Source organism: Oryza brachyantha, chromosome 10 (assembly GCF_000231095.2).
Source record: "Oryza brachyantha chromosome 10, ObraRS2, whole genome shotgun sequence".
NCBI classification, from domain to species: Eukaryota; Viridiplantae; Streptophyta; class Magnoliopsida; order Poales; family Poaceae; genus Oryza; species Oryza brachyantha.
Genome location: NC_023172.2, coordinates 6348028 through 6482536, shown reverse-complemented (window position 1 = coordinate 6482536; position 134509 = coordinate 6348028). Strand labels below are relative to the sequence as shown.

The following is a 134509-nucleotide window of genomic DNA, read 5'->3' as shown; positions in this document are numbered from 1 at the left end:
TCACTTTCGTACACTGGCACCACGGCTACTTCGTCGTGTCGTCTTCTTCCCTGCTATCACCATCTACTCCATCCAACTTAATTCGTCTCCCCTGCTCTCGTATTATGTATTCAATCTCAAAGTGTGAATGAAATTATCAGCTTCATCCTCTTTATGAGCCTGAGATCATATGGGTCAACAATTCTAATTTCTTGTAAAACTTATTGTACTGGTCTCAGGCTCTCAGTTTGGTTATCCTAATCTGAGGATGTGCCTCGTATTGTTCTTAAAGAAAAATAGAAACCCTTGTTTATCTCGGGGACCTTGCTGCTTGTACTAACCGGAAAAACAGTTTTCTTGCTTCATCTAATCCAGTCACGAGTAGGATGGTAATGGAACAGGGTCATTTGGTCCTTTCACAATCTTACTTAATTCTTAAAAATTTTAGCTTGAAAATCTATAAAATCGTAGTCTATCTATTTTGAACTCAACCCTTAAATTTTATAGTAAAAACGTTAGGCCCAATACCGTCTCTAGTTCATGACTAACTGTATAAACAAACTAATAGAAGTCCAAATTAAAGTAAATTAGTTCAGACCACTCTCAGTGCATTTTGGAATGCAGAAGTATTTTTTTCCCGGTTTCTAAGCGATTCCTATTAAATCCATATGAAATTACTGCGTCCCATTATGTGCCCAAAACATGCATGTCAGGGTAGAATACAATGGCATCATGCATACGTCCGGGCTGATGCACTGTTAGGATCTTCACCAACAAACTGAAAGATATTATTATCAGCATCAGCTGCAGAACAAGTGGTGACTGGTGAGGTTGGAGAGGATATGAAGACATCGGAGGTGGTACGACAGGAAGGTGGCAAGTGTCAGGTGTTAAGTCATGACTGAAAATGCCATTCCAACTCAAATGACGGCAACTTTGCAAACATGTGTCCAGTCAATTCAGAGTTTTGGTATCTGTTTCTCGTAAGGTGTATTATTTTTTTATGCTGAGTTATTTTTTTTTAGATTTGATTAAATTCATACTCCCTTCAGTTCCGCAATACAACTGTTCTTTTATGTTGTTTTAGATAAGGAAATGATCTTAAGAAAACAACTTTGACCATTTATTTCTATTACATTTAATTTTATCGAAGTTTAATCTATATGTCTCCATGCTTTTAAGTAAATATTTTAAAATTTATTTGTAGTTAAAGTTCAAGTATTATGGAATAAAAATATATCAATATTGGTAGCATCAAATAAGATTTACTAAAATCAATCATGATTTCTTCGTTTTACTATGGAGACTTTTTTTATGTCTATGGTGTTGCGTCACCTAATTTGGAGCCATGGGTTATGTATCCAGTTGAGTCCATTAGGGACGCGTCTTAGGGTTAGACCTAAGATGACCTTAACTCGTCCTCCCATCTATATATTTTCCTTAGTCACGATAGAACAAGTTGGATTTTGTTTAGATTAAAGTTTAACTTCGCTACTTTGCCATGAAATCTCGTGATCGGTTACATGGTCCGTTTGCTCATTATGGAACCTTGCCGGGGACACTTTTGTTGATTCAATTTTACGTCTTTAATCCATAAATTGAGTTGTTTATTTATCTTGTTCTTGCTAGCTTTCGATTGCTTGCAGGAACAAATACCTTCGTGGTTAGGCTAACCTTCATTTGTCGAGATTCACGACAGTCTCTGGAATTGGTGTAAGTCACGCTAACTAGCAACATCTCTGAATAGATATAGTCGGATCATCAACACCGCTCCATTATCTTCTAATCGAAAGATTGAGACACCCTCTTGTACATAAGTAACCCGTCTACTTAAAGGTAAAACAATTAATTAAAGTCCACACTTTATAGCGTAGGTCAGTATCTGTGTCCCAGCTAATTTTCCAAGTACTATCGTTACATCATTACAAACTAGTAACTCTATTTTATAATATAAGAGATCTTACCAAACTTTATCTAAAATGTATTTTATAATATTGATAAAATACTTTATTCAACAACCATTAACTTTTGTACTACTTCCTCTATATTTTAATAAATTTTGGTATATGTTTGATCACTCGTCTTATTTAAAAGTTTTGTATAAATATAAAAAGTATGTAAAATATACTTAAAATATATTTAGTTATAAATCCAATCACAACAAGTTGATAAATATGTATATACTTTTTTAATATGGCAAACGATTAAACATGCACCAAAAAGTCAATAGTGTCGTCTATTTGAATACGGAGGAAGTATTTTATTTGGCACCGATTAACTTTCATACTACTTTATGTTTATAACCACTACCATGTGTGACATTATTTGTACTTTTGCTAATTATTGAAAATTGTCACGAGATTATAGGACAAAGGGAGTACGAGATAATAGTTCAGTGGCCTTCAGGTAAGATTTTGGGATATAAAACGTTAAACTTTCCTTAGTTAATGCAAATGGTTCCACATTCTCGCAAGACTTGCACGGAATGCCACCATTGTCGTCCAAAATCGTCATATCTTCTGGTTCGTGAGGTGAAACCATGGTGACACTAAGTTAGGCAAAAAGAAAATTATCAAAGCTTTTGATTTGCCAATACAATTGACACTGACAATATATTGATTCAGAAATTGTTACAACAAATATTATAACACCAGCCAGAATCATAATTTCAACTCAATTCAATAGATAAGCAACTAAAATCAAATCACTAAGTTTCATATACAGTCAACAACTACTACTGAGATCATCTACTATGCATCAACAGATCTGATCATCCACGAATATATATGCATCAAGTCTCAACAGAGATGAAATTACAGGATATCAACTCCCAATAGATCAACAAATCACGTACCTGAACTTGAATCCAAAAAAAGAACTCACATTAACGTCGGGTTTCTCGGCCACCACGTTGATTGCACGCCCTCAGAGCCGTCAACCAACATAGCCCGAAACCTCCAGTAATGCTTGAATCCACCTCCACCTCGCCGCCTTGGTCAGAACTGTTACTTTTGTGGAGATAAGAAGGTGGGGAGCAATGCTGTGGTTGCCATGGTGCTCGCTGGCTCCTTGAATGTACCACCGAGGGCCGCCAGATCCGCGTGGCGGCGGCGTCGTGGTCGTGGTCGTCGCGAGGACCGGCGGGGAAGGAGGGAGAGCGGCTGGGGAGAGAGACGATGGAACGGTGGTGGCAGGGAGAGAGAGGAGGGAGTGGCGGTGGGAGGAAGAGAGTGGCGGGGGAGAGAGAGGAGGGAGCGGCAGTGGAAGGAAAGGACGGTAGGCCTAATTAAAACTATCGTGGGTATCACTTTAAATGGCTTTTACTGTGAAATGAGTAGTTTCTGGAGAGTTTTGCCTACGTGACACATGGAGACCGATATACCCCCACTGTCAATAACCTAAGTGGTCTCCATCATCTCCGAGTGGGTGTACACGTCATCGACCCGATCCACCGGCGGAGAGCTCGTGTCTGCCAGATTCGGTAGGCCCCGGCCTCTCTGCTCGACTGGATCTTCTAGCTAGCCCCTCGCGGCAGTGACAGGGAGAAGGATGTTGGTTAAACCACGAACCAACAGTGATGGTATAATTGCATGTCCGTGGCATAAACCCGCTTATTATATATTAGCATCAATGTCAATCGGTTCAAATTGTTTTAGGGTGGGAATATAAAAATGAAACAGCAGTGATACCGTTTCAGTTCACAATGAACTGATGATATTGTTATTCCTTTATTAATTGAATGAGTAGTACTTAAATCGAGTTACTTGAGATATATTAGGCTATCGTTTCGCGAGCGTCATGCGTAATTAACCATATATCTGCATGCGTGCGTTATCCGTATCTTTCCAACATTTTTGTTACCAACCAGCAACAGCTGGTGGCATTACAATGCTACCTACTGATAGTGGGTACAACATCGCTTGCGTAGTGTCTTTTGGTCAATTGTCACTTCGGCGCGTTGCTGCTGTCACCATAAGAGAAGTCGCACGTCATGCATGCGCATCAAGTAATCAAGCTAGCTAGGAGTAGAAATACTACGGCAGATGTGTCGATCAGAATGAGCAAAATCTGCCGCTCAGGTCGTACTGTACATAGTAAACTAATGAACTGTACAAATACATCACCAAAAAGAAGTACATTTTGATTTAATGTGGATTTGTGCCCATCCCTAGTCTAGTCAACTATATATGCACATTATTCCCCTATATATCAGCTAAAAATCCGGCATTGTTTCATCACACATAAGAAAAAAAATGTTTCATGGTTCGACAAAAATATTTCAGCTATTGAAGTTGTGAAAAATAATTGAAACATATTCTAAAAACATTTTTGTTGTATGGTATGAAATATTGTGTTTCATCAACTAAAACAAAACATATCTTATCCATGGAAGAAAAACAAGTAACAAACATTACGGAAAAAGTCACCACAACATTTTAATTTAGCTGGAAGAAACATAAAAAATTATCGAGTGAAATATTGAAAAAAATAAAAAGTATCATTTCAGATTTACTTCTTTCCTCTCTCCAGAGGTCATGAAACAACATAAGAATAACTAATAGAACATATCAATCCAACACAAAGAAATATCGAAAATACATTTGACGGAAACATCGACAATCACCAAATATACTACACTAGATTTGGCCGAGGGAGTAGGCAGCAACTGTGAAACCAAGAGTGGTTTGATTAATTGTGATGGAAAATTGGCAAGTGTGAGAGAAACGTGTGTGTTGACTAATGAGGGTCAGGTCGCGAAATCTGTGCCCGCAAAATGATGGTTTCGATTATTTGTGTGTAGGTGCTTGGGGTCAACCTTGGTTAACGATAGTCCGGGATCAAACTCAGGGAGAGTTGTAGTCTAGCACGGTCGAGGACGTCGGGTGATAAGGTGGGACATAGACACATATGCAATGAATGGACATCGTGCGGAACCACTGTATATTCGCGAAGAAAATCCAAGAAGAGGAGGAACACATATGCATAGCTGCATGCGTACACATGCATGGTCATGTACATGCATTGCTATGCATATGCTTGTGCGAGCTAGCTAGCTGGTCAACAAGCATTCTTGCAAGCACTGGGGCCCACCACCATGTATTTGCATGGGAGGCTGATTGGTCCATGCATGCATGCACAACAGCGGAGGCAACGCATGCATGCAGCTCAGTCGCTGGCGTGCGGGCCAGGAGAGGCTGGATGATGTGTGCGGCGGTTTCGGCGCATGCAAGCCGAGGTGTGCGAGCATCGCTGGCGAGGGACAGTGATATTCCTCCGTGATATTTTCGGTGACATTCTGTCATTAACATACGGGTCCGCGTGGGTCTAGGTACATGCAGGCCCACATGTCAGTGACAGAATGTCACCGAGAATGTCACGGGACAATGTCACTGAATCTGAATCCGCTGGCGAGTAGGTCCCGAGGAGCACCGCGGGAGCGCGTGGCTGGAGACTCGCCAATCGGCGGTGCACGCGTGGCCGAGCTAGCTATCTCGTGCACGTACTGGAGGCAGGAGGGTGGATCTTCTGTGGCGTCCGGATCCCCTGCGGCAGTTTAGAAAAAGGGCTACATGGCTTATTCTAGAGCGCTGATTCTAGATCCGATGGCTGAGAAGAGTTAGAGTAGCCACCAAGTTTTAGGGGTATTTTGGTATTTTTCCAATAGAGGATCAACCCAATAAATAGGGGTGCAGTGGTTGCTTGAGTTGGCAACTTTGTGATGGAAATGAAAATGTTTTTGAGAGTGCTTTGTTTACTCTAGTTTGTTTTGACTAGATGTAAAAATAACTCTCTTGTAAAGTTGTTAAGCTTGTGATCTAAGCTTTATAAACTTCGTTTCAAGAATTGAAATTTAAAGTTTACTTGTGAATCAAAATTTTATTTACTGTATTTAAATTTTACGCTTTCCCAGATTTAAATGCTTGTCGATATTTTCTGCTCTGTTTCATTTTTGATATCCCCATTTAGGTCCTCCTATTTTCACGCAGATATCTTTTTCGGAGTTTTTGATTGAATTGGAATTTGTTCCGTCTTAATCTAAGCATGCTCAGTTGCTGTGAATTAAGACGGGATTTTTCGGGGGTAGTTAAACTATAGCTATATTCACCTCCTCTATAGCCTAATCTCATCTAACAATTGGTATCAGAGCCCGGTTATAGTTCGCTGTAACTTAACCATGGCAACGAACTATACCTAGGCTATGGAGAAGTACTCGACGAAGCCGTTCGTTTTCGATGGTGGCTCAGATTTTATGTTATGGAAGGCTCGAATGGAATCTTACCTCCAAGGGTTAGGGTTCAAGGAATGACAGAGTATTATCATTGTCTACCAAATACCCGAGGATACCTCAAATCTCACGGCAGATGTCGTTGCAAAATGGGAGGCAAATTACTAAGCTCGAAATGCACTTCTTGCTGGGTTAGGGTCTGGGGAGTTTAGCACATTGAACCACCTCAAGACAGCTAACGAAATCTGGAAAAATCTATGCTCCTTTCATGAAGGAAGCAAGGAAATTAAATTGGTTCGTCAAAACCAATTCCAGAAGGAATACCAACGATTTGAGATGAATCGTGGAGAATCTATTTGAGAAGATTATTTCAAACATGAGGTCTTCGGTCTTGAGTTTGATACAAATGAAAAGGCTTGACACCTACTCAACAATCTTGATCTTGGACTTTGGGCTATGAAAGTTACATCCATCATAGAAAGAGCACCTTTGAGCTCTCTCACCGTGGAAATGCTTTACTCTAAGCTGAAAACCCACGAGATGGAAATTTTCCATCGCAAAGTTCAAAAGCACTCGATGGAACGTGTAGCTGAGCCCTATTCTAGCACTTGTGCTGATGATACTGCTTTGGTGTGTGGTGGCATCTCACTTGCCGCATTACACTCCATCTCTAACGAGCAGATAGAGAAGATCCCTGAAGATGATCTTGCTCTAATAGCTCGCAAATTCTATAGCGCTTACAACAATGTAAGGCACAAAAAGAAAGGGAGGAGTGGCAATGCCCTCAACTGTTTTGAGTGTGGAGAGCCAAACCACATACGTGCCAATTGCCCAAATTTGAAAAGTAAGAATAAGAAGACGTCCAAACAGCCTAAGGGCCAAAGGCATGGGAGCCGGAAGGAGGAATTGCAAAGGCGATCCACAGAGTACTTGCCACGCTTGAGAAGGTGCAGCTCAGCGACGTCGACTCGGACTCTGATGACGATCGTGACAAGGCCAAGAAGTACAAGGATTTCGCCGGCATGTGCTGCTACGCCGACGACCACTTCATCAACATGTGCCTTATGGCACTTGAGGTCAAGGATGACTCAATGGAGCATCCTAAGGTACGTCCTGATGATGGTCTCTTCCTCGATGATTCTGAAAATGACATGAATGAGCTATTTTGTAATGAGAATTATTCGAGTGATGACTTGGATGATGATGACATTAGTAGAGAAAGAATGGCTAGGGTGATGACTACTCTCACTGTAAAATACAAGCTATGTCGTGCTAAAATTGAGAAACTAAAATCTGAAAAAGTTGATATGTTAATAGAAATCGCTAGGCTTCATTCCATGATTCCTGAGGATGATGATTGCTCTTCTTGCAAAAACTATCTTGCTGAAATTGCTCTTCTCAAGACAAGAAATGATTCTTGTGCCTTAAGAGCTGGGACAACTGCTGGTGCTAATAATGCTTGCTCAAAATGCTATGAATTGAAACTTGTTATTGGTTTGCTTGAAATTGAGCTAAAAGAAATAAAAGAAAAGCTTGATCATGACAAGTCTAGGAGTTGTGAAAGTTGTCAAAATCTTGCTAGTGAGAATGATGAACTCAAAAAGAAATTTGGTTTGCTTAAGATTAGGAACAATTTGCTTGAGCTCATGACAACTAAAACTTATGTTGAAACTTGTTGCTCAAATTGTACTGATTTAGAAGCTGAGCTAAAAGATATTAAAAGTGTTGTTGAGTCTCATGCTTCTTGTGCTTCTTGCATCTCTCTTAGACAAGATCTTGGTTCTTTTAAGAAAGAATGTGCTAAAAAAGAGGAGCAACTAGCCATTCCAGAGCATGATCTTGCAAATGCTAAGAAAGAGTGTGTCAAGAGAGATGAGTCCATAGGCAATCTTGAGAGAGAGAAAATCTATTTGCAGCAGTCTTTAGAAAAGTTTGCCCAAGGAAAGAAAAAGCTCAATATGATCCTAGACCAATCCAAGGTGAGCAAGTTCAACCAAGGTTTAGGCTATGATTTTGCTGAGTCTTTGAGGGTAGGTGGGCATGGGATTCTTGGCTTTTAGAGTGGTGTTATAGAGTTAGCTGAAAAACCTATTGTTTTCAAGTTAGCTAGATTCTTAGATGGCTCTAGCTCTAGTAAACCGAAGCCTGTAAAAGCTGAGAAAGAACCCAAGCTTGTAGAAACTCACAAAGAACCTAAGCCTGTAGAAGCTAAGAAAGAATCCAAGCCTGTAGAAACTGAGAAAGAGCCTAAGTTTGTAGAGAAAACCATGTATGAATGCACCTTCTGTGGTAAGTCTGGTCACTTGGTTGGGTTCTGCTTTAGAAAGGCCAAGAAAGAGCGACAGGAGCGTCTTAGGACTTTGAGAGCCATGCGTGGAGATCCTAGAGTTCCTGAGAGGTTTGAGTGTGCTTGTCACTGTCGTTCAAGTGGTGTATCTCGCTTTCCTCGCCGAGATATGCACCCTCGATGTGACTTGGCAGGGTTGGAGCAGAACAGGTGGGACCAGCATATGCATCATACTATTGGTTATTCTAACTTTGGTTCTACACCTCGATTGAGACAATACTGGATTCTTAAGTCTTTGCTCACTAACCCCAGTGCTAGATCAATGAGGGTTGTTGCTTCTCACTTCTAAGATCTTGTAGTGAGGTAGATCGACACTTGGCTTTGATCTTTTTGTTGCAGGTTATGCCATGTGATCCTTTACCTCTTGATGGCACTTAGACCGGGCTTGTACGACTTTGTGTGCCTGGTTGCAACATCTAGGCCAGACTTTTGCATGTCTGCGTGTCTTTTGCTAGGTCAGTTGATGTTTACTGCTTTTGCACTTACTTCAATTCATTGCCTTGTGTTTCATCTAATATCGACAAGTTTTGAGGGTGAGTGTGTGTTATTTGATGATATGGCTTTTCAGTTGCTGTTCTGAGCTTCTTGTTAGCTTGATCTTCTTGGCTGAGTCTCTTAATATCTTCCTGTATCTGCTGTTGGATTGTCTTGATGTCCTATGAGCTATATGCAGTGACATGGGTTGACATTAAGAGATTCCCTAAAACTGGTTTGGTTTAATCCATATGGCTTCAGTTCAAGGGGAGTTCTTTGCTTTGCTCTGCATTTACACCTAGTGCATCATGTTTGAATACCCATCTTGCATTCTATCATGTTTTCTTGCATGTGAGCTTTGCATATTATCTCTTTCACATCACTTTATTGTGCATGTTTTACATATGTGTGAGTTTGATCCCTTGTCTAGCTTTGGTGTGCTTTAGAAGCTTGTATGAACATGACATGTTTAATCAAGTGCGTTGAAACTTGTCTAACTTGAATTTTTCACTTAAACATAAATCTTGTACAAGTGCTTATTCTAAGAGTTTGCTTAAATTGAAGTTTCTTTCTCATACTTATGCCATGCTTTACTCCTTCTTTGCAATAGTTGGACGCTTCATGAAGGTCGTGATGCATCTGGTCGAGGCCTTGCAGCAACGTGCACATCCTACCGAAGGTAGGGTCTTGCTCACTCCGGGCAGACCAAAACCTAATGACTATGGAATTGGGTTCACGACCAGGGTGATACCGGTAAGCCGAATGCCGAAACATCAGGTCGTGCCTGGCCCTGAGCATTGTCATCAGACTGTAGGCGGCCTCCTGGCAGGCATGCTCATGCGAGCCTCCGGCTCCTTCTGCTTCCAAGTTAGGGAGGTAACCGGGGATTCCATGTAGCTCCAATCTGACTCGGTGGGGAAGCTCACCTTCGAGAGGGTGGATTGTGGTGTACTCTGGCTCAAAGGGGTATCCTGCCGTGAATGAGACTCTTCCCAACTCCGCCACAAATCCAGTCATTCCGTTTCCACGGTGATACAAGTGGTGGTCAGCCATCTAAAGAACACAAGGATTTGGAATCAATAGATGCAAAATTTTGTTTTAAGATAAATAAATCATAAAAGAAACAAAGTAAATAAGGTTTTACCCGTAAATCGATTTACTCACGTTTTTCAACCAAAGGGGTTTTGTCTTTTTAAATCACTCACGCTTTTGAAAAACACTAGCCCATTTTCAAAACACTCTAACTTTCGCAAACTATGCACAAACATGAAAAGCAGAGGGCTCTTAGGGTTTCCATTGGGCTGATCCTACGGTCAAAGGAGGCTCTGATACCAACTTGTCACGCCTAGAAATTCCTCACACGAATTTCTAAACTTAATTGTGTATTAAATCCCTGTCCAGGACCAGCCAGGGTACACAAAAAGACAATGTCGATTACAAAAAGAGAGTGATAAATGGTGCATAAGGATTAACAAGGGCAGGCTAGGGTTAGTTGCAATAAAGCAGCGGTTAAACAAATAACAGAGATTAAAATGAATAAAGGTAATTGAATACAGTAAAGGGTAAGTAAATAACAGTTATAAAATACCACAACACTGTCCAACGTTACACCACGTTGCAATAGGCCCAACCACTACTCAACGTTACACCACGTTGCAGTAGTCCCGAGTGAAAACCAGCTTACTCAAGTTATTAAAGGTTCACTAATCACAGTGAAGATGGGAGTTCGCCCGTAACCGTGGGCACGGCTATTCGAATAGATTATACTCTGATCAGAGGTGTACTACTATACCCACAAGACACGACTCCACTACACTTGAACATGCGCCGACATACCACCATGGTATACCAGAAAGGAGACCGTGATAGGACCCGTCACACAACCCTACCTATTTAATCGCACTGCACTTCAGGTTTCACCCCCTCCTTTACACCAAGTCGGGCAGTCCCCTCTTGTGCCTTGGTAGATCCGGAAGCAGCAGAGGCTTTCGTTACACCACGATTGCCCGTCTATACTCCATCACGCCTACCCTTGCCTCGGTACGTCAAATAGTTCGAAGCCATGCTTCAAATCCCATCTTACCCATTTCAGCATGTGGTTAGCACTTAATTACTTCCAGGGTTTCCCGTGAACCGGTCCTTAATTGCCATGGGTGCGACTCTCAAAACCATGCACCCACAGCCCACCATTATCAATATTTTAGTTGACATTAACCCGAACCGGGTAATGAATCATTATTACCGCTATTTAGAACTAAGCATGATTAAAGGTGATCCCATGAGCTACTTGTTCTAAGCACGGCTAAGTGTTAACCTAGGCCTAACTCTAATCAGGTTACCCCTGGTCCATCAATGAATAAAATTGGATCAACAACGGCATAATAATAAGGTTTATCCGAAGAAAATAAATACAGTAAATACTTTAATTAAAAAATGCATACTTGAATAAATAAAGTGGGGAATTTTCAATAATAGGTTCAATATGATCAAAGATGAGTACCACATGCCTTGCTCTGGCCCCTGGGGAACTTCAGCGACGATCTCGAAGTAAACCGGCTCGTCAGCGGGGTCCGAATCTAAGCGACAAGCACAAAAATAAATAAAACAGGCACAAACTCTACTGAAACATCAAAAGAAAGTAATTTTAATGGATTCTTGACAATTTTATGAATTTAATGAAATTTGAATGGACCTAAACGGAGACTAGATGAATTACTTATGAATTTTAGAAGTTTTCTGGGTTTTTTAACTAAACAGAAAAGTCCTAAATCAATTATTGCGCAATTAATGGGGCTGCTGACGTCAGCGAGGAGAGAGGAAGTGCTGACGGCTGACAGGTGGGGACCACCTGTCGGTGAGGGAGAGGGGGAAGGAGGGACTGACACGCGGGCTCGGCAGAAGAGAGAGGAGAAGGGCGCGGCGGCGGCTGACGGGTGGGGCCCGTCGGTTGGTGAGAGGGAAACAGAGAGGGGAGCGGGGAGAGCGGCTCGGCCGACGGCGGCAGCCGACGGCGGCGACAGCGGCGACACTCAGCGACGGCGCGACGCCGATGACCGGCGTCCGGCGACGGCGCGCGGCGCACGACCGAGGCGGCGGCGCGCGCGGCGCAGCCGGGCAAAGCGGCGGCGACGGACTGGCGCGGCGACGACGACCGGGCCACGAGCGCGGGCGCGGACGGGCGCGGACGGCGGCGGCTTGACGACGACGTCGTGAAGGCGACGACGACAGCAGCGGGCGGCGGCGACGACGAGCTCCGCACACGTCCAGCGACGGCGTGCAACTCGGTGGCGGTCGGCCGGGAAGGAAAAGAGAGAGGGGAGGAGGAAGGAGACGCTCACCGGCGGCGGCGACCGTGCGGTTGAGTCGGTGAGGTCGAGGCGGTGGTGGTGACGCGGGTAGGCGCAGTCGATCGGCGAGGGCGGCGGAGATCAATCGGCGACGGTGAGGAGGTTGGGCGCGGCGGCGACCGGGTGGCGAGAGAATGCGCGGCGCTGGGGGTGCTCACCGGCGACGACAGGGGCGGCAACCAGTCGGCGACGGCAAGGCGGATGTGATGACGCGGCTGGACGGCGACGAAGGGCGTCCGGCAACGAGATCGAACGGCGGCGACGACGGGGCAGCGTGGCGCCGGCGGTGGGGATTTATAGTGCGGGGAGGCCGGCTAGGGCGGGGCGGAGGTGGGAGACCGAGTCAGGCGCGGCGAGGACTCGGCGACGGCGGTTGCGGCGGTGGTTGCAGCGGCGGCGCGGCGTCCGGCTCGGACGCGGCCGGCGCGAGTGCGGGCGAGCTGGCGCGGTCACTGACAGGTGGGCCCCACCTATCAGTGGCACGCGGGAGGAGGGAGGCGGCAACGGACTTCGCGGGCGCGGCACGGGCGGCCTAGGCGGAGGGGAGCGCGCATGCGGGGAGGAGGCCGGTCGGCTGGGCCGGCCGAGCGGGAAGATGGGCCGGCTCGGCTGGGCCAGCCCGGGAAGGAGGAGAGGAAAAAGAAAAAGGAAAAAGAAAAGGAAGGGAAGAAAATTGGACTTCGGCCCAATTTGAGAAGGAAGGGAAAAAGAAAGGAAAAAGGAGGGAAAAAGGAAAGCCCCACTTTTGCGGAGTTTTAAATTAATTTTTTTGGCCAAATTTTATACTTCTGCAATTTGAGTTTAACTCCAGTTAGTTGGTTTGCGAGCCTCGATTTAATTAAATTAGGTTCTTTCAGAGGGATTTCTCTTGAGTTAATTAAGCCAATTGTTATTTACGGATTTTTTTTACGATTTTAGGCTTAGGACAAAACTCCAGGTGTGACAAGTGTGTAGCACCAAAATCAAAAGGTACTGTAGCAGGTACGGAGTTAACAGGAAACGTACCCAGTATTACTTCTGGCGCAGCCTGTGCTTCTTCTGCGGTGACATGGTTCACGCGAGCTTGCACGAATCTCTGCTCGTTACGCTTCGGCTTCGGGCACTTGTCGGTAAAGTGACCTGGGTCGTCACAGTTGTAGCACACTCCAGGCTTTGCACTTGCATCCCTCCTGGCTGGAGGAGGTTGAGCTGTTGGTGGAGGAGCGTTCTGTTGTTGGGGAGCTGGTGCTGGAAGAGCGTGTTGAGGTGCAGCACGATGGGACGAACCACCACTGTAGAAGTTGTTGGGGTTGTAGGGACGGTGTTGGCGGATAATAAAGGTCGATTGCCCGTGCTGCTGACTCTGTGGGTGCAGGCCGGTATGAAACCGGGGCTTCTGAGGAGGCGGCTGGTTAGACCTGAACTATGAGGCCTTCCTTTTTTTGTCCATCTGGAGGAGTTGGTCTTCTAAAATAATTTACCTGTGTACTTAATATCAGTAACTTATCGTTGGTTGACTCACAGCTCTTTCATCTTAAGTCTCGAGGAATATTTTAGCTCAAGTGATTCAACTAGATGCCACGATGGGGGTAGGTAAAGGTTCCCAGTATGTGTGACCTAGCACCATATCCACCAACCACTGTTCTCACTGAAATAATTAATCAATACACGCATGCACACTCCGATTAAAGAATGGCCGCACGCATTCATCCAACCTACCTAACGATTCAGCTTGCCGCCATGGAGATCTCTCCCCCGTTGCTCCTCTCCACCCTGGCACTCTCCGTGCTCGTGTGGTACGTCTTCTTCTCCCGCGCCGGGAAGTCGCGTGCGCCGCTGCCGCCTGGCCCCAGGGGATGGCCGGTGCTGGGCAACCTGCCACAGCTGGGCGGCAAGACGCATCAGACGCTCCACGAGATGACCAAGGTGTACGGTCCGTTGATCCGGCTCCGGTTCGGGAGCTCCGACGTGGTGGTCGCTGGGTCGGCGTCGGTGGCGGCGCAGTTCCTCCGTACCCACGACGCCAACTTCAGCAGCCGGCCGCACAACTCCGGCGGCGAGCACATGGCGTACAATGGTCGGGACATCGTGTTCGGGCCGTACGGGCCGCGGTGGCGCACCATGCGGAAGGTGTGCGCCGTGAACCTCTTCTCCGCGCGCGCACTCGACGACCTGCGCGCATTCCGGGAGCGGGAGGCCGCGTTGATGGTGAGGTCGCTGGCGAAGGCGAGCGCCACGCCGGAGTCGCCCGCGGTGGTCCTGGGAAAAGAAGTGAACGTTTGCACGACGAATGCGCTGTCGCGCGCGGCCGTCGGGCGGCGCGTGTTCGCCGCTGGTGCCGGCGATGGCGAGGGCGCGAGGGAGTTCAAGGAGATCGTGCTGGAGGTGATGGAGGTGGGCGGGGTGCTCAACGTCGGCGACTTCGTGCCGGCGCTCCGGTGGCTGGACCCGCAGGGCGTGGTGGCGAGGATGAAGAAGCTGCACCGCCGGTTCGACGACATGATGAACGCGATCATCGCGGAGAGGAAGGCGGGAGTTAAACCAGCCGGCAGCGAGGAAGGTAAGGACTTGCTGGGCTTGCTCCTGGCGATGGCTGAGGAGCAGGAGTCGGTCGCTGGCGCCGAGGAGGAGAAGATCACGGACACGGAAATCAAGGCCCTCGTCCTGGTAATGCTAATTCTCTAGCGATTGCTACTGGTAGTAATTTCCTTTACAATACTTTACCACCAGCGCTAATATCAAACTTTTCTAACTCTTGTAAAATTAGCGATAATTAATTATTAAAAACTTAAGTTTATAGTTAATTTTTAGGGTTTTTTCTTAATAGTTTATTTTTCAACATTTGATTTTAGATCACTAAAAATATATATAAAATATATATAAGGTTTATTTCATAAATAATATATTAGTCATTAATAAGCTGTTTCGCTTATGATTATTGCAAGAGAAAAATGATGCTATAATTGACCAGTACTATTTCTCGTGCACGTCTTGCCCTCTCCATTAAATTTGAATCACTTATAAACATATCTCATTTTAGTTTGTCCTTTTCTCCCCTTATAAATTGTCATCCCTCCTAAATTTGACTGGAGAAGTATTCATAACTTTCATAATATTTAATTTAAAAAACTATACATATATGAGTCTTAAAATAATTTAAAAACATTTATTATATATATATATACTTTTAGAGATAGGTTTTTTATAGATTTTGTTGTTATGTAAAACGACATAGAGGGGGAATATTTTTCTGCCGTTCTGGGCAGACGTACACGTACGTGAAGGTACGTGGGTATTAAAAGACAAAAATACTCCAATTTAACCCTGTCATAGTGCCCTCCTTCGGCCGCGCGTTTGGGATAAGAGGTAGTTAAGTTAACTTAGATGGCACGAAAAACAGTACATGATTAATTAATTATTAAAAATATAAAAAATTTATTATAATTTGTGAAAGCCAAAGGTTTTCGATATTGACAATGCCCTTACTGTACATGCTCTTTTTTTCAGTAATATACTTTTAAGAATTGTTAAAAGCATTGCTATGGCTTGGCTGAAAATTTTCTGCAAGCGAACTAAGAAACATCAGTAGCAATGGTTTAATTAAGTACTCCATCCGTTTTATAATATAAGACTTTCTAGTCTTGTCTCGATTTATATGGATGGTAATGAATATAGACATATATATAAATTATATATATTCATTAATTAATGAATTTAGGCAAGTCTCGGAAGTCTTACAATATGAAACGGAGGTACTACTAACTATTATAAACATGAAAAAAAAGTTTGGTTTAAAAATAACTTCTATATAAAAACTTTTGCTCAAAATACATTGTTTAGTAATTTAAAAAATATGCTCACGGAAAGCTACTTAATAGCTTAACTCATAAGCCGTTTAAGATGCAGCCTATGAACGTGTGACTGTGATAAATCTTTTAGTATTGTTTTCACATCTCACAATGTTCGTGTTTCTCTATGTATGTACATTATTACGTATATAAAATCTCGGCGTTGTGTATTTCAAAACGATGAAATTAGTTATTACCACTTATACCCATGTTGACTATACAGAACCTATTCGTGGCGGGCACGGACACAACATCAACCATAGCAGAGTGGACGGTGGCGGAGCTGATCCGGCACCCGGACATCCTCAAGCAGGCCCAAGAGGAGCTGGACGCTGTCGTGGGCCGCGAGAGGCTCCTGTCGGAGTCGGACCTGCCCCGCCTCACCTTCTTCCACGCCATCATCAAGGAGACGTTCCGCCTTCACCCGTCGACGCCGCTGTCGCTGCCGCGCATGGCGTCCGAGGAATGCGAGGTCGCGGGGTACCGCGTCCCCAAGGGTGCCGAGCTGCTTGTCAACGTGTGGGGGATCGCCCGGGACCCGTCCATATGGCCTGACCCGCTGGAGTACAAGCCCGCCCGGTTCCTCCCCGGCGGGACGCACGCGAACGTGGATGTCAAGGGGAATGATTTCGGGCTCATACCGTTCGGCGCGGGGCGGAGGATATGCGCGGGCCTCAGCTGGGGCCTGCGGATGGTCACCATGACGGCGGCCACGCTGGTGCACGCGTTCGACTGGAAGCTGCCGGCCGGCCAGACGCCGGACAAGCTCAACATGGGGGAGGCGTTTACTCTCCTGCTGCAGCGGGCGGAGCCGTTGGTGGTTCACCCGGTGCCCAGGCTTCTCCCGTCCGCATACAACATTGCCTAAATAATTGATGCGAGGGGAATGAGAAGTTCCCATCCGCCTGGCATAGAATAAATATGCTAAGAACTTTGATCTTTCAGTGTGTTGCATCCGTTGTATGTTGTTATTATTATTTTTTTTTCTCAAAAGGGAGTATTAAACTATTAATATCCGAGGCCATACCCATCCATGTGTATGGGATATGGGCCAGATGAAATTATGGATCGATGAATAGAGATTTTTGAGCAAACGGAGGGAGGCAATCTAGATCGATAGGATTTGCTGGAACAATCTCGGAGTTCCTCTTCTTATCTTTTTCGTCCATAAGGGAAAGCCAACCTTCATTTATGCTGTTCTGCGAAGAGTGTTCAATCAGAAAAGTGAAAAGCAAATAATGCAAAAGGAATCAAACCTAGCCAGGTCGGTGGTGGCGAGGGAGGGAGGGCAAGCAAACAGTGCAACCCTAGGCGAAGCTACATCAGGCCGCCGAAGAGGGTAGGTAGAAATCTTGGCAAGCCACTGCAGGCAGCCAAGGCGTGCAGCGGAGTTGTGAGGGCTTGTCGTCGGGACGGCCCTAGGCAGAGGGTCGAGGCGTGGGGAGGGTGACCTAGAATAGAAGGCGACCCTACCGGATAGTGCATAGGCTGGCCCAAGTATGGATGGTGGCTACATAACAGGACGGGATTGAGCGTGCTGCTGTGTTTCTTAATTGCCTCACACTGCAATTCACGAGTGGTTACAACCCTGCTCGTGCAATGCGGACTATGTAGACCTCACAATGGTTACCAATTAAGTAATGTCACAAAACCTTTAAAGCATGTGCTATGAATACTAATTCCAAATTATGCTAGGATAGTTGCCCTCATGTGGATGGATTTGATGGGTAGCATAGGCAATCCCTTTGCCTTCTTGCGTTAACACACAACCCAAACCTTGTCAAAATACATTAGTGGAGCTAGAATTTAAGATATGGGTGGTCCAACTAATTTTTTTTCTCAAGCACAGTTAATCTAATGATACTAATATATAGTATAAAGTATAGCATGATATATTAATAAAGTCTTTTAAAACATATAAAAATTGTAGTTAAGTGAAATGTTGACTCAAAGAAGCATATATGCTAGAAAAGTTTAACTAATAAGATTGCCTTACTACTTTTTCTTTTTATTAGGTCTCCATCTTTCTTCATGTTTCACGATCTACAATATAGTAATACAAATAACCATTTTTAAAACTATAAATTGAGAATTTTATACAAGTACAGTTGTAAAGAAAAAAAAATAGCCAAAGTTTGTACCGTTGAGTGTTGCCTATGTGCCCATGCCTCTGCGTGGCTACATTTTTGTTGTCTTGTCTGCTGGAGTGCCGGAGACCCGTAGTGGAAGCGTGAGCACCTGCGCGGCTGTGTCCTGGGTTGCTGACTTGTCGAAGGTGTGCCCATTGCCTCCGTATGCCATGGGGCCTGGTGTAGGGTCGCCGACTCGCCGGGGTGCACCGGCCGCCACCCTTCGGCCCATCGGACGCCCGGACACCAGCTGCCGACCCATCACACCGACCGCTCCGCCGTGCTGCCGTCGATCGCTCTGCTCCACCGCGCCGTGCAGCTGTCGTTTCCCACGTATCACGTATGACGCGTAGATGGTAGGCGTTTCGTTCATTGTGTTCCGGTGTTACGATTGGTACGTCATTTTCTCTTTTTTTAATTTTTTTTGAATAATAGTGGCACTGTCACCAATTTTTTGGGCTCCGCCAGTGAGATGCATCACAATATATCCACTAATCTATCTTTCGATCAGACAAGGTCAGGATTGGTGTGGAAACTAATCTCCTCAAAGCTACGATCACATTCTACCATCCATTTAAACTATTTTTTTTACAAAAATTCTCAATGAACCAATGGTAATGACAGTACCCCACAAGTCCAATGAAACTCTGAATTTGGGTTGCTATCTTGGGAAGTTTCTACTTCAACATTGGTTCCACATTAGTAGGATCCACTATAAGTCCATGGGCATTAATGACTTAACCTAAGAAATGTACTTTTTATAACCAAAAGTCACACTTGCTGATCTTGGCATTTATTTGATGCTCACTCAAATTCTCGATCATCAGATGGAGATGCTACTCATGCTCTTCCTTCGACTTGGCGTAGACAAGAATGTCATATATGAGTACCATTACAAACATGTCTAAAAACTACTTGAAACCTTGCTCATCAAATTCAAAAAGAGAGCCAGTGTATTGGTGAGTCCAAATGACATCACTATACACTTATACATGCCATACCAGGTAGTGAATGCCGTCTTGGGTAATGCCATGATCTCAAATCAAACAGATCAACAATCTTGAGTAGAGGGTACTTGTTTTTTGCAATAACATCATTCAAAGCGCGATAATCCACACACATTCGTTTGGCTTTATCCTTTTTCTCCACAAAAATAACCGGAGCAACCTAGGGTGACGTGTTCATCAGATATTGTCATGTCTAGAAATTACACCAATTCCTAAATAATAGCATGCATTAAATCTCTATCCAGAACTAGCCCGAGCACACACTATGACAATTTAGTACAGATGAAAAATGAGTACAACTGAGAGTGAAAAGCAAATAACTCAGAACGAATCCAAACTGGCAAGGTTAGTGGTGGCGAGGGAGGAGGGTACGCGAACAGCGCAAGGGCCAATGAAGGGGACAAGCGGATATCTTGGCAAGCCAATGCAAGCGGTCAAGGTTGTTGACTTGTGAGGGCTCGCTGTTGGTAAGGCCATAGATGGAGGTGTCGAGGTGTGGGGAGGGTGACCCCACTGAATTCTACCTTATAGTACACCAACTACAAGTCATCACCTTTAAAATCCTCACCACTCAGATCCAATGATCAATGTCCATATGTGTATATGTTTATTTGTATCTATATGAATCTAGACAATGCTAGAAAGTTTCACGTTATCGGATAGGGGAGTACGTGTGCTTTTCTCTGACAAATAGTACTTGAGCAATATTTTGTGTGTGGTTTTAAATATAAAATGCTTAAGCTCTATTCAACATTTCAGCATCATACCAATTGATTACAAATATGCCAACTGAGCATTGCTTTTAGTATTCATGGCTTAATCATCAAGTGACTCTCCCTTGCTTATGACAGCAGTTTATCTTGCACACGAATGTTGTAATCTTTTTATGAAATTCTGTGGTTCTTTATGATTTTCTTATAGTTGGCATTATGCAGGAACTAGAGTAGGCTGTATATGGATTCACAGATGCACAGGAAATCTGACAAAATAAATTGGTAGTGGAGAGAAAATTAATGTAGTGTTTACCATTTCAAATGAATTGTGTATCCTGACTCCACACCAATTTTTTTCTTGGTACGAGTTATGAGAGATCTTTGACCTGTTTTTGAGGCGAGGACACTTCTTGTGTAAAACCACACTCTGTTTGAAGCCTAGTAATAGTGTGGTATAGACATGTGGCCTAAAAATGGATATTTAGTGGTGGTTTAGTACCACCTTAATGGGTGAGGCCTATTTATAAGCCTTAGTGCTCCAACCATGATATCTCTAGATTAACACTTTTATATGGACAAAAGTGTAAGTGTGATACTATGTGAACGTGGATCTGCTCAATGTATAGAGTAGACTAATACAAAATTTGGAGGCAAGCTGTTACAACTAGTACTAGAGAATAGACCCTCGCTATATGATGCATGTGCTTTTGGCCATGCTTTGCACAAGAGGGGGATCTGGGCCTCTACCATGTAAATACGAACTGTTGGGCTATCAATCCTTTATGCGGGATGAATGTAACACCTCAGCCTATTTGAAGCCTAGTAATAGTGTGGTTTAGGCCATTGTGGCCTACAAGTGAATATGTAATGCTAGTTTAGTACCAACTTAGAAGTTTAGATGGGTGAAGGCCTGCTGGTGCTCTATCTATGGTATCCCCGATTTAACCCTTTTACATGAAGCGAGGACGAAACTGTAAGTGAGATACTATGCAAATGTTTGTCTGCTCAATGTGTAGATCGGACTAATATAGATTTTGAAGATAAGGTGTTACATCTTGATAGACTAGTCTTATGTCGGTTGTATAAAGCTAAAAACACGAGATGATAAAGAGAGATGGGGATAATTATTGGATATACATTGTTATTTGTACAAGCATAAATTATATGTTTTCAATTTATTTCTCATGTAAGCATTCTTGTGAGTTCCTCATGCATTTATTGGTCTTACATATGACCAGTTCTATAAATTCAGAAATAGTCTCATCATGTGGCGGACATATCTAAAGGTAATGGTTGAAACAAAATATGAAAAAGAAACCCAAAATCAACCTCAAAGGTTGAAATAAAAATATGATGAGGATGTCAGGTTTTTGGCATTACACGGAAGTACAAAATTTCTTGTACCATACAAGTCATTTTCTAATTTGCTTGATCTAGAATGGGAAATTATGTGAAATAAAATTTTCATCCTATGTATGTTAGGCGATGATTCTAGGAATTTGATTAACTTTATTACAACGATTCCAAATTCATAAATTTTTTGAACTTGCCATTTTTTCATGATCGAATTTATTTGTTACTCCCTTTTTCCCAAAATCCAAGCATTTATGGAATTTGAATATTTACCAAAGTATACGTATTTTTAGGATTTGAATCTTATACCAAAATATAAACATATCTGATACTATTCACAATACTACTTATCACATCAGTCACTTCTTATTTAATATTTTTCTCTATTTTATCCTGACATATATTCTACTCTTATTCATTACTCATTTATTAAGTGTCATCGTAGTCCTTTCTTGTCAACTTTAATGCCTACTAAACAACCTAAAAATACTTATATTTGGGATGGACGCCGTATATGAATTTTTGTTCTGTTACTACTTCAGATTATTTTTACTAGCATATAGTTAAGTTATTGTAATGGTAACTTGTACTGATGTTTTTTGAACTAACATTATTTCTTAAATTTTGTTATATGTAAGAGTCCAGAAGCAATGCTAGGTTCAGTGTGATGCATGATATAGCCGGTGGAGACGAGTATTGAGTAATAGTAATAGACATGTTCATAGCTTTTAGGTGATGTTTTCCTAGAACTAATTGCACGTTAATATTATCCTGATTTTCTGAACAACCTCTCTATGTCACTAGAATAACCAAAATTAATGTATGTATGAATCGATTTTTTATTTATGTTCTTATATTACTGGCATGATGTGAGAATATTGGTTGATTTTTTATTATGTGCTGGAAACCAATGGAAGGGTTTGTTTTACTTATTATATAGGAATGCAGGTGCATAAGAAGAATATTTGTTTCATTTTCTTCAATTCAGAGTTATCTGCAGTAAAATTGGATCTTTAGATGATTGCTTTTCTAACCCGCCTGTTACATCTAGCACTCCATCAAATTTGGCTTTTTGTTTGGATCTGAAGACAGCCAGAACAAAAAACAAAACAAAAAAAGAAACTGTTGTCACCAAAACTAAGCATTGGCTGCCCTTTCCCCGTCTACTGGTTACATGCTTGTGTATTGCAACGTAACAGTTAGCTCAAAACATAAAAATTATTTTCTGTATAACAACAAAAATAATCTAAAATTAATTATTTTGTTTATTTCTTTTTGCGTCAGCACATGTTTATTTTCGATGAACACAAGTGGTGTGTAGAAGGGTGGGGATGAGGAAGATTTGTGTGATATACGGTTTTCTCTTGGTGTGTGCATGAAAGACTTGAACGTATGTATAGTTTTTTTTTGTTAGCAATTGCATTCGTCCTTTTTTTTATGGACGGTTTGTTTATTTAGTTCACATTGTACTGTTTTGGATTTATTTTATTTTTCTTTATTTTTTCCGTGTGTACTAGGTGTGTGCGTGTGTTTGTATAGTTTTTTTGGGTTGTAGTTGCGTTGCTACTATTTTGGAGGGAATTTTTGTTTTTCTTTCATTCGACGCATTTATATATAGGTTTTTTAGAGGACATGCGTCGCACAATAAAATGTTAGAAAGAAGGACGACTCTTGCTTTTAAGCAGTAAAGATGTGCTCTGCACCCATAACGATCGTGTGCTGCACTGGGTGGATTTACTGGCCTAACTAGCCTGCTTCGGTCATCAGCGAAGAAAAGAAATAAGAACCGTTGGATTGGTTCGACGGCTAGCATTGCTTCAGCTGCTGACGTGCTTGAAAAATTATTTATTAAAAATATTATAACAATTTGGTGTTAGCATCGATATATTATTTTTTTTAGAACACATATTGCTATTAGTGTATAGGCTGACCCAAATATGCATGGTGGAGACGTAACAGCATGGGGTTTTAGCGGGTGGCTGTGTTTTTTGGCTCACACTGCAAACCACGAGTGGTTCCAGCCGGGGTCGTGCAAAAATTTCAGCCGAATGGGCTTCTGGCCCATCCCATCTCAGGAGTACCCAAAAAAAAGAATAAGTTCACCCCTCGTCCCTCAACTTTACGTCGAGTCTGCGAGACATTCCTAAGCCCCAACAGTAGAAATCTTAGCCCCTCAAGTTTTTAAAAACATGTACATTAGGCCCAAAGGTAGTATTCACGGATGGTTTCACCGAAGTGGCATCCTAGTCTGCAAGGAGAAAATTAAAAAAACATGTGGGACTGCGCAGGGTGGCGGTGGTGAACTCCTGTGCCCAGAGCCACGGTCGGGTGAGCTGGCGGCATAGCTAGGCGAATGGGAGCGGCGGGGGCTTGCAGCAACCCGCGCAGGCCTCTGCTGCTCTCCGTTCACTCTGGCGCCGATGTCTCCATGCCGAGCATGATGGACACCGTCCTCAACCTCAGCCTCAACTACCAGTCGACCACGTCATCGCTGGCCTCGCCCAGTGCAGCGACGAGCGATTCGCCTACACTCCTACCGCCGCTTCCTCGACATGTTCGGCGTCGTCGTCCCCGTCGGCCACGTCTTTGCTGCCGAGGCCGGAGAGGATTGAGGATCGAGGTGGACTTCGCTACTGGGAAGAACAAGATGCTGACGGCGTGGAAGAGCGCCTTCGACCCGTCGCTAAGCCTGGTGGTCATGGCCATGGTGTCACGCCCAGAAATTACTCACACGAATTTCTGAACTTAATTGTGTATTGAATCCCTGTCCAGGACCAGCCAGGGTACACAAAAAGACAATGTTGATTACATAACCATCGTTCTTATAAACAACTGAAAAATTACACTTATTCTAGCGGAAATGCAGCGGAAAGAAAAACAAAGGGGCAGACTAGCTCCAGCGGGTACGGCTCCAGTCCACAGGCAACACTTCGACGGCGGAACAGCTCACTCCTGAGAGGCACCTCCATCGGACTCTGCTTCTAGCTCTGGGTTGGGAAAGGTAAGCAAGGCTGAGTACAAACCACCGTACTCAACAAGTAACACGGACAAGGGGGAAACAAATGATGCAATGGGATTAACAAGGACAGGCTCGGGTTAGTTGCGACAAAGCAGCAATTTAAATAAATAACAGAGACTGAAAGAAATAAAGGTAATTTAAATACAGTAAAGCATAAATAAAATAAGCAGTTGTAAAATACCACAACACTGTCCAACGTTACACCACGTTGCAACAGGCCCAACCACTACTCAACGTTACCCCACGCTGCAGTAGTCCCAAGTGACAACAGATTTTACTCAAGTTATTAGGGTTCACTAATCACAGTGAAGCTGGGAGTTCGCCCGTAACCGTGGGCACGGCTATTCGAATAGTTTATACTCTGATCAGAGGTGTACTACTGTACCCACAAGACACGACTCCACTACACTTGAACGTGCGCCGACATACCACCACGGCATACCGGAAAGGAGACCGTGATAGGACCCGTTACACAACCCTCCCTATTTAATCGTACCACACTTCAGGTTTCACCCCCTCCTTTACACCAAGTCGGGCAGTCCCCTCTTGCGCCTCGGTAGATCCGGAAGCAGGAGAAGCTTTCGTTACACCACGATTGCCCGTCCATACTCCATCACGCCTACCCTTGCCTGGGTACGTCAAATAGTTCGAAGTCATGCTCCAAATCCCACCTTACCCATTTCGGCATGTGGTTAGCACTTATCGACTTCCAGGGTTTCCCGTGAACCGGTCCTTAATCGCCATGGGTGCGACTCTCAAAACCATGCACCCACAGCCCACCATTATCAATATTTTAGTTGACATTAACCCGAACCGGGTAGTGAATCATTATCTCGGCTATTCAGAACTAAGCACAATTAAATGTGATCCCATGAGCTACTTGTTCTAAGCATGGCTAAGCATTAACCTAGGCCTGACTCTAATCAAGTTACCCCTGGTCCAGCAATGAACAAAGTTGGATAAACAACGGCATAATAATAAGGTTTACCCGAAAATAGCATAAAGTAAGTACTTTAATTAAAACAATGCATATTTGAAATAATAAAGCGGGGAATTTGCAATAATGGGTTCAATATGTTCAAGGATGAGTGTCACTTGCCTTGCTCTGGCCCTTGGGCAACTTCGGCGACGATCTCGAAGTAAACCGGCTCTTCGGCGGGGTCCGAATCTAAGCGACAAAGCACAAAAATAAATAAAACAGGCACAAACTCTACTGAAACAGCAAAAGAAACTATTTTTAATGGATTCTTGATAATTTTATGAATTTAATGAAATTTGAATGGACCTAAACGGAGACTAGATGAATTACTTATGAATTTTAGAAGTTTTCTCGGTTTTTTAACTAAACAGAAAAGTCCTAAATCAATTATTGCGCAATTAATGGGGCTGCTGACGTCAGCGAGGAGAGAGGAAGCTGACGGCTGACAGGTGGGGACCACCTGTCGGTGAGAGAGAGGGGGAAGGGAGAGACTGACATGCGGGACCCGGGAGGAGAGAGAGAGAGCGGGCGCGGGGAGTGACTGACGAGTGGGACCCACTCGTCAGCGAGAGGGAACAGAGAGCTGGGGACCGAACGCGCGGCTCGGCGGACGGCGGCGACCGGCGGGAGCGGCGGGCGACGCGGCGGCGGCGGCGCACGGCGACGGCGACGGCGACGACCGGCGAGCGGTGACGGCGCGACGGCAACGACGGCCGGGGCGGCGACGCACGGGCGCAAGAGACGGCGGCTGGCGAGCGGCGGCAGCGCGGCACGCGCGGGCGCAAGAGACGGCGGCTGGCGAGCGGCGGCAGCGCGGCACGCGCGGGCGCAAGAGACGGCGGCCAGACGTCGGCGACGCGGAGGCGACGACGACCACGGTGGCCGACGGGAGCGGCGGGCTTCGGCCTCGTCCGGCGACGGCACGCGACTCGGCGGCGGTCGGCCGGAAAGGGGGAGAAAGAGGGGAGGAGGGTGCGGTGGCTCACCGGCGACGGCGAGGGCGCGGACGGGTCGGCGAGACCGAGGCGAAGGTGGCGACGCGGGCGGGTGCGGGAGATCGGTGGTGGCGGTGGAGATCGATCGGCGGCAGCGACGGGCGAGACGCGGCGGCGGCCGGGCGACGAGGGAACGCGCGGCGCCGAGGAGGCTCCCTGGTGACGGCGAGAGCGGCAACAAGTCGACGACAGAGGGACGGAGGTGGTGACGCAACAGAGCGGCGACGACCGGCGACGGGCGACGAGATTGCGCGGTGGCGACGAACGGCGGCAGCGCGGCGGCGACTCGAGCGACGATGGAAAGCGAGCGACGGCGCGCGGCGACTCGGGATTTATAGGGTGGCGGCGACCGGCTAGGGCGGGCGGAGGTTGGAGACCGAGTCGGCGACGACGCGGTCCCGGCGGCGGCAGATGCGGCGGCGGTGGTTGCGGCGCGGCGGCGGAGTTCGGCTCGGACGCGGCGCGTCGCGGGCGCGGGCGCGGAACAGTCACTGACGGGTGGGCCCCACCTGTCAGTGGCGCGGGAGAGAGGAGGGAGGCGACGCGGACTCGCGGCGCGGGCGAGCGGCTAGCTGGGCCGAGCGGCGGCCCAGGCGGAGCGCGCGGTGGCGGGCGGAGGGAGGCCGGTCGGCTGGGCCGGCCGAGGAGGAGGATGGGCCGGCTCGGCTGGGCCGGCCCGGGAAGGAAAAGAAAAAGAGAAAGAAAAAGGAAAAAGAGAGAGGGAGGAAAATTGGACTTCCGCCCAATTTGAGAAGGAAGGGAAAAAGAAAGGAAAAAGGAGGGAAAAAGGAAAACCCCACTTTTGCCGAGTTTTAAATTAATTTGTTTGGCCAAATTTTATACTTCTGCAATTTGAATTTAAATCCTGTTAGTCGATTTGCGAGCCTCGATTTAAGTGAATTAATCCTTTTAGAGGGATTTTTCCTGAGTTAATTAAGCCAATTGTTATTTACGGATTTCTTTTTACGACTTAGGCTTAGGACGAAACTCCGGGTGTGACAAACCTACCCCCCTTAAACGGAATCTCGACCCCGAGATTCGGAGGCACTGGCGAAGAGGTGCGGATGGGCGGCCTTGAGCTCATCTTCTCTTTCCCATGTTGCTTCTTCTTCTGAGTGGTGACTCCACTGAACCCTGCAGAATCTGATCACACGGTTCCGAGTTTTCCTTTCACTGGTTTCTAGAATCCGTGCTGGCTTCTCCACATAAGTTAGATCTTCCTGCAGATCGATGTGCTCGGAGTTGGCCTGTTCCTCAGGCACACGGAGACACTTCTTGAGCTGCGACACATGGAACACGTCATGGATTCCGGCCATGTTAGCGGGGAGTTCCAACTGATACGCAACCTCTCCCCTGCGTTCCACTATCCGGTATGGTCCCACGAAACGTGGTGCCAATTTTCCTTTGGTCTGAAACCGGTGCGCTCCTCGCAAAGGTGTGACGCGGAGGTACACATAGTCTCCTGCTTCGAAGGCTAAGTCCCTTCGACGATTATCCGCATAACTCTTCTGTCTGGTTTGGGCCGTTTTCAACCTTTCACGGATTATTCTGACCTTTTCTTCCGCTTGGCTTAAAACTTCAGTCCCAAAAACTTGACGTTCTCCTGTTTGATCCCAGAAGAGGGGTGTACGACACTTTCGCCCATACAATGCTTCAAAAGGTGCCATCTGCAGACTGGCTTGATAACTGTTGTTGTATGAGAACTCTGCATACGGTAGATTCTTATCCCAAGTTCCACCAAAGTCGAGAGCGCAAGCTCTGAGCATATCTTCAAGAATCTGATTTACCCTCTCTGTCTGACCATCTGTCTGGGGATGATAAGCCGTACTGAAGTTCAGTCGGGTTCCCAATTCTTCCTGTAGCTTCTGCCAAAACTTTGAAGTAAACTGACTCCCACGGTCAGAAACGATCTTCTTCGGTACTCCATGTAGACACATGATCCTAGCCAAGTAAATCTCGGCTAATCTTTTCCCTGAGTAGGTAGTGTGAACTGGTATGAAATGAGCGACCTTTGTCAATCGATCAACAATTACCCAAATCGAGTCATGACCAGCAGCAGTCCTTGGTAAACCAGTGATGAAATCCATCCCGATTTCTTCCCATTTCCATTCTGGAATCTGGAGAGGTTGCAATAGTCCTGCTGGCCTTTGGTGTTCTGCTTTGACTCGTTGACAAACATCGCACAAGGCGACGTATTCTGCAATCTCTCTCTTCATACTAACCCACCAAAACTTTTCTTTGAGGTCCTGATACATCTTAGTACTCCCGGGGTGAATAGAGTACTGGGTTTGATGAGCTTCTTGGAGTATCAACTCCTTCAACTCCTTGTTATCTGGTACGCACAACCTGTTTCCCATCCAGATTGTTCCATGTTCATCTTCTGAAAAATCTCGAGCCTTACCAACTCGCATATTTTTCTTTAGTTCGGCTATCTCCGGATCATTTGCTTGGGATTGGCGTACTTGATCCACCAAAGTGGGCTGCGCTTCTAGGGCTGCCACAAAACCTTCGTCGACTAAACCCAAATTTAGTCGTTCAAACTCCTGTTGCAACTGCTCACAAACTTCTGTTGACATCGCAGCGTTGCAGTAATTCTTCCGGCTCAAGGCATCTGCAACTACATTCGCTTTGCCTGGATGGTAGTGGATACTTAGATCATAATCCTTGATCAATTCCAACCATCTTCGCTGACGGAGATTCAAATCCGGTTGTGTAAAGATATACTTTAAACTCTTATGATCCGTATACACTTCACACTTGTTACCGATCAAGTAGTGTCGCCAAATCTTTAGGGCATGCACCACAGCTGCTAATTCCAAGTCGTGAGTCGGGTAGTTACCCTCATGTGGTCTCAACTGACGAGAGGCGTAAGCAACCACCTTTCCTTCTTGCATTAGCACACATCCCAGTCCTGATCTGGATGCGTCACAGTAAACCTGGAAGTCCTTCGTTTGATCCGGCAAAACCAACACGGGTGCCGAAACCAACCTTTGCTTGAGCTCTTCAAAACTCCTATCGCACTCTCTTGACCACTTGAACTTCTCTTCCTTTTTCAACAACTGTGTCATTGGCTTGGCTATCTTTGAGAAATTCTCAATGAACCGGCGGTAATAGCCCGCAAGTCCTAAGAAACTCCTGATTTGGGAAACCGTCTTAGGCGGGGTCCACTTGATCACTGACTCCACATTACTGGGGTCTACGGCTACACCTTGGGCATTGATCACATGGCCAAGGAACTTCACTTCATGCAGCCAAAAATCACACTTGCTGAACTTGGCGTACAACTGGTGTTCCCTTAGCTTTTCTAGCACAATCCGCAAATGTTGCTCGTGTTCTTCTTCTGACTTGGAGTAGACAAGAATGTCGTCGATGAAGACAACCACAAACTTATCCAGGTATTCCATGAACACCTTATTCATGAGATTCATGAAGAATGCCGGGGCATTGGTAAGTCCAAACGACATTACCGTACACTCATACAAGCCATAGCGAGTAATGAATGCCGTCTTAGGGATATCTTCTTCCCGAATTCTCAACTGGTGATACCCTGATCTCAAATCGATCTTGGAGAAAACTCTGGCTCCCTTCAACTGATCAAATAGGTCATCAATCCTTGGCAGAGGATACTTATTCTTGATAGTGACATCGTTCAAAGCACGATAGTCCACACACATTCTCTTAGTTTTGTCCTTCTTCTCAACAAAAATAACCGGGGCACCCCAAGGCGAGGTACTCGGGCGGATGTAACCTTTCTGAAGCTGTTCATCCACTTGCTTCTTCACTTCTGCCATCTCATTGGCGGCCATCCTGTAGGGTCTCTTATAGATCGGTGCGGTTCCGGGTACCAAGTCGATACGGAACTCGATCTCTCTTTCTGGCGGCATCGTTGTGAGATCATCTGGAAACACCTCCGGATACTCACAAACCACTGGTATGTCTTCCAACTTCTTTGGGTCTTTGTCTTTTTCCGAGGGCTGCTCTTCGGCTTCCATCTGATTCAAACAAGTCCTGGTTGACACTGACTCCAGCGACTGATAAGTCACCACTTTACCTTCTTCACTGGTCAAGGTGACTGTACGCTTGGCACAATCAATCACTCCTTGATGCTTGGTAAGCCAGTCCATTCCCAAAATGACATCTAGGTCTTTAGATTCGAGAAGGATGAGATTGGCTAGAAAGGGTGTCCCTTGGATTTCTATGGGCACAACAGGGCTATAAAGGTCCGAAAACATACTATGCCCTGGAGTGTTAACCCGCATCGGATCTCTTAACTTTTCCCTTTTTAACCCAAGCATTCCCACAAACTTCCTTGAAATAAAAGAGTGTGTAGCACCAGAATCAAAAAGTATTGTAGCAGGTACGGAGTTGACAGGAAACGTACCCAGTATTACTTCTGGCGCAGCCTGTGCTTCTTCGGCGGTGACGTGATTCACGCGAGCTTGCACAAACCTTTGCCCACTGCGCTTCGGCTTCGGGCACTTGTCAGCAAAGTGACCTGGGTCGCCACAGTTGTAGCACACCCCAGGCTTTGCACCCGCATCCTTCCTGGCTGGAGGAGGTTGAGCTGTCGGTGGAGGAGCATTCTGTTGCCGGGGAGCTAGGGCAGGAAGAGCGCGTTGAGGTGGAGCACGCTGGGACGAAGCACTGGAGAAGTTGTTGGGGTTGTAAGGACGATGTTGGCGGACAATGAAGGTTGATTGCCCGTGTTGTTGATTCTGAGGATAGGGACCGGTGTGGAATCGGGGCTTCTGAGGAGGCGGCTGGTTAGACCTGAACTGCGAAGCCTTCCTCTTCTTGTCCATCTGGAGGTGCTGGTCCTCTTGACGGATGGCCTTGTCCACTAGTTTCTCAAAATCAGCATAGTCGCCCGAAAGCAACTGCTTCTTCAGTTCATCATCCAAGCCTCCGAGGAACTTTTCTTGCCTTTCGGCGTCGGTGCGGACATCCTCGGGAGCGTATCGCGCTAGGCGATTGAACTCATGAAGGTACTCTGTCACTGTCTTGGTACCTTGCTGCAGAGCGCGGAACTCACGCTTCTTCTGGGTGACTATCCCGTCAGGGATATGGGCCTTGCGGAAGTTAAGACAGAACTCCGCCCAAGTCACTTCTGTGGTAGCAGTGCGGGTAGCCAGGAAATTATCCCACCAAGCGGAGGCGGGACCCATCAGTTGATGTGCGGCGAAGGAAACCTTCTCTTGGTCAGTGCACTGCAATAAGTTGAGCTTCTTCTCGATAGCATGGAGCCAATCACTTGCCTCCATGGGGTTGGTGGTGCTTGAGAAAGTTGGGGGACGGACGCGGAGGAACTCCGGCAACTTGGACTGCACTGGGGGTGGTCCCTGCTGTTGCTGGTTATTCTGACTTTGATTTAGAAGCTGTTGTAGCAGTTGTTGGTGTTGCTGCTGTTGCTGTTGCATCTGCTGCATCATCCAAGAGAGCATCTGCGTCTGGTTAGCAAGAACCTGGGCAAGCGACGGGTTCTCTGGTGGGGGCGGCGGGGGCGGCGGGGGCGGTCCTCCGGTGCTGGACTGGTCGGTGTCGCGGTTGCCGTGGCGGGTGTTCACCATCTGCGGGGCGGGAGGACAGAAAGAGAAAGAAGAAAAAGAAACGACTAAGCAAACAGGGGCTTTATTTAATTAGTGAACTGTAATTGTCTTGCTTAAGAAACACACTTAAAAACCACACAACTCCTGGCGGCACAACCATAACCCCACTACTGCTATGGTTCACCACTAGCCCCAAGCGAAGCAAACCTAACACACCAAAACTAGCACACAACGACTAAAACGAAGCTAAGGGCGGCGTCTAGGGCACGGAAGGAGAGCGACGATCGACGACAGGGGACGGATCTTCTTCCTCGTCTTCAGAGCGGCTTCTTGAGTTGCTGGGGAGGCCATCTTCATCTTCACCAGAAGCGGACTCGCTGCTGCTCGAGACCGTGACGACCCTGTTGCGGTTCCTTGTTGCGTTGAACGGGGAGACACCTTCCTCGGGCACTGGGGTCGGAGAGGTTGGCACTATCTGCATCAGGGGTCCTGATCCATCCGGGGCACCGGGGTAGGACTGAACTCTGGGCGGTCCACGGGTTCGCTTCCTTGCCGTCGTGCGACACCTTGCACCTTCGGGCTCTGGGAGTCCTTTGAGCCTGGCATTCTCCTTCTTCAAGCGGTCGACCTCATCTTGCAGACGAGCGATCTGAGTGAGCTTGGCGTCGTTTAGAGCCTTGGACGCTTCGTGGAGGTCGTGATGCATCTGGTCGAGGCCCTGCAGCACCGTGCACATCCTACCGAAGGTAGGGTCTTGCTCACTTCGGGCAGACCGAAACCTACTGACCATGGAATTGGATCCACGACCAGGGTGATACCGATAAGCCGAATGCCGAAACGTCAGGTCATGCCTGGCCCTGAGCGTTGTCATCAGACTGTAGGCAGCTTCCTGGCAGGCATGCTCATGCGAACCTCCAGCTCCTTCTGCTTCCAAGTTAGGGAGGAAACCGGGGATTCCATGTAGCTCCAATCTTACTCGGTGGGGAAACTCGCCTTCAAGAGGATGGATCGTGGTGTACTCCGGCTCATAGGGGTATCCTGCGGTGAATGAGACTCTTGCCAACTCTGCCACGAATCCAGCCATTCCGTTTCCACGATGGTACAAGGGGTGGTCAGCCATCTAAAGAGCACAAGGATTTGGAATCAATAGATGCAAAATTTTATTTCAAGATAAATAAATCATAAAAGAAAAAAAAAGTAAATAAAGTTTTACCCGTAAATCGATTTACTCACGCTTTTCAACAAAAGGGGTTTTGTCTTTTTAAATCACTCACGCTTTTGAAAAACACTCCCACTTTCGCAAACTATGCACAAACATGAAAAGCAGAGGGCTCTTAGGGTTTCCATTGGGCTGATCCTACGGTCAAAGGAGGCTCTGATACCAACTTGTCACGCCCAGAAATTACTCACACGAATTTCTGAACTTAATTGTGTATTGAATCCCTGTCCAGGACCAGCCAGGGTACACAAAAAGACAATGTTGATTACATAACCATCGTTCTTATAAACAACTGAAAAATTACACTTATTCTAGCGGAAATGCAGCGGAAAGAAAAACAAAGGGGCAGACTAGCTCCAGCGGGTACGGCTCCAGTCCACAGGCAACACTTCGACGGCGGAACAGCTCACTCCTGAGAGGCACCTCCATCGGACTCTGCTTCTAGCTCTGGGTTGGGAAAGGTAAGCAAGGCTGAGTACAAACCACCGTACTCAACAAGTAACACGGACAAGGGGGAAACAAATGATGCAATGGGATTAACAAGGACAGGCTCGGGTTAGTTGCGACAAAGCAGCAATTTAAATAAATAACAGAGACTGAAAGAAATAAAGGTAATTTAAATACAGTAAAGCATAAATAAAATAAGCAGTTGTAAAATACCACAACACTGTCCAACGTTACACCACGTTGCAACAGGCCCAACCACTACTCAACGTTACCCCACGCTGCAGTAGTCCCAAGTGACAACAGATTTTACTCAAGTTATTAGGGTTCACTAATCACAGTGAAGCTGGGAGTTCGCCCGTAACCGTGGGCACGGCTATTCGAATAGTTTATACTCTGATCAGAGGTGTACTACTGTACCCACAAGACACGACTCCACTACACTTGAACGTGCGCCGACATACCACCACGGCATACCGGAAAGGAGACCGTGATAGGACCCGTTACACAACCCTTCCTATTTAATCGTACCACACTTCAGGTTTCACCCCCTCCTTTACACCAAGTCGGGCAGTCCCCTCTTGCGCCTCGGTAGATCCGGAAGCAGGAGAAGCTTTCGTTACACCACGATTGCCCGTCCATACTCCATCACGCCTACCCTTGCCTGGGTACGTCAAATAGTTCGAAGTCATGCTCCAAATCCCACCTTACCCATTTCGGCATGTGGTTAGCACTTATCGACTTCCAGGGTTTCCCGTGAACCGGTCCTTAATCGCCATGGGTGCGACTCTCAAAACCATGCACCCACAGCCCACCATTATCAATATTTTAGTTGACATTAACCCGAACCGGGTAGTGAATCATTATCTCGGCTATTCAGAACTAAGCACAATTAAATGTGATCCCATGAGCTACTTGTTCTAAGCATGGCTAAGCATTAACCTAGGCCTGACTCTAATCAAGTTACCCCTGGTCCAGCAATGAACAAAGTTGGATAAACAACGGCATAATAATAAGGTTTACCCGAAAATAGCATAAAGTAAGTACTTTAATTAAAACAATGCATATTTGAAATAATAAAGCGGGGAATTTGCAATAATGGGTTCAATATGTTCAAGGATGAGTGTCACTTGCCTTGCTCTGGCCCTTGGGCAACTTCGGCGACGATCTCGAAGTAAACCGGCTCTTCGGCGGGGTCCGAATCTAAGCGACAAAGCACAAAAATAAATAAAACAGGCACAAACTCTACTGAAACAGCAAAAGAAACTATTTTTAATGGATTCTTGATAATTTTATGAATTTAATGAAATTTGAATGGACCTAAACGGAGACTAGATGAATTACTTATGAATTTTAGAAGTTTTCTCGGTTTTTTAACTAAACAGAAAAGTCCTAAATCAATTATTGCGCAATTAATGGGGCTGCTGACGTCAGCGAGGAGAGAGGAAGCTGACGGCTGACAGGTGGGGACCACCTGTCGGTGAGAGAGAGGGGGAAGGGAGAGACTGACATGCGGGACCCGGGAGGAGAGAGAGAGAGCGGGCGCGGGGAGTGACTGACGAGTGGGACCCACTCGTCAGCGAGAGGGAACAGAGAGCTGGGGACCGAACGCGCGGCTCGGCGGACGGCGGCGACCGGCGGGAGCGGCGGGCGACGCGGCGGCGGCGGCGCACGGCGACGGCGACGGCGACGACCGGCGAGCGGTGACGGCGCGACGGCAACGACGGCCGGGGCGGCGACGCACGGGCGCAAGAGACGGCGGCTGGCGAGCGGCGGCAGCGCGGCACGCGCGGGCGCAAGAGACGGCGGCTGGCGAGCGGCGGCAGCGCGGCACGCGCGGGCGCAAGAGACGGCGGCCAGACGTCGGCGACGCGGAGGCGACGACGACCACGGTGGCCGACGGGAGCGGCGGGCTTCGGCCTCGTCCGGCGACGGCACGCGACTCGGCGGCGGTCGGCCGGAAAGGGGGAGAAAGAGGGGAGGAGGGTGCGGTGGCTCACCGGCGACGGCGAGGGCGCGGACGGGTCGGCGAGACCGAGGCGAAGGTGGCGACGCGGGCGGGTGCGGGAGATCGGTGGTGGCGGTGGAGATCGATCGGCGGCAGCGACGGGCGAGACGCGGCGGCGGCCGGGCGACGAGGGAACGCGCGGCGCCGAGGAGGCTCCCTGGTGACGGCGAGAGCGGCAACAAGTCGACGACAGAGGGACGGAGGTGGTGACGCAACAGAGCGGCGACGACCGGCGACGGGCGACGAGATTGCGCGGTGGCGACGAACGGCGGCAGCGCGGCGGCGACTCGAGCGACGATGGAAAGCGAGCGACGGCGCGCGGCGACTCGGGATTTATAGGGTGGCGGCGACCGGCTAGGGCGGGCGGAGGTTGGAGACCGAGTCGGCGACGACGCGGTCCCGGCGGCGGCAGATGCGGCGGCGGTGGTTGCGGCGCGGCGGCGGAGTTCGGCTCGGACGCGGCGCGTCGCGGGCGCGGGCGCGGAACAGTCACTGACGGGTGGGCCCCACCTGTCAGTGGCGCGGGAGAGAGGAGGGAGGCGACGCGGACTCGCGGCGCGGGCGAGCGGCTAGCTGGGCCGAGCGGCGGCCCAGGCGGAGCGCGCGGTGGCGGGCGGAGGGAGGCCGGTCGGCTGGGCCGGCCGAGGAGGAGGATGGGCCGGCTCGGCTGGGCCGGCCCGGGAAGGAAAAGAAAAAGAGAAAGAAAAAGGAAAAAGAGAGAGGGAGGAAAATTGGACTTCCGCCCAATTTGAGAAGGAAGGGAAAAAGAAAGGAAAAAGGAGGGAAAAAGGAAAACCCCACTTTTGCCGAGTTTTAAATTAATTTGTTTGGCCAAATTTTATACTTCTGCAATTTGAATTTAAATCCTGTTAGTCGATTTGCGAGCCTCGATTTAAGTGAATTAATCCTTTTAGAGGGATTTTTCCTGAGTTAATTAAGCCAATTGTTATTTACGGATTTCTTTTTACGACTTAGGCTTAGGACGAAACTCCGGGTGTGACACATGGACACCTTCGGTGACCAGGAGGTATTCATCTGGAATAGGTCGACCAAGTTGTGGCGTTCCGGGCCCTAGGATGGCGTGCAGTTCACCAGCGACACCAACAACCTAACCGGGTGTGCTCTTGCCTCTAGGGGTTTGTACCCCGATCGCTGACGGTGTGGGCGCTACGGGACAGCCACGACAAGCGCGCTCGGGGGACATCACTCGACTGCGCCGGCGCATGCGTCGAGGTGGTGGAACTCCAGTGGCAAAGCTCGGACGGGCTCATCGACCGCCTGGCCCTCCCTCCCAAACTCATCGGCCTTTTCTCCATCCCAAACTGTGCCAATGCTGGCTTTTTGGAAGAAAAGAGGAGAATATGAGTGAGGCTGACATGTGAGCGCTACATATCTTTTTAAAATTATTTTTACTGACTAGGATGCCACGTCAGTGAAACCAGGAATACATATTCCACGCATTTGACAATAGTATAGCAATTGATAATATATTCCAGCCCAGCTTGCTGCTGCTATCTAAAAGAATCAATAGTACGTAGCCATGTAGGCAATGTTCTTTTTTATTTCTTTTAAAGTATATGGCCGATTCTTTAAACTTAGGACGATATCATCTAGATCTATAAACTTAAACATTGTATATCTAACTAATTAAACTTGAGAGCAATATTGTTTAGGTTCATTAACTTTTAAATTGCACATATAAGTCCTTAAACTTGATAGCGGGTGTCGTTTAGATTCGTAAACTTAAAAATTACACGTCTAAATCCACCATCTTAGTTTAATGGATCATAGCCAGTCCAAATATCATTTGAATAAAGTTGACCATGGACAGAGTTGTTTGCAAATATATTATTTACGTAGAATGCCACATCAGCAGTCAACTTCAGTCAAATGTGGTTTGGACCGGATATGATTCATTAAAGCAAGATGGTGGACCTATATATACAATTTAAAAGTTTACAGACTTAAATAGCATATGCTCTCAAGTTAAGGACACTGATGTGTAATTTTTATGTTTATGGATCTAGATGACATTTGCTTCCAATTTTATGGATCCTGATTTTCTCCCCTGACCCTGGCCCCACAATGGACATCGGGGCAAATTCCATCCCTCGCTGCGGCCTGAGGATCTGCATCTCCCAACCGGTGTGGTAGAGGAGAAGACTAAGGTGGTGTTTAGATTGAGAAATTTTTTAGAAGAAGTGTCACATCAAATGTTTGACCGGATGTCGGAAGGGGTTTTTGGACACGAATGAAAAAACGAATTTCACGGCTAGCCTAGAAACCGCGAGACGAATCTTTTGAGCCTAATTAATCCGTCATTAGCACATGCTGGTTACTGTAGCACTTATGGCTAATCATGGACTAATTAGAAAAGATTCGTCTCAAGATTTCTTTCATAATTGTACAATTAGTTTTTTGATTCATCTATGTTTAATGCTTTATTTAGATGTCCAAAAATTCGATGTTTTTGGAAAAAAATTTTAGAAACTAAACAAGGCCTAAGAGGAGGAGAAAGGAGGTCACCTGGGTCCTGGGCTCCATCCAGCGTGGAGGGGATGAGGCAGCGATAGCGACTTGGGGGAGGCTACCCAGACAGTCTGCGTGGAGGGGAGGAGAGAAACTTTTTTATTTTTAAAACATTTTTAATAAATAATTTTGTTACTAAACCTCTAAGAAAAATATTTGCATCGTATGAATCTTTTGGCCATACCACCAATATTGGTGTGGCGATACGGCTTGTCACGCCATATTGTCGTTGGCATGATAGTATTGTCTTACCACGCCACTGACATTGGTGGTACAAGACTGTCACCCCATGCCACGCCGACCAGGCTGCCACGCCACCTACACTGACGTGGCCAAAAGGTTCGGTTTTTTAAAAAAATTGCAGGGTGATTTAGTAATAAAATTACTTGCTAAAAAGGTTTATTTAATAACTATTATGAATTTTATTCCATCGTTTGCATTAGTGTTATTGTTACGAGATAAGAAACCAAGTCACACACTACTGTCAGATTTGTTACCATGCACGTAATATTACTCGACTAATCTTTGTAAGTTTTGGTGTGGAAAATAAGTTAACCTTATCATAATAAATAGGCCATTCGAATACCTGCTATCATCCGTATTCTTCGTAGTAGTGCTCGAATCCTATATAATAGTCTAACTACACAGACGTTGTTGCTGTCCATGAACAATACCGATCGAGTACGATGAATGATATATCGATCGGTAGGATGTTGATTCCAAGTGCATATGATATGTTAAGGACAGATGATTTTTTTTTTCTTGCAGGGAACATGGTGGTGGTTGAGACACGGCCGTGCCGGGTAGGTGCTGCTTGCGGTGGAGGCGAATTGAACGTGAGCACCGAATATCCTATGCGCGAGGGGCAGGCTAGATTCGATCTAACACGTGGCTCCGATGAAAGCCAGATGCAGGAACGGACAGAAACTATACAGTACTAATATATCTTTTGGCAGTGTCGGTTCATCTCGTTATATGATCGCTTCAAATATATCTTTTGTCTCATTTATGAGTAACCAAACGTTCAGATTTTAACTTCTTTTTGCCGGGTTTTAGATGTTGTCGTACTAATAATTTTCCAAAGGCAGTTTACAAACAAAAGTAATTAATACAACCCATCAAATAAATACCTATATACTCCGTACGTCCCTAAATATTTGACGCTGTTGACTTTTTTATATAAGTTTGACTATTCGTTTTATTTAAAAAAATTACATAATTATTAATTATTTTATATTATTTTATTTATTGTTAAATATACTTTTATGCATATATATAGTTTCACATATTTTAAAAAAAATGAATAAAACAAATAGTCAAACATGTGTCAAAAAGTCAACGGCGTCAAATATTCAGAAACAGAGGTCCTATATATATAGGAGAACCATGAATGATTAATATCATGTCTGCAGAATTGTGTGTTCATAGTTAAACTTTGACCACTTACTTTAATTTGCAAGAAAATATGAGCAATTACAAGATATTGTATTAGCGTAGTGTGGTTCATCCTAAATATAACAACTATGCTTTCATTCAAATGGAACCCTTCAAAATCTAGTTGTAGTGAAAGTTAAAACAAAGCGAGCATATTTATATGCCCCTATCTATTGCGCCAGGATCTATGTTAGCAAAGAGGAGTTGTTTGCGTACCCACCCCGCCCATAAGTACTACCCTCTCCCTCACCATATGCCAGCGAAAAAACCACCCAAAAGAATAAAAAAACCCAATGTACCAAAAAAAAATCAGGATGTGAAAAATTAAAGATTGCCCATCCAGCAAGGAGAAATTATGTTGAACATATGCTACCGAGAGAAAAAACAAGATAAAAACTATGTATGACAAGATTAAGTATCGTATGGAACTCATGACATGTCTTTCCTATGATTTTTTTAAGGTTCACTCAAATGATTTTGAGTACAAATTCTATAAAGAAGAAATTGGAACTAAAATATATGACTCTACGATAAATTTGTGCCTTATATATCATATGAAAATAGATGAAATGATAAATATATCTTACCAAAGTTTTAAATAAAATATTTAATACACTTATAAAAATATATTTCTAAATTTCAACGTGAGGGGTATGTTAACTAGGGGGATCACTATGCACTTGCTTGGTCGATGTCAATAAAGTCAATATCGGAGAAGGAATGCTTTCAATTCAGAAAAGCGGCATATAGCTACCTACTCATATGAAAATTAACTGAGACAGCCAGAGACAACCAAAGCTAGCATATCCAGCACGCAATCAATATACATGCAGACCCTTCGAGCGAAATATCATTTGGGAACTTTGTTTTGATTCATAAATCGCTCCCACCAATATCTAGCAATTTCAAGTGTTTGCTATATAGTTGGATAAAAGCTCAAATTCGATAAGCCTAAAATAGTATGCTACTGCATTTCTTTGCCTTGTCAAAAGTTGCCAACATTTAAAGTTCTGTTCTTTTGGTGCAATTTAATTAATAGTATAAATGATGAAACAAAATTGTTGCAAATTTAACATCCTATTTAGAAATATGCAATGATAAACTTCTATAATATTTTTTTAAAAATATTTCATTTAATAAATTAGAAAACATGCACATAAAACCAATAAATAATTATGAGATAATCTCGATACACGGACGCAATGTTAGTTTCTAGAAACCAGCCGTTATAATCTTTTGCACTGTGGGGGTAGCTGTGTTTAGTGGCCAAAAACATGGCCAAGCAGATCATACTCCAACAAACTAGTACAGCATTAACTGGGGTGCTGGGACAAGTGGCTGCACATGTCACCGTTTTGATGTCCAAATCCCTAGGACAGGAGCGATGGTGAAAGGGATATACTAACTATCCTTTAAAAAATGTACTTGTAACCAGAATCTAGATAGTTAGCAGTAAAATTTCCATACTCTCCAGCTACTTCTTATTTTCAAAACTCATAGCTCGGAAACATATTTCATCATTTCTTATTTTCAAAAGATTTGCATATTTTTTTCAATAAATCCATTAATTTTTTGGACGTTTTGAATGATTCTTATAACTCCTCATCTCCCTCTTCCTAATTTGTATCTATCACGCATAATATGTAGCTCTGCCTCCCACCACACCTCACTCCCCTTCGGCCGCTGTGAACCCACATGGCTACAACATGCAAATGCATTCAATTGGAAACATTGTCATACGGTGAGCGTGAGAGGTAGTTATGCAGTACATGACAAACATAAGGTGAATAATGTGTTTCATTAATTACCCATGTGTACCTACAATTTCATGATTCGACCACATATTTAACGATTACTTTTCTATTTTACGCTATGTCCGTCCCAAAATAGTTGACCGGTTTACAATAAACAAATACCCTAAAATAGGTGACCACATAGAGTACTATTGGCACCTTCTTTTGACTAACATGGATTCACCTAAAGATTTGCGATGTTACAAACGGATAAACACCCATTTCACAGGCAAAACAAAGTTTTATATGACAAACCTACAGTAGAATTCGTAGTCCCATGGCGAGGACAAACATCTTACGCCACAAATGGAAAAAATATGAATGAATGAAGGCTAAAACAAGGGAAAAAGTAGAGATAAGGTACGAAACAATTCAATTGACCGGTTGGATCTTGTGTTGTTGTAGAGTGTTGGTTGTAGCAGCTATATCGGCCTTAGCCCTTCATATAGGGGTTTGGCTTGCCTTCATATAACCTTAATTATAGCTTATTCAAATTTTGTCTCATCCTACCCCCAACCACCACTCCGCCCTTAACCATCTCATTTTTCATTTGAAAGATCTAAGACATTTTTTCTCTACTTACTATTTGTCTCCTCTCTTCCAAAATAATAACTTGGTTTGGGACCGAGGAAGTATATAAAATATGAATGCACCACCATGTGCACACAACTCTATACATGCAATTGTTTAATTTTGTATCACTTGTGTTCGTTGTTGGAACAACAAGATTTGCCTATTACAATAACACACCAGCTTTAATGATATGTAGTCCAACATCAATAACTAATGTAGTATTGAGCAAATGCATCCAACTGAGATTGATCAACACAATTCCAGAAAATATATTGACCTCAAACTTCCATTGAGAGTTGTGACGAGGAACTAGGTCCTAATGTTCTAAAAGATATGGATAAGCCGATTATGGAGATTCAATGTTGCATTGAATTCTTACCAGCAAATAGTTGCATCCTATCGTTCAAACCATACTTTGAAAGTTGTTGCAATCCTGCAATTTTTAGTAGAAAACATAAAACAACACAAGTGTGTTATCCCAATCAACTACGCAGGTGTGTTTGGTTTGATGATGGTGTAGGTTGGTTACACCCATCCCTATTTTTTGGATGGAATGTTCATAGTTATCTGTTTTGTTCGATGGATGGTTTGGGTCTTATTTTTTATTTGAGATAGGGGAGGGATGGGATGGACCTACGTGCATCGGAGGAGTTGTATGCGTGGAAGAGCTCGACCAATAGTGGGCACACGTGACGCGTAGAGTAGCTCATCGACGGTGGCCATGCATGCGAGGAGCTGAGATGGTTAGGTTGGAGGTGGAGGTTGGCCCGAGCTGGAGTTGGAGGAGTTGGTCACCGGTGGGTTCCAAGCAGTTGTAGAGGTGCAGTCGGCAATCAATCTAGAGGTTGAAGGTGGGGTTGGCCAAAGGTGCAGGTGGAGGTGGCGACGAATATTGACTCTTTGTGGGCGATAAGGGGGTTGATGATCCCTGACCTCGGGGCGTCAAGTTGCTCTACTTGGTCTGACTGATTTTGGGATGTGTCGTATGAGCTAGACAAGGATTTGGAAGGAAATTTCTTCTCACAAGTCCAACCCATCCCACCGATCTACAAACCAAAGGACCTTGAGACTATTGTCTTTCAGTATGTTTTACTACATTGTTTGTCATTTTCACCATTACTATATGTTTTATCCAATTCAAAGGGGTGGATATTTGTTTTTTCACCACAAAGTATTGAACAACAAATAAATGTTGCGGGACTAGTGAGCACATGAAAACGGTGGAAAAGACCATACATGGCGTGGATGACCAAAAATGTAGTAGAACTTAGCAGAAGATAGAATTTTCATGTGCGAATATCATTGTGCTCTAAGTCCTTAACCCTTGTTGGTTCATTCCACCATTCCCAATGTGCCAAATGATGTTTTCTCTAAGTTGTCAGCATTTTAACTTGTTTCTATCGATTCGCACACATGAAGAAAAATACAATAGTAGTACCACATTTCACAACACAAAAATCATGCATGCAAGATTGATGTTGTTACTTTATAAACATGCATGTTCAAGAGTCACAGGCAACTCAAAACACAAAATCATCACAAATCGTAATTAAGCCCGTCTACTATGAGGTTGTAGCCAAGCCATTCAAGAGTCGTACGGCAACTCACATTGTTAATCTTCGAAGCATGCATATTGATTCTAGTTTTTAAAATTATTTTCGTGTTGTTACTTTATAAACATGCATGGTTTCGCAATTATATGCTTATGGAATTACCTATGATTTGCTATGAAACCCTTATCCTATTACCTTCTAACCTAGCTTTTAATCTTTGTTTCAGTGATATACTTTGTCATGCTTATTTCTCTACCTCACATAATTTGGTTTAGGACTTTGTCCTGTAATGAAAATAGTTGTGTTTAGGGGATTGCACTAAAATAGCTAAAACATGACTAATGGTAGGCTGTAAGTGCATGGTTTCGATGGAAGTCCTCATAGCAATTAAGGACCATTTCATAGGAAACTGTTGGGAGACTTATCCGTACTTACCGCAAGTCGCTATGGGCAATGGCTAGGCTTGAAATATAGTTTTCTCCTCTCCTAGCCCCTCAGGGATGGATTGATCGATTGTCAAATCTGTCATGGCACAAGAGGGTAGTTTGGCTGACCCGATCGAGGGTGTGAGAGGTGAAACCTCAATGTGGTATGAATGGTTAGGAGTGGGTTATGTAAATGGTCCTGTCACAACCTCTTCGCAGGATGTCATGGTGAGATGTTGACGTACAACTACATATGTGAGGCTATGTCTTATGGGTAAAGTTGTACACTTCTGATTAGAGTCAAACTATTAAAACAACCACTCTCAGGGTTATGGGTGATCAAACAAGATTCACCCTAATTAGTTTCATTGTTTTCATAATTAAATGATTTTTGTTAAAATTTCTTAAGTTGATGGGATACGCTAGTATCGTGTGGTTAAACATGGTATTATTGTCACGGGTATTGATGTGTGCACGGGTGGGCCGATCTTTTGGTGAGTTAAGATAACTATGATTTGTGGAAATATGAGTTTAAACGAGATAAGTTTAAACACATAATAAGGTGGGGTTCGGAACAAGTATCTGGGCAGTCTAGCCGACACGCCCATTTACAAGCGAAGTAGCGATGGCTAAACTTTCAATTAATCAAAGCGCAACTAACCCTAAAGGGGAAACAAGCTATTTAAGGAGTGGAGGAGGCCATAGGGGTGTTCTCCTCCTATTTGGGCGCAGCGCCCCTTTGGCCCCTCTTCGGTCGGGGTCCTAGACGAAGTTACAAGTTCATAGTCCCACAAAAGATGGTGCAACACCTTATTTCAATGATTATGGATGACTCGAAAGGAATATTGCAATGAGATTGGATCCATTGGAAAGAGAACTCCGGATCCTTTCCATTAAGTACTCATGGGCCTGAAACGGATATCGTATGTAGATTTGACGTCCATTTGATGTTAGCACTATCCTAGGAATCCAAAGTAGAAACTAGACCTCGGACGCGTTGATCTTAATATATTCTTGTTGGCATATGATGTGAGCAATGGTTATATTCATGATTGCCATGGACATATCAACTGATCTTAATATATTCTTGTTGGCACAATGCCAATATTGGTTGAGCTTGGTGCGGTGTGGTTTAACACTAACCGATGGTTGGTTTAATAATGTTACTTAATTGATCAGTTGTTTTTTTTTACTTTTGTGAAAGTAATTGGTTTGTAAATATTTTTTTGTGCAAAAGCTACCCTTGAGCCTTTATTTTCTAGGGCATTTCACTGATGATAACAAATTTGCCACTCGATGTCTATGACAGGTGGGTTCAGTGGCAAATTTGTTATCACTACTCGTAAGAGTGTCAAAAAGTTAAGTATTCCTTATTTTCTTTGTACATTTCTATTGATCTATTTTATTGTATTTGTTCGGTGTGGCTTGTTGAGTACGATGGTTGTACTCAGCCTTTGTTTTCCCCCTTTCGCTAGAAGCCGAAGGTGCATCTAATGACAAGCCATTTGAAAATTAGGCAGGTTGCTACACTCAAGTGTTCTGCCACTGTTGTTGCTTCTGGTCTGTTGCTATTAAGTGGTGGTTTAGTGCTATTTTGTCCATGTTTGTTGAGATAATCGGAGTAACAAACACTCGATAGACGATAGATCGGTAACTCCAAATGTTTGATTTATAGGATTACATTGGAATAAGTTTATTATATATTATTTGCATTACTAAACATAGTCGTAACGTTAGCATGGACAAAATACTAGTAATGAAACTAATTATCACGGTGATTTTTTTAAATAATTAGCATAAGTATAGAAAAGAGATACATTCATAAAGAAAAATCAATGGAGAATTTATTGCCTCTAATTTAAAATTATATTATTGATTTCCTCATTGTGTATAAAAAAACCTTTTGTTCATATTTATCTATGACCACGGTCTCCTAAATGCATAAGTGAAAGGAGTAACAAATTGGAAGCAATGTTTGGTTGTTGTGTTCTTTTTCAGCTAAATTTAAAAGATGAAAGAATATCTGATTTTTATGATAGCTATTTAACTGCATAAACGATAAAATTAATTAGTACAAAGTTAAAAATCTATTTTAGAAAGACGAGATGATGTACTTATATATATAATATTTTTATAAAAAATACACCATTTATTAGTTAGGAAAGTATGTGTGCAAAAGCTGCGCAAAAATCTGACAAAAATGTTGGGTACAAAACACAACAGATAGATCTGAACAAATATAATTATTAGCCATTGCACCATAATGAAATCCATCATCGTTGCCCATAGCCCACGATGTTTGATTTCACAAAGGGCAAATTGATGTCTCGATGGATCATCACGTACATAAGGAAGAAAAGTTTTTAAAACAAAGAAGAGTAAATAAGAACGAGGTCAACTTGGACGTATTATATTTATCGCTATACGGAATAATCTTGTGTCATCGATGATTTTTTTTCTTTAAAAATTGAGTGCAACTCGCACCAAACATATATGAAATAAACGAAGAGTACCAAATAAAATTAAAATAGTGACACGGGTAGGTACGAATGGTAGTTCGTTAGCTGCACGGCACGCGGAGTGCGTATATCAACTACCCTGGCCGCCTTAGACATTCCAGTATTCCACCGGTTCACCGAACGGAATCAACGGGTCATGGACGTGCCTCTTCCGCTGCTGCTCGGCTCCATAGCCGTGTCCATCGCCGTTTGCTACCTCATCTTCGTCCGCAACGGGGCGGCAGGGAAGCGGCGGCCTTTGCCGCCCGGGCCACGCGGGTGGCCTGTGCTGGGCAACCTGCCGCAGCTTGGCGACAAGCCGCACCAAACGATGTGCGCGCTGGCGCGGGAGTACGGGCCGCTGTTCCGGCTCCGGTTCGGCTGCGCCGAGGTGGTCGTGGCCGCGTCCGCGGACGTGGCGGCGCAGTTCCTCCGCGTGCACGATGCCAACTTCAGCAACCGCCCGCCCAACTCCGGCGCCGAGCACGTCGCGTACAACTACCAGGACCTTGTGTTTGCGCCCTACGGCGCGCGGTGGCGCGCGCTGCGGAAGCTGTGCGCGCTCCACCTCTTCTCGGCCAAGGCGCTCGAGGACCTCCGTGCCGTCAGAGAGGGCGAGGTCGCGCTCATGGTCAGGAACCTGGCGCGGCAGGCGGCGGCGACGGCGCCGGTAGTGCTGGGGCAGGAGGCGAACGTCTGCGCCACGAACACTCTGGCCCGCGCCACCATCGGTCGCAGGGTGTTCGCCGTCGACGGTGGCGAGGGCGCCAGGGAGTTCAAGGAGATGGTGGTGGAGCTAATGCAGCTGGCAGGCGTTTTCAACGTCGGCGACTTCGTGCCGGTGCTCCGGCCGTTAGACCCGCAGGGCGTGGTGGCGAAGATGAAGAGGCTGCACCGTCGGTACGACGACATGATGAACGGGTTCATCAATGAAAGGAAGGACGGTGGCAAGCCCGACGGGTTCGCCGCCGGCGAGCACAGCAACGACCTCCTGAGCGTGCTGCTCGCGAGGATGCAGGAGGAGCAGAAGGTGGACGGCGACGGCGAAAAGGTCACCGAGACTGACATCAAAGCTCTGCTCCTGGTAAGATCCTGACCGTGCATTTCAGATTCCCATGGAGGGACCGTCCAATTCGAACACACTTTGACACCGACGACATATTTCTTCCTCTCTTTTTATGGATTGTAACAGAACCTGTTCACGGCGGGGACGGACACGACATCGAGCACCGTGGAATGGGCACTAGCGGAGCTGATCCGGCACCCGGACGTCCTCAAGGAGGTCCAGCACGAGCTCGACACCGTCGTCGGCAAGGGCCGGCTCGTATCCGAGTCCGACCTCCCACGCCTCCCCTACCTCGCCGCGGTGATAAAGGAGACCTTCCGGCTTCACCCATCCACACCACTCTCATTGCCTCGGGAGGCTGCGGGGGATTGCGAGGTGGACGGCTACAGCATCCCCAAGGGCACCACCCTTCTGGTCAACGTGTGGGCTATAGGCCGCGACCCGGCCATGTGGCCTGACCCGCTGGAGTACCGGCCAGCCCGGTTCCTCCCTGGCGGGACGCACGCGGAGGTGGACGTCAAGGGGAGCGATTTCGGCCTCATCCCATTTGGAGCGGGACGGAGGATCTGCGCAGGCCTCAGCTGGGGCCTGCGAATGGTGACGCTGATGACCGCCACGCTGCTGCACGGGTTTGATTGGGCTCTGGCTAATGGCGAGACGCCGGACAAGCTGAACATGGAGGAGGCCTATGGGCTCACCTTGCAGAGGGCCGTGCCCTTGATGGTCCAGCCCGTGCCAAGGCTGCTTCCATCGGCTTATGGGCTGTAGGCAGTTGTACTAGTAGCCAGTAAGGCAGAGCAAGCGTAAGTAAGTGTCTTTTTATTTATTGAACCTTTTTACTATCTATTTTTTAAAAACAAACTATTCTAAAACTATTTTCCAAATCTGCACAATTTAATCATATGATCGCATTTTGGAAATAAGTTTTGGGACTTTTATTTTTAAAAATAAATATTAAAAAGGTTCAAAAGATTGAAAAATATATGTATACTTATTTTCAAACTTGAACGAGTGTTATATGGCACAAAGGAACTTCAGGAAACACTCTAGATGGAACTGGTCAAGTTACTGTCGCTGTAAATTAAGGTAAGAAAACGGTGGAAACTACTTGTAGTGTTTATCGGATGATGTGAAATATTTTGTTGTCATTTGGTGAAAGAATAAAGTAGTGTCGGTGTTATTTGGCAATGAGGTATTAAGAGCATCTCTCCAAGAGAATATGACCATCTTACTTGCGATACTTAAATTTATCGATTTTAAAAAAGAAATATCATCCAAAAGAGTGGTTATTTGACTTGTCATACCATTTAAAGGCTAAACTTGAGTCCTTAATGGTATATAGCAGAACAAACTAAAAACATGCTTGTATGGTACATATATATTACAGTGAGTCACAATATAACCATTTTGATGGAACGAAATGATTCACACGCGAGAAATTTAATTATCCAAAGTGCATTGGAAACAAGCACAACTCTTTCTGCTGGAACGGAGTTAAATTATGGGATGAATTCGTGATGTTGCTCATGTCAGCAGTGGGGTGATTGTCAAATGGCATGTTTATAAACGAAAAATAATTTGTGAATAAAAATTTTATATCCGTATTCTTAACAATCTGAAGGTCAATGCTGTAAAATAAACTTTGGTAACAAAAACTCAAAATCAACTTCAAATTTAAGGTTGAAAATTTAAATTAAAAGACAAAGGTGAGTGTATTCTTCCGAAGTTTGACAAGTGGAGTAATCCGTTGTTCAACTAAAATTGTTTCAAAACTTCTTCCTTCAAGATGATACAGACATAGAGTTGACCTAGAAAAAATAATTACAAAATTTCACCTTCCGGCAGAAGGAGATAATTCTGCCATCTTGATGCAGCTACAGTTGACCATATGACGCCTTGAGTTGAGGGGAGGCGGCAACGGGAGTGGAGGCGGCATTGGTATCGGTTGGAGCTGAGGCGACGGTGCCAGCGGCAGGAGGAGAGGCGACGGCGCGGTGATTGGAGGGGAGGTAGACAGGTGGCGGCTAGAGCCTAGAGAGAAAGGAAGTGGGGATTAGGTATTATGTGGGTTTGGGCTGTTAGGCTATTTTAGGACGGTAGGTTAGACTTCAGGGCCTTATGAGTACTCCGTGGATGATTTTTAACCCTATCCTCACCTCCAAAATTTATAGCGCCTCGTCCCTGTTTTCCCGTGGGGCGAAAATGTCCCCTGTCCCCTCCTAGGAAAATTGCCAACCCTAAGCATGTGAACAATTGACCACTGTCCGCGGATAGTGACGCTCAACTACGTGTTGGTGAGGCATGCTCCAAACCCAGTTCATCCTTGGCCCATAGTTGGCCCCCGGCAGCATCGAGGCGGCCGCATGGCTCAATTGGTACGCACGCTGTGATTTTAGTATCTTAAATGCATAAGTAAAATCACATAGCTTAAATTATACTGGTAGTAAACGAATTAAATTTGTGATCAGCCGGCAAAAAAAAACTATTGTACTACACCTGTGTGCACCCTAGCCCTTTTTATTTGTTTGCTGCTACGTAGACATAAGACATGTTGATGACTCTTATTTTTTGTTTCTGCATTTATTTATAAACTAAAATTTAAACTTTTAATCTTAAATTTAGATTTGAGGTTTTTTTATCGTAGTTTATTTTTCGGTGTTGACTTATAGGTTATTAAGAGCATGTATATAAAATTTTTATTTATAAATTAGTAAATATATTGTTTGGTTTTTTCAGCCAAACAATCATCCCTTTACCAGCTAGCTGAATATGTCAACATTGATTAATGTTTCGCACTATGCGCGCAATAAATTCCATCATCTTTTATTGAGAAGCTTGCCATTTCAACGTAAGGCCCTTTTCAGTCTAAATTTTATTCTCATTAATTATATAGTACCATAGTAAGCCCTCGTCATTTGGTTTTTTACATACCTGTAAACTGAAAAATAAGGTATAATTAAAAAACCATAAAATAAACTTTAAATTTAAGATTGAAAATATAATAAAAGCAAAAGCGAAAAGATGAGACCCATATTATTGTGATGATATGGCAAGAAGTTAATCACACTATCACATAAAAGGAAAAACCAGGAAATCGATCAGTGCCAGATCTACAAAACCTGCTCTGATAGCGCCTCTGGGGCAGCATGTCAAAAATAAAACCGGACAGTACACATGGGCTTAGGGGTGTAAGTGGACCGGTCCGCGTACCCGTTTATAGGTCAATTAAGTGGATAATCCGTAGGCTACCATCAATCGTGCCTGGTAATACTCGACACTAACAGGAAGCACGACCCGTTTGTGCAGAGCCTTGGCTTTGGCTCACATCCCAAAAAACTATGGGCAGCCCCCATTTGTGGCATGTCGTCCACCTCCCCGGCCGCCACCACCGCAAGTGCTCCGCCCCATCTGCCCACTGCGCACGTCCATCTCATCGTCTGACAAGCTATGTGTGTCCACCTGGCTCCACCGGGAGAAGCCGTCAACGAGCCGGACTGGCGTCCTAGCATTCGAAAACCACGGCTAGCTCCCTCCTCTCCTCTTGACAGTGGCGGAAAACCTTTCCATCCTCCTCGCAGCGGCAGCTTCATGCTGAGGCTTTCGGATCTGGCACCACGGGCTCTGGACTAGTCGAACTCAATGCACCAGCTCAAATTGAGCCAATGCGTCGAGCTGGTTGCATTTTTTTAACGAGTAAACTACGCTAATGATACATGAGAGCTTGTGAGGTGGGTGCAATCTAGTACAACAACCTGAGCTTGTGAGGTAGGTGCAATATAGTACAACAACCTATAAAATGCTCGTTTCAGTATAATAACTTGTCTCTTTTGTATAAACCATGATTAATTATGCATGTGTATGCATGTGTAGGTTTAAAAAAAACTATGCATGTGTATTGTTGTTATAGTAACAACATGACACAAGATGATTTATGAAAACTATGCATTCCTTTATTTGTTGTGGCAATAAATAGGAAATAATAGAACTGTATTACCCTTAAAGATGAGAGTTTCTTGTGGTATAAAATTGAATTCAACCACACAAGATAATTATTTTTTTCTTAAGTCAATTGTCCAAGAATTGGTATATGATGACAAGGAGCAAGGAAACATGGTCCTAAACTATTAATTCCCTAAGATAATATTGTTCATGCATTATTTAGTTACCTGGCCCAAGTGGCATATGTGTGGGCACACCACGAGGCAAAGACGGTGGCAAGTGCGGGCAACCTTGATCGAGCCGCATGGCCAGATCAAAGGTTGCCATAGGCTCGAGCGAGTGTGGCCGAGAAAAACAATGACACCATGGCCAGCGGAGTGCACGCCCAACTCGATGGTTGCTGGCTGCGACCATCCAGTGCCACGGTAAGCAGCATGAATGGCGAAGGAAACAGGGGAAGTGGAGGGAGTGCTTATCGAGGGGCAAGACGACGGAAAACGGACACGTGGAAAACATCGACATGGAGAAAGATGGAAAGTGCGGCCCGAGTTAGCAGCGGAGCCACCAATCCAGCTAGAGAGGATAAGAATCGAGGGGTGGATAGAACCAACAATGAACTGGGAAAGGAAGGGAACGAGGTCATCATCACAAGGGAAACTGTGAAACAATGCCGGAAGCGCAAGCGAGAGGGTGGCGAGTTCTGGTTTGATAGGGGGCAGAGAGAGCAGAGCTACGGGGTGGTTTTTATAAGGTCCTAGGGGCGGCAATGGCCAGAGCGCAGCCGACAAGTTCTTTGGAGTGGTAGAGAAAGGGGAAAGCAAGGCGCAATTGTGTGAGCACGTGCACTATGGAGAGTGAGAGGGTGGTTGTAGGGTGGCGGTGTGCATGTGGACGGACTCCTCGAGCAGCATTAAGAAGCAACGCAGGCATGTAGTGCCGCACGGATGATAGTCCGAATAGATCCGGAAAGACCCTACCTATCGTCCTCCTAGGAACAAGACTAGTTGGGCACACGTGGGCCACGTTGGGCCAAGGTAGGTGGAGGAGGGGACAGGGGCAGCGGCTAGGGCGGACCGAGGAGAAATGGTTGAAAACAGCCCAAAAGATTTGCCCCGCCCGACTGAACGAACGAGTCCATCTATTCGGGCTAGTCAAGAAATTCCAATGCTGCAAAACTACTGGTTTACTGAATGAGGGTGGGTAGACCTAAATACTGAAATGTTGTTATTTACTTCCTTCGATAACATAGATTGTTCACTCTTAGGGCACGTATAAAGGGCTATTATTGTCGTCTCTATTAGTGCTTGCTCGCTGACGTGGAAGAGAGAGGATAGGAGAGAGAAAAGTGGTTTTTTTGCATGGAGTCAGCAAAACATCGACTCTTGGCGCATAAAACGAGAAGACAACCAGAAAATCTGCTTTGTACGTATGCTGACTCTAATTAGAAGCGCTGATCAGATAGAATGTGAACGAAGAATTAATTAGCCTGTAATTATATAGAGATAGCTCGAAAGAATCTCCTTTATATGAGGAGTTTTTTCTGCTAACGTGGCTTGAACATGCCCTTATGCCCCATGCATAAAAGTGGCTTGTGCTTTACCACGTTTCGAATAAAAGAATATAAGAAAGTAGGTGGATCGGGATTGCTATTGCGAGTAGCAGAGAGAGTGAGGAAAGAAAACATGATTATGGAGCAAAAGAAAAGGAAAAAAATCCCTTTTTAATTAAATTTATTTTTAGGAATGATTTTTAATTAATTAAAAATTTTTATTGTGCTCCGACAATTCCACTAAAAATATTTAAGGAGTTTTCCTTGAACTCCATTGTCACACATGAAAAATATCCCATTCATGTCACGTTACTATTTAAGGAGTTTTCCTTGAACTCCATTGTCTCTTAATTTGTTTAATATTTCTTTTAGGCAATTATTTTTTGTGTTTTATTCCTAAAAGGGGAAGAACTTGGAGTGTGACACATATCCAACCTATCAAAAAATGGGAGTGCATATGACGCATAGCTATATGCTATGGTTTAAATGTTCCATACAACAGTTTCACACAGCTAATATTTATGTTGCAGTTGTTCAATATAAATGTTCACTAAATTGAACTCGAGGTGCTCAATATATTGTGTTCATGTATCTGCACTAATGTTGCACACGTCATTTTATTTTTTGAAAAAGATCTAGTGTTATTTTGAGTTAGTACAAAATTGTTTTATCGTTTGGTCCAATGTTTTAACTCACACAGTCCATGAATTGAGCCCCAACAGTTCAAATGTTGAAAAATATAAAATTAAAACTTAAAATGTGCAACATAACCATAAACAATTTTTTTCAGCAGAATGTAAGTGTGTGAGATCTTGTTATAAAATTAAATTTATAACAGTATAATGATTACATAAGTGATAGTACATCTGTTTTATATCATAAGACTTTCTAACCTGATTTAAATTCATCAATTAATAAATGTGTATATATATATATAGATTCGTTAGCATCTATATAAATCTAAATAAGGCTAGAAAGTTTTACATTGTGAAGCGGAGAGAGTATTTGAGAAGATAAATCATTTAAGGTTTGAAAATTAAGAACATGCATGCACACAAATAACCCCTCGGATAGTAAGTTAGAGAAGTTGTTTCCCAACAGTTGATGGCTTACATTACACATAATAAACGGTTGATATTGGCACGGGGTTAAGCCATTGCACATAATAAATGGTTAAGCCATTGCACATAATGAACAGTTGGTATTAGCACGGGATAATCGGTTGATATTGACATAAGGTTAAGCCATTGCACATAATAAACGGTTGGTATTGGCACAAAAAAACCAAGGGTGCTAGGAATAGGTGTGGACCGACTCATAGGAAATATGTTGCCAACTCTAGTTCAAATAAATTAAATAAGGTTCATTTTTTTAAGTTATCTTGAATGAAACTTGGTTTATTTATTTGAACCACAGACCGACCCACGTCAAAATCTCTATAGGACAAACAGAGAACTCAGTCACATTTGGATATACTTATAACCATATATTATTAAAAAAAATTGTGCAAATATATTAAAATATAAGTCATGCTGTCGAGGATTGATGTGGACGATAAACTATAGGTTAGGCTCGAAACTCAATGGTTAGGATGAGAAAGAAGACAATTTACCTAGATTCAGGCTCTCGACTTAATGAGATAATACATTAATCATGCTTGACGATTGTATTAGATGTATGATTATCTATCTCTCTCGCAACGCCCTACAAGGTTTGCAAATATGGTAAAATTTTAATCTGATAAGACTAAGATCTATCTTAACTCAAATCCGGTACGTGCTACTCCGTTGATTCCATATAGATATAATCTCCTTTCTATTCGGTACTCTCGTGACTAGTCTGGGGATACCCTTAATATAGGTATCCCACACATGCAGATAATAAATCTATTTATAGACTAAACCATAACAAAATTAACGATATTACATAATTTCTAAATTAAGAATAGTGAAAATTATAAAAATGTAAATGGTGACATCAATTTAAAAACCAGTAGTATCACGTACATTAGGGTGATTTTTTTACGGTATATTTTTAAATAAAAAACAATTTATAATAAAAATTTTATATACACATTTTTAGTGATAACCCAAGAGTGGAAAATAAACATCAGTAAAAGATATTCAAAATCAACTATAAATTTAAAATTTAAAATTCAAATTTCAGCTTATAAACATAAGAAAAACAAAAAAAAAGACTGACATGAATGATACTTCCAATATCTACTGCATGATGGGAGCAACTACACCTAACTTTCATCTATATATACAGATCGCACACACGACGAATCTAAAGGCTAGTATTTTGGTACGAAAGTTAAAAACAAAATAAACTGTAAAGTAGGTTTACCGTTTCGGAGTAGATACCATACACCAGAATGGACGCGAAATCAAACAAATTTATGCAAGATGGTCTATAAATCACAGAAGTGATGAATCTTCATTTATGCAAAATGCGCACAGCTGTTGAAGATTCTTTAAAATATGTCGCCGCTTGGATAAACAAAGATAACTGGAACAAACATTTTCGGAATCGGCAGCACCGTCACGTAACTGGGCTAATTATTGCAACTTAGCATGAGGATCCACTCCACGGAAAACAAGCCTGCTCCATATCACGTGAACTTCTGGAATAGCAAACCCAAAAAAAAAAAAAGAGGGCCAAAATTTCATCATTATCCCTCAAGGGCAGAAGCGCCAGAGATGATCTCAATGAGCTCCGTAGTGATAGATGCTTGACGTGTCCTGCAGGGATAAATTGGAATAAATCAGCCCTTTCATTCATATTATGAATCATATAGTGTTCGTGATACTTGCAACCATATAATGCAGTCAACACACAAAGATAAAGGGGCAGAGATAAATGACCTGTTGTATGTGAGTGTGAGACGATCAAGCATTTCACCAGCATTTCTGCTGGAGCTGTCCATGGCAGACATACGTGCTCCAAGCTCACTGCATGAATTCTCTAAAGCAGCATTATACATAACCTGTCAAAAAGCAGAAACATAAGATCATTTGGACTTACAAAGTAACTCAACGAAAAGAGCTTTGCACTATCTGTTCAGGGGCCTTACAGATGCAACTTGACTTTGTGGCAATAATAATTGTAGGTAATTTATCTATTGAAGAGGCAAATGATTGATAAAGAAAAAACTTACACAAGAAAACTGGAATTCAGTAAGGTTCTGCAGAATTTCCGATTTAGTTTCACCTCCTTCAATTTCATATGAATCCAGATCACCAACCTTACCAGCTTCTGATTCCTTCTCCATAACCTATTACAACGATTAAAACGAATAGTATTAATGTCATGTCAAGTCCTAGGAGAACATATCCGTATGTCATCAGCACTAGTACTTACCTCTGGGGATAGTATGGTTGTTATTGTGGGCTTGAATGATATGACCGAGTGGAACTTGTTAAAAACAACCCTTAAAGCATCATACTCAACATTTTTTAAGATATCATCTGCCAGCACAGCAATCTGAAGCATCATCAAAGAAAATACCATAGTAATCAGTCTAATTGGCACATCAGCTTTTGAAAATCTGTTTAGGCCAACAAACAATAATTGACTGAAGAATTCCCAGAAGATATTTCAAGAAGCGAACCAATGTAAACCCTTTCGGCCAAAGTTTGTTAGCAAAATTATTTTATTTGAATCAGACTTTCTGCTATGCTATATTGCAATGTGCAGCAGGTATACATATCTAGATCATCTTCTTTTTGTCAAGGAAAATGAGATATTTCAATCTATAGCGTAACTAGAAGATCAAAAAAGAAACCAGAGTTTTTAGCACTAAATCTTCTCGTTTCATCAAAACATATCATGTCTATGAACTTCTGCCACAATGGAGTTAACATAAATGAAATTGATCCTGCTAACTGCACAACTGTGCTCCTTCTCAGAGAAGCCACCATTGCCATTACTTGTCCCACACCAACAGGATCCACTACCACAGTTCACATTTCTCTACGTTATCAGCAGGGAGCAATGAGAAAAAGAGGCATGCAACCCTTGTTGCTCCCTCTAATCTGACTCTTGACTCTGATCATTGGCTACGTATGGCAGAGAGAACTAAACAACTCTCCTCTTATCTAACTTTCTGATGGAGCAGACAACCCAAACAAGGCCGTAGTGCTCTACTGGTTGACTTGTCAACATCATAACTTGCCACACAATTTGACAACAGAGCCTTCTTTCCCCCATTTTTCTTCCACCAGTTAGTCTACATCCCTTCCTCTGACCCCTATTTCCCCAGCAGTGACAGGGCTAGACCCAGCAGCACCAAAGTCAGATAGATCTAACACAGTGGCTGCTGTGTCAGCTTGTCAGCATCCAACATAGCAGCTGTGATTTGGTGGGCATGAGTGGATACATCAGCAAGACAGTACAGGCCACAGCAGTTAGTCTTAACGCTAGTGCAGGGAGCGACAGCTGGCTCCAGGAAAAGGAAATGCCAAGATGGCCCCAAACTAACTCTCCATCATCACTTGTGATGGCTGCAATAGTGCCATCTTCTTTCTAGTTTCTAGTCCCAGCTAGTGCTATTGTAAAGCACAAGAGGGACGAACTTGACAATCAATGCACCTCGTTTGAATATCTCATGCAGTGATTTTCCACAATACATCTTGGCCCCATCTTGCCATCAACGAGAGCAAATGTGGAGCAGAATGGAAGAGTGAGCTCAGAGTAGGCTGGAGAGAAATTATGACAATTCCATGAAAAGGCCCAGCAGTTGGAAGTGTTTTTTTATTTAAAAAAAGGCATGTACATGCTACAGATATAGCAGCATACAATTAGCTGAGTTTTTTTTCTGGTATTGAGGTCAAGTGGTCAACTGTGTATAGACCAAAATTTCTCAAAGATAAAAAACCATTTAAAACAGAATCGAGTCTGACTTTGGTATAAATTTGTGTGGCAGAGAATAGGTATGGAGAAATTCAAATGCCTTCTAAATCAGTAAATTAAAAGTCTTGAGTGAGAAGAGAGCAATAAACCTTTTAGATATAGGAATGTTACTCTATCTAGTATTTCTCTTGTAAAGTCCAAAATTCGAGAACATAATTCTCTGACACTACGTAACAATTTTCAATTAACAACACTTAAAACTTAATCCAGACACAGATGACGCTTAACATGATAAAGGTGTGCCATGGCATAGTAAAAACTCAGTACAACAACATACCTGTGTGTAGTTGATAGGATTCTTCTGCAACTCGGATACTGTCATCTCAATGCTATCCTTGGAGTCACGGATGAGTTGAACTTTACCCTTTTCACCTAATATGACATACTTGCTTTCTTTGTCTGGACCTGAGTAGAAGCATAAGAAAATTGATTGTAGTAACTTCCAACATTTAATGATACAAAATTACCATGTAAAGTATTACCAGAAGTCAACTTGTGGAGTGCTTTGCTGACTTTAACTGATGTAGAGTTTATACCACCACAAAGACCCTTGTCAGAGGTAATGGCTACAATAACATTCTTCTTGACATCAACACCTGTTGTTTGCATCATAGACATTAACAACTAAACAAAGTTCTCTTATGGCGAAAAAGGTGATATCCATCTAATTCAGAGAAATTGAAATGTTTGTTTCATGAGAACTAAATATATTAAGACACAAGCAAGCATTGAGTAAACTCAACAAACAGGCTTATCAATACCTACTGAGGACTTATGGATCACTGCATCATTAGTGTTGTACATATATGAGCAAGAAGCATGACACTTGTAGTGCATACATTAATTAGTAAGAAGTGCATCTATTGATTAGATGTTACATGCTTAAACCAGAACCAATAGCTCAAAAGAGTAAAAGACTACTTATTTCTTTAGCACAAATAATACCACACCATCAATCATCTCCTACCTAATCATTGACTTTTCTGAACCATCAAATGAACTTTTTATAGCACAACATAAAATTCTAAGCATTTGGTATGCGGACATGCTGATGCAGTCATAGCCTTCTAGCTTATCATGGTATACAATAACATAGACATCAGGTCTATCTATAATAACTACTCTCTCCTTCCCAAAAAGAATTAACTTTAGGGGATGAATTTGGACAACCGGATGTCTAGATAAGTCTCTAGAAGTTTCCTTTTTTTTTTTGCACAGGAGACATTACAAGGTACTGTAAATATGTACAAGGAACATAACATACTAGGAACGTCCCCAAGAAGAGCGGTGAATGGCTGCCATAGGCCACGTGAATTTTCTGTTCTTATTTGAACAGCTCGAAGCTTTGATGCTGCAACCATCTTCATTGCTTTTGTGATCTTCTGGATGTTTCTAACACTCTTCATCCGGTTCCTCACTGTCAGAAATTTTGATTAGTAAAGATAAAAATAACTTCAATTGTCAATAAGTGGCAAATAAATATGTTCTGAAAGAAATGGAATATAGAAGGAGAATCCTCACCAACTTGTGTTGAAATGGAGCGTGCACCAAATGGGGTAGCCTCCCTAATTTCAAATGTGCATCAACTAGTTAGAACATATTATAGTGGAAGAACCAAACTTAAAGAGAAGTACAACAGTATTGGGGTGAATTTGGCGTGTATAACAAGCATGGATCATTCAGAGAGGTAATCCCAAGGAATTTGGGATGAATTCTTGACATTAATGTTAAAAACGTGCAATTTGCAGTATGATCCGTGTTGATTGCAATTATGCTAGGATTATAACTTCCAAGCATGTGAGATTACAGCGACATATGGATTTTCCCCTCTTGTAGGGTTGCATCAAAACCCTTTCATAAGGGGATGCAGCCAAAGTTCGTATGGATTTCAACAAATTCGTCAACGAGAGGTGGAGAAAAAAAAACTCTACAAATCATTCATCCACACAATCACGGCCGCCATAACATATCCGTCACCCCATACCTACATTTCACAGCGGCACGCGCTCGCACCTACTCGACCTAGATGCGCCTCACATCCTAGGGCAACGAACCCATTTGTCGTCCAACTCGCACACGGCAACAGCAGATCCGTATCCAGATCCAGCGGATACAGGCGAATCGAACCGAAGGCGGATCTGTCAGATCGGTGGGGAGGCAGAGCAGAGAAGGGAGGGGCGGGTAATCTTACTGGTGAGCGGCGGCGGGGGAGCGCGCAGCCATGGCGGCCGCCGGGGAAGGGGCGGAGAGGAGGACGCGCCTCCCCTCCCGTCGCAGCGCCGCCATCGCCATCAACGCCGGTGTGCCTGTAGCTCTCCACTCGATCCGGAGGTCGCTGCTTCGCGGGGGTCGTGTCGCCGCAAGTGGCTGGGAGGACGGAGGGGAGAGAGTGGTTGCGGTGGGGAGGGCATCAGGTGGAGAGGGTGGAGGAGGAGAGGGCACAAGCCCTAACGTGCCAACTTGCGAATGGGCCGCTTGGTCGCAAATGGGCCTCGGAAGGCTGGCCCAGATTGTTGGATGGGCTAACGTGGAACTGTTTTTTAACTATTTTTTGTGTTATATCTATAGTAATAAAAAAAAAGGAGAGTTATGATTTTTTTTATCTTCACCCAATGAAATGCATACCATATTTTGCATTTTAACCCATAACCGTTAGATGGTCTCATCTAACAGCTCAAAACACGCACCAATATTTATGTCTTGCAATCGTAGACATGACACACTACCTTTAAGCCACTACAATCAGCGCTTCCATCATTCCCCTTGATCACGCCTCTGCTCACAGTTTAATTGTGCCTTCACCCTCCCCTAAATCATGCCTATGATCTCTTAGTATTAATTTCACCCCTCCCCCTCAATCAAACCTTCGACATATATGTTCCATCGCACCTCGAGAGCAGAGCCTCCAGAACCAGTCTAGCTCACAGCACAAAAGCCATCTCCTCCTTGCCGGGTGCAGCAGTTCATTGCACCCCCGTGGCCCTTAATTCGTTCCTCTGTCGTCTCTATACACACCCCCGTCAGCGTCGCGTGTTGTCCACTCTTCCATAGCGACAACAGCGAAAGTGAGGATCACCGGGGGACGACCGAGTGGAAGCACCAGCCATGCATTGGTCGTTCACTGGCAACTAGCATGTGCTGCTGCTTCAATACTTCTAACCTCTAGCGTGCAACGAGTTGATGTTGATTCTTGATGAGTTCATATGGATGTTGGAGATATATTGAGGCATTGAGTGTGTTTCCTTTTGTTTTTATTTTGGTTCCATAGATTTATACGGTCACTGCTTCATTTACTGCTACACATGCACATGTCATCCATTGGACCTTTTGCTGCATGGTTCTCCTCGATGAATATATGCAAACAACCTCTGTATTTGGCATTTGGCAAGATGAATTATCATGGTTACAGTGTATTTTTCATTTTCATTGTCAAATAAATGTTGTCAGAATCAATGAGACGTATTGTCACCATGCTTTAAGGCCGCGTTCGGTAGTGGGGTGCGGAGGGTTAGTTATCCGACAAAAAAAACGTAGTAATAGATTAGTACATGATTAATTAATTATTAATTATTAAAAAGATATAAAATAGATTAATATGATTTTTTTAAAACAACTTTCCTATAGAATTTTTTTAAAAAAATACACTGCTTAGCAGTTCAAAAAGCGTGCACATGGAAAATGACGGTGGTTAGATAACTTAGCCACGTAGCCGAACATGGCATAATTCTCCTATGCCTTCGTAATATGAATAGATCAACACTATCTCGAAATTACTCTATTTTGTTTGCTCCGTAAATCATTGCAGACGCTAATCTGTGTTCCTTCTGAAGAGAATACAGCTCTAAGTTATCTCTAGACAATTATGAGGACTATAACCCTCTTGGCCAATGAAAACTCTTTTGCATGCATTTTTTAGGTTTATTACAATTTCATTTGAGAAATTTTGATTGTTGTATATACTATTTCAGTAGCTTTAACCATGGTATGCCGTTTAGGTCAATCACATCTCACGAGTAGTACTGCTCATTTATCAAAGATCTCACGAGTAGTACTGCTCATTTATCAAAGTGCATCCTGTGGTCTGGAGCTCCATGCATTAATTCAGATTCATAATACTGACTTGCCACACTAGCATCCATGCTCATGCACTCAGTTTATTCTTGTATTGCAGCCAAAGTACCGATGCAAGGACTGGTTATATTCCCCCTTCCCTTTCCCTGACAGTGTTTGTACTTTTAAGCTTGCTGATTGATTGATTGATTAATTAATTAATTAGTTAATTATTATTATTATTACGGGAAAAATTTATTTATGAATATGGTATATTGAATGTCTTCAGTGGCATGTTTGCTTTCGATCTGACAAGCTAACATGGTAGCTAAAAATCAGTGTTTCGTGAGGTGGTCAGCTTTTTCCCCTATTCTTTGTTGCAATGTTATTCCTTCCTCTAATGCTGCTTATTTACGCACGTGCAATGCACGATTGTCATAAAAAATATTGTAGGAAAATACATGTAGTCACATTCAAAATTTAGGAACTACATCTCAAATAACCAAAAAGTTGTAGGTCAGCAGCTCTAAAATTGCATCAGAGTTTGGAAATAGAGTTTTTTACCATACTTGCATACTTGAAAAGTACTCTAAGTTACCAAGAATTTTAATATAAATTTTTAGAGGCTTTTTTTACCATCCTTAAAAAGTACCTCAAGGTACCAAGAATTTTAGTATAAATTTTTAGTACCTCAAGGTACCATCCTTTTTACACTAAAATATGTGGTACCTTGAGTTACTTTTTCAAGGATAATAAAAAAGCTCAATTTTTAATATCTTAAGGTACAATATACCTTAAAGTACCATACCTTTTACACACCTTTTACACTAAAAAGTATGGTATATTGAGATATTTTTTCAAGGATGGTAAAAAAGCTCTTTGAAATAACAATCGGTATGGAGAAGAAACCTACCATTTATAAGCTTCATATACACTAAAACCAAAATTTAAGAACTACATCTCAAATAACCAAAAAGTTATAGGTCGGCAGCTCTAAAATTGCATCAGAAATTGAAAATAACAACCGGTATGGAGAAGAAACCTACCATTTACACTAAAACCTTTTTATACATGGTGCTGATAATTAGCAGAAATTATCTTTGTTTGCAAAATTTTTCAATTTAAACCTTGAAGGTGTACCTAAAATTTCAAGATTAAGATGTTTTGTTATTTTATTCAGATCTACTGCATCTTCTTCTAACATCACCTTCAGAATTGTAGGGCTGTCAATAAGGGCATAGAGTGCAGATGAAGATTTATGTATAGAAAAGTCTTTGAATTCTTACATGCACCTCACATAGTTTGGCTGTTGGAACTCTCCTTTAAAGCAATGGAATTAACTTACACAAAACTATGATTAGATTTTCACTAATTAATTAAAAGAATGGCAGGAAGTGATTGTTACTTGCACATTATGGCAACACTTTGGACCATCGACACTTGGGCCTCGATGGTCCAAAGTGTTGGCTCATGACCACTGCATTCATTTGATCTCCAATCCAATCCAATGACCAGCGATCGTTTCCTTTATTACAACAAAGGTCCCTCACAATGATTAACTGTCACGCCCGGGGTTTTATCCCAAGCCTAAATCGTAAAAAGAAATCCGTAAGCAACAATTGGCTTAATTAACTCAGGAAAAATCCCTCTAAAAAGAACCTAATTCAATTAAATCGAGGCTCGCAAATCGATTAACTGGATTTAAATTCAAATTGCAGAAGTATAAAATTTGGCCAAACAAAATAATTTAAAATTCGGCAAAAGTGGGGTTTTCCTTTTTCCCTCCTTTTTCCTTTCTTTTTCCCTTCCTTCTCAAATTGGGCCGAAGTCCAATTTTCCTCCCTTCCTTTTCTTTTTCCTTTTTCTTTTTCCTCTCCTCCTTCCCGGGCCGGCCCAGCCGAGCCGGCCCACCTCTCCCCGCCCGGCCGGCCCAGCCGAGCCGGCCTCCCGCTCCAGCCTCCTCCGCCCGCGCGCGCCTCCGCCTGGGCCGCCGCCCGGCCCAGCTCGCTCGCGCGTCCGCGCCCGCGCTCGCCGCGAGTCCGTCTCGCCTCCCTCCTCCCCTCGCGCCACTGACAGGTGGGGCCCACCTGTCAGCGACCAGGTTTCGCCAGCGCCCCCGCCTCCGCGTCGCGCCAGCCGAGTCCGCCGCCGCCCCGAGTCCTCCGCCGCGCCGCCGCTGCAACCACCGCCGCAACCGCCGCCGCCGAGTTCGCCGCGTCGTCGACTCGGTCTCCACCGGCCGCTCCGCCCTAGCCGGCGCCACCACCTATAAAATCCTCGCGCCGCCGCCCCGCCGCCACTTTCCCCCTTTCCGCCGAAGCTTCCCTCCGTCGCCGTCAGCCGCCGTTTTCCCCGTCGGCCGTTGGACGTCGCCGCCCACCCGCGTCACCACCTCCGCCTCGTCCTCGCCGACCTTCCGCCGGCCCTCGTCGCCACCGGTGGTCGCCGAGCTTCGTCGCCGCCCCTTCGTCCCTTCCGCCGCCGTGCCCCGTCGTCTCGACGCCGTCGGCCGATCTCGCCCCCGAACGTCGCAGGCCGTCGCTCGTCTGCGTCATCACCTCTGCCTCATCCTCGCCGACCTGCTGCCGCTCCTCGTCGCCACTGGTGAGCGCTCCGCTCCTCTCTCCCTCTTTCTCCCCTCTTCGCCGCCGCTGCCGACCTCCCCGTGCAAACGGTAAGTGCCGGTCGCCGTCCGCCGCGTCACCCGCTTGTCGCCTTCTCGTCGTCGCCGTCACGCCGTTGTTGCCGTGCCGTTCGCCATCGTCACCGTGCGCCACTGCTCCGGTTGCGCCGCCGCTCCGGTCGCGTCCGCCGCTCAGCCGCCAAGCTGCGTCGCTGCCTGGCCGACTCCACCCCACTCCTCCCTCGTGCTCCCGCCTAGCTCCTCTGGCCGCATCCGGTTGCGCCGCCGCTCCGCAGCGCCGTCGCGCCACCGTCGCCCGGCACCGACCGATCTCATCGCATCGGCCGTCGTCGCCGCGCCACCCCGGTGAGCCCGCTCTCCTCCCTTCCTCTGTTTCTTCGTGCGACCGCAAGTGCGCCCCGCCACTCGCCGTCGGCCGACGTCCTCCGCCGCCACCCGATCCCGCGAGCCGTCGTTTGGTGTCGGGCGCTGCCGGTGCTCGCCGTTGCATCTCCGCCCTTCGCCACCATCGTCGCGCGGCCACCAAGCCTTCGCTGCCTGCGCCCGCCGTCGCCTCCACCTTCCGGCGCCATCGCCATCGCCCCTCCACCTGCCGTCTTCGTCCGCGCCGACTCGTCGTCGCTGTTCTCGTCACCACCTTCGCCTCCGCCGACCACCAACCGCCGCTCTGCTGTCGAGCCGTCGCCGGCCGTCACTGTCCCCGCGCCGCCGTCGAGGCCGTCTCTCCTCTCCTCTCTCGCTGCCACTTGGCCGCTCCGCTCCACCGCCGCTCAGCCACCCTCTCCCTCCGCTCTGCTCCGCCGCCGCTCCGAGCCGCGCCACCCCGCCGCGGTCTCTGCCTCCTCCTCGCCGACGCCGTCGTCGCCCTTCGGTCGCCGGTCGGTGTCGCCGACGTCGACGCCCTCGTGCCGCCGGTCATCGCCATCGCCACCTCCCCTTTCCTCCTCAGCCGTCGCCGTGCCGCCGTGCCGTCGTCGTCGTGCGCTGCGCTCGGGCGCCGCCGCCAATCGCCGCCGACGTCCTCGCTTCCCGGCCGCCGCCGCCAATCGCCGCCGTCCGCCGCATACCCGCCGGTCCGCGCCGCCGTCCGCCGGTCGCCGCCCGCCGCGCCGTCGCGCCGCGAGCCGCGAGCCGCGCGCTCTGCTCGCTCCTCTCTGTCCTCTCTCGCTGACGAGTGGGACCCACCCGTCAGTCGTTCCCCGCCAGCCCCTTCCTCTCTCTCCTCCCCGGGCCCGCGTGTCAGCCGCCCACCTCCCCCTCTCTCTCACCGATAGGTGGTCCCCACCTGTCAGCCGTCAGTTCCTCTCTCCTCGCTGACGTCAGCAGCCCCATTAATTGCGCAATAATTGATTTAGGACTTTTCTGTTTAGTTAAAAACCCAGAAAACTTCTAAAATTCATAAGTAATCCATCTAGTCTCCGTTTAGGTCCATTCAAGTTTCATTAAATCCAGAAAAATGCCAAGAATCCATTAAAAATAGTTTCTTTCTCTGTTTCAGTAGTTTTTTAGCCTGTTTTGTTTGTTTTGCCTTGTTTGTCGTAGGTTTTGACCCCGTCGCAGCGCCGTTCGTTCCCGAAGTCGTCGCCGAAGTTCCTCGTGGGTCTAAGCAAGGCAAGTGGCACCCTTCTTTGATCATATTGAACCCATGATTATAAAATCCCCCGCTTTTACATTCAAACATGCATTGTTTTATGCAAATCTATTTATTGTATTTATCTATTGGGCATTTACCTTTATATCCGTTGATTCCCATTTATTATTGTCATCCCAGGGTTAATTTGACTAGAATTAGGGTTAGTCAATGCTTAGCCATGCTTAGTTCAACTAGCTCACCAATTATTATTTAATTATTGTTGCACTTTGGTACACCTTCAATGGTTGTTATCATTATTCATTTCCCGATGTGGTTTAATACAACTAAAATATTGCTTATGGTGGGCTGTGGGTGCATGGTTTTGAGAGTCGTGCCCATGGCAATTAAGGACCGGTTCTCGGGAAACCCTGAAGGTCTTACACGTACTAACCACAAGCCAGAATGGGCAACGGTGAGACTCGTAATCTAGCTTGTCCCTATTCGACGTACCCAGGCAAGGGTAGGCGTGATGGAGTATGGACGGGCAATCGTGGTGTAACGAAAGCTTCTCCTGCTTCCGGATCTACCAAGGCACAAGAGGGGACTGCCCGACTTGGTGTAAAGGAGGGGGTGAAACCTGAAGTGTGGTGCGATTGTCTAGGGAGGGTTAGGTGAAAGGTCTTATCATGGTTTCCGTACTGAGGTATCGTGGTGATACGTTGGGGCATGGTAACATGCTTGGCAGCCATGTCTTGTGGGTAAAGTTGTACACCTCTGCAGAGTAAAACTATTCGAATAGCCGTGCCCGCGGTTATTGGGCGAACCGACAGACTCACTGGGATTAGTTGAACCCCTTTAATAATTTTATTAATCTTGGAACTGGTTTGACCCTGCGCAATGTGGTGTAACGTTGGCAGTGGTTTGGGTCTGTCGCAACGTGGTTTAACGTTGGACAGAGGGTTGACCCTATCGCTACGTGGTGTAACGTTCGACAGCGGTCTGGGCCTGTTGCAACGTGGTGTAACGTTGGACAGTGGATGATTATTTTAAATGTTTACTTCACTTTTATTTCAGTCTATTTTATCTACTGTTTTGCTAAATTACTGCAGCTTTTGTGCAAGTTAACCTTAGCCTATCCTTGATACCCTGTTGCATTCATTATTCTCCCTCTCTTGGGTGTTACTTGTTGAGTACGGTGGTTTGTACTCAGCCTTGCTTAATTTTCCCCCACCAGAGCAAGCGCCAGAGCCGGTGTCAGAAGAAGGTTGTTCCGAAGGTTGAAGTAAGGTTCAGTCCGCCGTCGAGAGTGCCTGTGGTGTGGAGCCGTCTTCGCAAGCTGAAGCTGAAGATTAGATGGTCTAGTCTTGTTTTCCTCTTTCCGCTGCATTTCGATAGATAATTGTTTTTATTTGTTTTTAAGCCGTGGAACTGTGTATTAATTTGTCATAGTGTGTACTCGGGCTGATGCCTGGACCGAGATTTAATACATGCTATTGTTCAGAAATTTGGTGTAAATTTCTGGGCGTGACAAGTTGGTATCAGAGCCAATCTTGACCGTAGGATGAGCCAAATGGAAACCCTAGGAGCCTTCTTTCATATGCATTAGATTTTGCAAAATTTGAGTCGTTTAAAAAAAAAAGAGTCGAGTCTTTTGGTTTTGAAAATTTAGCTGAGCATACTTGCTTCTCAAACCTTGATCTCTATAGATGTGTGTCATCCCATCGACGAGCCCGTCCCTTCGTCGCAGCAGTCGACAACGACTTCAGCTGATCAAGTGTCAAGACCGAAGAGTCAAGTTCTTCCAGAGGTGAAGAGTCAGGTCTGCGCTACTCCAAGCGTCGCTCTCAAGTTGAAGACAAGTCGTTCAAGAGTCAAGCGTTGCTTCTTCAGTCGTCGCAGCCGTTTCGAGCCGTAGACGTTACCCTAGCATCGCCTTTTAGTCGTTGCTTGGTAGTTTTTGTGTGTGTAGGTTTGTTTTGGGGTTAGCGGTTCACCATAACAAGTGGAGGCGTTATGGTCGTACCACCAGGAGTTGAGTGCTCTTTTAAGTGTTTTAATCCAGATCAGAAAATTTCACTCGAGTAATTCAAGAAAAGCCCCTTTGATTTTCTCCTCTGCCTTTGTTCTCTCCTTCTGCTCTGAAGATGGTGAACACAAGGAACAGTAACCGCAACAACAATGGAGCAACTGGAAGTCAAGAAAACCATGAAGGTTCGCGCAATGGACCGCCACCGCCGCAACAAGAGGACCCGATGATTGCCCAAGTTCTAGCCAACCAGGCTCAGATGATGACCATGATGATGCAACAGATGCAACAACAACACCAACAGGTGATGCAGCTTTGGATGAATCAGCAGCAAAATCAACACCAAGGACCACTGCCAGCACAATCAAGGTTATCAGAGTTTCTTCGAGTTCGACCACCGACGTTTGCGAGCACAACCAACCCGATGGAAGCAAATGACTGGCTACATGCAATCGAAAAGAAGCTGAATCTTTTGGAGTGCAGTGATCAAGAGAAGGTCGCTTTCGCGACTCACCAACTGATGGGACCCGCCTCCGTTTGGTGGGATAACCTTCTGGCTACTCGGACTGCCACTACAGATATCACTTGGGACGAGTTCTGCAATAGTTTTCGGAAAGCTCATGTGCCGGATGGAATAGTGGCACAGAAGAAGCGAGAGTTTCGTGATCTACAACAAGGGGATATGACAGTTACAGAGTATCTCCATGAGTTCAACCGCCTAGCACGTTATGCCCCGGAAGATGTGCGCACCGATGCTGAAAGACAAGAGAAGTTTCTTGAAGGATTGAATGATGACCTGACCAAACAGCTGATCTCAAAGGATTTCGCGGACTTTGAGAAGTTAGTGGACAAAGCAATCTGCCAGGAGGACCAGTGCAACCAGATGGATCGCAAGAGAAAAGCGGAACAAGTCAACACAGGAAAGAACCAGAAGCCACGTTTGCACTTTGGACAACAACAGGGGTCTTCGACACTGATTGTTCGTCAACACCGACCTTTCAACCCAAGCAACTACAACCCCCATGACAACGACAGCAATGGAGGACCACTGCAGCCCTTATCAGCACTGCCACCGCCAAGCCGGGCAACACCAGCTCAGAAGCCAGGGGTTTGTTTCAACTGCAACAGACCGGGTCACTTCGCCAAGGAGTGTCCACAGCCAAGACGCAACAAACCAGGATTCGTGCAAGCCCAAGTCAATCAAGTCTCAGCCAAGGAAGCTCAAGCCGCACCCGAGTTTGTTCCAGGTAAGTTCTGCCAACTCTAGGCTGCTTGTCTGCACCTCTTTAACAGCTCCTCCGAATCTCGGGGACGAGATTCTGTTAAGGGGGGTGGATTTGTCACGCCCGGGGTTTTATCCCAAGCCTAAATCGTAAAAAGAAATCCGTAAGCAACAATTGGCTTAATTAACTCAGGAAAAATCCCTCTAAAAAGAACCTAATTCAATTAAATCGAGGCTCGCAAATCGATTAACTGGATTTAAATTCAAATTGCAGAAGTATAAAATTTGGCCAAACAAAATAATTTAAAATTCGGCAAAAGTGGGGTTTTCCTTTTTCCCTCCTTTTTCCTTTCTTTTTCCCTTCCTTCTCAAATTGGGCCGAAGTCCAATTTTCCTCCCTTCCTTTTCTTTTTCCTTTTTCTTTTTCCTCTCCTCCTTCCCGGGCCGGCCCAGCCGAGCCGGCCCACCTCTCCCCGCCCGGCCGGCCCAGCCGAGCCGGCCTCCCGCTCCAGCCTCCTCCGCCCGCGCGCGCCTCCGCCTGGGCCGCCGCCCGGCCCAGCTCGCTCGCGCGTCCGCGCCCGCGCTCGCCGCGAGTCCGTCTCGCCTCCCTCCTCCCCTCGCGCCACTGACAGGTGGGGCCCACCTGTCAGCGACCAGGTTTCGCCAGCGCCCCCGCCTCCGCGTCGCGCCAGCCGAGTCCGCCGCCGCCCCGAGTCCTCCGCCGCGCCGCCGCTGCAACCACCGCCGCAACCGCCGCCGCCGAGTTCGCCGCGTCGTCGACTCGGTCTCCACCGGCCGCTCCGCCCTAGCCGGCGCCACCACCTATAAAATCCTCGCGCCGCCGCCCCGCCGCCACTTTCCCCCTTTCCGCCGAAGCTTCCCTCCGTCGCCGTCAGCCGCCGTTTTCCCCGTCGGCCGTTGGACGTCGCCGCCCACCCGCGTCACCACCTCCGCCTCGTCCTCGCCGACCTTCCGCCGGCCCTCGTCGCCACCGGTGGTCGCCGAGCTTCGTCGCCGCCCCTTCGTCCCTTCCGCCGCCGTGCCCCGTCGTCTCGACGCCGTCGGCCGATCTCGCCCCCGAACGTCGCAGGCCGTCGCTCGTCTGCGTCATCACCTCTGCCTCATCCTCGCCGACCTGCTGCCGCTCCTCGTCGCCACTGGTGAGCGCTCCGCTCCTCTCTCCCTCTTTCTCCCCTCTTCGCCGCCGCTGCCGACCTCCCCGTGCAAACGGTAAGTGCCGGTCGCCGTCCGCCGCGTCACCCGCTTGTCGCCTTCTCGTCGTCGCCGTCACGCCGTTGTTGCCGTGCCGTTCGCCATCGTCACCGTGCGCCACTGCTCCGGTTGCGCCGCCGCTCCGGTCGCGTCCGCCGCTCAGCCGCCAAGCTGCGTCGCTGCCTGGCCGACTCCACCCCACTCCTCCCTCGTGCTCCCGCCTAGCTCCTCTGGCCGCATCCGGTTGCGCCGCCGCTCCGCAGCGCCGTCGCGCCACCGTCGCCCGGCACCGACCGATCTCATCGCATCGGCCGTCGTCGCCGCGCCACCCCGGTGAGCCCGCTCTCCTCCCTTCCTCTGTTTCTTCGTGCGACCGCAAGTGCGCCCCGCCACTCGCCGTCGGCCGACGTCCTCCGCCGCCACCCGATCCCGCGAGCCGTCGTTTGGTGTCGGGCGCTGCCGGTGCTCGCCGTTGCATCTCCGCCCTTCGCCACCATCGTCGCGCGGCCACCAAGCCTTCGCTGCCTGCGCCCGCCGTCGCCTCCACCTTCCGGCGCCATCGCCATCGCCCCTCCACCTGCCGTCTTCGTCCGCGCCGACTCGTCGTCGCTGTTCTCGTCACCACCTTCGCCTCCGCCGACCACCAACCGCCGCTCTGCTGTCGAGCCGTCGCCGGCCGTCACTGTCCCCGCGCCGCCGTCGAGGCCGTCTCTCCTCTCCTCTCTCGCTGCCACTTGGCCGCTCCGCTCCACCGCCGCTCAGCCACCCTCTCCCTCCGCTCTGCTCCGCCGCCGCTCCGAGCCGCGCCACCCCGCCGCGGTCTCTGCCTCCTCCTCGCCGACGCCGTCGTCGCCCTTCGGTCGCCGGTCGGTGTCGCCGACGTCGACGCCCTCGTGCCGCCGGTCATCGCCATCGCCACCTCCCCTTTCCTCCTCAGCCGTCGCCGTGCCGCCGTGCCGTCGTCGTCGTGCGCTGCGCTCGGGCGCCGCTGCTCGCGCCGCCGACGTCCTCGCTTCCCGGCCGCCGCCGCCAATCGCCGCCGTCCGCCGCATACCCGCCGGTCCGCGCCGCCGTCCGCCGGTCGCCGCCCGCCGCGCCGTCGCGCCGCGAGCCGCGAGCCGCGCGCTCTGCTCGCTCCTCTCTGTCCTCTCTCGCTGACGAGTGGGACCCACCCGTCAGTCGTTCCCCGCCAGCCCCTTCCTCTCTCTCCTCCCCGGGCCCGCGTGTCAGCCGCCCACCTCCCCCTCTCTCTCACCGATAGGTGGTCCCCACCTGTCAGCCGTCAGTTCCTCTCTCCTCGCTGACGTCAGCAGCCCCATTAATTGCGCAATAATTGATTTAGGACTTTTCTGTTTAGTTAAAAACCCAGAAAACTTCTAAAATTCATAAGTAATCCATCTAGTCTCCGTTTAGGTCCATTCAAGTTTCATTAAATCCAGAAAAATGCCAAGAATCCATTAAAAATAGTTTCTTTCTCTGTTTCAGTAGTTTTTTAGCCTGTTTTGTTTGTTTTGCCTTGTTTGTCGTAGGTTTTGACCCCGTCGCAGCGCCGTTCGTTCCCGAAGTCGTCGCCGAAGTTCCTCGTGGGTCTAAGCAAGGCAAGTGGCACCCTTCTTTGATCATATTGAACCCATGATTATAAAATCCCCCGCTTTTACATTCAAACATGCATTGTTTTATGCAAATCTATTTATTGTATTTATCTATTGGGCATTTACCTTTATATCCGTTGATTCCCATTTATTATTGTCATCCCAGGGTTAATTTGACTAGAATTAGGGTTAGTCAATGCTTAGCCATGCTTAGTTCAACTAGCTCACCAATTATTATTTAATTATTGTTGCACTTTGGTACACCTTCAATGGTTGTTATCATTATTCATTTCCCGATGTGGTTTAATACAACTAAAATATTGCTTATGGTGGGCTGTGGGTGCATGGTTTTGAGAGTCGTGCCCATGGCAATTAAGGACCGGTTCTCGGGAAACCCTGAAGGTCTTACACGTACTAACCACAAGCCAGAATGGGCAACGGTGAGACTCGTAATCTAGCTTGTCCCTATTCGACGTACCCAGGCAAGGGTAGGCGTGATGGAGTATGGACGGGCAATCGTGGTGTAACGAAAGCTTCTCCTGCTTCCGGATCTACCAAGGCACAAGAGGGGACTGCCCGACTTGGTGTAAAGGAGGGGGTGAAACCTGAAGTGTGGTGCGATTGTCTAGGGAGGGTTAGGTGAAAGGTCTTATCATGGTTTCCGTACTGAGGTATCGTGGTGATACGTTGGGGCATGGTAACATGCTTGGCAGCCATGTCTTGTGGGTAAAGTTGTACACCTCTGCAGAGTAAAACTATTCGAATAGCCGTGCCCGCGGTTATTGGGCGAACCGACAGACTCACTGGGATTAGTTGAACCCCTTTAATAATTTTATTAATCTTGGAACTGGTTTGACCCTGCGCAATGTGGTGTAACGTTGGCAGTGGTTTGGGTCTGTCGCAACGTGGTTTAACGTTGGACAGAGGGTTGACCCTATCGCTACGTGGTGTAACGTTCGACAGCGGTCTGGGCCTGTTGCAACGTGGTGTAACGTTGGACAGTGGATGATTATTTTAAATGTTTACTTCACTTTTATTTCAGTCTATTTTATCTACTGTTTTGCTAAATTACTGCAGCTTTTGTGCAAGTTAACCTTAGCCTATCCTTGATACCCTGTTGCATTCATTATTCTCCCTCTCTTGGGTGTTACTTGTTGAGTACGGTGGTTTGTACTCAGCCTTGCTTAATTTTCCCCCACCAGAGCAAGCGCCAGAGCCGGTGTCAGAAGAAGGTTGTTCCGAAGGTTGAAGTAAGGTTCAGTCCGCCGTCGAGAGTGCCTGTGGTGTGGAGCCGTCTTCGCAAGCTGAAGCTGAAGATTAGATGGTCTAGTCTTGTTTTCCTCTTTCCGCTGCATTTCGATAGATAATTGTTTTTATTTGTTTTTAAGCCGTGGAACTGTGTATTAATTTGTCATAGTGTGTACTCGGGCTGATGCCTGGACCGAGATTTAATACATGCTATTGTTCAGAAATTTGGTGTAAATTTCTGGGCGTGACATTAACACATTAATTTCAATAAGCACTTTGACTTTCCTGATACATATGCTAATGTTGTTTGTAAACAATAATGCTCCACGAATTTGGGCTCACGTTCATTGCTGGCTTTGTATTCTAAAAAGATCAGTATAAAAAAAATCAAATCAGACCAGCACTCAAAATCAATTTGTTAGCAACAGAATCGTTTGCTTAGTCGATTTAGTCCCCTGGTTAGATATTCATTGGATTCACTTCCTAATAGATATGAAGCCATAGTCTCATTGTCTTGAGTGCCAAAATTCATTTATCTACACAAAGGGAATATTCATGTTCCACTTAATATTGAGCAGTGGACAAAAAATGTTCAATTTCTGCAACTAAAATTACCTAATTTCATAGGTAAGCTCCCAGGATTCCTCTAAGAGATGTGACCACAAGAGATTGAAGGAAATGGCAGATTTGCAGTAGAGCTTCTCAGGTTCTTTAGTAGCCTGTAGTCAAAGTTTCGTGGAAAAAATGACTAAAGAGGAGCAAAGTAAGATTCATATATGCTATAGGCAGAATCCAACTATTTCTCATCATTCATAACAATATTTTACGGTCACAGACCATACCATAAGTACCATGGAACAGGAAAAATAACTAATACCTACAAACCAGCTAGATTGTATGGGGGCAACAGGAATAACTACCACTTCATTTCTTCTCATACAACAAGAATAACTAATGCTCCATGGACAAAAAAGAAATAACTATTGCTCAACGATGCTAAATAAGCTTAAACCAGAAATCATGTAGTGGTATCTCTTACCATAACCAAAGTATTCATTATTTAGCACATATTCTGGGATGATTTTCTTGGTCTGTATTTGCAAGAGCTAAAACTTCAACCTACAATATTATACAGGTGAATTAGCACTACATGAGCCTCGGCCATGTCAATAGATCACAAGAATAATATAATTGATTATATAAAGTCTAATAATAGAATAACATGACAGTATATCATTCAATTGTGGTAGGAGCAAGAAACTGGGTATCAGGACAACAACGATGATATCCTATAAAAGTGTGAAAGTACAAATTGATTATTTCACCCCACTACCAAGGGCAAACAATCAGCGCTGCAAAATTAATCAGTTAAAGTGTCTCAACTATCAAGATACCATAATAAATTAAATTAGTTAAACCATGCTAGTTTCCACATCATCAGTTCGCCTCCGGCAGTCTCCTCCAGTCTACGTGCAACCCCAAATTACAGTGTCATTAATGATCACATAAAAAGCAGATTATCTAGCTATAAGGGCAAATAGCATCAATAGACCAGTGAAGTGCCTGATTGGTAACAAGGACATGTGGCTAGGCAGGGAGCTGAGGATATGAGGGAAAACAAGTTAAGCAACAGAGGAAGCAAAGCAGGAGTTAGAGCGGGTTACCTGAATGTGGAGTTCATCGATGATGACAAGGTTGCAGTTTTACCCTAGTAGCATTTCACTCCTCAAATTTGAACGTTGGTTTCTTCCCCAACTTCAACGAAATCTGAAACACCACTATGGCCCGTTCGGCCTCCCCTATTAGTTAACTTATTTCCCTCATTTTTCGCGCGCACGCTTCTTAAACTGCTAAACGGTGTATTTTTACAAAAAAATTTCTATAGGAAATTTGATTTAAAAATCATATTAATCTATTATATATTTTTTAATAATTATTAATTAATTAATCATGTACTAATCTATTACTACGTTTTCCGTACCGGGGTAAGTTATCTAATGGACGCTCAAACGTGGTAGTATCTCAATTGTTACTCTCATTGGTGAGAGGATGACACTCAAACTTGGGGCAATTTTTTGTTTGCTTATCATCAAATGTCATACCTTCCCGAGGGAGGATTGGATACATATTTATAGCTGCCTACTAGTCTAAAGAGATGCTGTCCTAGAGCATCCTAACCACCTGCCCTAGAGCATCCTAACAACCTGTCCTAGATGCTGTCCTAGTAACTGAAAGCTGAAAAAACAAGGGTAGGACACCATAAGACCAAGACCAAACAGCCCAAGACTTATTCCTTCATTCTCCCCCTAAGGCTTGTGTGTCGTCTTGTGGGAAAGTTGAGCCATCCCGATACGGGAGCAAAGCTCAAGGAACTTGATCCTCCCAAGAGGCTTGGTAAGCAGATCCGCAAGCTGGTCCTTGGTGTTGATGTAGCTTGCCTTGATGCTCCCTTCCTCCAAGCAGCCTCGGATGAAGTGGTACCTCACCCGGATGTGCTTGCTCCGTTCGTGAAAAACAGGATTCCTTGTCAGGGCTAGAGCGGATTTGCTATCCACCCTAAGCTCCACCGCCCCAGTGTCTCTACCGAGGAGATCACCGAGCACTCAAGCAAGCCAGAGTGCCTAGGTCAAAGCAGTGGAGGCCGCTATGTACTCGGCCTCGCAGTTGGATAGGGCCACCACCTGCTGCTTGACCGACTGCCAGCTAACGAGGCACTTGCCGAGGAAGAAGAGAATCCCGCTCGTGCTCTTGCTAGTGTCGATGTCGCCGGCGTGGTCGCTGTCGGTGTACCCAATGAACTGTGCCTTTCCAGGGCACCTCGGGTAGTAGAGGCCGTGGTCGAGAGTCCCCGTAAAGTAGCGGATGATCCTCTTCACAGCCTGCTGGTGCTCCGTCGTCGGTCGCTGCATGAACCGACTAACGTAGCCGACGGAGAACGCCAAGTCCGGCCATGTGTGGGTGAGATAGCGAAGGCTCCCCACAAGACGCCGGTAGTGCGTAGCGTCCACCTCCTCCGCCGTGCTGTCCCGGCTCAGCTTCAGCCTCTCCTCCATCGGGGTGAGGGCTGGGTTGCAATCGTTGAGCCCAGCTAGGTCAACGACGTGCTTGGCGTAGGCACGCTGGCGAAGTGTGATCCCGGAGTCATCTTGGTGCACCTCGATCCCCAGATAGAAGGAGAGGGGCCCCACGTCACACATCTGGAAAGTGGCCTTCATGTCTTCCTTGAACGCTGCCACCTCCGTATCCTTGGTGGCGGTGATCACCAAGTCATCAACATAAACACCCACCAGCAGGGTATTTTCTCCATTTCCCCGCTGGTAGATAGCAGCCTCGTGCGGGCTTGGCTCGAAGCCCATCGTCTTGAGCGTGGAATCCAACTTGGCATTCCACGCCCTCGGTGCCTGCCACAAGCCGTACAAAGCGTTGCGCAGGCGTAGCACCTTGCCCTCCTTGCCGGGGATCGCAAAACCCGACTGCTGGTGCACGTAAACCTCCTCCTTCAAGTCGTCGTTGAGGAACGCCAACTTGACGTCCATGTGATGGACGCGCCAGCCTTCCTGAGCTACCAGCGCAACAAGGAGTCGCACGGATTCCATCCGTGCCACGGGGCGAAGGCATCGTCGAAGTCGATCCCCTCCTACTGCACGAAACCATGTGCCACCAAGCGAGCCTTGTGCTTGACGATGGCTCCGGCTTTATCCCTCTTCAGCTTGAACACCCACTTAAGAGAGATCGCACGATAACCATGAGGGAGGTCAGCAAGTTCCAGGTGCGGTTCTCCTTAACTGCATCCAATTCTGCCTTCATCGCAGCGCGCCATGCCGCGTGTCTCTCGGCCTCTGCGAAGGACCGAGGCTCGCCGTCGTCGCACGCAAGGTGCAACTGTTCCTCCAGGTCATGAGGCACCAGTCCCGGCAGCGACTGGTCGCCGAGGAGGTCCTCCATCGTACGGTACCACAAGGGCTCTACATCATGGTAGGCGTCGATGCGCTCCTCATCATGTGAGAGTGGAGTAGCGAACTGCACCGGGCTACGCTCGACGTGAGCTGGTGTTGGTGTGGACGTGCCATGAGGGGTGGCTGTTGGCGCCGAAGTGCGTGGGGTCGCTGGCTGTGGTGGTGTCGGCGAAGAGCTCGACGCAGCCAAAGTCGTGGCTCGAAAGCGTGGCGCTGTCGAAGTGGCGGGTGCCGGAGTTGGTGGAGACTCGGAGACTGGGATAGGCACGCTCGGTGAAGGGGAGCTGCCCACTCCCCCAGCTTCCTTGAAGTGGATGTACTCGACAGTGAAGTCGTCGTACGTTGGAGTAGAGTCGTTGTCCACCGTCTTGTCCCATGTCCATCCTCGCCCTTCGTCGAACACCACGTCGCGCGCCGTGCGCACACGCTGTCTCTGGGTCAAGGATGCGGTAGGCCTTCGAGCCCTCCGTGTAGCCGATGAACACCCCTGGGGTGCTCCTGTCGTCGAGCTTGCCGATGTGGCCAAGCTCCTTGGTGAACGCGAGGCAGCCGAAGACTCGCAGGTGGGAGACCGATGGCTTGCGCCCATGCAAAGCCTCGTACGGCGTCCTGCCATCGAGAGCCTTGGTAGGTGAGCGGTTGAGGATGTAGACGGCTGTCACCACCGCCTCTCCCTAGAAGAGAGCCGACATTCCTCTCTGCTTGAGGAGGGCTCGAGCCATCCCCACAACCGTCTGGTTGCGCCGCTCAACGACGTCGTTTTGCTGCGGGCTGTACGGTGTGGAGTAGTGACGATGAATACCTTCATCGGCATAGTACGACGTGAATTCAGCCGCCGTGAATTCGCCGCCGTTGTCGATGCGCAAGACGCGCAACTTGCGGCCGTACTCCGCCTCCGCAGCAGCCTGCGTGTGCCTGATGGCGTCCGCAGCCTCTCCCTTGCTACCAAGGACCGTCACCCACATGTAGCGGGAGAGGTCGTCGACGAGCAGCCAGAAGAAGCGTCGTCCTCCTGGTGTGGCCGGAGTCACCGGGCCACACAAATCCCCGTGCACGAACTCGAGCCGCTCCTTGGCTCGGAAGCTCGTCTGATGGGGAAAGGGGAGCCTCCTCTGCTTTGTCAACACGCAGACGTCGCAGAACTACTCCACGTGGTCAAGGCATGGCATGCCTCGCACCATCTCCTTGGTACTGAGCCACTTTAGGGCCTCGAAGTGGAGATGGCCGAAGCGCTCGTGCCACTGCCACGCCTCGTTGTCCTGGCGGGCGGCGAGGCACACGGGTTGTGCTACCTGCACGTTGAGGATGTAGAGTCGGTTGTTGCCTCTAGTTACCTTAACAAGGAGGCGACCACGGCGCTCCCCAATCTTGCATCAATCCCAAATCCTCATGACTCCGTTCTTGATCACCACGCATGAGCCTTCCTCTTCTTCCAACTGTCCAATGCTGATGACGGAGTTCCTCAGCGCGGGGATGTAGTAGACTCCGGTAAGTAGCCTGTGCTCGCCGGACTTGGTGGTGAAGATGACGGAGCCGGTGCCCTTGATATCCACTCCAGAGGCATTCCCAAACTTGACGAAGCCTCGGACGCTGGGATCAAGCTCGATGAAGAACTCCCGTCGGCCGGTCATGTGATGGGTGGCCCCGGTGTCGAGGACCCACCCATCAGTCTTGTCGTTGTTGGAGCCGTCGCCAAGAAGGGCGCGTGCCTTCGGCTCTAATAGGTGGAGGAAAGCCGATGCGGCCGGTGCCGTTGAAGATAGCTCGATGCTTGCGTGTGCCAGGAGCAGGGCCGGTCCTTCCTCCTCCACTTGTGCGGCGTTGGCTTGGCCTTGTCGTGGTTGTCGGCGGTCCTTGGCCCAGTGGCCAGACTTGCCACAGTTGCAGCAAGCGTCGTCTCGCGTCAGCCTACGGTTGCCGGTGGTGCCGCCCTGGACGCCTCCGTGGGCTCCACCCTGGATGCGTCCTCGCAGCCTGACCTGGACGACTCCGCGCCCCTTGCGCAGATTGCGGTGCTTGTGGCCACCAACCGAGGAGGACTCCCCCTTTTTCCCATCACCCTGGCAGGCCTCCCACTGCTCCCGAGTGAGATGGAGCTTCCCGCCAATGGTGATGGGCTCAGAGAGGGGTTGTGGCTCATCGCCGTCGACGACCTTGAGGCGACCAATCGCCTCCTCAATCGTCATCATGGAGAGGTCCAGCAGAGACTCGATGGAGCGAGCGATCTGCTTATACTTCTCTGAGATGCAGCGGAAGAGCTTCTCGACAGCTCTCTCCTCGTTGTATGTGTCGTCGCTATACTGCACCATCTTCTGCAACAGAGTGTTGAGACAGAGGGCAAAATCATCGATGTCCTCACCTGGCTTGAAGGCCAGGTTCTCCCACTCCTTGTGGAGTGCTTGCAGTGTGCTCTTGCGGGTGCGGTCGTTGCCGAAGCGTGCTGCAGCGATGGCGTCCCAGGCCTCTTTGGCAGTCCGCTTTTGCAAAAGCGAGAACTACATCTCGGACGGAACTGCAGCGATGAGGGCATCTATTGCCCGTCGGTCTTCATCGTAGTTAACGTCACCATACCGAACTGCCTCCCACACGTGCCGCACCTGGAGCCTCACCCTCATCACCGCGGCCCACTTGATGTAGTTGGTCTTGGTGAGGGTAGGCCACCCACCACCGGGACTAAAGTCCCTGACCACCGCTTGGATGCCGTGGTAGCCATGGTGCTGGTCAGGGGAGAGAGAGTCACGCTACCTGTGAGGGCTGCGCTCTTCGTAGATCCGGCCACCACCACCGGGAGGGTAGCCATCGTGGCGTGCGTACTCTGGGCTGCCACCAGCAGGCCTGCGCCCGTCTGGGCTACCGTTGCCGCGCGCGCCCCCGCCTGGGGCACCATCAGTGGGTGCGCGGTCCCCTAGACCACCGCCGCCATGGGGGTGGGCTGCTACCCACTGTGTTGTCCGCTCCCACGCCCTTCCTCTCGCCAGCTCCTCAAGGTCCCTGTCGGCGGTGATCGGCGACGATGGAGCAGTTGATGCTGCTGCGCAAAGTCTCAACCTCAGCCTCCACCGCACGTGCTGCATCTTCCGCCTCCTCTGCTTCTGCCTCCGCCCTAATCGCCGCCAACTCCACTACCGCTAGCCTTGTTGCCCTTGCTGCTGCTGCAGCAGTCTGTGCCGCTGCTCGCCTGTGCTCTTGCGCTGCAGCGAACTCGGCGTCCTGCTAACGTCGTGCGCTCGAGGCGCCCGAACGCCGAGACTGTCCGTCGGACATGGCGCGCCTCTGGGGGGCTGCTGCGTGGAGAAGGGAAAGGGAAAGGGGAAGGAGGAGCAACCGGTGCTGCTGCTGCTATTGGTGGTGGCTGAGTGCTCACTCGAGCTTGGGAAGGGGAGGAGCAAGAGATGTTCAACCTACAGGAAAGTGTGGCTCTGATACCAGATGTTAGTATCTCAATTGTTACTCTCATTGGTGAGAGGATGACACTCAAACTTGGGGCAATTTTCTGTTTACTTATCACCAAATGTCATGCCTTCCCGAGGGAGGATTGGATACATATTTATAGCTACCTACTAGTCTAAAGAGATACTGTCCTAGAGCATCTCAACAACATATCCTAGAGCATCCTAACCACCTGCCCTAGAGCATCCTAACAACCTGTCCTAGATGCTGTCCTAGTAACTGAAAGCTGAAAAAACAAGGGTAGGACACCACAAGACCAAGACCAAACAGCCCAAGACTTATTCCTTCAAAACGAACGCGGCCTATGTGGTATTCACTCTTAGGAGTACATAGATATTCACAAACTTCGTGACTGCCAGTGGTAACTTTTATTGGCCAAGGCTAAAAATAATTTTTGACTGGTATCAGATAAGCCAATCGTTCGCACGATTATTCTGAAATACACATATATAGAGAGGGACTTTAGAGTTTAGAGAGCATATATTCTACGTACGGAGAGTTTGGTTGAGAAATTGAAAAATGAAGCATTGGAGACATGAATGTGTCATTACATGTTTGTGCATAAAAAAATAGTCTGGAGCTTCTACTTGTAGTGGTGCTATGTATTATAGTAGAGAGAAGGGCAGAGATCAGTGACCACATACCTGCATTGTGTACATACATGAGCACTTATTGGAACCAATAGTCGATCGATCAAGATCACTTGGCTATCTCAGGATTGATCAAGTGGTGATATTTTGCGAACATGGAAATAAGTGTCACACATGTTCATGTGTGTTATCAAATTATATTGTTGGGGATGGAAATAAATGTCACACCTTTTGTAGGCTCAATTCAGAATGTTACTTACCTGCATCAAAGAGGACTAAATTATGTCAGAAATTGAAGTGGATTTTGCCTAATATATTCTAATGTCAGAAAACTGGGGTGTGCCCTGAATTTAAGAAAAATAGAGCATACACGGTCAAGCATTAATATGCTGTGATTTGAAATATATAAGTGAAGAACTCGACCTAGTGGCTTCCTCTTCCTTTTGGAGAAAGTGATGATGAAAATAATTCCTGAGCGAGTATAAACTCCATGTCCTGTGGCTAAAGAGATCAAGTATAAGTTTCATGTCATGTTGCTTGACAAAAAAAATATAAAAAACTAAAAAATCAAGAAGTTGGATTGATGACATGAAGTTGAAGATTTCACTCTCTAACAAATACGAAGATTAGCCAGGATTTGTCTGTACTTCATTGCGAGTGTTTCTCTGTGTTAGTTGTGCTCATTCGTTCGTTTTGAATTTTCTTACAACAATCTCGGTGTAGTTCCAGCAACTTAAGCATTACACTCTTTCTGATAGATATATACAATAGAAGTTGAAGTGAGGCGTCGTATATAACCTGTAGTAGTGAGTAGTACCAACAATTCGTGCTGGCTTTTAATCACATAACATCCCTGCTACTAACAATATCAACTCAGAAGAAAATGATCTTACGTTTTATTTGGCCAAATTGCATATTGCAGAAGCAGAGCTAATCCTAATCGAGTTTCGACATCAGAATCCAATCATCTCCCTTCAAGCTATGCAGTGAAATAAAACAAAACGTCAACATGACAAGAAATGATAGATGGATGATATATATAGAACAAGAATTACAAAAAAGGGTACCAGTATTACTTTGAGGCCTCTCTTATCGCTGTCGCCGGTGGCAGTGATGCACGTGACGGATTTTGTGCTCGGCATGATTTAGGGGAGCTTGCAATCCCCTTGCATATCAAGGCGCAGAGTGGTGCAAGCACAATATCCAACGGAATTTGGCGGAATTTTTTGATCAAGTGAAATTCACATCTTGTGAACACGTTGGGGCGGGAGCAGTCAGCGGCCGTTGGCGTGGGCCGCCGGCGATGGGGCAGACACGGCGTGGAGGGCATCCTGCAGCGGTTTGTCGGTGTTAGGGCGGCAACAGGCGGCGTCTGTCAACGTGGGCACGGCCGGCGGCGGACCGAAGCATGAGCACAGCCAATGGCGAAGGTGGACATCGGAGTGGTGGCAGGAGCCGGCGCCAGCCAAGATAGTGGGTGTGGTGGCGGCCGGGAACGTGGGGACGGTTGGCGGCGAGCGAAGCCATGGGGGCAGCCGGGAGAGTGGGGAGTGGGCGGCGGCGTGAGGGCGGCATGCGGAGGGGAAGAGACGGGGCCGGGGTTTGAGGGCGATGAGGTGGGCGAAGGTGCGTAGTCATACGAGTGTGTCGTGTGTATGTTGCAAGAGAGATATCTTTAAATGTTTTAGGTATTAGATATGTACATCTAACGGTGAGAAATTAATTGAGTCAATCTTGTGTACATTTGTTTGGGTGACCATAGAGAAAATCTAACTCCTCCTTTTTATTCCTCTATTCCTTCATCTATTCATTCCTCTATTATTTTTTAAATATACGGTCTTCTTCCTCTATTCTAATATATAATTATACCCTTTTTTTTGCAAGCATGTATACAACTATTATTATTATTTTGTCTCTAGCTAAACTCATCCCATGAAGGATTTTCGAATATTATCATAATGACTGGTTTAATAACTTCGTGGATTCCACAGGCACATTTCCTTAATATATGCAAATTTAAAGGAAACTTTAATTTCTGGAAATATCCTAGAGCTTAGGGTTATATTTTTCTACTACCATTATTAATATGGTATATAAAATATTAAAAAATTTGCCCTCTTATAATATTACAAATTAAATTTATATTAATTGTAAGCATCCATATAATGTGTTCGATTTAATTCGCAATGGTCTCAACGTGCATCATGCACGATGACTAGCAGTATAGTAAAGAAAGTGTTGAGAAACCAGTGGCCTACGATTGGATCCAATCTGAGTGTAATAACGTTTGGTAGGGATTTAGACGATAGGTTTCGGTGATTTTGATTCTGATTCTCCGTAAATCAGAATTAGGACAAATCATAATTAGTTTGATAGGGCGTTTGGTTAAAAAAATAAACTTGATTCTAACGGGAGTTTGAGATGAATTGTCAATACTACAAAAAAACATAGCAAGGGATTTGAATTTTGTATATTTCTACGTGTGGCCTAATGTAAACTTCAATAATTATTATAAACAGACATATCTATGTGTTAATTTTTTTATATTTAACATGTGAAAAAAAACTTATATTCGAACATGGCTAAACCACATTAAAAATGCATTGCATTTGCATGACATAACATATCTATTACATCGGTCCACTCATAAAATGAGTTATTATAAAAATAATTATTACTGTAGTCTTAAAAAACATGGCAGCTACAGTTATACGAGAACTTTCATCTTAACTGCCATAAAAGTTATCACGAAATATAAATTAACCAAAGTACTAGCTAGCTATGTACAGTGTCACGGTATAGCTGATCAATAGGGATGGCAATGGGTAAATACCCATCGGGTATTGGTACTTCAGATCCATAGCCACCAGTAAAATTTTGTACCATCAAAATACCCATACCCTGCCATGGGTCGAAAATTTTAGACCCATAGTAAACCTTATCTGTCGAGTCACCCATAAACCCGTAATAGTTTAAAACAATCTAAATTACATGTTTCTATATATATATAGTATAGTACAGTAGACACTAGATACTTAAGACATCATACATTCATATAGTGTGGTAGAAAAAATATGGATGATTTTTAAATACATAGTGTTTTGGTTAATTGGGCTAGGCTAATTTGTATTGGGCGTTTAAACTTGCGGGTATTTATTACTTATGGGTAAACGGGTGTAAGGATCATAAAAACGTTTCCATACCCGCGTACCAATCAAGTAAAGTATTTGCCCAATTAATTACCCACGAATGATATATTTAGTTCTACCCTAATAAATTAAATACACATTAGGTATTGGGTCCCGACTCCCCGTTGCAATATCTAGTGATCAATTGTCACGGTTATAATTCTTCAGTGTCCATAAGAATTAGAAAACTAGCTAATCGAGCGATGCGAGGTTCTATGCATCGCGATGCTTCATTTAGTCAAAGTGAATAAATTGACAAAATTGATTTGTGACCAGGACGTTCGGGGTCGGCGGCGACTAGGACGTTCGGGAGCGTCGGTCGGGCTCGTCGTCGGTGTGGTCGGCCGTGAGGGCGCTCGGGGAAGCGGCGACGACGAATCTCTGGTCCGGGGTGGAGGTCACACGAGACGCATGAGAAAAATTTTTATTTTTTAAATTTTTTAATAAATAATTATTATTAAACCTCGAGCACCTTTTAACCACGTCAGCGTTGATGACGTACAACACTGCCACGCAGCACGGTTAACGAGCATTTAACTTTTTATCACTCTTATAAATGTTCATAATAGATTTGTCACTAGACTCATATGTCATAGACTTAAAAGAACCCATGTGTCATACACAACGAGTGACAAATTTATTTTAAACACTCGTAAGAGTGGTAAAAAGTTAAATTTTTCACACATGACAGTCTTGCCATGCCGCGGCAGTGGCATAACAAGTCTGCCATACCAAAACCCTTGCGTGGTAGCGTTGTTTTACCACGCTAATATTAATGGCATGACCAAAAGATTTATCCAATGAAAATATTTTCTTCCGAGGTTTAGTAGTAAAATTATTTATTAAAAAAGTTTAAAAATAAAAAAATTCGACCCATGAGCGATCTGGGCCAGCTAAAGAAGTTAAGCTGAGCAAACGTGCTGTTCTAACGGCTAAACTGTGATTGTGTTTTCGTTGACGATTATCTGGATTACAGAAGAACACTCGGACGGCTGAGAAGACCTGATGACGTGGTGCAACCTGCAGCAAGCTCTACAATTCTATATATAACAATTAAAGCCGTTGAGGGCAACAACTACATAGGAAGAAAGGATGGGATTGTAGTGCACTGAATCCATAATACCTCAGGTTTTTTAATGAGCGTATATCACAAGAGCACCGACAGTCCAGCATGCAAACACGAGCAAGCCAAGTAAGCGAAAACAAGGCTACAACACCAAACTTATTTGCGTATGGAACGTTGGTCTTCACCCTAGGATTTCTACAGAGGTGATCATGCACCTACCACCGGCAAGGCAAGAAAAAGTCACTGGACTCCCTGGACTTTATGGTCGAGCGAGCTTTTTAACTTGTCTTGTTGGCATAGTCATCAGCCACATCTGCATCCTTGAGATCATCCTGAATCAATTCCTCCTGATCATCTCCTTTCAGGTCCTCATCAACCAAGCCCACACCCTCATCTTTGCTCTCACCATCCCCTTGGCCATCACCAACATTCAGGTCACTTAACAAATCGTCCAGCTTACCAGCGGATTCATCACTGGTGGCATTGCTTGTGTAGCTGTTGTTGCTGCTTCCACCGTAGTTTCCACCTTCATATACACCAGGTGCTGCACCCCCATGTCTGAAGTTGTCACCACTGTAATTTCCAGGGGCAGTATAATATCCACCACTGTCGCCTGCGTAACCAGTCCCACTACCGTAGCCATGTCCACCTTCAGAAACACCATAGCCTCCCCTCCCGCCTACAGAGTTATATCCACCACTGGTGTTATAACCACCATAATTGCTAAAATTACTGTATCCACCACCACTACCACTACCATACCCACGGCCGCCATCACTATAGCCTCCATCACCACCATTACCATATGCACCCTGTCCACCATAGCCACCACCACGGTAGCCACCGGCACGGCTACCACGGTCATGAGCATAACTCACCCTCACTATCCGGCCCTGCAGATCCTGATACAGGGAAAAGAAAACATACTACATGAACAATGGGCATCAATCAAAGGAAAGAGATTTAGCTGTTAATGCAAACCAACCAGTATTGAACACGATAGCTGCTGAGAAGAATATTAGGACAATTGCAATAATAATATATGCAAATTCAGAGCTGGCAACAACTGAAACGTACTATAATATAAACCAACTAGGGAAGATTGATTCAACTGCTAGCAAAAACAAACTACAAAAAGAATACAGATTAGTCTCTTGGAAGAAAATAGAGAGCATTATAACAATCATTCATACAGTTTCAGATCATGCAATAAAAGCAAACAACAAATAGATGAAATAAAATAGCAGCTCATCAACACAGGAAGCCAGGAAGTCTTGAAGAACAGTCACATGAGAATATTTCTTATATTGATGTGACGGTACAGAAACTGCAGTACCAGCACCCTCACCAAAATCTTTGGAATGAAATAGTAAACAAGTTGTCAGGACTGGAACTGCTGAAATGGAATTGTGCGATGAATTTTTTTTATTAAATTCATCATATGATCTATTTGAAATAGCATGCATTAATTTTGTGTGCAAATGATACTTATTAGACTCTGAAATGTGAGACTATCCCATGTGGGCCCAAAAGGTCAAATAATGGGTGATGTCAGAATATATATATGATATTGGACTCATCTTGCTCTATATTTTGAATAGAAAAATAATGATCCAAGCAGAATTCAAATATGATGTATAATTCAAGAGATATTAGCTTTCAAAGAAAGGGTATCAACTAATGCAGTAGGTTGCTTTGATTGGTCATTATCTCTAATATCTCCATACAGCTCGTCAAAATTACATGAGGTGTGGGGTCCACCATCATATAGCGATGCTAAACCGGGATTATCTCCATTATCACATGCACACAATTTCTATCTGCAGCAGCCATTTAGGATTTCTTTATCTGCAAAAGATCGGTGGAAATAAGTAACACATAGCGAACTGACTTACCGCTGAAAGATTGTGAGGATGAGGCTGAAAGAAATAAATTTGCCCCGTGCGTGTCATGTGCAGAAGCGATACCTTCTAATCAAATTCCCCTAAACGGCAAACGCTAGTCAGGCGGTTACCCAATGTCTAGCGTTTAAACGGATTAAACGTTTTAAACAGTTTTCCTACTTTTTGCACAAAAATACACAATCTACAAGACTAAAAGTTCTAGTATTACCAGCAATCAATCGCTACAATTACATCCATCATTGAATAACAGGGTTGATCCGAAGCAATAAGAACTCATTCAATCAATCATTCATGAGTGGATTGATTGATTGATTCAGAAATCAGCACTGGAGAACAGGGAACTAGAGGTGGTGTGGAGGCCTTTACCTGGATTCTTGGAGCAGCAAAAGATGAACAGAACTGCAGAGGGGAGGAGCTGCAGCCTGCTGCAGAGGGGAGACCCCGGCCGTGAGGAACTGTAGGCTGCAGCAGAGGGGAGGCGTCGCTGCGCCGGCCATGAGGAGGAGCAGCAGATGGGCAGCGCCGACCGTGGGGAGTAGCTGCAGGCTGCAGCAGAGGGGAGGCCAGAGGCGCCGTGCGTAAGGAGCTGCAGTAGAGGGGAGGTGCCGCCGCACTAGTCATAAGGAGGAGAAGATGAGTGGCAACTGCCATGGGGAATAGGAGCGGCAGAGAGGAGGTGCCGCCGCACCGGCCATGAGGAGGTGAGGAGCAGTAGATGGGAGAAGCAGCAGGGATGAGGGGAAGAAAAAAATGTGCGGTGGCTGAAGAAACCCTAATCGCATTTTTTGGCCCCTGCAACGTGCGTTCTGCCGTCACCAAATTTTGTTCACCGAGTCGGCGTTTAATCCGCTCTCGCACCGTCTAAATGGGCCGACTACCATTTCGTTTAGCCCGTTTAAATGCGCAGTCCGTTTAATTCACTGTTTAGTCCCTAAACGAGACAGATTTGCTCCGTCTACCGTTTAGACGCCGTTTAAATGGTCTAAACAGCTGTTTAGGCGAACATTCATATGTCCACTTGTCCAGCCCCCGTTGGCGATCTGACTGCCTACATATCTCATCAATCTATGAGCCCTCAATGGCATTTAGACTACCTTCTCATTCTTAATCTATATTTTAAATTGGGTAGATCTTGGTTCTCATTTCTGACCAGACTGCCTATATTCTTGATCAAAACATACCTGCACATTTCTAGCCCTCATTGGTGATTGGACTATCTGATGAGTAAACATTTTTTGCCCCACGCATCAATGAACAGGAGCAATTCTGAAAATCCTTGAAGACAAGCAATACCCATCTGCTCCTCATTTGATGAAGGCTGGTGTACTTGACAGGAATGAATACACCGGACAGAAGTGAATACACCATTGCTGGGCACTGACAAGGCAAAACAAACCACAAAATCCACATTTGATGAAGGCTGGTGTACTTGACTGGGAACCAATGAGGCGAGAGTAATCCCCTTCAGCAAACTCCCTTCACACACCGGCAAGGTGATAGTATACTGTGACCGGGTTTTTGCGAAACAAAGCCACTCGCATCATAAGCAGTATACTCATAAATTGCACCAACCTCAAAAGCTTCAGTGAGCAAATATTATCTTAGAGATGATGACCCCAACTACAGCTTAATCGGAGGTATTTGGCCACTGAGGGGAGGGATCCAGCCAGATGGCCTTGTTGGCAAGTCTATTGGAGCCCTTTCTTTGCCAAGTTTGCCCAATTTTGGTTTAGAGAGCCATTTAGCAACTCTATTGGAGATGCTCTTAGCAGCCACTAGAAGTAAATTAACAGTTAAGGGTGGTTTGGAATAATCTATAGTACTTTCAAAGTCACAAGTGATGTTGGTGGTGATGACAAGTCTGCCACCACCATCACTACCGCTGACTTGTGGGCATAGCGGAAGAAACTCATTGATTTTGAGAAAAGACTGGAGGGATAAAAAACAGGCATGATGGATTTTTTTAATACTTTCTAAAAGTATGTTGGGAGGCTAGGAATTGAACTTTGGGCCTTCAGCTCCCCTAGACATGCAACAGATGCTATGCTGGATATCAGGTCATCATCAACTTGTTATTTACTAGGGGAACAATATATACATGGTCTTAGATTTAGAACAAAATATATTCAAACATATCATTTTTTACCCAGACGGTTAATTGTTTAGATCGCGGTTAAACCAATGAACCGGGAACCAGTGGCCTAATCGGGTCACTCTCCAGTCGTTTTTCCACTATGCTCGCTCTCTATATAGCCTTCAAGACCAGTTTCCACTGTCTGAAAAGAAAAGTACATCAATCGAGAGTCTGTAAGCTGCAGCCCTTTAATTTTCCATTGTTTTGCTTCATTTTCCTTGATTCAAGTAAACAAACTCATGAATATTTATGCTTTCTATTTTTAAATAGGACACACCCTACAATTTGTTGTTAATGAGTACTACATCCATCCATAAATATAAGGGGTTAGGCCACTGTTTGCCAACAAAAACACTAAAAGGATAAGTCATAGTACAAAAGGTGGTAGTTGAGGAAATAAACTAGTGCAAAAGTTCATAGATGGGCAATAAACTAGTATTGTTAGGAGGAAAATAAAAGTTCATTGAACTAGGAAGGTACTAGCATTTTGAGAAACGGAGGGGGTACAAAAGCAATGCCACGGAATCACCAAATCCCTTTATATTTTTGGACAGACCAGAAGTACATAATCGCTTGTATTTGGGGGAGTATTTTTTTTTGTCACATGAAAAAACATCATAAGTCTAGTTTTTTTTGTGGTTGTTTAAAATGAAGAATAAATTTTCAGCCAATTAGAATCAAATATATGATTCTTAACCATGTGGACTCAATTTTTTTTGTTTATTTCAACAAAATGTTGCAACACATGAGTATTTGATTAGTACATTATTATATTAGAAGCAATTAGGGTGACCAGAGCATTGTCATAGATGCTAGTGCAGTATCGTAAAAGTTCATTGGTTTTCTTTTGCATGGTGGGCTAATTCTGGTTGAAGTGTGCTATGTCTAATATACTCCCTCTACAAAGCTATATTTTGGGGGAGAGGGGGTATAGAGTAAATAGATTTTGCATAATCAACCTGTAGCTGTATGATGATTGGTCACCAAAAGGGTTCTTAAACGGGTCTAGCAAGGAGGCAACCTACGTCCACTGTACATCCAATGTGATAAGGCATCAAGGCGCAAGAAGATACCATACACAGTAACAAAGCGAAACAAAAGAACAAAAAAAGTAAATAATAAAATGGCATTCAGCCAGTATGAACAATACACATTAAGGCCCAGCCGAACAGTCAAATTACACCAGCAAGCAGTGCCGAAGAAAAAAGCGAGGAGAAGAGAGAATTAGTGCAGAGTAGAGAAGAGATGGGGGTGGGAGAAGGGTTCAGTGACAAGGATGTGCTGGATAGGGCAAAACCTAGACAGAGATGATGGCGGTGCACATCCAGAATGGAGATGCTGCCACCCATGGATCAGGGGATAACTTCTTCCTCTTCTATAACCTCTTGCCAATGGTTGTGCCGGCTTTGGGTACGCCTTACCGCTTTAGCAACATTTTCAACTGTGCCACTAATACCATCCAGTTAAAGAGGCAAAACTGGCCCAGTATCTCTCTAAACTCTAAGATAAATTATGCATTTACCATCAGATACTACTGCATGTTCACTGCCACTGGTTTTTATAAGAAGCCTTTTAGTATATCACACGTCATGCAATGAACTAAGGACTTAAAATTATGGTCTTCCGCTTTCAGTCAATAGCATCCTTCTTTAGACTAATCGGAGACTCCCCAAGAAGGTCAAAAAAAAACTAAAAACTCTAAGCATCCATCTATGGCACATATGGCTAAGATCAGATATAATGGAAGAATTCTATAATAGATTGGTGTTCAATTGATTATTGCAAGAAATAAGTTGCTGAGTGTTTTTTTAAGACATAAATAAAACTATATAAATTTATTTTAGAATACTATAGCATGCTATGCATGAGTTGAAGAATAATTTAATTAGTTTTATTTGCTTCTTTTCACAGCCAAGTTTGGAACAAAGATTGTTGAAGGTGTAAGTTGAGTGGCATACATCAAAACAAAACAGCCTCTAAATTCTCCTATGTGATACCCACTTTCATTGATCACCTAGTCCAACAAATTGTTGCAGCATAATAGAAAATTGGAGTTCACTCACTTTAAAAAAATGGAGCTCACAAAATTCTGAATTATAATTAATTTTGCCAGGCAGTTCAGCAAACTAAACTCATCTTTAGCAGAAATTAGAGATCTTTAATTAGAGCGGCTTTGAAGCATCCATACCATATAATCACATTTGATATTATAAGATGTTTGGCTCTATCTAGATTTATCCATAGATTCATTAGCATCCATATGAACATAAGGAGAGCTAGAACATCTTATAATATGAAGCAGAGGCAAGGATTAAACAACAAACCTTCCCATCCATGCCAGTAATGGCAGCTGCGGCCTCATCTGTGGATGTGTAGGTTACAAAACCAAATCCCCTCGACCGTCCGGTGGTACGGTCCATAATCACCCTAGCTGAAAAAAAAACACCAGCATCACAGATTGTTCTGTTCGCACAAACAAATTTATCATCAATATGGACCAAAAGGGAAAAAAACAAGACAGACATAGTACCTTCAATGACTTCACCGTAGTTAGCAAACGCTTCCTTCAGGCTCTGGTCATCAGTACCATACGAGATTCCTGCATGAACAAAAAACCAACAAACAGAAAGATATCAGACAAACACCTCTCCAAAAAAGAAAAAAAAATTATTAAGAAAAAGAACAAAATAGACGAACAGTGAGGAACAGAGAACACGGAAATTACCTCCAATGAAGAGTTTTGAGGAGGACATGCATCGGACTGCCTGGTACAGTGACGAGCCCGAACCTGCCGACTGCCTGACAAGGTTCCCAAACTTCCGCAACAACGCCATGATATCTCAAAATACCCTGCCAAATCACACAAAAATTGGATCCAGAAGCTACTCCTGTAGGGTGTGTCTGGTTACTTGAATCATCCTAGCATGGTCCATCTCTCTAATCTAGGCTGAGTTTGGCCTGTTTCTGGACATGCAGATGCACTTGTTTGGTTGTCTGTATTGAATGAGCCCAGATATGGTTAGATGGTGTTTGGTTGCCTGCAGTAAAAGGTTGCATGGAGGAGATGGTGTTTGGTTGGATGTTTGGATCTTGAGTGCAATCACCTCTTCTTTTAAATTTTGAGGTTGCCACATGTGTTAGTGCAATGAAAAATCTTCTAAGTCCTTATTGAACAAATTGTAAAATGAATTTTATTCTATTTTTTGGCACACCACTGATGTATATTTTTCCCTGTATTCTGATCGTGGTGGTGACAGCAGTGTTCATAATATTTTTTGGGTGCCAAAAAATGGCAGATTGCTTGCTGCCACAGCTAGTATATATAAGCAATTTTCAGTGAAATGAGATGATTCCATGGCGGATTGCTTGCTGCCAAACATGTTTTGATGTACAGGTTGATTTAATTTCCATTATCAAAAAAAAAGAAGCTAGCTGCTGCTGATGAGTCTCCATTGAACTGTACTACGTACGTGCAAACCCAGAAGGAACTAAATAATACTAATCATATCTGAAATAAAATGGTGTCCAGTATGAACTCGTGTGCAATCCCAACACAAAATAAAATGGAGTAAACATGCACTGAAAAGAAACCTGAAGCAATACTTTAAATTATCAGCCACTCTGTAGAAAACAGTACTCCAAACCATCATCTTCCACATTGCAATACTTCAAACAATAAAACAAGGCTGAAATAAAATAAGCATAATCTGAATAGTATGGCATCCATTTCCACCTTAGCCAACATGTGACCATGTTCACTACAAAAGAGTACTTGTTGTCCACTACCACCTTAACATGAAGTTTAGCTCTAAATCTATGATTGTGGCCTACTACAAGGAGAAACATGGCAACTTGTTCTTCCATTGAGCTATGTATACTGTCCCACAATAGTTCTCTTTCTCGGAACAAGTTACACAGCCGAAAAAAGGGGTCCTTCTCATTCTGAGTTGATTTAAACAATTCGTATCATCCGTATGATAGATGAAACGAAGGTTTGACTGCCTAGCTACGTCTCTTTCGGACATTGGGCCATATGAGATCCTAGGGGTACGGTTTCTAGCTCTTCATATAACAAAAATGGTGTAAGCATGCAGCACTGCAACTAACCCAGCTGCTCTAGCAATTAAGGTCTGTCGATACATCGCATTTCTTCCATCTATGCCAATAAAAATATATAATACATAGTCAAGACAGAGAATAAAAATGGATAGTGCTGTCAATGTGTACTAATATCAGTCAACTAGTGCTACGTCCAGTAGCAAACAGTCATTGACAATGGAAATAAAATAGACACCAAGGTTTTACTGTGATACTGATCACAATCAAGGAAACAACAATACAACTAATATTCATGCAAATCAAACTGAAAAGTGACTAGATCTGGGAGAGAATAAATAATCACACAAATAACCGAGTAAAAGATACAGGTTAATCACACCATAACTGAGTACAATGATACAGGTTCAACAGTGCAAGCATTCAACCTTTAATCCAAACAAACCAACCCAGAAAATGCCAGCTTTAATAGATCTAGAAGATTTATTATGGGGAAGTGCCCTTAGTCTGCTCACATGCAAGTAAATCAAGAGTAGAAGAAAAAAAATGAGGGAATGTTTCACTTACCACTTACCAGAGTAGAGGAAGAAGAAGGGAGATGGAGGTGGCCGGTGGGAGAGACAGAGGCCGCCCGACGGGAGGAGGCAACCGCGGCGGAGGATCTCGGCGGAGGAGGAGGACGGCGACCACAAGCTCGGCGGAGGACGACGGGGACGGAGGACGGCGACCGACGCGGAGCCCGAGCGGCGGCGAAGGACGACGGGGGCGGAGGACTGTCGCGGGGGTGGGGGGGGAGGACGGCGACCGGCAGCGGACTGTCGAGGGCACCGGCGGCGGCGGACTGGCGCCGGCTCCGGGGCGGCGGACCGGCGGCAGAATGGCGGCTGACCGGGGTGAACGGGCTCCCCAAACCCTAGTTCTTGGCTGTTGGAGGAAAGTGAGAGGGAGGAAACTGAGGGGGTGGGGAGGGGGTCACCGACCACAGGGTGTAGCCCGCTGCATGCCTTCGGCCAGGCCAACGAGATACGCTCGATCTGCTGGGCTGGGCTCTCGTTCCCGTCTGATCAACCAAATAATCATCTTCCATGACAGACAACCAAATACACCCGTATGATGTGTTTGGTTGTATGGATAGAATGATTGGGTCAAAGCCATTCCATCCTCAGTGCTGTTTGGTTACTGAATCAAGTGGGTTGGGTTGGTACTAGAAGAAAATATACCCTCCATATGCTCGACGAGCTGGTATCACCAATTTGCCCGAACCGTCCCGTCCGAGGATCGCACGTGCACAGCCAAGGGACGCGAGGAGGGGTGAGCAAAACGTGAGAGCGAGCTGGTAGTGGCGGCGGTGCCACGGACAGCAGCTCCGCGCCGGCGATGGTATCGCCCTCTTCCTCTTCCTCTCCTCCCTTTCGTCTCCATCCCGGGCAGCGGCGTGAGGCAGTTGGAGGACGCGGCGACACGGTGATAGCCAGATCCGGTCGCGATGGCGTGAGGAGGGGGACGTCGGCAGTCAGCGATGCGGCGTCGCCAGATCCGGAGCGTTGGTGCGAGGGGGCGTCGTCAGCCGACGACTGGGGCTCGGGACGCGAAGTGGTCGGCGACTGGGTTTGTGGCAAGGGTGGCGAAGTCGTTGGGGCTGGGGCAGTCGGCATGCATCTCTTGCTACAGATGTATGGCATGCATCTCTTGCTCCAGATGTATGTATAGTGTAGTGTAGTAGTGTCACGCCCAGAAATTCCTCACACAAATTTCTGAATTTAATTGTGTATTAAAATCCCTGTCCAGGACCAGCCAGGGTACACAAATAGACAATATTGATTACATAACCATCGTTCTTAGAAACAACTGAAAATAACACTTATTCTAACGAAAATGCAGCGGAAAGATAGAGTAGACTAGCTCTAGCGGGTACGGCTCCAGTCCACAGGCAAACTTCAACAGCAGACCAGCTCACTCATGAGAGTCACCTCCATCGGACTCAACTTCTAACTCTGGAGGAGGAAATTGAGCAAGGGTAAGTACAAACCACCGTACTCAACAAGCAGCACGAAAAAGATGGTAATAATGATGCATAAGGATCATCAAGGACAGGCTAGGGTTAGTTGCAATAAAGCAGCATTTAAATAAATAACAGAGATTAAAAATGAATACAGGTAATTAAATAAGTTAAAGAATAAATAAATAATAGTTGTAAAATACCACAACACTGTCCAACGTTACACCACGTTGCGACAGGCCTAACCACTACTCAACGTTACACCACGTTGCAGTAGTCCCAAGTGAAAGCCAGTTTACCCAAGTCATTAAAGGTTCATTAATCACAGTGACGCTGGGAGACCGCCCGTAACCGTGGGCACGGCTATTCGAATAGATTATACTCTGATCAGAGATGTACTACTGTACCCACAATACACGACTCCACTACACTTGAACGTGCGCCGACATACCACCATGACATACCGGAAAGGAGACCGTGATAGGACCCGTCACATAACCATCCCTATTTAATCGCACCGCACTTCAGGTTTCACCCCCACCTTTACACCAAGTCGGGCAGTCCCCTCTCGTGCTTTGGTACGTCAAATAGTTCGAAGCCATGCTCCAGATCCCACCTTACCCATTTCGGCATGTGGTCAGCACTAAATTACTTCCAGGGTTTCCCGTGAACCGGTCCTTAATTGCCATGGGTGCGACTCTCAAAACCATGCACCCACAGCCCACCATTAGCAATGTTTTAGTTGACATTAACCCGAACCGGGTAATGAATCATAATTAACAGCTATTCAGAACTAGTAATGATTAAGTGTGATCCCAAGAGCTACTTGTTCTAAGCACGGCTAAGCATCAACCTAAGCCTAACTCTACTCAAGTTACCCCTGGTCTAACATGAATAAAGTTGGATAAACAACGGCATAATAATAAGGATTACCCGAAAAATAAATACAGTAAATACTTTAATTAAAACAATACATATTTGAATAGATAAAGCGGGGAATTTGCAATAATAGGTTCAATATGATCGCCACTTGCCTTGCTCTGGTCCTTGGGGAACTTCAGCAACGATCTCGAAGTAAACCGGCTCTTCGGTGGGGTTCGAATCTAAGCGACAAAGCACAAAAATAAAGAAAACAGGCACAAACTCTACTGAAACAGTAAAAGAAAGTATTTTTAATGGATTCTTGACAATTTTATGAATTTAATGAAATTTGAATGGGCGACTAGATGTATTAGATATGAATTTTAGAAGTTTTCTGGGTTTTTTAGCTAAACAGAAAAGTCCTAAATCAATTATTGCGTAATTAATAGGGCTGCTGATGTCGGCGGAGGGGTGAGGTGGCGCCGACAGGTGGGGGCCACTTGTCGGTGGGAGAAAGGGGAGGTGGGCGGCTGACAGCTGTGCCCCACAGGAGGAGAGGGGGAGGAGGGAGAGGGGTGGCCGACGGGTGGGACCCGTCGGTCAGAGTGAGAGAGCAGGGGAGTGGAGAGGGGGTGCTCGGCCGACGGCGGTGACCGGCGGGCGGCGACGGCGCGCGGCGCGACAACGCGGCGACGATCGGCGACGAGCGGCGCGAACCGGCGACGACCTGACGACGGCGACGCGGGAACCGGCGGCAACACGGGGAGGATGGCGTCGGCGGCGCGGTAGGAGGGAGGCGGCGCTCCGGCGTCGACGGGGTTGCATCGGCGACGGCGAGGCGAGGGTGTCGGCGAGCGGAGGGACGACGGCGAGGACCCAGGCGCGCACGCGCGTGGCGGCGACGACCCCCGGAGAGGAAAAGGAGGGAGAGGGAGAGCGGCATCGGCTCACCGGCGACGGGGACGACGACGATAAGTCGGCGAGACGGGGGAACACGGGGTGACGACCGTCGGTGAGGGTGGCGAGGTACGAGCGGCGAGATCGACTGCGGCGGCAGAGGAGAAGGGCGTGGTGGTGGTTCGGGCGGACGGGGAAAGGGCGGCGGCGGCGCTCGTGCAAGGGGGTTTTATAGGGGGGAGAGGCACCGCCTAGGGCGGCGAGGTAGTTGGAGACCGAGTGGCGACGAGGCGAACTCGGCGGCGGCCGTTGCGGCGGCGCGGCGAAGGCGGGGCGGAGGCGGACTCGGCCGGCGCCCGGACTGGTCGCTGACAGGCGGGCCCCGCCTATCAGTGGCACGCGGGAGGTGGCGGCAGACTTGGCGCGCGAGCGAGCGGCGGAGAGTTGGGCCGAGCTGTGGCTGGGGTCGGCCCAGGAGGGAGGAAGGGGAGGCGCGCGGGAGGAGAGGAGGAAGCGGGCCGGCTTGGCCGGATCGGGCCAGGAAAGGGCGGAGGGGAGAAAGAAAAAGGAAAAAGAAGAAGGAAAAAGAGAGGAGGAAAATTGGACTTCGGCCCAATTAGAGGAGGAAGGAAAAAAGAAAGAAAAAGGAGGGAAAAAGGAAAGCCCCACTTTTGCCGAGTTTTAGATTAATTTTTGGGCAAAATTTTATACTCTGCAATTTAAGTTTAAATCCCGTTAATTGATTTGGATCTTCGATTTAATTAAATTAATTCTTTAGAGAAATTTTTCCTGAGTTAATTAAGCCAATTATTATTTACGAATTAAGGCTTAGGATAAAACTCCGGGTATGATAACTAGTATAACTAGATAGTTAACCACTCATTCTTGTTGGTTTCCATCCTGTACATGACATATCTTGCTTTTGCTCCAGATATAGGTATAGTGGTATAGTAGTATATCTGGACATACGTAGAAACGGAAAAAACAGTATAGTTCTCACATGTGTGTACCTATTTGTTTGCAGATAAAGTGATTTATTTTGTTGATTGAGGCTTTGAATTGGAAAATATGTGGACTTTATTTTTGTTTGAATGTCGTCTTGTCATTTGTCTGCTTCTTATTAGGTGTGAAATGACATATGGAACTGAAATGACATATGCAATTTCATTTATTTGGTGTGGCTATAGTTAACAATGAAGTGTACATTCTATTTATTAATTGTAAAATGTCTATATTCATATATTAAATTCATTTTAAATATACTACTTGTATAAACAAACACAAAATTACGTTAGGTTATTAAAATATTAATCCTACTGTCTCATACGTTTTATTTGAAAGATAGCAGGTAACTTTACCAACTTATTATGCAAAGTAACCATATCTGGCCATCCTAACTTCGTCCCTCGAACTAAACAAGTGATAGGTTCACCCCATCCCATCTCATCCCTTCAACCAAACAAAAAACATGATCCAATCCATCCCACCAACCAAATAGAAAAATAGAACCTACTTATCCTGCAAACCAAGGATGGAATCAACCCATCCCACCTAGTCCATGAACCAAACACACCCGTAGTGGATGAAGGAATCACGGGCAAAATGGTTGGATCCGTGGATGGTGTTGGGGGATTTGGGTTAGAAGGGTCTCTTCTCTGGCCTTCGGGTGGAGTTGTAGAAGACCGATGCAGCGGCGATTCAGGGGGCAAAAACCCTCAAAGAGGTTGGCCACTCGCACTCAGGGATATTTAACTATTTGCCGCTTTAACATTTTGCACGTATCTAAATGTCACTTATTTGTCTTTATAAATATTGCACCGTTGATAGGACGTGTATTACTACCTCATTGTAAGACTTTTTAGTCTTGTCTAAATTAATCAATTGATGAATGTATATACTTTATATATGTCTAGATTTATTAGCATCCATATAAATCGAGATAAGGCTAAAAAGTCTTACATTGTGAAACGGAGAGAGTAATATTTTGCCGCTTTCGCACACGTGGAATACCAAATTAGACCACCACCATGTACCAACCACGTGTAATTACATTATTACCCCTTTTATTTTGTGATGAACATATAACAGTATAGCTATATTCTATAGCATTTAAAACACATTAAATTTAATCGTTCATATTCAAAATAAATGGGATCACCAAAAATGATAAACACATAATAGATCAAAATTTGAGGCACAGTAAATATGATAAAAAAATACATGCTATATCATTAGGAGATTTTTACAGTATCATATATAACATATACAATAGTAAAGCCACATATTGCAGTAAGTTCCAACACATTCATGAATAATAATCTTTTATAGATCGGGAGTTAGGCTGGATGGGAATTGAAGAGATGTTGATTTTAGTTTTTTTTTTTGCACAAAGGGGTAATTTGGTAATTTCGTTGGTGTGTCCATCTTGTCAAGCTGAGTTGGGACTGTGAGAAAGTGGTAAAATATTAGTACATATCCTCTCACCAGTAGCATATTTGTAAAGATAAATCTAAAAGTGACATTTTATAGTTGGAAAATCTTATAGTGGTAAGTAGTTAAATATCCCCAGGTTCCACCGAGCCCATGGGAATGGAACCAAACAGTGGAGTTCGGTGGATTTTTCTCATGTGCATTTGTTAACGGTAAAATTTGGAACTGACAGTATGACTACATAAAAAAAAGAAAAATTAGAACAAAAGAATAATGTGTTGCTCCTTAAGCAATTAATGAAAAAAACAGAATATAACAAATTGAAATGTTTTAAATGGAAAGAATTGCATCATCATCAACCTCTGTTTCAAGCAAACAAATACTCCCTCCATCCCAAAATAAACTAGTCTTTTACTTTTAGCTACAATTTGACGCTCCGTCTTATTTAAATTTTTTTACGATTAATATTTTTTGTTTTTATTAGATGATAAATCATGAATAGTATTCTTGAAAAATTTTCAAATAAGACGAATGGTCAAACGTTGGAGACAAATAGTCAAAAGTTTGCCCTATTTTGGGACAGAGGGAGTATCAAACATAGCCCCCAAATGTCGATAAAAAAACCGGCTATTAGTTGCCTCCGCTAGAAAACGATGCCAAGCAACATCAACAATAGTAGTGTCCGTCTCATCCGTAAAGCTGCGAAAAGCATCAACAAATATAGAACACCACGACAGCAACAATTAGCCCTAGAATTAGTTCAAATTAGAGGTAGCAGAACAACATTCTAGCACATCAACCGAACCATGTCTCAACCGAAGCAGCTATGCCAGAGCAACCAGAGAAACCACATCGTACGAAGGGATAAAAGGGATGCTCAAGATCCAAGTGAAATGCCAACCAGACACTTCTCTATCATAATCACTTGTGATTTGTCTCCATACCTTGATTTTACGACAAAAAAAAAGTAAAAAGATTAATACTCAAGACTAACACACAACTACTCCTTTAGCTAAATGACAAACCAATAAAGTTGATGATTGCACCATCTTTATCTAAAGCTCAAATAGCTACTTACGCTTCTCTATAATATGATGCAAAGCAGTAGGCGCATATATCTAACAATAACAATTCCCTTTACAATGTAGGAAAAAATGGTAGAATAATTGTTGACGTCAAAAATGTGATCTGACGTCACACACGAAGGCCTGGAAGTCAATCATAGACAGCTTCAGTGCAGGACCTAAATTCTTAGAATGTGCACGGGCGTGCCAGTCAATTTGATCTTGTAACTGACAAGATATAAACAGTGAAAAGGGCCAATCGGCTATCAAGCCGATATGTGACTAATAATTCAGTCGATCAGATGTTGATGCTGCAATGGTTAGCCGATAGGATAAACCATTGGCTGTAAAAAAACTTGGATCGGTTAGAAACTTGATAGAAACAGACTTGAATTAAATATTAGACCAACATAATGTGCTAAGTTAGTTATTAATCTTAGTCGATCGGACAAGCTCCTATCGAACTAGACGTGCAGAGATCGGATTTAACCAAGACAATATGCAATCGAGCATAATATGATTATAGGAAACATGAAAATCGATAAGGCTAATAAATAAACTGACGAATTAATTGGAATAAACAATGAATCATATGTTACGGTCGGCTAAACTCAATTTGGGTATGATTCTCACAAGCTGATGCAACATAAATAACTGTCGATATAACTAAATCAAGCTGATTGGTATAAGCATGTAGACGATTGGCTACTCTATTGATGTAAATATAATAAGCATGTAGATCGGCAAACATCATTAGCTATAGATGACTGACAAATGACCAAGATGTATAGAATATCTAGCCCAGATGGCTAAGAATAATCATAGAACATCGAGCATCATGTTTTCAGTTCCAGTAAATAGAAACCAACATTGTCTATTCTCTAGTCTTGAATATAAGGAAATGGAACCACCATTCATTCTGGTTCAAGGGCTTATATTTGACATTTCTAAATTTGCACATATATTAGTTCTAACCAGAAAATGTCTATCCATGTCTTGATGGAACAATGATGGAGTAGATTAACTCAGAGTTATTTCATCAGCTGGAGCAAATTCACATGTGGATATGAACATTTTTCAGTATAAGAAAATCAATAAGCTAAAGGAACAACGATGGATGAATTTTAACTGCTGTTAATCAACTAATAAAGTGGAACTGAAGTGCAGAACCTGAAATTTCTTTTGGCTAAACTTGGTGATGAACTGATGACTGATCATACAATTTTATTAGATCATGACGTGATGTGAATCATGTGATATTTAGAACTGTTAGATAAATTTCAGGTAATCAATATATTTCCATCTGTTGCTAAAAACCATTTTCATTTAGCTCACTGCAACTTGCTTAAATTTTTCTTCCATATATTTCCCCACCGCTGTCGCAGCACTGCTAGATTTATGGACGATCAAATATAACATAACATTGGTTAAAGCACCCTTTCTACTCACAGTTGTTGCTCCGGTTTCTTTAGGTGGATTCAGCGCTTCAAGGTAACCCAATGGTTGGCAGAGTTTACATTTTCCTTCCGGTTATTATTTCTGCACTATCTTATGCAGTAATTAATTGAGGGATTTATTTTGGTTTTGTGAGAGCATACCGGCAGCAGAAAGCAGTCTGTTCCTCTCAGAAGTTCATAAGAAGTTCTATAGGTACACATCACTTTATGTATTTCGTTTTCTTGTGATTAGATTTTGTCACATCAACATGGTCATGAAAAAGAGAGCTTCCCTGGTACCATGTAAAGGTAAATAACATTATGTGATGTATCTTACATCAGGCTATCAAGTTCTTAAATGTTTATATGGGATGGAGGCTAAAATTGGAAACCTTTTGATCTACTTCTTTTGTCTGAAAATTAACCCATTAGATGTCAATAGGTACATGGGAGTGAGATAGCCACTATTCACATGGATATAGTCAAACTAGGCGAAAGCTATCAGAGCATGCTTTTTTTATTATAGTAAGTTAAGACATACTTTAAGTTTCAGCATAGGGATTTCATGAAGTTGTTTTTCTATTGAAGAAAAGTATGTTGTTACTTATTGCTACTTATTTATAGAGCTGAAGAATTTTATGGGTTTTGGTAATTGTTCACTACACCCTACACAAAGCCTATTAGGTTCAATTCTCGTTTTGTTGTTTTCAGTACCTCGTCCATTGATTCGCATTTTCCTTTTTTAAAAGTACTTGAAGAGAGTTTAAAAGAAGTTTACTTCTTTGCATGTCACTAATCTGCGGCAATGTTATTCTGTCGGGTGGGCAAAGCAAAGGAAAAAAAAATCAAATTAGGTGTGTCCCTTCCTTCAGAGATGATCAAATAAAATGCTCATGACCACAACAGTGTGGCTGGCGGCCGCACCGGGAGCCACGGCAGTCACCCCAGCGGCAGCGACGCTTTCGGCCGTGGCGGTGACGACTTTGGCTTTGGCCGTGGGGGCGACGGCTTCGGCTTCGACCGTGGCGGCGATGACTTTGGACGTCGCGGCAACGGTTTCAGCTTCGACCTTGGGGGTAATGGCTTCGGTCGCAGAGGCTATGGCCAACGCTACGACAACATGGGCGGAGCTAGGGGATTTTTTGGTGTCAAATGACACCAATGGAATCTTAGAAACATCATTATAAATTGATGTATTATATTATTTTTATGTGTATTACTTTCTAACCAGTAATAGATATGACACCAATGGCTTTTTAGTCTAGCTCCGCCTAACGACGGCGATGGCGGACGACCACCTCGCTACCACAAGCTGGATTTTCCAAAATTTGATGGCCGCGGCGACCCTCTTTCTTTCCTCAATCGTTGTGAACAATTTTTTAGGGGTCAACGCACGCCAGAGGAGGACAAGGTTTGGCTGGCATCCTACCACCTACTCGAGTGCGCAACAGTGGTGCACTCGCCTCGAACGAGATCATGTGCCGCCATCTTGGAACCACTTTTCGGAGATGCTCAACACACGCTACGCCCCTCCACTACGATCAGCCCCGTTAGGGGAATTGGCAGCGTGCCGTAAGACTTCCACGGTGGATGACTACGCTGAACGCTTCCTCGACCTATTAGCTCGCACCGACTACGTCTCTGAAGATCAACAGATACAACTTTTTATAGTTGGCCTTCAAGAACCAATTGTAGGATCAAGATGTCGACTAGAGGGAGGTGAATAGGCGATTAGAAATTAAATCACCTCTAATCAAAACTAACCTAAGTTGCTAGGCTTGAAGATGGGCAAGACTACACAAGCAACTAAGTTAAGTTTTGCAATCCTAGGGTGATAGTGGCTCAATTATATCACTAGGAAAGTAAATCATACCTCCTAAGTCTAGTTTTGCAATCCTAGGGTAAAATGATCACAAGTATATCTCTAGTAATGTAAATTACACAAATGTAAATGTGATAAGCAAGAGAGACAATGAGACAAGCAATTTTTCATCGAGGTTCGGAAACTCGCCGGTTTCCTACTCCCCGTTGAGGCGAGCCCAACTCCACCGCTCAACCACAAAGCCACTGCACGCCCCCTTCGTCAAGGGGTGGGCAAAGCGGGAGCCGGCCCAAGGAGAGAACTACCCAAGCCTCGATCACTAGGGTTGTTCTTCCTCCACTCCGGAGATGGCGAACACCGAGCCACTCACAAGCCGGCGCCGGGCCTCTTCCACAACTTCTTGGAGAGATCACCGGACAACTCCTCCACAAGCCGTCTAGGAGGCGGCAACCTCCAAGAGTAACAAGTGATGACCCGGCGTGGAGATGATCAAGTGCCACACTAGCTCTCACAATGAAGCAATGCACTTGATTCTTGGCTAGAACTCCCTCAAACACACTAAATGGATGAACCCTAAGCTCAAATGAGTATGAAAGAGATGCAAGGGGTGTGAGCAAATGAAATGGCAGCCAAGAGAGCTCCCTTGTTGTTGGTAGGGGGTACATATACCCCCACCAATAAAATCTAGTCGTTGGGGTCGAAATGCCACAATTATGTGTACTGCCGGTCTGACCGGAGGTATATGGCCGGTCTGACTGTGCTACTGCGCAACGGCTAGAAAACTAGTCGTTGGAGCTCTGACAGGTGATGTCAGGGGCCTGGACGGTTAGACCGGTGTTGAGTGGCTGGTCAGACCGACCTCAACTCGGTTAGACCGCCATCAACTCGATCTGACCGACTACGGCTCCGTCGGCTCTGTATCGGCCAACCCGAGGGGGCCAAAATTCGGCCTCCAGCGGGCCGGTCAGACCGTCCAGGGGCCTGTGGTCAGACCGGCTGAACCGGGCGGTCAGACCGCCACAAGGTGGCCGGTCAGACCGTCCTTTGGCCGGCGGTCAGACCGCCCTACGACTGTCGGTCTGACCGACCTTGGTCTAGCCGACTCCAGTAAGTCTTGCAAGAAAGAAAATATGTTTCAAGTGTTTATGCAAATGACCTAATGTGACAATTAAAATCATCTCTTTGTTAGGTCATTACCCCTCCTAATAGTACGACAAAGCTAAAGATGAACTAGGAAAAATTTGATTGCCCCTTCAACTCGATCAATTTAAAACTAAAACGCTAGTTTTACCGACTCCTTCCAATTTGCTTTGCGCCATCAAGATTAATCCATCAATAATCATCCATGGGCACACATGAGTGAATCTAAACTGAAACACATATCTCAAGTGTAATGGTTAGTTCACAATTAGCGCTTGTCATTAATTACCAAAATTAACAACGGGGTCTAGATGCTTCACCAATAAGCTTGGATTTGCAGATGAAAAACCCAACATCTCTGGAAGCAACAATGAGCCTCGCCCGTTCCTTTGAACGCCACGAACAGGCTGCCCGTCCCACATGGCCGCAGCGGCACGCGGGCCACGACATTTTGCCTCTCCCTTCGGTGGCGCCCTCCCATTCAACACCTAAGCAAACCGCCATTGTTATGCCAATGAACACACCATTGATGCCCAATCGGGCCATTCGCCGCCTGTCTCCGGAGGAGATGGACGAACGTCGCTGCCAAGGTCTCTGTTTCAACTGTGATGAGCCGTACTCGCGTGATCACAATCGCACTTGTCGTTGTTTATTCTTCCTGGAGATGGGCGACGATGATGCCGATGATGATTTATCGAAGGAGGCACCTATCTCGCATAAAAATCTCCAGATCTCCTTACACGCGGCCACGGTGGTCCGCGCTTCCGACACCATGCACATCAGGGTCAACCTCGGTGACATCAACCTCTATGCCCTCATTGGCTCTGGCTCGACACACATGTTCTTGTCTCATGAGGTGGTGGTCCGGATTGGCCGGGTCCCTAACCCACGCACAGGCCTCAATGTCACGGTGGCAAATGGCGACAAGGTGGCATGTTTCATATTACTGCTTTTCTTAGGCCTCACATAAAAAATCATAGTCTTCATGTTCTTTTAGGCAACTTGATTGAGCATTTTCTTATATGAATACAGACAATTCCATTGAAATAGGTAGTTTGACACATAGAAATTGCAGTTGTCCTATTTCTTGAAAATGGTTCTCATGTTCAACAGCTCAGGCTCAAAACCTGTCTGATGACCCCTAAAAATTTTTATCATTAGTAATCTAAAGTCTTCGAGAGCGCTCGGAAATGAGTGTCTCCTGGCATTTTTGCCTGGCGTGGATGGGTTGCCGTGCCAACGCGTGTTCACAGCCGGTTTGTCTTCCTTTGTGCGCTCCGCTCACGGTGCGCCGTCTCGCTGTGTGGTGGGGTTAGCTAGATTGTTGTGTGTTCGTTCCTTTCTGTGCGGTAGGCTCGCTCGCTTGCTTTCTGCTGTGTCCGCTGCTCGGTTTCGTAGTTGACAGCTCTGCCTGCCTGCATGTGCTGTCCGTACCACTATTTGTTCCTTTTTGGGGAGGGGGTCTGTATGCACTTAGTCTATTTGTTTTCTGTTCCTCACAGCTGGTCCCTCTGCTCACTGTTTTACTCTTGGTTCACATGGACTTGGTTTAGTTAGTTGGCTCATGCTGTGGGTGCCTGCATGCATTGTTGCTTGTTCTTGCTGTCTACACCTATTCCATGGGTTAGCTTCTTTCCTCTGTTTTTCTTTACATGTCTGTGCTCTGCACTGGGTGTATGGGTGTACAGTTTTTTGGCCCTGTCATGTTTGTCTGTGCTGTGCTAGGACTTGCCTACTCTGTCAGAAGCTTTTTTTTTCGTCCAGGGAGCCATCGGTCCTCGCTTTTGATATGGTCATTTACAATGCCGAGGTTGATTTGGGTGAGCTCGGTTTACTCGTCTGCTTTCGCTGTCATGTGGGGTCGGTTGGTGCTACTTCCGTTCTTTATTCTGCACTGGGTGCATGCTTTTGCGTTGTTTGCATTTCGGCCACCTCGGTTTGTTCTCCTGTTGTTCGCATTTTCCTGCCCACTTCTCATTGATGGGTGGGGTCCCTCCAAGTGGGCCCGGTTGCTCTGTAGCTTTTACCTCTACGTTGTTGGTTGGCGCAGTATTAAGGGGTTGTTTAGATGGGCTAAACTTTTTAGCCCCATGTCACATCGGATGTTTGGACACTAATTTGAAGTATTAAACCAAGAGTAATAAAAAAAAGTAATTTCATAAATGAGTGCTAATCCATGAGACGAATTTTTTAAGCCTAATTAATCCATATTTAGAGCATGTTTGCTATAGCATCACATAGGCTAATCATGGATTAATTAGGCTCAATAGATTCGTCTCGCGAATTAGTCCAAGATTATGGATGGGTTTAATTAATAGTCTACGTTTGCTATTTATAATAAGGGTCTAAACATTTGATGGGACAAAGGGCTAAACTTTAGCCCCTTGTCCCAAACAGCCCCTAAGCACTGAGGTTGTTCTTATTGTTTCTTCCGCCTCTTTGAACACGCCACTTTACTCCTACAAATCTTTCTTGCGTTTCTTCTTGCTGTCGTTTTCGCTCAGATTTCTTCGTTGTGATCCTGGGTGTCCGTTAAAACTTTCGGTGCTTTCCCGCAAGCTTGCCTGTAAGAGTGTACGGTGTTCGGGGTTTTCCGTTCTTACATTCCTATCTACTCTCGTGCTCTCTCTCTCTCTTCAATCCATTTCAATGTTGCTACCTGTTAGCTTTGCTTCCATCTCAGGAGAATGGATCTGCATCTGTTAGATCGGTGTTTCGACGGGTCGTGAACGCTTCCGTTAGTTCTTCTCTGCGAGGCCTCAGCGTTGGTGGAGTAGGTTGTGTTGCCTGCTCTGTACGTTTCTTCTTCTTGCTGTTCTTACTTATAGCTAAGTTTACTTCTATCTTTTCTTTAGGCCCTCTGCTTGCTTTTGGAGGATCGTCGTCTGCTTTCGCGTTTGGTATCGTCTACGTCATGCTCCTGCTGCCTGTCTACGCGCTACTGCCTCATATAGCTCCATCTTGCTACTGCTGTTTGCTGTTGTTTTTCGTGCAAGGTAATTTTCTCTCCTCTATTATTTTACGTGTACATGTTATGCTTTTTGCTATCATATTTTTAGTTGCTGTTGTTCATACTGGTGTTTGTGCTATACAGTTTGGTTTGCCTATCTTTTGGTCATGTTATATAGGCGATCCATTTGTCTGCTTGTTTATGTTTTATCTCGGTGTGAATGGTATACTATGTAGGTGGTTTTGTTGCAACGGTCGAGTCTGCATGTCTGTTTAGCCGTGGCATTGCCCGTTCTGACAGCTTTCTCTGACTCTCGTTTTCGACGGTTATATAGGACGTTGTGTGCTGGGTTCTGCCCTCTGTGTTTGTAGTTTCCACACATGGTGCGTTTCTTGCTAGGCCTAGCTGTTTGCCCATCATGCTTGTGGTTCATGCTTCGTGTGTTGTGCTTCTTAACGAGGCCACACAGGGCCGTATGATTCCTTGCCCGTCCTATATATGGGAGTTTGATTCGGCCGACAACCTTCTAGCTGGCATCGAGCTTGTTGTTCCGTCGCCTAGCAACCCTGCTGAGTTACAACCCATATTCTTCTGGGTTACGGCCTGTGATCCGCTTAACCGTGCGCATGACCAAGTGGCTAGACAGGCTCTTAGGTATTTGCAACGATCATATAATTTTGCAGTGATGATTATAATTTTTTCTCCATGCTGGCCTATCGTAGAGTGCCGCGGGATGCCATTGATGCGGCGTTATCGGCCTGCGGTCCCGTTACGCGCTTGGCATTGTGTCCTCGGTGTACCCCACTTCAATGCAATGATATTCTTCATAGGTGTTGTATGTTGTGGTTTAGTTTTTTTGCTGAGGACAGCGAACATCTTGGCTACTTATCTATATAGCTACCTGTTGGCCGCTTGTATGCCAGATTGATGTATTGCATCTTCCTGTTGTTTGTCCTATCTTAATGTTATTTTACCTTTGTTCTTAAGTTTGCAACACTAGGCTTTGCACATGTCGACCAGCAATGCTACCAGAGCGCACAGAATCCGTGCGAGTCAAACTAGACAGAGCGCGATGCTCTTGGCTCGCCAACCCGCTATGCGTGTGCAGCAGCCGGTGCCAGCATTGTGGCAAATAAATACCGTTCGCACGGAAAAGAGACCGCGCTCGCTTATGGACTTTACGCCCTCCTTAGCTGCCTTCAATAGGCAGAGGCGTTGTTTTCTTCGGTCCGGTGATGTTGCTACAGCTTCCATGTCTGGTCGTGATGGTATGTTACATGATACATGTCATATCTTATTTTTGTTCCATGGTATGTGCATGGTTACACTGCCTCACTAGGTTTTTTATGCGCTGCAGTTGGCTCTGCTTGTCTGAGTGAAAGTTCACAGCGTGTAGATAAAGACTACGTTGCGTTACTGAAGGGTTAGTGGGCTGCATAATGACTTTTTTTTTTAAAAAAATGAACCTTCATGGTTGTAACATTGCCGATCTATGGGATGCAGCGGCGTACCCTGATAGATCGTATTATGGTCCTCCAGCATATGAATGCCCATATTGCCATGCTATCTTCTAGTATCAAGAAAGGGTCCGGAGTGCTTCAATCATCTCGAAAAGAAAAATTGTTTATAATCTATGCTGCAAAGGTGGTAAAATACAGCTTGAGCGCTTCCAGTAGCCCCCCGAACCATTATGTACCTTGCTAGGTCAGCACGATGTGCGATCAAAAAGATTTCTTAGACAAATATGGTCATATAATTCATTATTTGCTTTCACATCAATGGGTGCATCTGTTGACAAGTCGATCAACACTGGCAGTGCGCCATATGTTTTCAAAATAAATGGTGTCGTGCACCATAGGATTGGAACTCTACTTCCATCGCATGGTTCTACACCAAAATTTGCGCAGCTGTATATCTATGACTCAGAAAACGAAACCAAAAATCGACTAAATCTTTTTGAAAATGATGGCGATAACGCAGATAGACCAGACCCTCATATTGTTACTGTGTTATCATCTATGCTTGATCATCACAATAGTTTGGTCCAAAAATTTAGATATGCTCGCTCACGGTTGTCTGAGCATGGTAACAAGAAAATTACATTACGCCTTGTTGGCTGTAATGCAACTGATGATGTTCAGTATAATCTACCAACAAGTGGTGAGTTAGCTGCGATTATTGTGGGCGATTTTGCTGTAGGTGAATATCGATTTGATATCCTTGTCCATGATAGAGATTCTAGCCTTCGTCATGTCTCTCCATTACACCCATCGTACATGGCTTTACAATACCCACTGCTATTTCCTTATAGTGAGCGTGGTTTTCACCTTGGTATAAGATACAATAACTACGATGGGATTGGGAGGAAATATGTGACCATGCTTGAATATTATAGATACATGGTGCACTACAGATTGAATGAGCCAAACCCTTTTACATGCTATGGTCGATTAAGTGATCAGGCAGATGTAGATGCATATTCAACCATCGAAGCTAATAAACTTAAATTTTTGCTTGACCATCAAGATGAGCTTTGAATAGAATCGGTAGAAGGGATAACCGATGCGATCGATAGAGGTGTTACAACCGACTCTGTTGGAAAGCGCGTCATACTGCCTGCCAGTTTCACTGGTGGTAGGTGGTATATGGTCATGAATTATCAGGACGCAATGGCAATATGCCGTGTATTTGGCTCACCTGATCTATTTATCACGTACACATGCAATTCTAAATGGCAAGAAATCAGCGATGCTATCAGGTTTGAGCCTCGGCAGCAGCCGTCTGATCGACCAGATATGATTGTACGTGTTTTTAACATGAAAGTCAACGACTTTATTACTGACATTAAAGAGGGAAAAACCTTTGGTCCAGTTAAGGCAGGTAAGGTTTTTTATTTATGGTCTTCGGATAACATGTTCATTTGCCCTCTCATAGCCCATGCAACATCTTCTGATTCCTGACAAATTGTTATAGTCCTCTATACAGTGGAGTTCCAGAAGCGAGACCTTCCACACATACATTGCTTAGTCTGGGTGGCGGCTAACACCGCTGATGTTTCATCATCTATAATAGATGAATTTATTTGTGCTGAGATACCTGACTACGAAGCTGATCGGTTAGGCTATGAATTAGTCAGCGAATTTATGATGCATGGTCCATGTGGTGAGGCTAATAAGCGTTGTCCTTGCATGAAAAAGATAGATGCTCAAAACATTACCCAAAGGACTTCCAGGACGAGACCACGATCGATGAATCTGGCTTTGCGATATATAGGCGATGTAATGATGGCCACTTCATTGTAAAAAACGGCGTTCGTCTAGATAACAGATCAGTTGTGCCATATAATCTTGCATTGCTTAAAAAATACCAGGCCCATATAAATGTTGAGTGGTGTAATAAGTCAAACCTAATAAAGTATTTGTTCAAGTATATCACAAAGGGTCATGATCGAGCAAAAATTTATTTCGAAACAACGGCACCCATAGGAAACATGTCACCTAATCATGATCTTGCACCGCCAAATGAAATTTTAGAATACATGGATGCTAGGTTCCTATCAACATGCGAGGCGCTTCATCGCATGTTTCAGTTTGACATACACTACAGAGTTCCACCTGTCGAGCGTTTGGTTGTGCATCTACCTGCTAGAAATTATGTTAGGTATGAAAAGGGTTCTGATTTGCGAGCTGTTCTTGCTAGCCCTGCCGCGAAAAGCTCGATGTTAACTGAATGGTTTGAGGCTAATAAAAAATACCCTGCGGCACGATCACTAACATACTGCGCATTTCCTAAAGAGTGGTCATGGGATACATCTCATGGAGTTTGGCGCCCTCGAACTCCTTCACCTAAGATTGGTCGTATTTACTATGTGCATCCAACTACTGGTGAGCTATATTATCTGCGAATGTTACTTATGATTGTCAAAGGCGCAGAGAGCTATAGCGATGTCCGAACTTATAACAATGTCACATATAATACATTTAGAGAGGCGTGTGATGCGCATGGCCTTCTCGAAGGCGATAATGAATGGTTTCTGTTATTTGATGAGGCAATACTATCAGCGTCGTCTAGACAACTTAGACAATTATTTGTGACTGTTGTCCTGTATTGCTCCGTTAGTAGCGTGCGATCCTTATTTGATAAATACTGGTCATACATGATTGATGACATACATAGTAGAATCAGAAAACAACTCAACAACCCACATTGTTTAGTATCGCGCGAGCACCTCCTAAACCTTCTCTTGCATGAGCTAAGAAATGTTTTTGCGAATAGTGGTGGCAACATAACAGATTTTGACCTACCTCAGCCAAGCCTGATTTTAGACCATCATGGAACAAATAGATTGATTGATGATGAACTTTCTGTCGACCCTCTTTTGCTATCGGTTCATGCATAGTCGTTTATAGATCGGCTAAATTCTGACCAGAAAGCTATCTTTGATATTTTTATTTCTCGGGTCGCTGCTAACGCCCCTGGCTTCTTCTTTGTCTCTGGCCATGGTGGCACAGGGAAAACGTTTCTATGGAACACGATTATAGCCAAGCTTCGATCACAGAATAGAATAGTGTTGGCTGTTGCATCCTCGGGGGTTGCATCTTTGCTTCTTCCCAGAGGCAGAACAACCCATTCTCGCTTCAAAATACCGATTGAGCTTAATAATTCCAGTATTTGCAATATCAAGTGAGGCACCATGCTTGCTGAGCTATTACTTGAGTCTGCATTAATTATATGGGACGAGGCTCCAATGACACATAGACACTGCTTTGAAGCCCTAGACCGCACACTACGTGATATTCTTTCCGAGACGAACCGTCAAAACGCTGTTACACCTTTTGGTGGAAAACCTGTTGTTATAGGAGGTGACTTCAAACAGATATGGCATGTTGTGCCTAAAGGTTCGCGGTCTGCGATTATCAATGCATCCATTGTAAACTCAAACCTATGGAACCATGTTACGTTGCTAGCTCTCACTATTAACATGAGATTATTAAATGCATCTTTGTCGGCTCAAAAAAAAAGAGCTCCATGACTTTAGCCAGTGGATTCTGGCTGTTGGTAGTGGAACTATACCTACAGTTGCAAAAGAGAGTGATCCATCTCCCTGCTGGATAACAATTCCTGATGACCTCCTTATTAAAACTGAGGGTGATAAGATATCAGCTATTGTCCATGAGATCTACCCTGACTTGATTCAATCATACAAAGATCATGAATACCTTGCATCACGTGCAATTGTTTGCCCTAATAACTCAACGGTGGACGAGATCAACGACTACATCATTCATTTTCTGCCAGGAGAACCGGTCATATATCTTAGTTGTGATACAATATCAAAATGTTCTGAACAAATCCTAGACTTTGACCTACTATCCGCCTGAGTTTCTTAATTCAATCAATTGTCCTAACTTTCCTACTCATGAGCTTGTCCTAAAGCAAGGCATTACTATCATGCTCCTTCGAAACCTGAATCAATCCATTGGTCTTTGTAATGGGACCCGCTTGTTGGTAAATGAGTTGGGCGAACGAATTCTCCGATGCACTATACTGACAGGATCTAATATAGGCGACATTGCATATATACCTAGAATTGCGTTAGCCACCACAAAAACAAAATGGCCTTTTACCTTGCAACGACGACAATTTCCAATACGTGTTTGCTACGCCATGACAATCAACAAGAGCCAGGGACAGACCTTACACCATGTTGGTGTATACTTCAAAAAACATGTGTTCACACACGGGCAGCTCTATGTTGCTGTTTCTAGGGCAACAAGCCGAGCTGGGCTGAAAATTTTAATTGAAAACGAGGATGGCTCATGTGGTAATGAAACAAAAAATATTGTCTACACTGAGATACTCGTGGCTGCAGGCCCAGCGGTACTTATTTACGTGTTGTTTGACGTATTATGCCCCTAATATGTATGCCTCCCGTTCTAACAGCTCATATTACTACATGTTGCAGCCTCAGCCGCACACCATCTAGCAAGAATTACCTTGGCCGCTCCATTTCCTTATTTTGTTGTGTATAGTGTACAGAGTACTTCTACTATTTTTGTATGGTGCTGCATAATTGCCTACATAGTCTATTTTTATCTCTTAAAAGTATGCATCTCCTTGCCTCATTTAAAAACAGTTTAGTTCTTATCGAGATATACTAACGGTTCTCTCCATGAATACTATAGGTAAATAATGGCGCATATCCTTATCTCAGAGCTATCACTTGGAGATACAGGCGTGAAGATTTGTGCAAGGATTTCTAGGATGTGGGACTTTTGTGATATCAATGATGATAAAAAAAATTATACATACAAACATGGTACTGCTAGATAAAAAGGTGAGCCCATATCCTTCGTGTTGTTTAAAGGTTTTTTTCACATAGAACCACAATTGCAGGTCTCTTACAGCTAACAAATTTATAGGGAGCCAGTATACATGGACAGGTCTATCCTCCTACTGCTCAGAAGCTTAAATTAATGTTGCATGAAGGAAAAGTTTACTACATTGACTCTTTCTGTGTGAAGCAAGCTAATAAGACATATAGACCGGTTGGCAATGATTTAATGTTGTCGCTAACTAAGTGGACATCTTTCGAAGAATGCCTCCAGGTTCCTGATGAATTTCCAGGTATAACTTTCTCCCTGACACCATTTGAAGATGTATCGTCTCTTGCAGACAGGAATTCATTCTATGTTGGTATATCTCAGCCACACACATATCTCATTATCAATACATTATTTACTCCTCTCTGTCGCGCTCATTAAATTCATTTCTCAACCAGATGTTATGGGCGTGATCACTGAAATAGGTGATGCTACTGTCATCCGTCCTAAATCAAGAAATGTTGATAGCCTCAAGAGAACTCTACACATCTATAATGAAAGGTTAATTGCTTACAACAGTATTTGTCATGCATTTTACATCCGCTGCTTCTATTCAATGGCCTATGTTTTCATGCCTAACAAACTAACCTATACACTAGAATAGCTAGTTTTCTGCTAACACTGCAGAACAAAATTTCCCACAAATATATATACAGCAATTCAACGCTTCCTGTCACATTGTGGGGAGAAAGAGCCGGTGGCTTCGATGCAGACAGTATATACAAGGCTGGCCAAACTCATCCTCAGGTTGTCGTGTTTGTTGGTACACTTGTCAAAAATTATAGAGGCATAGGTACAGTACATTCATCCCACCCTCTTGTACTGACTCAAACTACATTTCTAGATATACATGTTAATTGCATGTTGCTTATATATGTCTCAGGACTGACAATTACTGGTTGCTCACCATGCAAGTGGTACATCAATCTTAATATGCCGGAAGTTGTTTAGCTAAAAGAATGGTACTCCTATTTCTGCACTTGTTGTTCGTTGTACCGAGACAGGCTCAATTACATATAGCAATAAATTTTTTTTTGATTTTTCCCTTACAAGCTTTGCTACAAACTACCAACCCATCAAGTGGAGTGACAGTGTAGAGGCAGCACACGAACAAGACAGCCCACAGGAAAAAACCATCGAACAAATTCTTGCGATTAACCCTCACAAGAACAAGGTAACTTTTTTATCACTCAATCATTCTATGTGCATGCTTCTTGAAGTTTGTTATCTGCTCTTACAAGTAGCTATCATGTATGTAGGGGGCACGCTACATTGTCAATGTAACAATTAAAACGATATGTGCTGAAAATTCTTGGTGGTACAATTCGTGTGATATATGTTACCGGACCTCTAAACCATACAGTTCAAGCTACAGATGCACCGGATGCTTTGCTATAGGACTCCCTGTTGCAAGGTACATCCTTTTTTTCGTATTTTACTCATGCTATATGTTTTCACCCCTCCTGCACTATCTGATACCAAATTAACCTTTATAACATAGGTATAAGATTGTTCTCATAGCCGCAGATCATAGTGCTAGCACGACATTCATCCTTTTTGGGAAAACAACACAACGACTTGTTCGCAGACCTGTTGAGTCTCTAATCGAAGAAAACCCACTTGATAAGGATTTTCTACCAGATGAAATATTAAATCTTGTTGACCAATCATTTACTTGGAATGTGAGTTATACACAGGAGGCCTTGAGGAGAAACCAAGAATCACTGCAGGTCAACAGTATCATTTCCTCAGGCTCCTTATCTACCCCACTCATGCTAATGGGTCCATCCAGTTCCCACTCAGCATCAGCCAATGCATCGGCAGATTCATCCTCCTCTTTGAAAGCACCGGCATCGACAAGCGAAACGGCAGGGCCATCACACATATTAGACAGTGATAAAGAGATTACTGCGCTGCAGGACAATCCATCAACACCCTTGAAAGCCTCTGTCATTTCCACAGGACAACTGACACCAACAAGCAAACTCACCTCAGTAGACCCAGCAAAGAAAAAAGGGGTTGTCTCAATCTGTCCAATGCCATCGCCACTGCCACAACCATCCAATGATCCAAAGGTATTGTCCAAACTATATTACTAATAGATGCATTATGCTTTCTCATGCATAAAACCTGAACTCAAGCTTTTTGCATTCTTTAGAAATCTGCTACATCTGAAACATACGCTCAAAAAGAAACCTATCACACATCTCCTGCTACAACACACATATCTGTGCCTCAAAAGAAGGTAATATATTTTTCCTTTCATTGTTATTCTTATTGCCTTCCCTTTCATTGCATATTAACATACTAAGGCAAAATAGGACTCAATGTCACAAGATGATGATCAGTCTGCCCAATCATCTGCAACTGGCAAGCCATCTACCAAAAAAAGGTATCCATATACTGTTCTTCCTATTCAGAACATCCAATCCCACATACATGTAACCTTGTGTAAACATGCTTTTAATCAGGACACGAGCTCCGTCTCCATCTCCCTGTTAAAAAGCCATTCAAACAAAGCGGTACTGAACCAAGGTATTGTCGATCCATCGCTGCCAACTTTCATCAATCCATATCTATATCTGTTCAAACCATTCTAATCCATATACTAATTTCCTCTACAGCAACTAAACAGCCCTTCACAGATGCTGGAGAGTATTTTGGGGCCATGTATATAGTCTACCTTGCTACATACCAGAAAGCCGACAGGCACCATGCAATCACTGCTATATTGCGCATGCTCTACTATATATCATGCAAAATACCTTGTCTGGCCATACTTTCTTTTACTCAAAACCTCTCTGTACTGAAATGCCTTGTATGACTATAGTTCCTTTTGCTAGAAACGTCTGTGTATTCTGTGTACATACTAGCCTTACACTTTACGTGCATACCAACTTATTAGTTAGCAGTGCCACTCTATCCAATATCATGAATGCATGTATGATGCATTATCCTATATCATGTATGCCTCTATCTTGCACTTTAACCGTTTGCACGCCATCACATGCAACCATCCGTATCCTTTGAATGCATCCTGGATGAAGAAAAAAAATTCTCTTTTGCCTCGGTGCCAGCTAACCTCTTGCTATATCCTACCAATCCAATTATATGTAATTACCAGCATGAACCATCAATCAACAGATATTATAAACCGACTGTATCCATGTATGACTGCATAGTGCAGCCATCTATCTCACATGCATTTACTCTTGCTCTATATACTCCTCTGTTATCTGATGACGTCGCCGCACGCATAGCGCTCGTTTGCTGCTAGTAATACTTAAAAGGGTGGCGGGCTGGGCGGACGCTGGCTGTATCCACGTAGGATTTTTTTCTGGTCCTAAAATAGTTCGCTGTTAGCTTCTTCTGTCACACCGCCGTCTCTGGAGGTGTTTTTGGTGAAATGAAAATTTTTGCGTGTCACATCAGACGTTTGATTGGATATCGGAAGGAGTTTTCGGACAAGAATGAAAAAACGAATTTCATGGCTGGCATGAAAACCACGAGACGAATTTTTTGAGCCTAATTAATCCGTCATTAGCGCATATGATTTTTTCTATTCCTATAACCTGTCACATCGCCGTCTCTAGGGGTGTTTAGTTGGTGAAATGAAAATTTTTGCGTGTCACATTAGACGTTTGACCGAATATCGGAAGGAGTTTTCAGACAAGAATAAAAAACAAATTTCACGGCTGGCATGAAAACTGCGAGACGGATCTTTTGAGCCTAATTAATCCGTCATTAGTGTATGTGGGTTACTGTAGCACTTATGACTAATCATGTACTAATTAGGCTCAAAAGATTCGTCTCACGATTTCTCACATAACTGTATAATTAGTTTTTCAATTTATCTATATTTAATACTCTATTTAAATATCTAAAGATTTAATGTGATGTTTTTGGTGAAAATTTTTTGGAAACTAAACTGGCCTTTGTTTGTCTGCTGGCGTGCTTCCCTCGGATTTCGGTGACGCCGTCCTCCTGTACTGCCTACTCCCGTCCCGGTGGGCCCGCTCCCTGGGTGAGCGCTCTACACTGCAGCTACTGTTCCCGCAACAGTTCCGGGGGACTTGCGCTTCAAATGTTTGGACGTTTGGACATAATAAATATAGACTATTAATAAAATTTATCTATAATTTTCGATTAATTCGTGAGACGAATCTATTGAGTCTAATTAATCCATAATTAGCCTATGTGATGGTACAGTAAACATGTTTTAATTATGGATTAATTATGCTTAAAAAATCCGTTTCATGATTACCACTTATTTATGAAATTAGTTTTTTATTAGTTCAATTTATAAAATTAGTTTTTTATTAATCATGTTAATAGTTTAAATTACTGTCCAAACATCCGATTTTAGCCCCCTCTCTAGACAACCCCCGGTTTCTCCGCGCTGCGTCCATTGGCCGCGCAACTCCTCTCTACTCCGCCCGACAGCATGGGCCCCGCTTTTCAGCGGCTTGGATGAGGCTGATGGATGGGTGCGAGACTCTCTGCCATCTGTTATGCCTTTATACTTGGGCCCCACGCATGCTTATCAGAGAAAAGCTAACAGAGAGGTATTACAGCGGTGTTTAGCCCTTGTCCCAGTGGATATTTGAACATGTATTATAAATAGTAATAAAACTCATATATAATCTTAAACTAATTCATAAGACGAATCTAATAAGCCTAATTAATCCATAATTAGTCTATGTGATGCTATAGTAAACATTTGTTAATTATAAATTAATTAAATTCGTCTCACAGATTAGCTCTTATTTATAAAATTAGCTTTTTTATTAATCTGTATTTAATACTTCTATCAAACACATGGGCTAAAAAGTTTACTACGATCTAAACAACCCCTACAGCAACGGTAGTTTCCTCGGCTCCCACGCCATCATCTCATCTTCTCGGTTCTTCCTCCTTTCATCGCTTTCTCTTCCTCCTCGGCGACGGAGGCGGCCAACGGAGGCGGCGGCGGCGGCGGCGGCTTCTTCTGGCAGAGCCCGGGGCGGCAGACCCGGCCGCTACGGGCAACGGCTGCTGGCGGAGCACGTGGCGGCCGAGGAGGGCGCTGCGGGCGGCGGAGCCCGGTCGGCTACCGATGGAGGTCGGGGTGGTCTTCAACGGAGCTCGCGTCGATATGAATCGGGCGTCGGGGCCCTGCTGGCCCGTGGTGCCGCTCGCCTCCTCGCGGACCTTCCCCTCGTCGCCGGCCGATCCCCACCTCGCCGCCCTTCCCCTCCTCGCCGCCCTTCCCGTCCCGGTGTGCCCTAACGGCTGCGGCGGACCAAAACCCTAGCCCATAAATATAATGCGTGGCCACGCTGCAGGAACGGAGGTTTGGGCCTTTGCCTCCACCAACCACCAGCTCGCCGCCTCAGGCGGGCCCCTCCCCCGTCGTCCGCGTCCTCTCACGCACGCCCCCGCCGACCTCCTCCCCCTCCCCGCTGCCCCCGGCCGCAGCCCAGCCCTCCCACGACGGCGTCGTCGCCGTCGGCTTCGTCGGCGGCGGGGGACCGCTCGCTTCGCCGACATGATCCTGGACGGCCATGTGTTCTCCCCTGGTGGCTCGGCTGTGGCCCTCTCGGGCGGAATCAGGTACCACCGCGACCGGGAGAAGAGGATGGTGTTCCTGCACCTCACTACGTCGCCGCCGACACATCTGGAGGGGCCCGGCGATCTACGGGAGCTGCTCTTGATGTTCTCCGTGAGTGTTTATTATTGCTTCGATATAGATCATTAGATGGTAGTTCTAACTGCCATGAAGGTCTCAGCTTTGTTTTGCTTGATGTGATGAAGCCATTATACTCAGACGAAGTCTCCACATTTGTATAATATCATCTCGCTCTACAGCCTCACGCCATCTAGCTGCCGATTCAATGTTGCAGTGCAACACTTGGCACAGTAATTTAGTGCCTCGGTTCAGATTTTCTGCTGCTTAACTTCGACAGCCGTGATCGGTTATTTGTGAAAGTGCCAATCTTGTGGGAGATAGGGTTATCATTTATTTAAATGTTAACTCAGCTGAACTGTTTGACTGCAAATGTTTCGGTGGTTCGCCTCCAAATGCAGTTGTTTTCTATCTTGATATGCATGGGAGATAGAGTTAAGATGACACTTTAAGTTGTTTATCCAGTTGTGCCAATTAACTTTACCTTTTTTTTTGTGGTTTTGATAGTTTTCTGGGCCTTTTTTTTACCTTTCTTGCAAATCCTTACGCGGTACAAATTTAGCAATAGCATGTGGTTAGCGCGCCTCTAATCCTAGAAGCTACTGCCAAACTTTAGATAATGAAAGTTTAGAATTCAGTTGTTTGGCAATGTATGTTGATTTCATTTTGCTTTTATTTTGTATGTCTCCAGGTTTGCCGTGTAATAATATTTCTCCAAGAAGGCTTCTGGTTCGACACACAGATTTTGAAGAAATTTCGTCTGTTGCAATCCTCAAAGTATGCTTTTGCACGGGTCGCCATCTCCGTGGTCGCGCTGCTTCTCTTCTTCCTCGACCAGGCGGTCCAGTCCAGCACCAACTCATTGCCTTCTCCTTTTCTTGCAGTTGCAGCCATGGGCTATCGCTGGGATGATGGTGATGGTTGCCAGTGGCGGGCAAAGGGGAAGCAGGAGGCCGCTGAACTTGGAGGGACCTGCAAGGTGACTGTATGAGCCACATTAGCAGTAATGAATGTTCGTTTCATCTTATAAAATGTTTTGGCTTTTGGTAGATTCATATGGATAACAATTAATCTGAACATATATAAACGAAACATATATACGTTGGTTTATAGATAAATTTAGAGAAAAACAAAACATCTATAACCTGAAACCATTCCTGCTATTTTCACTGGAACTGCACTTTATCAGACAATTTTGGTTGGCATTGCAGATTGTTCTTGTGGGTGGTAGCTCTCACTCTCGGGGCAGAACCGGCTACGTGATCAAGGTATGCTTGTCCCTTGATTATTTACTAGGGTCAATTGACTCTATGTCTCAATTGCAGAGGTCTGTGTAAGTTAATTATTTACTAGGTGTGTTGGTCTCTGTCTCTGCATCAGCTACAGCTGCTCTGCCAAGTACCTGATCGGCGCCAACTTCAACGGGAGCTCTGATCCTTACACCGTCATCTCTTGCGGAGAGCAAAAACGCTTCAACTGATCTCCACTACAAAGTTTTTTCTTCTGCTATGCCTTTTTTCACACAGTACTTGGTTCATGACTTATTGTGATCATGATCATGATCATGCCTTTTTTCACACAGTAACGTATGTTTCCCAAATCAATTCAATTGTATGTTGACCACAATTTTATTTTTGAAACTTATTTGAAAATTTATTTTAATTTGCACAATTAAATTAACTTGACCCGGTGCAACACACATACATTTTTGCTATCTAGTATTGTAAAAATTGATCGTATTTCTATTTGCCTTGCTAGAGTGAGCCGGTCAGATCGTGGGCACTGTACGGGCCTTCCGTCTACCCAAGTAGTCTACCATCCAGTTTATCTTTATTAGATTATAAATACAAAATAATTTTACAAATTATGAACCAATTTCATATTAACATACCTATTATTTGACCACGTATGCTGAAAATATGCAATGATTAATTTATACTCTTTATGGACTTGTTTGTCTGCTAAATTTTGCAAACATGACATATAGTTATCATTTGGTTATCTTTATACTCTTTATGGACCTGTGCATTCAATGTTTTATACAGCCTACATCCGTACTATCAACAAGAGGAAACTCCTTTTGACATCATCCAAGGCTGCATGTCAGCGACACATGTGAATGGTGCTTTGATACCAATCTGCCACTACTGTATGCTTGCAGAGACACAAATTCGGGTCAGTGTTTTATTAATCTAATTTTTCATATGCTGTTGTCCCTGTTCTTGAACTCTCGAAACCCTATGTAACAGTATGGTTTGCTCTCTTCATCCCTGTTTGGTGCACCAGCTGCTTGAGGAAGCCCCATCCAGGTGTGAACTCATGTGAGTATTGGCCGCTCTTTCCTCCGTAGTTGATTGTATGTGCTTAAGCAAAAGATGGTACCTAAAAAACACATTGGCAGGCTGGCTACAATTACACTGGTAGTCTTAAAAGTATTATAAATGACTGGTTTCATGGTTTTCGCTTCCAGTAACTTCAAGCTTTTTTCCAGTTTAACTATATAATTGAGATGCATTACACATGATTTAAAAACCATCATGAAGCTGGCATCATTTATTCAGAGGAAATGGTTTACAAATGCTTTGAAATCAAACCATCAAGGCAGTATCATCTGGACTTGAACATCCTAGATGACAGGTGAAAGTGTTGTTAGTTTGAACTCTTTCCTCCTATTTTTAGTCGTATTCCTGTATGTAGAAATTAATTCAGCTAGAAAGATGGTTCTATGTGCTATTTAGTTGGTAGTGCAACAACTTTCAGTAGATACAAATTTTAAATGCAGCAGAGGATTGCATGGTTGTATTCTTAGACATAAATAGGATTGTTATGGCGTTCTAACTTGTTTCAGCGGTGTTCACCTGGGGGCCCACCCCCGAAATCTTTCCTGCTTTCATTTTCTCCTCTTTGATGAGGCTTTCGGGCCCTAGCTCGTACACCTGGCTCGAACTCACAAAGGGGGGTCTCATGGACTCCTGCTCGAGGAGCTTACGCTCCGACAGAGTCCGACAAAGACTGTATGAAATCTTTAGGTGCATCGAATATGTGTTGCCCTTGATGCTTTGCTTAAGTGCGAAAAAATGAAACAGAGTCTAATAAAGACTGTTACCCAAAGACATCCTAGAAATGTCGAGTATCCTGACTCGAGCAGTTCCGAGAGCTTATGGACCCGAGTGGTACTAACTTGGGTTGCTCTCTCCCAAGCGATTTGAATCCGAGTGATTTGGTGATGAATAATTGTCGTGTTCCCCTAAACAGATAATTGAAAAACAATCTTGCCTAAGGAGCAGATAACGTTGGTTGAGCATTATCGCTATAGCTGGGTAGTCAACGACAAGTTAATTCGGGTTTCCTGAAATTCAAGGCACGGGCTAAAAAGCGCATCAAATGCCCTGGGTCTTATTATACAGTGCCTGTATTTTTATTAAAAAAAAATTCATTGGCCCATTTTGTGGACATGCTGTTGACACCCTAAATTGTAGGAAATTATGACTTTTATGTTACCATTTAGGCTAACCATAAAATCATAACATTCCTCTCTGACATGGTACTGACATGGTATTCACAATGCATGTGCTTTGAGCGTTGGCGGCTACGCCCACGGGGAACACAGTAACACCTAGTTGTTTTTGGAGAACCATTAGTTGATATTGGGTTTCAACTTTTTGCAGACTATTAGGCCTAGGAAGTCAAAAGACCACTGTCTTTATATCTCCGCTGTTGTTGCTTTGTCTTCCTCTCGCCTTTTTCGTTCACCTCGCCATTTCCTCACTTTAACCTTGTCGCCGCTTTGCCTCCCTTCCATTCAAAATCACCTCATGCTTGGCGACCTTGCTTCTGCCGCCAGCAACCTCCCCGCCGCCTAACGCCTACATCGAATTCAGGATCCATCAGGTTCTTTGCTGTCCCAATGGCTTCTCCAACCGATTTCGGTAAGGAGCAGGCTCTGTTGACCTCTGCCAAAATGATCCCAAATCAAGCTCTTGTTGGGTGGCGACCGGCTGCAATTGATCCTTTCCAAACCCCCAACATTTCTTTGAGAAGGGATTCAACATTTCTGTTTCCTCCTTCCGTGGTCTACTCGATTTTTATTAGGTAGAACTTCACCATTTGAACCCTAACTCTATCCTCTAGAATTTTGTTTTTGTTTATATTTGCGATACTTTACTTGTATTCCTCAGCATTTTAGTCTATTCTACTACCTCTTCATGGTCAAACCCTAGCCAAACCATGCTAAACCCTCCTTCGTGGGGGTGCTGGGATACAGCTGCGTGAAGGGTGCAAGAAGGTGTGGTCCACCCTTCTGATGTGCACCTCACTGAAGTGGTTTTATTGCTCGAACCACTCGACTTCTCTTCTTTCATCGGCCATTCTCCGGTTGTGCAAGAGTCATGGTCTTCCTTCCCTGCTTGCGACGAGACCCCACAGATTGGGGCATTGCTTGAACTGATTGAGAAGTTGAAGGCTAGTGGCCTAACCGATGCGTGGGCCGCGCGCCACTTCATCCGCTACCGAATTTAGCGGCTAAACGAGCGAGTTCACCATACCTTCAACTACACCGACAAGTCCAAACTGACTTAGGAATCCTCCGAGCCGATGCTGACAGTGGTCATAGCCCGCTCGGGTCCAACGGATATTTGCCACTCAGGGTGAAGATTTCTCGAGGCCCTTCAACACCTCCTTCCAACCTCCTCCGGTAAAAAATCTTCTTTATAGAACTTTGATATTTGCTCTGAAGCTTCGCTCTTATCTTTAATGTTTCGCTTGCAGGATCGCCACCAGTTCCTCTCCTATCCACCCGGGTGGATCCCGCCTGTGTATTTTGGCGACAAACCGGCTACCAAGATGCTAGCTAGCCTATAACCCAAATGCGGAGTTCGAGGCCGGCGAAGCCTTGGAAGACGTTGGAGCCCCGAGCCTCGCGCGTTCCCCATCGCCTCGTCCTCTCTGTTGAGTGAGGACGTGAGGAAGCTCTTCAACTTCAAGAGGGGGTCTAGGTATGTCTCAACCCATAGAACATAGGATTTCCAATTGATTCTTTCATTTTCAGTCCCAAGCGCATTCTTGCTTTAGGGCTTCTAGCGACATTGACCCAACTGGTCCGAACATGGCGCAAACCCCGATCGGCACGAAAGCTGCCCAAGACCCAACCGGCGGTGATGCGCCCAAAGCCTCAACTGGTACTGGGGATGCCCCCTCGCCGACTGGTGCCGCACCTCCACTTCCTATGCCACCAAGCTCAGTGCCTCTTGTGGTCCCACTTCATCGGTGGACCAGTCGACGAATGGTGTTGCGTCCGAGCAGGCATGTCCTCCTAGGGCCCATTCGCCACCTTCGAGCCAGGGGAGCCGATTGTGGAAGAGATTCACCAAGTGGCCCTTCAGCTGTGTGCCCAAGATGAATAAGCCCGCGACCCTTCAACCTGCCCTGGGAGCTCGCTCCAGGGTACTGGGAGGGCCTGACCGTAAGCCAAGAGTCCCGTCACGCCGACTAGTGCCGCACCTCCACTTCCTATGCCACCAAGCTCAGTGCCTCTAGTGGTCCCGAGATCCAGGCAAGGTAGTTGAGGAGAGGCAAGGCACTGAGATCCAGGCGCTGCGGCTGACCGAGATAGCCTGTCAGAACACTTTGCAAGGTGTGGTGCGTCTGTCTTCTCTTCATCCATCATTTGTTGTATTCTGACATTGCTTGCCTTTTGCCTCTTCTAGTCCAAGCCATGAAGCTAGAGCGGTTAGGGAGGTGCAACGCTGACCTCGAGGCTCGGTGCTCGTGGTTGTTGGCCTTAAAGGCAGAGCCAGACGTCAAGTGCTAGAGGCTAAAGAAGGGCAAGGATGTCGCCATCACCGAGCTATATATCAGGTAGGTGATTTGCTCTTTGGTCGGTCATGTTTTGCTTTTTGCTTTTGCTCAAATTCCTGCTTTGTTGCCTCTTAGCAGAGTGCGACAAAGCACCCGGGCCATGGCAGCCAACCTCGAGGCCTAACTAAAGGCGGTCAAGGTGACATTGGACCTCGGATGTTGGTGCATTAGTATTTAGCCGATAGGAGAAGCAATCAGCTGTAAAAAGCTTGGATCGGTTAGAAAGTTGATAGAAATAGACTTGAATTAAATATTAGACCAATGTAATCCGCCAAGTTACTTATTAATCTTAGTCGATTGGACGAGCCCCTATAACCAGATCGAATTAAACATTCATAGATTGGACTTAACCACTACAGTATGTAGTCGAGCACGATATAATTATAGAAAACATGAAGATTGATAAGGCTAATAAATAGACTGATGAATTACTTGGAATAATTAAATCTACAATGAATGCTTTGTTGCGATCGGCTAAAACCAATTTGCGTGTAATTCTCGTGAGCCGATGCAACATAGATAACTGCCGATCTAACTAAATCAAGCCGATTGTTATAAAAATAATACAGTAAGCCAATCGGCTACTCTATTGATGTAAAATATGATAAACATGTAGATCGGCTATAGACCGCAGACATACGACTAAGATCTATAAAATATCTAGCCTAGATTGTTAAGAATAATCATAGAAGATTGGACCCAACCGAGACAGTTCAAGATTACGTCTAGCAGTGTCAGGATAGATACTAAACAAATCTAGGTTGCTATCAAGCCAATGAGCCGATAACTTATCGGCTAGGACCCCGATAAAACAATAAGCAAAATACATCGATCTGATATAAACCATCTGATAAATGCAATCTACTAGATCGGACCGAACCGAGACAGTACTAGATTGAATATGTCAAATAGCAAATACCAAACTAATGTAAATCACCCAAAGTGGTCGACCAAATCAACTCAAGATACCGAAGTAACTCAAGCTAAAACTGATACGATAACTAGGAATCGCACAACCAGATTAAAAGATCGGACTGAACCAAGACAATTCTAATCTAGCCGATATGATTACCTTGGCCGGCGGAACTTTGGACTTACCCCTCTGCCGGAGATCGAGACGATGCAGCCTCGCGTCAGGTTCCAAGTTCCGCCGGTGTTTAAACCTCGATTAGGAGGGTGGCGATGTGCCGAGAGTAATTGATCTAATTGTGATGTAGATGATTTACAATGACCCCGAGCATATATATTTATACCCTCGGGTGGATGCTAGTCTGTGTTGGACATGACATACGACTCCTAATAGATAAAAAGAAATAACAAATTCTATTTCTAATACGACACACGTTTCCTAATAGATAAAAAGAAAGAGAATAAGTCCTGATCGGATTCTAACTCTCTTAGGGATAAAGCAAAAATCCTAACTAACTCTAATTAATAGATAAATTTATGCCGCCATGCCTTAGTCTTCATGATTCCTCCTTGAATTCGGTCTCTTCCAGATAAAATCTCCATCGGCTGATTGCGTCTTTTCTTAACCGTAATCAGTAAGGAAATTTACCAAATTTTGGTGTTAACTCAAGGCGAAGTTTGCAACTTATCAAGCCTTCACCATCTTGAAGTCCCTCTGTCCCCGAGTAGACCTCTTGGCTACCATCGAGGGGTTTGTTGTGGACCGTGACTCGGAGAAGGTCATAGCACTGGTGGAGGAGGCCCATGTCGGAGCGGACTCAATAGTTAGGACCTTAGATCTGTAGGTACGGATGTAAATATGAGTAGTAATCTGTTCTCATAAGACTTGTGGGCTTGAAAGTAGTTCTAGCTTCGTGATAATAATAAGCACACCATATAATCAGTTTGATCCTGTATTGTATATGACAAGATATAAAAAACATGGATAAAATGTTAAACCTAAGCACTATTGGCCAGATAGCCGATTTCGCTTTAGGACCTAAGCTAATGGACTAAATCGGTCGGCTAAGAATTTCATGATATATAAGCTTAAAGTACCTTATCGGCTTAATTGTGAATATGATAATTACTAACAAGTCAATCAACTAGTCACGCTGGAAATGTCAGACCTAATCGAGGCAGTCTAAGGATTAACCAACTGATTATTTAGACTTAACCAACTGATTAGCTGAACTTACCAATTATCGTATGTACAGTCAGCAACCGATAGGGTTCAATGTAAATAAGAAATGATAAAACTGGATTACTACATCAATCATCATTATATAACAACATTAAACAACCAATGCATGCTTAGATTAAACCTAGAAGATCAGACTAAACCAAGGCAATTCAGATTTAAATATCGGGCATGAAATTAGCATGGTTTTGCATAACGTTGATGATTAACTATTAAACCAGCGTAATCTACTAACTTATTTGGTCAACTTATTAGATCAAATGAGCTTCTGGAACCAGATCGAACCGGATTAACATAGATCTATTATGTCGGGAATTCCTTCCAGCCGGTGCAAGCAGGAGACCGGCCGGTTAGTTCACAATTAGTTCATCCCTTTGTAAGGCTATATATAGCCAGTTAGTTCACGGTTAATGCAAGCAGAAAATTAATGAGGGAAATTGAAACATACAAAATAGGAGTGGAATAAAAAGGGGTACCGAAGGAAACGTGAACACAAAAAAGAAAAAAAAAGAATGAAACCAAATGGGGAATAGAAAAAATGGGAAAGAAAGGGGCGGGGGCACTGAGATGCGGTATGTATTAAGTAGTGCTTACATGTTAATTAGCATGACTTGGTTAATAGCTACCCTATTTTATTTTATCGGAAAACTTTGTACTACTTGGTTATAAATTTGTAGCATCTTTTCTGTTTTTTTTTCCCTCTCCTTCTCGGTAGAAGTTAACACAAATATATGGCCCTAACTCTTATGTGCTATTTATATCACCAATTGTACCTTCTCTTTAGCCTTTGTCAAGCTTTACATCTATTTTAATAGTAACAATTATTGGAGATCCCTCCTTTCACTTGTCAGTGTTTATCACAAACACCGGCTAGCTTTGTGTTTGTTGGTGGCCACAAATCGCAACCTCTGAACAATTCACACAGGCTTTTGGTCCATGTGGCCACGCAGCGGCCCTCATTTTGTCATACATGAAAAGAGAGAACAATTCGGCCATACGGACTCGGCCATTATTCATGCCTTGCCATGCCCCTAGATTTGTGCATCGTGCAAGTACCATGCACGGATATCTACTGCTAGCACAGATTCAGTCGGTTAACTTGGACCTTGCATTGCCTGCTGGAATTCAACTTCCTGGGTCCTGGCAATACTCTTGTGCAGTTGGGCTTGGTTTCCTTCCTTGCACACGAAAGCCGACGCCTCCACTTCCACGAATTTCTTTTTCTAACATAAACTATATTTTCTTTCTTTTGCATGAATATACACCAGGAAAATGTAACGGTGAAATTAAACGCATGCCACGCTAAGCGGCGAAAACAAACCTCGAAATTTCGACTTCCACGAATTTCTTTTGACACCGAAAAGCGGCACCAAAGCAGTGCTACCGCGAAATTTCGAGGATGCCACACCCGTGGTGCCGTTAGCCCTGCTAATGGGTTGGATGGAAATGGGTTAAATGGATTGGTCCTATCGACCAGTTGCACCAATGTTGGTCCTCGAAATCACGTCCTTCGGTCCTCGAAACAACATCATTCAACCTTAAATCCAAACCTTCATCCTATCTTCATCCCTAAATGTTTGATGTTATTGGCTCTTTTATACATATTTGACTATTCGTCTTATTTAAAAATTTCTGTAAAATATGTAAAACTATATATATGCATAAAAATATATTTAACAATATATATAATGATATAAAAATAATTAATAATTATGTAAGTTTTTTGAATAAAACAAATAGTCAAATATATATAAAAAAATATATAAAAAATCAAGGGTTTTAAATATTTAAGCACGAGGGAGCAATTAGCCACGTCGCGCGCTAGCACAACAGCACCGCTGAGAGCACAAAAGCATGGGAGGGATGCGGTGACGTGGCACCATTCAACGACATCGAAATGACACAACTCCCATGTCTTTATTGGATTGACCCACACAAGCGGTACCACCGCTAGGTAGGAATGCGGGACCGCGCCACCACCTAGCTCCCGTCTACGTGTGCCGCTTAAGAGGTTTTTAAATCTAGAGACTTTTTAGTCTATCAGATGTTTGGACATTAATTAAGAGTATTAAATATAGACTGATAATAAAATTAGTATAAATAAATATTATTTTATTACATAAATTTTTAAGCCTAATTAATCTACGATTAGCAATGTTTACTGTAGCATCACGTTCGCTAATCATGGACTAATTAGGCTCAATAAATTCGTCTCATGAAATAGTCCAAAGTATAGGGTGAGTTTTATTAATAGTCTATATTTAATACTTCTAATTAATGTCCAAATATTCGATGTGACAGGGATCCCGGGAACCAAACACCCCAGTGACACTAAACTGAAGACGGAACCACTCATATGTTTGACTTTTTATTTGTAATGTTTGGCCATTTGTTTTATTCAGAAAATTATGAAAATATTATTTATTTTTCTTGTGACTTACTTTGTTATCAAAATAACTTTAAGCACGACTTATCATTTTTTATATTTATACTAAATTTTTGAATAAAATGAATGTAAATATTAAAAAAAAAGTCAAACATCGTAACAAATATTGTTATTTTTCTTTTTTTTTCACTTGCACCACCGCGTGGCACCGCGTCATCAACTTGTCGATGAGCTAGAACCAAACTACTAGTACTAGCTAAGAAGCATGCATGATCATACACATCTTCTAGCACGTGACCTATACAAAACCACTTACTAAATGCAAATAGTACAGTGTAACCAACTTACCATGCAGAGATGCTCTAATGACAATAAGAAGACTACTAACTCCAATGAAATGGTGTCCTGATTTTTACAAACTAGGCAACCAGACAAGTTGTTCTTTGACTAAAGGCGATGGGTTAGCCAGAAGCAACATCAACTGGTCTCGTATGCTTGCAAATTAATTTGGAGATTTTGCTTAATCTGAACCTCACTAAAAATAGGTAGACACACTATATTAATATGATTGATTGCTCTGGTGGTATCTACACATACACACGCATGATTCGTGCAAGGAAGCTAATAACCGATAGATATGCTGTGAATATATACATACGAGAGAGAGAGGTCGCAACACACGATTGGATAGCAGACGTAGTTATCAGTAATGGATTAAGGAGTATTAATTAACTAGCTTAAGAGATAAGGCTAATAAATCGTTAAGCGGAGAAAGCGGTATGAAACGAACAACATGACGATGCTTGTGGAGCGTGTGAATTAGTCACGTCTACCCTTTTAATTGAACATTCTCTTCATTATGGTGTGTATGAGTAATTAAGAATGTGGTTTGTTTTAATGAACCGTCAGAATCAATCACTTTCTGCTTCTGCTTATAAGTCAAAATTTGAATTCTCCACATTAAATTTAAAGTTGATTTTGAGGTTTTTCATTTTAGTTTATTTTTCAGTCTTAGCTTTTACCTCGCTAGAGTATATCAGAGTTTTATTTATAAATTATTTTTAGTTTTTAAATATGTCATTTGGTTTTTGCAAACGTTCACCCCAACGAGGATGTTTTTTGATCTACGCGAATACGTAAGATGGATAAGATACTAGCTTTGGTTGTTTCTTATTTTGTACCTCAACTAGAAACATGTATATCAGAGTTTTATTTATAAATTATTTTTAGTTTTTAAATATGTCATTTGGTTTTTGCAAACGTTCATCCTAACGAGGATGTTTTTTGATCTACGCGAATACTTAAGATGGATAAGATACTTAAGATGGATAAGATACTAGCTTTGGTTTCTTATTTTGTACTATTATTGGTCAATTGAATGCTACAGTACTTTCTAAGTTACGTCATGCATGCATTATAAATATCTCCATACTGCATATACATGCATGCAGGATATATGAATTAGGTAGCATATACTGACGCCGCGTTCGGGAGTGAGGATGGGCAGACACATTTATCCAATGCAAAAACGTAGTAATAGATTAGTATTGTCCTATAATATATGTGATTTGAATTATTCACTTATAATTTTTGACCATTCGTCTATTTAAAAATTTAGTGCAAATATAAAAATTTATGAATAATACTTAAACTACTTTTAATAATACACAAAATAAATAATATTTTCAAATTTTTTTAATAAGACTAGTAGTCAAACATTGCAAACAGAAAGTCAAAATCTTTTATAATCTGGGACGGAGGTAGTACATGATTAATTAATTATTAATTATTAAAAAATATAAAATAGATTATTATCATTTTTTAAAACAACTTTACTATAGAAAATTTTTTAAAATATATTTTAAAAAATACACCGTTTAGTTGTTCGAAAAACACGTGGAGAAACGAGAGGCCTTAGATAGCCTAAGTATAATTACTGCGTTCGCAGCTATGGTATAAGTTAAGGTAGAGATGGTGTACAGCATTTTACGTGTAGATAATAGCAAAAATTAAATGTGAGCGAAAATACTTTTGTACTAATTGTAAGATAGCCTTCGATTCTCCCGACAATACGACATATAAACCAGAGTTGTACATATGGTTGGTAAAGCGTTTTTATATGGAGATCTTCACATGAGGATATTTGAAAATGAACTTCGATAATTTGATTTTTTATATATATATTTTTAATTGATGTCATATTTTCTTTTGCACGATATGTCTGTATAGGATTCGAAACCAGGATTGCTCTCCACGTGTAGCCTATTTAATATCTCACATGTAAAGGACTTCATGACTATAGGGCGAATGCTATTTTCTTTTGGAGTCAACTCTCCAAAAAAAATTAATTCATATTTGATACTCAAATTTCATCTAATGAAAAGATAGTAATCTACAGAATTACATATCTCGTTAAGCTCTACAACTTTGATATGGAGCATGTCTTCATCCATGGTGATTTGGAAAAAAAATAAAATAGAAGAGTTCAGAGCTTACAACAAATATTTGGGCTCCTAAGGATCTCTAAAGCAAAAACATTCAATTATAAAATTGTACAATGCTATAATTTTTGTATAATATTGCCCTTATCCTACTTCATATATAAAATTATGATCATTTTAAATATGGTTGTTTCCGTTTTTAGAGATAGGTCTTAAGAGAACTGCACATGAAAAATGATTTTTTAGTCGGAACCATATCTAAAAATCATGATTATTAAGGAAACTGTCCATAAAAATTGATTTCCACCAGTGGATTTTAACTATAAAAACCTCTTACCATTATAATATGCATATATAATATATATAAAGGGGCAAAGGCGCCTGGAAAAAAATAAATTTTACTAGTAAAATCAAAATTTGAGTTTTCTCAATGCTGAAATTAAAGGGTGCTACAACTGAAAATAAACCACAAGATGCCTAGAAAAAGGAAAGGAGGATGAGAAAACTAAGGAATAATTAAAAAAAATCTGGAAAAATAAAAAGAGAAATCTTCCTATGGATGACTAAAAATTAAGTCTGGAGGAAGAAAATGGTTCAACTCAAAATTGCTCTAGGTAACCACTATAAATGAATAAAAATACATTTAAGGCTCCTTTGATTCACAGGATTGGATTTAAACATAGGTTTTAATTAGATACAGCCTAGGTTCAACCTTTCCTGATAAACATGAAATAAAACAAATGAAATTGATGGGATCAAAACCAAACTTTAATTCGAAGGTGTTCACTAAAACATAGGTTGACTTAAAACTAACCGATATAATTGCATTGAACTTGGGAGAGAGAAACTAGATTTCGATATGAAACTAACTGCAGTTAAATCTGATGGAGTGATGGTTATATTAAAATATGGAATAATCACCCTGCATGAATGCGAATTAAAGAACAAAATGGAATTTAGGATAAATTTATGAACTTTATTGATCAATTGCTACTCGACATGTGCCTACAGAAGCACCCCATCTCTCTCAACTATTGTTCTCTCTAACCCTAAAAAGAGTGATATTTTTCTCTTATACTTTCCCTATATCTGACTTTTATTCCACAAAGTACATATGACTCGATAATCATGTGACTTGGCATAGCATACCCAATTAACCCATATGCACACAAAAGCTCATAATCAATTACAAACTAAACCATCGGCCCAGCTCTATCATATCCGAACATCACAG

The 134509-nt window shown here is 44.6% G+C and overlaps 7 protein-coding genes and 1 long non-coding RNA gene across 10 annotated transcripts; 4 read left to right on the top strand and 4 right to left on the bottom strand.

Moving 5' to 3' along the window:
* Positions 1 to 14021: 14021 nt before the first annotated feature.
* LOC102716721 (flavonoid 3'-monooxygenase CYP75B4) lies at positions 14022 to 17319 on the top strand. The gene is made up of 2 exons (XM_006661633.2): positions 14022 to 15019; positions 16424 to 17319. Exons 1-2 carry the CDS (start codon positions 14045 to 14047, stop codon positions 17066 to 17068), a joined length of 1620 nt encoding a protein of 539 aa, XP_006661696.2. The 5' UTR covers positions 14022 to 14044; the 3' UTR covers positions 17069 to 17319.
* Positions 17320 to 46550: 29231 nt separating this feature from the next.
* LOC102704205 (flavonoid 3'-monooxygenase CYP75B3) lies at positions 46551 to 48682 on the top strand. The gene is made up of 2 exons (XM_006664987.3): positions 46551 to 47501; positions 47610 to 48682. The coding sequence occupies exons 1-2, from the start codon at positions 46575 to 46577 to the stop codon at positions 48249 to 48251; spliced, it is 1569 nt and encodes a 522-aa protein (XP_006665050.1). The 5' UTR covers positions 46551 to 46574; the 3' UTR covers positions 48252 to 48682.
* A 6591-nt stretch (positions 48683 to 55273) lies between these two features.
* Positions 55274 to 60286, bottom strand: LOC102704480 (ATP synthase subunit gamma, mitochondrial). Its single transcript, XM_006664988.2, has 9 exons — positions 60077 to 60286; positions 59407 to 59450; positions 59150 to 59302; positions 58368 to 58481; positions 58163 to 58290; positions 56335 to 56457; positions 56132 to 56248; positions 55839 to 55960; positions 55274 to 55715 (listed from the first exon to the last, which is right to left on the bottom strand). Exons 1-9 carry the CDS (start codon positions 60175 to 60177, stop codon positions 55646 to 55648), a joined length of 972 nt encoding a protein of 323 aa, XP_006665051.1. The 5' UTR covers positions 60178 to 60286; the 3' UTR covers positions 55274 to 55645.
* A 15787-nt stretch (positions 60287 to 76073) lies between these two features.
* Positions 76074 to 77397, bottom strand: LOC121055554 (uncharacterized mitochondrial protein AtMg00810-like). Its single transcript, XM_040528267.1, has 2 exons — positions 77197 to 77397; positions 76074 to 77009 (listed from the first exon to the last, which is right to left on the bottom strand). Exons 1-2 carry the CDS (start codon positions 77395 to 77397, stop codon positions 76074 to 76076), a joined length of 1137 nt encoding a protein of 378 aa, XP_040384201.1.
* An 85-nt stretch (positions 77398 to 77482) lies between these two features.
* On the bottom strand, positions 77483 to 80482 carry LOC107305050. The gene is made up of 6 exons (XM_040528266.1): positions 80154 to 80482; positions 80006 to 80090; positions 78803 to 79885; positions 78587 to 78700; positions 78099 to 78496; positions 77483 to 78017 (listed from the first exon to the last, which is right to left on the bottom strand). Exons 1-6 carry the CDS (start codon positions 80480 to 80482, stop codon positions 77483 to 77485), a joined length of 2544 nt encoding a protein of 847 aa, XP_040384200.1.
* A 5234-nt stretch (positions 80483 to 85716) lies between these two features.
* On the bottom strand, positions 85717 to 94757 carry LOC102716069 (glycine-rich RNA-binding protein 2-like). Of its 2 annotated transcripts, XM_006661631.3 has the most exons (5): positions 94364 to 94757; positions 92466 to 92590; positions 92271 to 92339; positions 92065 to 92171; positions 85717 to 86604 (listed from the first exon to the last, which is right to left on the bottom strand). In XM_006661631.3, exons 2-5 carry the CDS (start codon positions 92572 to 92574, stop codon positions 85981 to 85983), a joined length of 909 nt encoding a protein of 302 aa, XP_006661694.1. In that variant the 5' UTR covers positions 92575 to 92590; positions 94364 to 94757; the 3' UTR covers positions 85717 to 85980. The 2 variants fall into 2 exon arrangements, with proteins under 2 accessions (XP_006661694.1, XP_040384010.1); XM_040528076.1 differs by lacking the exon at positions 94364 to 94757 and having other exon boundaries at positions 92466 to 94099.
* A 13179-nt stretch (positions 94758 to 107936) lies between these two features.
* On the top strand, positions 107937 to 117774 carry LOC102722805 (replication protein A 70 kDa DNA-binding subunit B-like). Its single transcript, XM_040528398.1, is given in 16 exon segments — positions 107937 to 108011; positions 108129 to 108222; positions 108301 to 108441; positions 114581 to 114689; positions 114691 to 114732; positions 114818 to 115091; positions 115177 to 115279; positions 115435 to 115571; positions 115662 to 115740; positions 115832 to 115952; positions 116038 to 116192; positions 116280 to 116853; positions 116937 to 117023; positions 117100 to 117170; positions 117250 to 117313; positions 117403 to 117774. Coding segments are annotated over 6 exon segments (726 nt in total). The 5' UTR covers positions 107937 to 108011; positions 108129 to 108222; positions 108301 to 108441; positions 114581 to 114587; the 3' UTR covers positions 115730 to 115740; positions 115832 to 115952; positions 116038 to 116192; positions 116280 to 116853; positions 116937 to 117023; positions 117100 to 117170; positions 117250 to 117313; positions 117403 to 117774.
* Positions 117775 to 120373: 2599 nt separating this feature from the next.
* Positions 120374 to 130835, top strand: LOC107303404. Of its 2 annotated transcripts, XR_001551241.1 has the most exons (8): positions 120374 to 120479; positions 121135 to 121220; positions 121328 to 121422; positions 121655 to 121711; positions 121824 to 122250; positions 122489 to 122618; positions 122693 to 122764; positions 130750 to 130835. It is a non-coding gene; the product is annotated as an uncharacterized LOC107303404 (long non-coding RNA). The 2 variants fall into 2 exon arrangements; XR_001551240.1 differs by lacking the exon at positions 130750 to 130835 and having other exon boundaries at positions 122693 to 122920.
* The last annotated feature ends 3674 nt before the right edge of the window (positions 130836 to 134509 follow it).

Excerpts from the sequence above, each read along its gene's own strand:
- LOC102716721 (XM_006661633.2), top strand. The coding sequence starts at position 14,045 with ATGGCCGCACGCATTCATCCAACCTACCTAACGATTCAGCTTGCCGCC. Across the intron at positions 15,020-16,423 it reads AAATCAAGGCCCTCGTCCTG|AACCTATTCGTGGCGGGCAC; the intron begins GTAATGCTAATT and ends TTGACTATACAG.
- LOC102704205 (XM_006664987.3), top strand. The coding sequence starts at position 46,575 with ATGGACGTGCCTCTTCCGCTGCTGCTCGGCTCCATAGCCGTGTCCATC. Across the intron at positions 47,502-47,609 it reads ACATCAAAGCTCTGCTCCTG|AACCTGTTCACGGCGGGGAC; the intron begins GTAAGATCCTGA and ends GGATTGTAACAG.
- LOC102704480 (XM_006664988.2), bottom strand. The coding sequence starts at position 60,177 with ATGGCGATGGCGGCGCTGCGACGGGAGGGGAGGCGCGTCCTCCTCTCC. Across the intron at positions 59,303-59,406 it reads CTCCATTTCAACACAAGTTG|TGAGGAACCGGATGAAGAGT; the intron begins GTGAGGATTCTC and ends AATTTCTGACAG. Across the intron at positions 58,482-59,149 it reads TCTTCTTGGGGACGTTCCTA|GTGTTGATGTCAAGAAGAAT; the intron begins GTATGTTATGTT and ends TGCAAACAACAG.
- LOC121055554 (XM_040528267.1), bottom strand. The coding sequence starts at position 77,397 with ATGGAGGACCTCCTCGGCGACCAGTCGCTGCCGGGACTGGTGCCTCAT. Across the intron at positions 77,010-77,196 it reads ACTTGCTGACCTCCCTCATG|GAAGGCTGGCGCGTCCATCA; the intron begins GTTATCGTGCGA and ends CTGGTAGCTCAG.
- LOC107305050 (XM_040528266.1), bottom strand. The coding sequence starts at position 80,482 with ATGCAGCACGTGCGGTGGAGGCTGAGGTTGAGACTTTGCGCAGCAGCA. Across the intron at positions 79,886-80,005 it reads TGATGAGGGTGAGGCTCCAG|CGGACTGCCAAAGAGGCCTG; the intron begins GTGCGGCACGTG and ends CTTTTGCAAAAG. Across the intron at positions 78,497-78,586 it reads GGCTCAGTACCAAGGAGATG|ACGAGCTTCCGAGCCAAGGA; the intron begins GTGCGAGGCATG and ends TTTCCCCATCAG.
- LOC102716069 (XM_006661631.3), bottom strand. The coding sequence starts at position 92,574 with ATGGCGTTGTTGCGGAAGTTTGGGAACCTTGTCAGGCAGTCGGCAGGT. Across the intron at positions 92,340-92,465 it reads CTCAAAACTCTTCATTGGAG|GAATCTCGTATGGTACTGAT; the intron begins GTAATTTCCGTG and ends TTGTTCATGCAG. Across the intron at positions 92,172-92,270 it reads CTACGGTGAAGTCATTGAAG|CTAGGGTGATTATGGACCGT; the intron begins GTACTATGTCTG and ends TTTTTTTTTCAG.